Here is a 106,608-nt window from a genome sequence, read left to right on the forward strand (position 1 = left end):
GCAGAAAGCCATGGCACAGCCCTGAAAGCAGTTTGCAGTGCCTCGGTACCTCTCCTGGGTTCCAGCACAAAGCCTGGCTTGCAGAAACCAGTCTAGTGTATGTGGCTTCCTGAGTTCTTAGCACAGTGTGGTAGGAACAAATAGTCTTGGAGAGAAAAATGAATCATAGTGTAAAGCAGAGGCAGAGATGGGCCTTAGAAGGTGGCTCAGACCACTCTCTAGCCATAATTTTTTTTTTTTTTTTTTTTGGATTTTGGATCATACCTGGTGACGCTCATAAATCGCTCCTGGCTTGGAGGACTATATGGGACACCGGGGGATCGAACCGTGGTCCGTCCTCGACTAGCACAGGCAAGGCAGATGCTTTATCGCTTGCGCAACTGCTCTGGCCCCTCTCTAGCCATTCTAATGAGTGTTTTAGTCCACATGGTGTCAGCACAGGAAAAAGATCTGATGGAGGGTGGTAATAGTATAGTAAGGGTACTTGACTTGTATCCAACTGACCCGATCTGGTGCCCAGCACCCCATAAGTTCTTCCATTCTCCTAGAAATGATTGCTAAGCAAAGAATAAGGACTAAACCCTGAAAATTGCTAGGTGTGGTCCAAAACCCAAAAATAAAATAAAATTTAAAAATGATTTGATCACGTAACACAGTCCTGTTCATTACCCTGCTCTCCAGCTCATTATCACCCTGGAAGAAAGGCACAGGGTTTATAAGGTCAAGGCCAGTGCCAATTCAGTAAACTCTTTTTTTTTTTTTTTTTTTTTTTTGGTTTTTGGGCCACACCCTGTGACGCTCAGGGGTTACTCCTGGCTATGCGCTCAGAAGTTGCTCCTGGCTTCTTGGGGGACCATATGGGACGCCGGGGGATCGAACCGCGGTCCGTGCGCAGGCAAGGCAGGCACCTTAGCTCCAGCGCCACCGCCCGGCCCAAACTCTTAAGTCCTTAAGAGAAGCTGATGGAGAGTGCAGGATTTTTTTTTTTTTTTCCTCCCTAAGGAGACCCTCAGCTCTCCCTTCTGGAGAATGAAGTCATGGAACTTTCCTTGGATCCTGCTATGGCCTATACAGGAAGCAAGTGAGAATCAGCATTGGAGGTAGAGTCCAGGAGATGGCTCAGTACCTACTAAACAAGTGTAAAGTGCTATCCTGTGTTTCTGGTGCTTGGGACCCCTGGCACTCTACTCAGGCATATGCAACAGCCTGCATGTATGATGCCTGGTGGGTACCACAATTAAAGATGTGAAATGTGGAGATAAAGTGATAGTCCAGTGAGTGGGACATTTGCCTTGCAAGTGGCCAACCTGGGTGCAATCCCTGGCATCCTGTATGTCCCCTGAGCCCACCAGGAATGATTTCTGAGTGCAGAGGCTGAAAAATTATACAGCACTGCCAGGCATGACCCCACAACAAAACAAAAAGATGTGAGAACGAACACATGCAGTCAGAAGTCAGACCTCCAAGGGCTGGAGTGATAGCACAACGGTGGGGCGTTTGCCTTGCACACTGCTGACCCAGGACAGTTCAATCCCTGGCATCCCATATGGTCCCGAGCTTGCCAGGAGCAATTTCTGAGCACAGAGCCAGAAGTAACTCCTGAGTGCTGCCAGGTGTGCCCCCCCCCCCCCCCAAAAAAAAAAAAGTATGACATCCAGTGAATACTGCAACTAGTGGTCTTTGGTCCTTGTCTCAGATCAAAACAGGGGCTGAAGTGATAGCACAGCAGGTAGGGGCATTTGCCTTGCTTGTGGCCAACCTGGGTTCAATTCCCAGCATCCCATATAATCAATCCCCTGAGCCTGCCAGGAGTGATTTCTGAGCACAGAGCCAGGAGTAACCCCTGAGAGCCACTGGATATGCCCCCTCTTCCAAAAGAAACTACTAAAACAAAGAATTGCAGAGGAAAGGATACAAAATGTTACAGTGGATAGGGATGCTTAACTTGCATGCAACTGAACTAGGTTTAGTCCCCAATACCCTGTAAGGACCCCTATGCCTTCCAGGAGTAATTTCTTTTTTTTTGTTTTTGTTTTTGTTTTGGGTCATACCCGGCAGTGCTCAGGGGTTACTCCTGGCTCCACGCTCAGAAATACCCCCCTGGCAGGCACGGGGGACCATATGGGATGCCGGGATTTGAACCAATGACCTTCTGCATGAAAGGCAAACGCCTTACCTCCATGCTATCTCTCCGGCCCCAGGAGTAATCTCTAAATAGAGCCAGGAGTGAACCCTAAGCACTGTCAGGTATGGCCACCCACCAAAAAAGGGGGAAGTTGGAACAATAGTACAGTGGGGAGGGTGCTTGCTTTGCATACTGTTGACTGGAGATCAATCCCTGGTATCCCATTTGGTCCACCATCAGGAGCAAATCCTGAGGGCAGAGCCAGGAGTAATCTGATTATTGCTGTTGTGATGTTCTCCTTCCCCACTCCCATTCCACCAAGAAAATACAGTTAAACAGTTATCCATAGAGGATCTCAAAAACTGAAATGTGTGGTAAAGAACACAAGCTCTGCAGTCAGCCTGTTTGGGTTTAAATTTTAGTTCTACTTTTTACATGCTGCATGACACTGAGTTACTTAGCTCTGTCTCAGTTTAAAAATAAATCTAGGGTTGGATAGATAGTATACAGAGTGTATGATGCAGAGCTGGAGCAATGGCACACCAGGTAGGGCACTTGTCTTGCATGAGACTGACATGGCTCTTGGCACCCTCTTGAGCCCACCAGGGGGGAAGCCAGGATGCAGGAGCCAGGAGTAAGCCTGAGCACAGCAGGTATGGCCAAACCAAACCAAAAACAAGACCACAGAGCATATGGCACTAAATCTTACATGCAGCTGCTGAAGCTTTGATCTCCAGGACCACATATGGCCCAAATTCTGCCAGGAGTGACCCCTAAATGCAGTACCAGGAGAAAACCCTGTGCACAACTGGATGTGGGCTCTAATAATAATAATAATTGGGGCTGGAGAGATAGCATGGAGGTAAGACGTTTGCCTTTCATGCAGAAGGTCATCAATTCAAATCCCGGCATCCCATATGGTCCCCCGAGCCTGCCAGGAGTGATTTCTGAGCATAGAGCCAAAACAAAAACAAAATTAAATAATAATAATAATTAATAATAAATCTAGGGCCAGATAGTTCAAAATGAATAAATGTATGTTTTGCATGCAAGAGGCTTTAGTCCCTGGCACAAATGGTCCCCTGAGCTATCAGGAGTGGTCCAAACCCCTGACCAAAAAAACAGTAGAGGCCTGGGAAATGGCTGGAGTTTTTTGTTTTTGGGGACCATACCAGTGGTGCTCAGGACTTACTGTGTTTAGAGGTGGGGTTCAGGGGACCATATGTGGTGTCAGTTGAGGTTCAAACCACAATCTGGATGTAAGGCAAATGCCTCACCCATTATTATCTCTTCGACCTAGGAAATCAAACCCTGGGTCCCTGGGTCCCCAAGAACTGCACTATAGATAACATTCCCTAGTAGCTGTAAAACTGAACATAAAACTGAAGACATAGTGCAATAGGTAGGCTGTTTATCTTGTATGCAACACACCCAGGTTTCACCCTCAGTATCCCAGATGGTCCCCTGAACCCATGAGGAGTAATTTCTGAGCATGAGGCCAGGTCCCTTGAGCACTGCCAGTTTGACTCCCGCCCCAAAACACCCAAAACTTGAATATTTACTATTTATCCAGGACTATAGAATGACTACGTATAAAACATGAGACTGATGACTAGCACTGTAAGGGTCAGAATAATAGTGTCTGTTAATTACAATAATCAACACTGCAACGCCATGAAGAGGTTCCTTCATTTTAATTAAGTTTGTCATAAAAAGCAATAATCTCAGCTAATTATTCTGTTCTCCTCCACATAATTCCCATTTCCCTTCAGACAGTTGTCTACAGCATAGAAGCCCACATTCCTCCCTCCCCCACATTCCTCCTCACTCCACCATGGAAGAAATGTCCCTAAGTAGACTCAGCCTCCTCCATACATATGAATTCTGTTTCATGAAGAGTTTTGTTGTGCTGTCACCTTAGGATGGAGTCAGAGGCAGAGACAGAGCAAGTGGCTGGTGAGATCTGGGGATCTGAGATCAGTCTGCCTGAGAGAGGCTACAGAGCCCAATGCTTACCCAGAAAAGGAGGGGTATTTTTAGGAGCACGGGGGCTAGATAATCTAGGATGGAAGTTTTTCTCAAGTGTGAAGATAACTACTAAAAATCCATTCTCCTTCCTCCCCTGACATTTTCCCCAGCTCCAGGTAGAGTTAGGGGCTCCCAAGCAGAGAACAGTCACAATTCTCTCTAGATTTTGTTGATGGCTCCAGAGCTTTGGGTGTGCAGTGAGGGGGCAAATCCCCTGGTGTTGCCGGACTCTCCCCAGCTCAGGGCTTCTTCTCTCCTCCTGTGAGCACAAGGGCCTGCAGGATGTCAGACAAGGATACTATTCCCTTGACCACATCATTCTCATCCACGACCACTAGTCGATGAACCTGGCAGAGAGCAGCAAGGGAGACAGAGGAATTTTAGGGTCAGCTTCAGTGAGGTAAATCCTAGAGCCCCTACTTGCAAGGCTCTATCCCCCTCCCCCAATACCTCTGCTTCGACCAGCCTGTTGATGATGGTCTCCAGAGTCTCATGCAGATAGCACTTAAGAACACCCTCAAAATAATGTGATCGATGTTGCAAGGCTTTGGTCACAGACACATCAAGGTTGTTGTATGTTTTTTCTGCTGCCAGATTCTGGGTAGAGAAGAGACTCATGCAGGGAAGCAAAGCAGCCTAATCCTACACCTGAAGCCCACCATCCTCATCAGAGAGATTTAGGAAAGTTGTCAACTATGCCCCCAGCACACCCCCTTATATCCCAGAAGAGACTGGTCTCTTGCTCATTCCACACCCCACTCCTTTCCCTATCTCCCAGCCCCATCACTCACAATGACATCAAATTTGGAGTAGATATCCACCACACGCCCTAGGGAAACAGAAGCCGTTCAGCAGGTTCTCCAGAGCCATCCTGCCTCCCCTTGAGCCCCTTCCCCTGGCACAGTCTCCCACCTTTCTCATCCACCACTGGCAGGGCTGAGACCCGGTGCTGTACGAAGATGCCCAGAGCCACATAGACAGGGGTGCTAGTGCGGACCATCGCAATGTTGGCGTAGGTGCCAATCTGGAGCTCTTCTAGAGACTTAGACATGAATTCTGGCTTGGGAAACTCAGTGATCTAAGGGAAGAACCATCAACTTGATTTTTCTTTTTTGATTTTGGGTCATATCCTGTGGTGCTCAGGGATCACTCTGCACTCATAGCGATGCTGGGGGCTAGAAATGGAGCCTGGCAAGCACCCTAACTGCGAACTTTTGCTCTGGACCTTGATTTTCCCCTCTCCTCCCCTCCCCTCTCCTTTCCTTTCCTTTCCTTTCCTTTTTTTTGGCCACACCTGGCAGTGCTCAGGGGTCACTCCTGTTCTATGCTCAGAAATCACCCCTGGCAGGCTCAGGGGACCATACGAGATGCCGGGATTCGAACCACCATCCTTCTGCATGAATGGCAAACGCCTTACCTCCATGCCATCTCTCCAGCCCCGATTTTCCTTTCTTTTTATTTCTTCTCTTTTGTATCAGATATCGAACCCAGGTCTTAGGCAGGCAAGGTGTTTACTCTGTCTCTAAGTCACATCCCCGTCACTTACCCCACCCTCCACCTAGGGATATATGTCTCTACCCTGGATCATAAGTAAAAATGTGGCTTATAAGAAACACTTACAAACAACTTGAGGAACTTGAGAATGCGCTTGTGAGTAAGGATGTACAGGGTATTGCCTGATTCTGGATCAATAACTGGCAGCCTGTGGATCTTGTTTTGAATTAGTGAAGAGACAGCATCAAATAAGCTGTAGGGAAGTGGGAGAGAATTAAGCTCCATAGAGCCAGGACTGAACATGTTCAAATAAGCCCTTTAGAAGGTCTTGATAAACTTGGAAATTAGGAGTGGGGTGCTCAGAGTGTATGTTTGGGAGGTTCTTCTTTTCTCCCTTCTAGTTCTGGAGATCGTTGGATATCTATGGCTGATAACAAGACGCTTCCCTTCTAGACAAATGGGTGTAACGGGAACTCACCTGGCATTAGGAGAAATGCAGACAAGTGGCTTAAAGGAATCCTGTAGGTACACCTCTGAAGAGAATAGGAGGGTTCACAAAATGTCATGTTGGACAACTGTTTTCCAAAGAACCCATCCATCCCTTTCTCTTCTCTACATACCTCTCCAAGTTTCTATCTTATGTTCTTCCAGCTCATATATCTGCACCTGGAAGCGAAATCAATACAACTTGGGACTTGATCTTCCTGTTTATTAACCCTTTATGGTTTGTCTGGAGAAAATAAATTGAGAATGAGTCAGTTTGGCAGGGAAAGGATTTGTGCCATGAGCTAAGATTCCTTACCAAAGCTGATTTATAGTATCGGTGCAGGATATTGATGAAATCGGTGATTGTCAACATGCCTGGAGATCAAGATAAGAGCCCTTCAAGCAGAATGTTAAGACACTGTAGGACTGACACTCAATCATTAACAAATTTGTAACAGTGATTCAATAAAAAAATGTACCGTATTTTCCAGTGTATAAGACGACTTTTGAAACAAAAAAAGTCAACAGAAAATCGGGAATCGTCTTATATGCTGAGTATATCCCGAAAAATGTTTCAATATGCTGCTAAAAGAAAATTGTCTGAATATTGCCACAAAAAGAATTTTCCAACTCGATCCTGCACCAATCACTGCAAGGCTGCTCGGACCGCCTCTCTAACTCAGCCAATCCAAGCAGGCTGTTTATGCATGCAAATTAGACAATGTTCTGGACCCGAATCTACACTGTCAAAAGCCTGCTCAGATTGGCCAGAGTCAGAGAGGAAGTCTATTACAGTATAACCTTTGAACCTTTGCTGCTTGTGATTGGCTCACTGTGGTACATGAGCACAGGAACACATGCAGCACAGGAACGTTCTGTCTGATACAGTGAATATAGGCCTAAACCTATGTTTTAACGGCAAAATTAGGGGGTTATCTTATACCCCCAGTCGTCTTATACGCCAGCAAATATGGTATTTAAAAAAAAATCAAAGTAATATTAAAACAAACTTAAAAAAAAAAAGGCTTCAAGCTCTGCTCAAAGCTTCTTTCCTTGCTCAGCATAAGATGCTAATAATAGGGGGCTGGAGAGAAATAATGGAGGTAGGGCATTTGCCTTACAGGCAGAAGGATGGTGGTTTGAATCCCCGCATCCTATATGGTCCCCCGAGGCTGCCAGGAGTGATTTCTTGAGCGTAGAGCCAGGAGTAGCCCCTGAGTGCTGCAGGGTGTGACCCAAAAAACAAACAAACAAACAAAAAAGGATGCTAATAATATATGCTAATAATACTATGTTGCAGGAAATTTTACTTACCCACAAAACTTTGCTTCTTACTGTCCCACAAAGGGGCAGCTCGTACACCATTAGTTACCAAAGCAAAAAATGCTTTTTTCACCTGTAGCCAAAAAAAGGGTTATAATTACAAAAGGAAATTCATAGGGAGGGGCCAGAGTGAATGCACAGAGGTAGGGCATTTGCCTTTTGTGTGGCAGACACGGTACAGACCCGGATTCGATCCCTGGCATCCCATATGGTTCCCTGAGCCAGGAGTGATTTCTAAGCACAGACCCAGGAGTAACCCCTGAGCACTGCTGAATGTGGTTAAAACACCCCCCACCCCTGAAAAAGGAAATTCACAGGGAGAAGATCATTAAAAGAATAAGGGAAGGGCCAGAGTGACAGTACAGAGGATTGGGCATTTGCCTTGCATGCATCTAACACAGGTTTAATCCTCAGTACCCCCATGGTCCCCCGAACCTGCCAAAAATGTTCTTTGACACAGAGCCAGGAAAAATCCCTGTTTTGGTGTGGTCCAAAAACAAAACCCAAAAAACCCAAATAAAAAAATAGGGGTTTTACGAGCCTGCCAGGAGCAATTTCTGAGCACAGACCCAGGATCAACTCCTGACTGCAAAAAAAAAAAAAAAATAGGGGTTTTGGGGGCAGGAATGAAACTGGGGACATTGATGGAGGGGAGTGGGCACTGGTGAAGGCAGTGGTGCTCAAACATTGTACTTCTGAAACTCAATCATGAACATTTTTTTTATCTTTGTAATTCAGTTATTCAATAGATTTATATATAAAATAAACCCCTGGGGCCCAGGAGTTAATCTTGACTCTATACATAAGAATCACTTCTAGCAGTGCTAGGGGGAACTATATGGAATGTTGTGCTATCTGCCTGGCTCCTAATTTTTTTTGTTTTTCGGCCACCTGGTGACACTCAGGAACCACTCCTGGCTATGCGCTCAGAAATCGCTCCTATCTTGGGGGACCATATGGGACACCGGGGGATCGAACCTCAGTCCGTCCTAGGCTAGAGTGTGCAAGGCGTCAGATGCCTTAAGGCCTGTGCCACCACTCCAACCCCTGGGTTCTAATTTTTAATACATTATTTAAAAAAAAGGATAAGAGTTGAGTATGTTGAGAAAAACATGAACTTAGCCCCATGGAAGAACAAGAATATTAATGCTTGGGGCAGGAAAAGTAGGAACTTGAGGTCTCAAGCAGAAAATTTCACCTACCTGCAGAGAAGTATCAAATACAACCAATTTGGAGCTTGTGGGAATCAGGTCATAGCAACGATGAGACTTCATGAAGGAAGTATACACAGTATTGTTGGATTCTGGAGTGTCTGTATAGGTGGGGATAGTTAGTAGTGTTGTTACATGCAATAATTCATCATCAAAAGAGGCACAAAATAAAACAGTATTGTAATTCTCAAATATTTAGAGTGGAAAAAGGGGGATATGGCTCACTGGTAAAGTACATGCTTTGCATGTATAAGGCATCTCTCAAAAATGTTTACAGCATCATTTGGGGGATCATGAGGTGCCAGAGATTGAACCTAGGTAGACCGCATGCAAGCAAGTGCCTTCTATTTCTCCAGTCCCTTAAATCATAATTTAAGAGCCTTCTGGCACCAGGAAACTATCTGAAAGGACAGGAAAGAAAGCATGCATAGCATGTGAAGGGCACTAGGTTCAACACCTGCATTGCAAGGCCTTCAGAACATCACTAGGCATAGCCTTGGTGGTACCCAGCATTGCTGAAAAGCCCACCTCCAAAATCTAAAACAACAAAAACCTTTAAAGCTAATGGAATATCTAAGCATATAAATAAACTTTATTGACTTTAAGTCATTTAAATGAAGAACCTTCAAAACCTGTGTTTTAGGTCTTTCTCTTTAAGAGATAATTCCTGATTGGAGAGTGAAGTCTCTTCTGTCAAAATTCTAAAAACTGAATGAGTATCAGCAACCAGTACAGTCCATTTCATGGCCCTGCTTTGACTGCAGCAGCACCTCCTTCCTCAGCTCCTCTCCAGATTTCTAGTCTGAAATCTTTCACTATGTGAGTAATTTCTATATCTCTTTTATAATAATAAACTAATGACATAAAAATAAAAAAAATCAGACCGGAGAGATACCATGGAGGTAGGGCATTTGCCTTGCATGCAGAGGGATAGTGGATTGAATCCCGGCATCCCATATGGTCCCCCCAAGCCTGCCAGGAGTGATTTCTGAGCATAGAGCCAGGAGTAACCCCTGAGTGCTGCCAGGTATGACCCGAAAACAAAACAAAACAAAACAAAACAAATCAGGTACTATAAAAACATAGTAAGTCGGGGCCGGGTAGGTGGCGCTGGAGGTAAGGTGTCTGCCTTGCAAGCGCTAGCCAAGGAAGGACCACGGTTCGATCCCCCGGTGTCCCATATGGCCCCCCCAAGCCAGGGGCGATTTTTGAGCGCATAGCCAGGAGTAACCCCTGAGCGTCAAACGGGTGTGGCCCAAAAACCAAAAACAAAAAAAAACATAGTAAGTCTAGAGTTGCATATGAAATTTTTTCCTATCACACGTTTTTTGATAGCTGAAGATAATAATCATTCCCATTCTGCTCATGATTTATTCCTGGATCATACTTATTTGTGTCTTCTAGAATACTATCTGGTCCAGCTTTGGTTTTTCCCCAAAAGGGATCAGGGAAAATTCAAGAATATTGTTGAAGCAAACCCAGTTTCCTCAAGAGACCAGATGTGGTGCCAGGGATTCAAACTGGGGTTAAAGGGATACAAGGAAAGCACATTAGCCCCAATGCTCTCTGATATCCCAGTAGCCTTTCTTCAGTGAACTTACCTTGAGAAGGTTCATTTTCTAGAGCTGGAGAGCCATCAGAAGTGACCTGGAGAGACAAGAAAAATAAGTATCAGCATATTCAGTAGTAGTAGATCAGGTCGAAGTGATAGCAGAGTTGGTAGGGCGCTTGCCTTGCATGCAACTGACTAGGTTCAATCCCTGGCATACCATAAGGTCTCTTAAGCCCTGTAGGAGTGATTCCTGAGTTACTGAGCCCAGAACTAGGAGTAACCCTTAAGAATTGGCAGGTATGCCACCCCCCCAAAAAAAAAAAGCACAGTAGTAGGGCAAGGGTTGGTGAACTAAGACCCTCCTTTAAAGTACTATATATGGCCTTTTAAAAATATTATTTTATTTAATAGACTCATGAAAGTATAACCCTGATATAAATACTATTATTAGTCTCATCTTCATATTAGAAGACTGTGGTTTAGGGGCCGGCGTGGTGGCACTAGAGGTAAGGTGCCTGTCTTGCCTGCACTAGCCTAGGATGGACCGCGGTTTGATCCCCCGGTGTCCCATATGGTCCCCCAAGCCAGAAGTGATTTCTGAGCACATAGCCAGGAGTAACCCCTGAGCATCAAACGGGTGTGGCCCAAAAAAACAAAAAAAAAAAAGAAAAGAAAATATGGGCCAGGGGCCGGAGAGATAGCACGGAGGTAAGGTGTCTGCCTTTCGTGCAGAAGGTCAGTGGTTCAAATCCCAGCATCCCATATGGTCCCCTGAGCCTGCCAGGAGCGATTTCTGAGCATAGAACCAGGAGTAACCCCTGAGCGCTGCTGGGTGTAACCCAAAAACCAAAAACCAAAAAAAAAAAAAAAAGAAAAGAAAAGAAAAGAAAAGAAAATATGGGCCAAAGTAATAGTTTAGCGGGTAGGTTATTTGCCTTGCATATGGGTGTGATCCCCCCCAGCATACCATATGGTCCCCCGAGTACCACCAGGAGTAATTCCTAAGTGCAGAGCCAGGAGTAACTGTTGACCACTGCTGTGTGTGCACCCCCCCCAAATAATCTACCTGAGGGCAAATGGCTGGTAAGGAAGAAATACAGGAAGTCAAACCCAGATCATTGTCATTCCAAAGCCCATATATTTTCACACTCACTGCCTATCAAAAATAGAAAATCTGAGCTCAAAACCTGTGATTTGCCGGAGCAGAGGTGCAAGCAGTAGGGCATTTGCCTTGTACGCAGCTGACCTAGGACGAAGCATAGTTCAATCCCTAGGCATCCATATGGTCCCCCAAGCCAGGAGCGATTTCTGAGTCCAAAGCCAGGAGTAATCCCTGAGCATCACTGGGTATGGCCCAAAAACCAAACAAAAAACCTACAACCCTATGATTTGCTATTTTGGGTATCCTGTACCCATAGCCCTTGTGTATTTGTGTGTAAATGGCCATTTAGGAGATGAGCTAAGAGACTGGTCTTGGGGGGCCAGAGAGATAGCATGGAGGTAAGGTGTGCCTAGCATGCAGAAGGTCGGTGGTTCGAATCCTGGCACCCAATATGGTCCCCCAAGCCTGCCAGGAGCAATTTCTGAGCGTAGAGCCAGGAGTAACCCACTCAGGTTACTGGTCTTGAATCTCTTGCAGGGACCTAGGCTTTCCTTTGAACCTGCTAGATCTTACCAACAGAAGTGTGAGTTAGCAGGCAGGGCTGGTTATACTAGAACCACAGCTCCTCCAAGCATCTGTTACATGTGCTTTCACTCCCTTAGCTTGCAAGGGTAGGTCAGGGTTAGCATCAAAATTGACAACCTTGGGGCCGGGCGGTGGCGCTGAAGGTAAGGTGCCTGCCTTGCCTGCGCTAGCCTTGGACGGACCGCGGTTCGATCCCCCGGTGTCCCATATGGTCCCCCAAGCCAGGAGCAACTTCTGAGCACATAGCCAGGAGTAACCCCTGAGTGTTACCGAGTGTGGCCCAAAAACCCCCAAAAAAAAAAAAAAATGACGACCTTTACTTTTTTTTTTTTTTTTTTGTATTTTGATATGGAACCTCTCTCTGCTTTCAATACATAATTAGTAATCAAAAAAGAAAAAATTAAATTTGGGGCCAGTGATGGCATTGAATGCTGCCAACCCAGGACAGACCTGGGTTCGATTTCCAGCAACCCATATGGTCCCAGGTCTGCCAGGAGCAATTTCTAAGTGCAGAGCCAGGAGTAACTTGAGTGCTGCCAAAAAACAAAACAAAACAAAACAAAACAAAAACAAAAAAAAAACGGAAAATATGAGCTTAGGTTGGCCTCACAGAATATTTTTTTTTCTTTTTTTGGTTTTTGGGTCACACCCAGCAGAGCTCAGGGGTTCCTCCTGGCTCTATGCTCAGAAATCGCTCCTGGCAGGCTCAGAGGAACATATGGGATACCAGAATTCGAACCACCAACCTGCTGCATGCAAGGCAAACGCCTTACCTCCATGCTATCTCTCCGGCCTAAGAATATTTTTTCTAATCCCTACCATCACTCACTTGTTGCATCTGACCTTTGTAATATTGTCCATTCTGACACGAGTAATTTGCAATTCTTTTTTTTTTTTTTTTTGTGGTTTTTGGGTCACACCCGGCAGTGCTCAGGGGTTATTCCTGGCTCCAGGCTCAGAAATTGCTCCTGGCAGGCGCGGGGGACCATATGGGAAACCGGGATTTGAACTGATGACCTTCTGCATGAAAGGCAAACGCCTTACCTCCATGCTATCTCTCCGGCCCCTAGAGATCTATTTTATAAAAGCATGAAAGTAGGGCTGGAGAAGACTACAGTGCGTAGGGCGCTTGCCTTACCTACACCGACCTGAGTTCAATCATTAGGAGTACTACCCTGGGATTCATGAGTACCACTCATGGACCAACCACTCCAGAGTACCAAGAGTGATTCCTGAGCACAAAGCCAGAAGTAAACCCTAAACACTGCCAGGTGTGCCCCCCCCTATTTTTTTTCACTTGTGAAAATCAAGAGAAACAACAAAGATTTCCCCCAAACTCTCACTAAGCAGTTGGGTACTTCAGAATCAGATATACCCTTTACCACTGAGAGGGCAGTATTGCGAAGGACCATAGATAGTATCCAAGCAGTACTGTCAGAGACAAAGCTTAAATGACTGAGACTGAAGGCTGAGTACAAATGTTCTAAACTGGGACATGGGTCCTCTTAGCACCCTTGAGTCAAAGGCCATGATAGCCTAGAGGATGCTGATTTTCCCCATGACAAAATGATACGTTAGTGTTTAAAATAGAGACACCTTTAGAACCATTTCTGTGCTCCCTCAGGTAAAATATTTGGAAATACTACTGTTATTCAGGAGCCCAGACGGCATCAAGATCATTTCACCCACAGGAATTAAACAGTGTGGGGTCCATTTGCTCTGGATAAATATCCCCGAACTAATTTTAGAATTATATTTCACTTCCTGGGGTTTTATGGTAATATGAACAGCTTTGGCATGTACCTGGGAAGTTGGATGGTATATAAGAAGCTAGCAGAATAGCCCTAACTCCATTTAGTGACTAGAATGGGACAGGGGAAAGAAGCTAATTTTCCTCACTTTTTTCTGGTTGCATAAACTATCAGTTCAGCTAGGCATAAAACCAATGGCCTTGGGGCCGGGTAGGTGGCGCTGGAGGTAAGGTGTCTGCCTTGCAAGCGCTAGCCAAGGAAGGACCGCGGTTCGATCCCCCGGCGTCCCATATGGTCCCCCCAAGCCAGGGGCGATTTCTGAGCACATAGCCAGGAGTAACCCCTGAGCGTCAAACGGGTGTGGCCCAAAAACCAAAAAAAAAAAAAAAAAAAAAAAACCAATGGCCTCATACTCCTAAGTATAAGATACAAACATTGCCTATATAAAGACAGAAAGATGGCTATTTCAGTAGAAGTTGTTGTTTTCATCTTTTATATAAATGTTATGCTATGGCTATTATGTTCATTATCTATGCAAATTGATTACAAATTCTTAGAAGCCTGAACTGTCTCATACTTATTCTGTTTGGGTCAGCAGTGCTCAGTGTTTACTCCTGGCTCTACACTCAAAAATAACTCCTGGCAGTGCTCTGGGACTATAAAGGATGCTGGAGATCAAACCTGGGTTGGCCTAGTCCAAGGCAGATGCCCTACCCACTGTATGATCACTGCAGCCCAAACATTTTTTTTTAATTTGGGGCCACACCTGATAGTGCTCAGAGGTTACTTCTGGCTGTTTTCAGAAATCTATCTCAGGGGGCTGGAGCATTGGCGCAAGCCATAAGGCATCTGCCTTGTGCCTAGGACAGACCGCAATTAGATCCCTGGTGGTCCCATATGGTCCCCCAAGCCAGGAGTGATTTCTGAGCGCATAGCCAGGAGTAACCCCTGAGCATCACCAGGTGTGGCTGAAAAACCAGAAAGAAAAAAAAAAAGAAATCAATCTCAGAAATCACTCCTGGTGAGTTCAGGGTACCATATGGGATGCTGGGGATGGAACCCTTGTCGGCTACATGCAAGGCAAGTACCCTATCTGCTATGCTATGGCTCTGGCCCATTCCAATATTACTTTAAATATAACTTTAATTCAGTCACTTGAAATAGTTACAAAAGTTCTTCATGACTGAGCTTCAGTCATACAATGTGTAACACTATACCGCCAATGTCCCCAGTTTCGTTCCCATCTTCCCATGTTTTCTCTCCTGCCTTCCTCTGTGGCAGACATTTCTCTCTCTCCCTCTCCCTCTCTCTCTTTCTTTTAGACACTGTGGTTTGCAATATTGTAACTGAAGGGGTATCATGCATATCACTTTATCTTCTTTCAACACCCAGTTCTTGTCCAGAGTGATCATTTCCAACTATCATTTCACAGTGGTCCCTTCTCTGTTCTATCTTCACTCTCCTGCTATTTGTCAGTCCCAACTTCTTGGTATCCTTTATACCATCCTAGCATTGTGGTTTAACAAATAACCCTCAATTGCTTTCTTTTTCTCTCAAATTGGTAATAATGAAGCACACTTACAAGAATAAAAGAGATAAAAGGCTAATTTACTGATAGAAAAAAGTACACCCAAAGAAATGCAAATACCTGTTTAGAAGAATTTGTTGAGGAAGGAACGGAAGAAGGAAGAAAATGTTGACTTTTAGGCTGGAGAGATAGCTTAGTGCTGGAGTTCTGCACCACCTGGTCCCCAAAGCAGAGTCAGGAGTGATTCCTGACTGTTACTGGGCAATGCCAGATGTAGTCCCAAAATCAAACTACTTAAATTTTTTTGTTGAAAGAGAATATCGGGGCTGGAGAGATAGCATGGAGGTAAGGTGTTTGCCTTTCATGCAGGAGGTCATCGGTTCGAATCCCGGCGTCCCATATGGTCCCCCGTGCCTTCTAGGAGCAATTTCTGAGCCTGAAGCCAGGAATAACCCCTGAGCACTGCCGGGTGTGATCCAAAAACCACAAAAAAAAAAAAAAAAAAAAAAGAGAATATCGACTTTATCTTTTTGTCTATTTCTTCACACATGAGTAGGTTACATTCGGGGCTGGGAAGGTGGCGCTAGAGCTAAGGTGTCTGCCTTACAAGCGCTAGCCAAGGAACGGACCGCGGTTCGATCCCCCGGCGTCCCATATGGTCCCCCCAAGCCAGGGGCGATTTCTGAGCACATAGCCAGGAGTAACCCCTGAGCGTCAAACGGGTGTGGCCCAAAAACCAAAAAAAAAAAAAAAAAAAAAAAAAAAGTAGGTTACATTCATTACTCTCTGCTTTTCTTTTTATTTTTTTTTATTTTTGGGCCACACCTGGCGGTGATCAGGGGTTTCTCCTGGCTATCTGCTCAGAAATCACTTCTGGCAGGCACAGGGGGACCATACCATATGGGAGGCCGGGATTCGAACCAACCACCTTAGGTCCTGGATCGGCTGCTTGCAAGGCAAACGCCGCTGTGCTATCTCTCTGGCCCCACTGTATTATAGAAGTACTACTTGTGTTTATATGTACAAATACTATTTGTATGTATATGTACGTGTTTGTATATGATCTGGGAATTGAACCCACGCCCTCATACATGCAATGTAAATGCTCTACCAATGAGCCACCTGAGTAGCCCATAAATACAAAATAGCATTAGATACCAGCTAAACTGACACAGACTTATAATTTTTTCCAGACTACTAACCCATATTGTTATATGGTCAGCAACCATAGATGTCAGAAATTCCTGAAATGTTTAAAAAATAAAACAAAAACATATGTCCCTTCAATACTATTATTCTTTTTTTTTCAATACCATTATTCTTATCCATCTGTTCGGGTTTTTTTTTTTTTTTTTTTTTTTTTTTTGCATTGCTGTCTTACATGTTCCTACACTGCAGTACTGATTACTCAGAAAATAAACTAAATAAACAAATCTTCTTTTAACTGTCCTTTAAGTTCTACGAGTTAAAAATGTCTCACTGGAAAAAAAAAAAAATAAGGGGACCGGAGAGATAACATAGCAGTAGGGCATTTGCATTGCATGCAGCCAATTCAGGATGAATGGTGGTTCTAGTTCCAGGGTCCCCCGTGCCTGCCAGGAGCAATTTCTGAGTGCAGAGCCAGGAGTAACTGAGCACCACCAGGTGTGACCCAAAATCAAAACAAAACAAGTCTCACTGGAGGCTGAAGTGATAGCATAGTGAGCAGGTGTTTGCCTTGTTGACCCAGGTTGAATCCTCAGCATCCATATGGTCACCCAAGCCTAAAAGGAGTAATTTCTGAGAGCAGAGCTAGAAATAACCCTTGAGCACCACTTGAGTGTGGTCCAAAAAACAAAACAAAAAAAGTCTCACTGGGAGGCTGGAGCAAGAGCATAGCAGGTAGGGTGCTTGCCTTGCATGTGGCCTACCCAGACTCAACCCCTAGCATCCCGTGTGGTCCTCCAAACCCGCCTGGAGTGATTCCTGAGTGCAGAGCCAGGAGTACCCCCTGAGCACTGCAAGGTGTGGCCCCAAAATAAAAGTGCTTGCTTTGGTAGCACATATAATAAATTAGAATGATAAAAGAAAAGATTAGCATGGCCCCTGTACAAGGACTAACACAAAATAAAAATAAATAAAACATTTTAAATGTCTCACTGGATATTTTGGGGGGGGGTCTCTCAAGTTGCACTCAGGTAACCTACGAATGACACTGGTGACTGTTAGTTAAATGGACCAATAGTGACTCAATACTTATTTATATTGAACAGTGGTTCAACGTAAGGGCTTTGTTTAGGCCTTGTAATGCCTAATCCCAAACACCTCAGCAGTGTTTGGGGGGCTTCAAGGGCTGCATCCACTGATGCTAAGGAGACCTTGAAATGTCAATTACTGAATCTCCATACTGCTTCCCAGACCCAAATTGTAGATTATTTTGTTTATGGTCATATCAGAGCTTACTTCTAACTCTGTGCTCAAATCATTCCTGGTTGGTGCTCAGGGGTTCATATGATAGGTACTAGGAATTAAAATGAGGTGGGCTATAACCAAGGAAGTGCTTTAATCCTTGTACACTTAAAATGACAAAAATAAAATCTCAAATCCATCTCTCTCTCCCATTTTCATTTCTTTAACTTGGGCTCTTCTGCAACATTTTCTTTCTTTTTTTTGGTTTTTGGGCCACACCCAGCATTGCTCAGGGTTTACTCCTGGCTCTGCGCTCAGAAGTCGGCTTGGGGGACCATATGGGATGCTGGGATTTGAACTGGAGTCCGTTCTATGTTGGCCTCGCGCAAGGCAAACGCCTTACCGCTGTGCTATCACTTCCAGCCCTCCCTCCCTCCTTCCCTCCCTCCCTCCTTCCTTCCTTCCTTCCTTCCTTCCTTCCTTCCTTCCTTCCTTCCTTCCTTCCTTCCTTCCTCCCTCCCTCCCTCCCTCCCTCCCTCCCTCCTTCCTTCCTTCCTTCCTTCCTTCCTTCCTTCCTGCAGACTAGAGGACCATACGGTATACCAGGGATCAAGCCCACGTCTTCCCAGGTCAGCCACCTGTAAGGCAAACTATGAGTTCGTGTGCTATGAGTTAGATCAGGGGTCTCAAACTCGCGGCCAAGGGTCTCAAACTTGTGGCCTGCGGGCCATAGGCCCGCCGTACAACATTTTGTGGCCCACGGCCGGCCTTCAAATATCGCAGTATTCACGATTATTCGCTTACCGAATAATCACAATAAAAATCGCATTGAGTTAGTGTGCTATGACTCTGGCCCTGAAATTTTATTTCCCTTACCCCAGGTGGGACTTGAACCCACAAACTGTGGCTTCAGCGGTCAATCCTTTACCCAAAGGGCCACCAGTGCTCTTCTAAACAAATCTGCCTTAAATCTATTTCCTCTTTTATTCATCTTTAATAAAATCAGATTCTTTTCCCAAACACCTTAATTGGGTTTCAAGAAGCCAGAAAGTCACTATTTTCAGAAAGTCCATTCATTTGCTGAAAGCTGTTAAGAACCTTCCTAGCTCACAACTCTCTGCCTTGCTCTTAAAATTTCCCTGGACCCCAAGGGCATAGAGAAGTAGTTCAGCAGTAAGGTGTTTGTTTGCATTGAATGTAGCTGAATCAAGTTAGATTCCTGGTACCCCATGTGGTCCTGGAGTGATCCCTGAATTCAGAGCCAGGAGTAAACCCTGAACACCTGACTATGGCCTCCAAACAAAACAAAAAATCCCAGCAAGATATTCGAAGATATTTGATACCTGTCCTTAGATTGCCTCCTGCCAGCCTTTTGTTTCACTATGACTGAAGTTCAAAATCTCGAAACATCAGCGCCAATTAATATTCCAAATAATTCACTTCTAGGATGGAGGCAATATACAGGCAGGGCACTTGCCTTGCACGTAGTCAACCTCCATACCTATACAGTCCCTGGACTCTACCAGGAGTGGTCCCAGAGAGCAGAGCACCTCCAGGTGTGGCCCCAAAGAAATAAAATGATTCACTACTAATTGTTCTGATTATATACATTCCTATGCTCACATTAGTCTCTCAACCTGCAGTGATTGATGTAATTTCTGCCTTTCCTAAACTGTTCTGGTCCTTTGTATTTTATAACATTTACTAAAGTCTACCTAAAAAGAAAAGCTGTCACTACTGACTTGCTCCACTCTCACTCCAATTATGCTAGGCATTCTTTTGAAAACAATGTCCATCTCAAGAACTTAATCCGGTAGATAAAGTCTGTGATCCACATTTCAAAAATAATATAAAATGTTTTGCAGGGGTCAGGGTCACAGTGGTAGCGCGGCGGCAGGGCGTTTGCCTAGCATCCCAGGACGAACACAGGTTCGAACTCCAGCATCCCATAAGGTTCCCCAACCAGTCAGGAGCGATTTCAAAACAAAACAAGAATAAAATGTTTTGCAAATTATAAATATTCACGACTAAACTTGGTTCATTGGTGACTGAACGGAAGCTGACCTTTTTTTGCCTCAATCTTTTGGGGGAGGGACGGGTCACACTTGGCGATGCCTGGGAGGGGGGATTACTCCCGGCTCTGCACTAGGTGTCACCCAGGGCTGTGTTCATGGGGCCACAAGGGATGCCGAGCAGGGAACCCGGCTTAGCCGCGTGCAAAACAAGCCCCATACTCCGGCTCCTTCCCAATCTTGAAGCAATGCGTGCGTCGCCCGGGTCACCTTATCGCTGGGCCTGTTTTCCTCCTGCAACCCGAGCGAGGGCCGTGGGCGAGGAAGTGCTCCCCGCAAGGGCACCCCGAGGCAGACGGGCCCGCGCGACCTCCGGGACTATTCCCGGGCCCCGCCCGCCCGCCCGCGGGGGTGGGCAGCAGAGCGCCACGCACGCAGGGCTCCCGGGCCCGGGCGCGCCGGCCAGCGGGGCCTCGAGGTCCCAAGCTGACGCCCCCCGCGGGAGCCGGGAGCCGCGGCCCACCCGCCCGGGACGCGGCCCGGCCACCCCAGCGGGGCTCCCCGACTCCACAGCGCCCCCCGCCGCCGCCCGCTCTCACCGTCTCCATGGCGAGGGCCGGCCGCGGGCTTCCTGGGTTTCGGGGCAGCTCCCGGCGGGGCCGCGGGGCGGGGCCGAGGCCTGGGGGCCGGCGCAGGGGCAGGGACAGGCCTCGCCCCACATCCGGCGCCGCGGCGACACTTCCGTCGCGTCAGACGCACGCCGGGCCGGCAGCGGGCGGAAGGCGGGAGCTTCCCCTTCCGGCGTGGCCCAGCAGGGTCACCGCCCCCGGCCCCCGCTCCCGGCCCCCCACGCCGCCCACCCCGCCCCACCCCGGCCTGGACAGCGCCCGGATCCATCCCTCCGCAGGCGAGGGCGACGACGGGACAGAGCCGCTTGTATTTAAAATGTTCTTTTTTTATTTGTCATTTAAAAACAAACTTGGAAGAAGCAAAATCCAAAACTTGCCCTTTGCCTCTTGCAACATAAATTATGTACAATTCAGAAGGATCGCCGATACAAAACATGCCAAGGTCGGGGGTGTCGGGGCGGGAGGAGAAAGGGCTCTTTTAAAAAAGGGAATCATTTCATCCGTTGTTACGAAGGACCAACCTTGCTGTACAGGATACACACAACACAAAATAAAGTCTTCACGGGATTCACACTTGTCAGCGATTTATTTTTTAAAAAGGGGGGCAGGGTCCCGAAGGTGAGGGGGCTAGAAGACTGTAAAGAGGAAAAACTGAAAACTGAGTATGTGCGAGTGTAAACCAACCCAAAAGACAAACACGGGGGCGAGGGGAGGGTGTTCTGATGCAATTATACAGGCGGGATACTTAAAAACAAACAAAATAAACCAACCACCAAAATTCCAACCTTGTAGCTTGGGTCTGAGTTAGTTTATATAAAAATTAAAAACTGTATAACGTTTCTTCACTAAATTCTACAGGACTATGGGATACCTAGCATATGCTTACAAGTCTGCCCCCAACCCCTTTTCCCGATCGCAGGGCCCGAGCGCCAACCAGATCGTGAATAAAAGAAGCCAATCTCCCCTTCTCCATAGCCTAGGTCTTTTGTTCTTTGAAAAATAACATCTGATGGCTTTGGGGGCAACAGCCCAGTCTCCCCACTGTCTGGTTTAATTACAGTGGTCTGGGGGGTGGTGGTGGTGGTGTTATGCTCTTAACCATTTGCAGCTTGAAACAGTGGAGGAAACAGCTTAAAAAAATTCCCTACCTCCATCAGTCTGTAACCCCCAAATTCAAAAACAAAACAAAACAAAAAAACCTAACATCACAACAACGACCACACTTCCCCTCCAGCAGGCCTGCCCAATCCACAGCCACCAAGCCCACCCCTATACTCCCAACATTTGATTCTTGAAAATATTAATTACAAAATGCCCTTTGCCCACAGCCCCCAGGAGAGAACTGCATATAAGCTTCATCTTCATTCCCATGGCTCCCTCCCAGAGAGGGGTACGGGGCATCATCTCCCCAACCTACCCCTATCCCCAGGAAGAGATTCAACTGCAGCACAAGCTTGGGCAGAAAGGGGAAGGAAAGGGAGGCAGGGAACCCAGCACCCTCTGGCGCCCCCTGGGCCAGCTCACTCTTGTGCATTATAACATAGTCCAACTCTACGGCAGGGGGTGGGGATTGTCTGCCTCTGTACCCCCACTTTACAGCAGTCACAGCCAGGGGGTGGGGAGGGGGTGAGGAAAAGGGCGGTAGGCTGGGTAATGGAGGGGCTCCCCCACAAGGGGAGCTCCGTATGTCCGCCCCAAGCCCCCCTACCATTTATAAACTGGTTTTGTAAAAAGAAAATAGATATATTTATATAGAATATATAAAGCACAAAAATTAGTAGTTTTACATTTGCTCTCCCCAGGGGTGGGGGGAGAGGGGAGGGTTCTCACCTCCTGCCGGCTCCCCCATGCCCCACAAGACTATGTACAATCCCATGTATAAATAGATAAATACCCCCCACCCTCCCCACGCTGACACTAAGCTCCCCCATTCCCACATCACCCCCCCTTCCCACCAGACCAGCAGCAGTTTGGTGACTGAGGGAAAGTGGGAGCTCCGGACCACACCCTGCCTCACTGGGTATGGCATGCCACTCTGGGACAGCCCTCACCCTACCGCCCACCCACCCCATCCAAGGGCTGAAGGGCAAATGGGCTTATGATGGGGCGGGGAAAACAGGAGGAAGATATCCTGGTCCGAGACTTAGCATGCCCCTCCTGCCCCCATGTCCAGATGGAGAAGGAAGTCCTGGAGCAACTAGGGGGCCAGTTATCCCCAATCTTCATCATCAGCCTCAATTACCATCCCATGCCCAGAATTAAAACAAAGATGGATTTTGTTGTTGTTTTCTTCTTCCTCTTTACCCCCTTCTACCTACTCAAAAGAGGGCAGTGAAGTGGGAGAGAAGGTTAGGGGCAGTAGGGGATCTGGAGAGGGTCTCACATTTCAAAACAGCAAAAAATCCAACACTTAAATGAGGTAGGTGTGGGTGCGGGGTCTCCTTGCCTGGCTTGCCTAGTTGCCCTCCTGGACAGCTGGGCGCCTCTTTCCCGTTCATGTTGCATTTGTCAGAGTGGAAAACAAGGAAACACAACCCATAGAGACGGAAACACAGAGGAGAAGAGGGAGACAGAGACAGATTGAGAGGGATGGGGGTGGGGTAAGGGTGGGGGCAGGACCCGGCAGGCAGGGCCAGGTGTGAGACCCGGCCTTTGGGATTGTCAAGCTTAGTCAAGTCTCTTTGCAGCCTCGGTTGGGCCGAGGGTTGGCGGGAGCAGCAGGGCTGTGAGGCCCAGCCACACATCCTCCTCCCCGTCCCTGCTGCCTCCCAGATGCTTCTGGGTAGTTCCCGGCCCATGTCCCCCTCAAACCTGAGATGCCCAGTGGCTGCTTCTGTCTGGCCCCTTCTGGAGCTGGGGCAGAGATGCCAGCCTGGGGGTCGGTGGCGGGGAAGGTTATCCCTGGTGCCCAGGTGGGCTCAAACTAGGGACCTGTGCCCCAGCCTCCTGCTCCAGGGGCTCCGGTCACCCGGCAGCCCCAGCCCTGGGTCCTGGCTCTGGCTGCTACCTCTCTTCCCCTTCATCCCTTTCAGGGAAGAGGTTGGGGGTGGGGGGACGCCCCTGCCTGGTAGCCTCAAAAGCTGCTTAGTTCATCCATTTCCGACAATTCCAGGCTCCACAGTGGCAGGGGATCTTGTGCTGATCGTCCTCAAAGTCAAACTGATAGTCATAGGTCAGCTGTAAAGAGAAGAGGTTGGGGTCAATGCCAGTCCCCCAGCAGAAGGGTTACGCTAAGGGCAATGGCACTTAAATTTAACTCCTGAGGAAAGGGAGCTACTCTGGTATTTGAGGGAGTTTCTCTCTTCTCACCTCCTCTCCTTTGGGGATTCGCCGGCTGGAGATGATGATGATTTTATCCTCCTTGTCAAATGTCACAACTTCTGCCACACAGTTAGGCGCACAGGAATGGTTAATGTACCTAGTATCAGGACAGAGTCAGGAACGCCAAATGGCTGAGCTGAGACCCCTGACCACTTTCTTCCTTATTCCTCTCTCACCTGGCAGGGCCTCCAGTCAACGTTGCATCAATCACATGCTCATTGTTTATTCGGAACATGTAGATACCTCGATTCTAAAAAGGCAGGGTACAGACGAATGGGCAAGAGTATCAGCAAAATGGCAGAGGTGAGCAGGCCTGGACAGCTGCCTAACTACAGGCTTATCTTCATTTCCAACTCTTTTCCTGCCTCTCCCCTCTGTTCCATTTTTTTTTTTCTTTCGGGGCCCCTACCCCAGTAATACTCAGGGCTTACGCTTGGCTCTGATCACTCCTGGCAGTGCTCAGGGGACCATATGTAGTGCCAGGTATTAAACACACATTGGCCTCGTTAAGGCCAGTGCCTTACCTGCCATAAAATCTCTCACTGGCCATCACCCGTTTTCTGCTCCCTTAGCTCTAATCATGTCTGCTGCCCCTAGGCTGACCACATATCCTGAGGTCCTTCTGCCGGTGCATACCTGTTCCTCATAGATTTTCTCCCTCCGGTTGGCTACCTCATTGCGAATGATGGTGCCAATGTACTCAATGACCATTGTGTGCTTTTCTAGGTCCTTGGCTGCATAAAGCCCCAGGCCCTGGATACGGGATCGAGCCAGGTAAACATTGTTCTTCCATTCGGTGCGCAGTCGTCGGTATTGAGATGACTTGGAGTGCACAAATTGCTTGCTGTATGGGGTGTTGGTCTCGCCTGTGAAGGTGCTCTGGTAGGCTTTGGACATGCTGGTGCTGTTCAGAGTGTGGGGCCTGGGAGGTGACATATTCCATGACAAGACAGTTCTCCCGCAGAGCAAGCACAACCCCAGTGCCCCTGGGATGGGTGATAGGCCACTAAGGAGTAAGTGCTGCCTTAGGAAAGAAGTGGAAGCATCTGGGTCTTGGCTTTGGTGAGGCAACTAGCTATGGGGGGGCCCTTCCAACACCCTGGGGGGGGAGCACAGCGAGCTCAGGAAAAGGTTGGGAAGTGGGGGAGGGGGATGTGTACCAATTCCCCTACACTGAGCCCACTCTCCCATCTCTCTGCCTCCTACCACTCTCTTGCCAAACCATATTCTAAGGCCATGCTCCTATGGGAGGTCCTCCCCAGAAACTCAGGCCTGGAATTTAAGCTCATGGTTTGTTGAAATGCCTAGGTCCTACCACCTGCTCACACTAGAAGCCCTGAAAATGGGGGCTATGTCTACCACATTGGACTGGTTCTGAATGCAGTCAAAGAATAGTAGTAGCCCCTTTCCTTTCTCCCAATTGCCCCATCCCAATAAAGTAGGGGCTGTGTGCAGCTGGCTCAGTGCAGGGGAATGGCACTGCCTGAAGATGCTTTTCACCACCCTAGGGCAGCAGCCCAACTCTCACCCAACCCAGAGCAGTGGTTTTCAAATGTTTTCCATCTCTTTTTTTATAGAAGTTTTTTTCTTTAATAAAATGTTATTGCAACTCCAATACTTAAGCTAGACGAAAATAGAGCTCTTTTGATTGAATCAAATTTGCGGAAGGAGTTACACGTGGGGAGGGCCAAGTTCTGGCTTGTACTTTATGTGTTCCAGGGCTTTCTGGAACATACACCATTCGATAACCACTGCTGTAGAGCATCAAGGACCAGGGCTGACTTGGGTAGAGCAAGACACTCTACAACAGCCCAAGGAGCAACCAAAGACCTTCGAGAAACCCCTGCTACCACAATTGGCCTCCCTCTCCCAGGACCAAGGTCAGCTTCCATGGTGCACAGAAAGAATAGTGACCCACAAATCAGGAGATAAGGTGGTGGTCCCAGCTGTGACTTTGGGTTAGTCACTTAACCTTTCTGGGTATCAGTTTTCTCAGCTGTAAAATGGGGATCATACCACCTGCCCTACCTACCTCATAAGGTTGTTGTGAGGATCAAATGAGATAATGGATGTGAAAACGCTTTGAAAAAAAAAGTATAAAGTGCTATACAAATGTAAGACTTTATTACTTTTCTATTCCTAATTTCCTTTGACCAACTCAACTTGGGGAAGGAAAGGTGACCCTAGCACTTATGGGGTATCTGAGGTTTGGGAGAATCACAGGCCATGGAAACAGAAGAGCAGAGAGAGGAGGCCATGGATCCCTTCCTTACTTCATAAACGTTTCACCAACGTCTACCAGTACCTCCTCAGAAGCCATTCCCAGGGTACCAGAGAGTAATCTACTGTACACCCCAGGTCAACCCAGTATACCTGAGGAGGCAGGTGAGGAATAGCCTAAAGATGCCTCAGCACCCTCTATCAGGAGTCCTAGAATGAACCCTCACCAGTTTCCCCAAGGAACTCTGATCTGTAACCTAACCAACTGGCCAGGGAGGCCCTACCAATCCCTACACCCCACAATCCATAGTCCCAGACCTATAAGCTCACCGTTTGTAGTGTGTGAGGATTTTAGGTTCTGATCGGGCACAACCAGTGGGGTTGATCATGAGTGGCAGCTCCATCAGTGGGTGGCGTCCATAGCGGAATAAATAGTTCTGACAATTCTCTACTCCAGGCAGCTGTAGGCACACATTATGCTGACCTCAGACCCAGCACTCTCAGCAGGACCGAAGCTCCCAGCACCCATCTGGGCCCTGCCCCTTTCTTACTGATTCAGCTATGCGAAGCACGGCATGCACCGTCAATCCGAAAAGCTCCTCGCCCTTCAGGTACTCCGGGAACAGTCGCAACATGTCAGCCTCTTTTCTCATGGCAGCCACGGGCTCAATGATGCGATTCCACACAGCTACAGGGCAGAGAAAGCAGCTCTCAGAGACAACTTCTGCTTGCTGCCTCCTTTTGTATGTGTGTTTATGTTTTAGGAGCATACCCAGTGCTGCTCAGGGCTTATTCCCGGCTCTATGTTCAGTAATCATGCCTGGTGGGCTTAGGGGTCCATCTGGGATGACAGGGATCAAACCTGAGCTGGTCACGCACAAGGCAAAAGCCCTACTTAACTACTATCACTCCAGTTCCATGCTTGCTGTCTTCTGGAATCGCACCTCGCCCTTTCAGACAAGTATATGCTTCTTTGGGGCTCCCTTTAAAACCTAGTTGAACTCACCCTCCCAAGGGAGGATGTTCTTATGCTGGAGGAGCATTACAGAGTCTGGTGACAGAAATATGGAGACACAGCTCAGGCCTCAAGAATTCAGAACAGTCAGCATCAGAATCGGGTCTAGTAATGACTATAGGATTTTTTTTTTTTTTCGTTTTTGGGTCAGCACTCAAGGATTACTCCTAGCTCTATACTCAAAAATTGCTCCTGGCAGGCCTGGGGGACCACATGAAACGCCGGGATTCAAACCACTGTCCTTCTGCATGCAAGGCAAACACCCTACCTCCATGCTCTCTCTCCAGCCCCCTTGACTATAGGATTTAACCAAATCCTTTGACCTAAGACTCAGTTTTGTTTTGGGGGAGGGGGTAATTGGGCCACATCCAATGATCTCTGGGGTAAGCTACTTCTGGCTCTGTGCTCAGGACTGACCCTTGGCAGTACTCCGGGGACCATACATTTGTGGCATACTCACTGAATGGAAACTGCTCTATTATTTTTGTCAATAATGTTAAAATTAAGATAAAGCATTGGGCCGGAGTGGTAGCACAAGCGGTAAGGAATCTATCTGCCTTGCCCAATGCTAGCCTAGGATGGACCGCGGTTCCATCCCCAGGCGTCCCAGATGGTCCCCCAAGCCAGGAGCGATTTCTGAGCGCAAAGCCAGGAGTAATCCCTGAGCACTGTCAAATGTGACCAAACAACAAACAAAAAAGATGAATTAATAACAGGATTTCAGAGCTCCTTTAGTTCTATTGATTACTGAAAGGGACTAAAACAGGCCTGAGCAATAGAAAGGCACGTGTGTATATAATCAACCCAGTTTCAATTCCTGGGATCCCCAACCCTACCAGAGATGATTCCAGAGTGCAGAGCCAGGAGTAAACCCTGAGCACAGCTTGGTGTGCCCCACCCCCCATAAAATATATAAAGTTTATAAAATATATAAAGTTAGGTAAGCAAAATTTCTTGCTTATTAAAAACTTTAAAAGTGGCTAAGAAACAGTGAAAGACTGAACAGCAAAGAGCCTTCACCAGGCCTGGGTGAAGGAAGGTGGTCACTGTGAAGACCATCAGTGATCTCTCCTTAGCACTGTAAACTGAGTCCAGGAGAAACATACCTAATCCCCTACTTCTAGGGCCCAATACTCACCTTGAGGAGAGGCATCAGTAAAGATCAGGTCCTCCAGGCCCTGCTCAATGACTTTAATGACGAACTCTGGCCGCCCATTGTTCTCACCAATAGAGCAGCGGTAGCAGCAGCGGCGGTTGTTGGTGCGGAGGCTCCAGTATATCCGTGTGGCCTCATAACCCACAGGATAAAGGGCTGTGGCACTGTGGAAATCGGCCATCTGATGGGGAAGCAGCTGTCCAATGGCGTGGAACACCAGGCCCCCCACACGGAACATGTGTAGTCGTTCTCCCCGCTGAATGATGCTGGCGATTTGCTTCACCTCATCCCGCTCTATATAGACCCGCCGAAAAACAGCAAAAGAGCTCAGCTCCTGCTCACAGGGCCCCTTGATCTTATGCATTGGACAGAGCATAGTCTTGTCCTTAAAGAACATGCACTTGGCGCGAATGGCGCAGGCAAAATGGTAGACATTGGGGCAACGCATTCGATTACAGCTGCTGGTCGCTCCAGTGCGCTGACACAAGGAACATTTGGTTAGCAATCCTCGGTGCAAGGCAACTTCCACATTCATCAATGCCCCACCCTGAGTCTCATAGACCTCAGTGGACCACAGGGCACAATTGAGGTGCACCCAAAGATCCAAGTCCAGGTTCAGCAAACGAGCAGGCCCATCAGTGGCACCATCACCTTCCTCATGGCAGAAGCAACAGCGTCGCATGTCTCTAGGCACCTTGTCAGGGCGCAGGGCTGTGCCGAGATGTTCCATAAACTCTGCCACCTCCCGCTCATCTTCCGGCTGCCCACTGCCCTTCTGGATGGTCAACAGAATACGCAGTCGCTTCCAGCGCACCCCCTTCCACTTTTTGAGGCGAGGAGGGCGTGAATCTTCACCCTCTTCAGGGGGCCGGGCTCGAGGCTTGGGTCGGACTGTTTCGGGGGACGAGGCCAGTGGCAAAGGAGAGGGGACTGATGGCTCAACTGAGGGTTCAATTGGGAGTTCAACCAGGGGTTCAGCAGGGGGGCTGGCAGGAGAAGGTGCCAAGGGAGATGGGGGTGGGGATGGTTCTTCCGGAGGTGGGGCAGAGAGTTGTCGCACATCCAGATTGGAGACACTATAGGTGTAGCTGTGCTGGGTGAGTGGCTCTGGGGCAGGACTTTCCTATGGGATGGCACGTGAACTATATTGTTAGTGTCCACACCTCACTTTACCAATCCTTCCCTCTGCTTCCATTCAGACCCATTCTCCCCCAAAGACCCCTGCCTTCCACCCTCAATCAGGACATCTTTCCAAATTATTGCCCCTTCTTCCCAAGACCCACCTGTTTCAGGAGGCTCAAGATGTCAAGTTGGCTCTTGAGGGTATAGCCAGGCAACACTGCATCAAATTGCTTCAGCCAATCAGGGCCAGCTTCTGGGTTCTTGCCTCCCAGGACCTTTTCTTTCCCACCTACCAAAAGGAATGGGTCAGAGACCACTGGCCAGCAGCACTGCCCTTAGGTCCCAAGGAGTTTTCCTTTTCCACTCACCAGGGCCCTCTGCTTCCCCCTTTTTAGGCTCAGTGCCTGTCCGGGCAGGGCTCTCTGGGAACAGCACCTCATAGGAATTGGGGATCTTCATGCTCAGCAGCTCTGCTACTGCTACCATCACACCATTCAGGTTCTGCTAGGGCAGGAAGGAATGGTCACTTTAGGAACACTCACAACTCCCCAAGGGGCTACTCAGTCCAGCTCTGTCATCCAGTTCCTCCATAGCAGCCTCTCCCAGACTGCTATGGGCATCAGAGAAGCCCAACAAACAAGAACTTACATTCATTCATTTATAAACATGCCACATATTATATCCACAACTCAAGAGATCCATCTGTACATTAGCAAAATAGAGGGTTCATATAGTAAAGAAATCTATTGTGCTGGGTTTTTTTCTTTTTGTGATGGGGAGAAGACAAATCCAGAAGTGCATAGAGCACTCATTGAAGTGCTCAGAGGCTCAGTGGTTTATGCCCAGCACAGTGCGCAGTGTTTGAATCAATTCTTGCTTAGGAAAATATATGGGGGGCCGGGAAGGTGGCGCTAGAGGTAAGGTGTCTGCCTTGCAAGTGCTACCGTAGGATGGACCGTGGTTCGATCCCCTGGCGTCCCATATGGTCCTTCCCAAGCCAGGAGCGATTTCTGAGCTCATAGCCAGGAGTAACCCCTGAGCGTCAAACGGGTATGGCCCAAAAACCAAAAAAAAAAAAAAAAAAAAAAAAAAAGGAAAATATATGGTACTAGGAACTGAAGGAAGTTGTCTGGCAGGAAAAGTATGTCCATTTGTCTTTTGAGACACCTCCCAGCCCTGTTGTGTTTTTATAACTAGGATTTCCAATTATTTCTCACACCCAGCAGTGTTCTGGGTTTACTCACAGCTCTGTACTCAGGAATCACTCCTGATGGTGCTTGGGGGACCATATAGAAAGCTGAGGACTGAACTTGGGTCGGCTGTATGCAAAGCAAATGCCCTCCCCACTGTGCTATAACTCCAGCCCCTCCAAATTTTTTTTTTTTTACTACAAAATCCTGCTAAAGTTAAAAAAACAAAGTAAAACAAAACAAAAAAAAACAACAAAAGTTTCACTTTGGACCAAGAATATAACTCAATAGTAAGCTTTTGCCTTGTATCTGAGACCCTAGGTCTGATCCTCCACACTGCCCAAACAGAAAAAATGGGATATAATTTAGGCATACCTCACATGTAAAAGGTGTCTGTGGCTTTAATCTTTGGCACCAAAGAAAAATCCCCATACAAAAAAATATAAAAATACACTCCAGGGCCGGGCGGTGGCGCTGGAGGTAAGGTGCCTGCCTTACCTGCGCTAGCCTAGGAGACGGACCGCGGTTCGATCCCCCGGCGTCCCATATGGTCCCCCAAGCCAGGAGCGACTTCTGAGCGCATAGCCAGGAGTAACCCCTGAGCGTTACCGGGTGTGGCCCAAAAACCAAAAAAAAAATACACTCCAGGGCCCGGAGAGATAGCACAGCGGCATTTGCCTTGCAAGCAGCCAATCCAGGACCAAAGGTGGTTGGTTCGAATCCCAGTGTCCCATATGGTCCCCCGTGCCTGCCAGGAGCTATTTCTGAGCAGACAGCCAGGAGTAACCCCTGAGCACTGCTGGGTGTGGCCCAAAAACAAAAAAAACACTCCAGCTTCACCAAAATGTCACTAAGTACCTGTTGTCTTGTAGCATTTGTGACATTAGTCTCTCTGCTTGCTGACTAGTACTTTTTTCATTGGACTATGAGCCTCTGGAAGGGAGGGATCATGCTTCATTAAACCCATTCAAGCTTTTCTTTTTTTTTTTTTTTTTTTTTGGAGGGATAGAGAGGAGAAAGCTTTTGAGCCATACTCTGCAGTGCTCAGAAATCTTTTTTTTTTTGGGGGGGGGAGGGTTGGGAGCCACACCTGATGGCATTCCCAGGTTACTCCTGGCTATGTGCTCAGAAATCACTCCTGGCTTGGAGGACTATATAGGACACCAGGAACTGAACTGTGGTCCGTCCTAGATCAGCTGCGTGTAAACACCCTACCGCTGTGCTATCTCACTCTGGCTTCAGAAATCACTTTTTTTTTTTTCCAGCCATACCTGGTGACACTCAGGGGTTACACTCCTGACTATGTGCTCAGAAATCGCTCCTGGCTTGGGGGACCATATGGGATGAAGGGGGATCGAAACGCAATCCATCCTAGGCTAGCGCGTGCAAGGCAGACGCCTTAACACTTGTGCCACTGCTCCGGTCTCAGAAATCACTCTTGATAGTGTTCAGGAAACTATATTTGATGCAAGATTAAACTACATGTAACCTATACTCTCTAGCCATGTGACTCCCTAGCTATTAGTGATGAAATTTATCCAGACAAGCTCCAATGATGAATGTACCCATGGCCTCCAAGGAACCCCTGAACATACCTTGGCTGCAGCAGCAGAAACTGTCAGCATGACTGACACCTCACTTCCTTTGCCCTTTTCCCAAGTTGTAGCAGGCAGCTTTACAGAGGCATCCAGGTCCAAGACCCCATAAGGTTTGGTATCTGGGAAGACTAAACAAAAGTGTGAACTCCAGCTGCCTCTCTCCTGTCCTCCACCAAGCCCACTAGAGGAGGCAGGCTCCTTCCAAGACCTCATTTACCTGGGATGTTGGTCCGAGGAATAATGGGGATGACAGGGGAGAGAGCCCGATCTTCCTGCTCCCACTGGCCAGACCCCAAATGAGGAAAACGAGGGGTCTCCTCTCCCAGGATGCTTTCAGGGGATGAAGCTGGCACAATGCTATCAGGAGAATCACTGTCCTCATCACTCTCCATCCTGTAGGCCAAGATCAGACACTAGTCACTGCACCTTGCAAATGTCTTCCTAGTTAGACATTAAGAGGCAGGGAGATAACATGGCCCTCCTTGAAATGTCCTATTGGCCAAAAGGAAAATAAGGCATCTTGTCCCCCACCCTTACTCTTAACCCCTTCCCACCTGACATCCTCAGTCTGATTATGAGGCGGTGTCGGCAAGGCAGCCAGCAGGTCTAGACTCTTCACCTCTGAAGCATCTGAGGAGTGAAGGCAGGGAAGAGAAAGATAGGCTGCAGGCACAAAGCAGACGATGCTTTCTCCCCGTATTTCAAAACTATTACAGATTTCGCACACCTAACTATTGGCCAACCCACCTATCAATCTATCTACTTGCTTAAGGCAAATAAATTATTATTTTCCATATGTAAACCCTGGGAGATACTATATTTGGAGGTGCTCAGAAGACCATATATGGTGCCACAAATTGATTTAGGTCCAGCTGTGTGCAAGACAAGCACTGAGATATTATAATATCTCAGTTTTTGGTTTTTGGGTCACACCTGGACGCGCTCAGGGATTACTACTGCTCTATGCTTAGAAATCGCTCCTGGCAGACTCGAGGGACAATATGGGATGCCGGGACTCAAACCACCATCCTTCTGCATGCAAGGCAAACACCCTACCTCCATGCTATCTCTCTGAATTTTTATTACTCTTCATTAGAATATTGTTTTCTGGGGCCCGCGAGGTGGCGCTAGAGGTAAGGTGTCTGCCTTGCAAGCACTAGCCAAGGAAGGACCGCAGTTCGATCCCCCAGTGTCCCATATGGTCCCCCCAAGCCAGGGGCAATTTCTGAGCGCTTAGCCAGGAGTAACCCCTGAGCATCCAACAGGTGTGGCCCAAAAATACCAAAAAAAAAAAAATAGTTGCATGTAAATATTAAAGAAAACACTGATAGTGACACAATAATTGTAAGATATTTTTCCATTCTTCTTTCATCATTGGATAGACCATCAAGGCAAAAACTCAACAAAATAACATTGATCCTAAAAAAAGAATATTGTTTTCTCCCCCATTTGATCCACACCTGGTTACACCCTCCTCTACTCAGAAGTTTCATCTAGCATTACTTTGGGAAATGCATGTGGTACCAAGTATCAAATCTGGACTCCTACTGCAAAGTATGCACTCATAGTGGCAAAGTACGTCCTAGAATTATTTCTAATCTTTTTTTGGGGGGGTGTTCTACACCCAGGTGTGCTCAGAGCTTTGTGTTCAGCTATTAATCCTGGCAGCTCGGAGACCTCCAGAGGTCAGCGTCATACAAGCAAAAGCCTACCTGCTAAACTATCACTCCAATCCCTGACTTAAAATCTTTTATCAATTACATTAGGTATTATAATATCTATTTTTATAATGAGGAAACTGAGGCTCACAGGTCAAGGCCATTACTTGGCAACAGTCAATAATTTGCTAGATAGATGAATGCAAAAAACAGAATTCAAGTCCAGATGAGACTATAGCTCAGAACCCATCAAGACTGGTCTAAGTCTCATGATTAAAACTTCAATAATATTCTCCTTGCTAACCACCTACCCCTATTGCCTTGCTCTAGATTCCAGAAGCCCGTCCTTGCCTTCAACCAAAACCTAGGTTTTGGGTTTGGTTTGTGGTCACAACCAACTGTGTTCATCAGAGCTTACTCCTGATAGGCTCAGGGATCATATGGGATGCTAGGAATCGAATCGGGTCAGCTTCAGCTGATTCAAGGAAAGTGCCCTTCCTACTTGCTCTACTATCTATCTGGACCCTTTTAAGGGAGAGAGGGGGTGAGAGGGAGAGAGGGAGAAAGAGAGAATGCTCCGGGAGGGGTATGGGTTTATGGTGCCAGGAATTGAGGCATGTCAGCCATGTGCAATGCATTTACCAGCTATATACTATCCCTTCATTTGATTCTGTGACAGGGAATGAACAAAGGGTCTCAAACAATTGGCAGACATGCTCTACTGCTGAGATAGCTACAGTCCAACCAAATATCCTGAGAGGTTTCCTGCCTCAGGTCTTCCATGGTCTCTACATAAGGCAACAGGCAACCCACTCCCATCTCAAACTATATGGAGAGGCACATTTAAGAGCTTGAACTCAACTAGTACACCCTACTAAGAGAGACCTGCTATGCTTTCAACTTACCCCTCAGTGTTCCTTCGGTGTCCCGGGCAGAGGTGGCATCCTTGGGGTGCTCCCCCAGATCTTCAGATGCACTGACACCATTTACCATCTTCTGCTGCACCGATGGGGGTGGGGTGGGAGGCAGCGACGAGGGTGGTGTCGGCGGGTTACTCAGGTTATTCTGGGGGTGGGGGTGTGGGTGTTGTGTGCAAGGCGGCATAGGGAGGCGGACATGAGCTCCTGGCCCCTTACCCACCGGCAATTTCTTCAAGTCTTCCACTCCCACCACTCCTCCCCAAGAACCTCATTGTCCCCAAAAGGTATTGCCATTTTTCTAACCTTTGTAAGCAGCTGAGAATAGTAGTCAGTGCCAGTGGGCAGCGTACCACTTCCAAAGGCCCCCCTCAGTTGGCACTGCCCATTGATCGGACAGCTACTGCCAAAGGGAGCAAAGAGGCTAAAATTGGCTGTGATGGTAGGCTCCGTGAGGGGCAGCAGGGACAGCTCCTAGGAGGGGCAAGATGACATGGTTGGAAGCCTGTAGTGTGTACATCTCTGCCACTGCATGGCTGGGTGCCAGGGTGCCCCTCTATCCTGGGATGGGACCAGGGGACTGGCTCCCGGGGGTCACCTGTTTCAGTTGTTTCAGCAAAGCCTCGTTGGACCTGACCCCGTCCTCCTTTCGCAGCTTCTTTCGGGAGCTCACCAACCTGTCGCTCGCCTTCTGCACCCGCTTGGGCTTTGGTGTCAAAGGCTTCCTTGCTGCTGTGTCCTAAGCCGGATAAACCCTAGTCAAGGCTGCTATCTCAAAGCCCTCCACTTTTCTTTGACCAGACCTGCTCACTCTGCCCTTGGACTCCAGGCCCAACTCTCTTCCGTGCTTGAGTTACAATACTCACCTCCTTATTGCTGGGGGTACCCTGTAGTTTCTGCTCCAGCCCTGCCAGTTTGCTGTCAATGTGACCGTTGATTTCAGCTCGAAGCCCCTCGGGGCCCCGCCCAGTGCCAAGTTGCATGTTCTTTGCTCGGAGAAGCTTCTGCAAGAGCAGATGGCCGGCCTCTGAGCGGGAGCCTGCCAGCAGGAGGTGGTTGCTGGTACCTGCTGCCCCTACTGACTCCCCGTTGGCTTCTCTCTTCAATGCCTGGGCTCCCAGGGCACATGGTTCTTCCCGAGGTTCCTGCTTGACGCTGAGGTGGGGTGACTCAGGTACCACTTGTCCGTTTACCTGCTCTAGGAGCCCAGGTTCCAGGCTGCTCTGCTCTGGTTTCTGGGCTTCTACTAAGTTACCTGAAGGATCCCAAGGTCCCAACCCCTTGCCGAAGAAGGTATCTGCAAGTTGAGCAGCAGCAGGCGAGACTCTCCCAGTAGGCAACTCCAAGGGTGGTCCCTGGGGCTTGGGGGTCCCTGGTTGCGGGGGAGTGAGCTGGGCTTCCAAGGGAAGCTGGGAACTGGGGGAAGGTAATTGTGAAGATCTCTTTGGCTCTTGGGGGCTGGAAGGTGGAGGTGGAGGGTGGACAGTGCCAAGGACTGGTCCTGTCAATAAGGCTCCTTGTGGGGTGGGGAGCCGGGAAGGGCCTTGAGGTCGAAGCCCTGCCCCTAGCTCTTGAAGGGGACCTGTCTGGGATCCAGGGAAACACCCAAGTTGGGGTTGGCGACCTAGGAGGCCCTGGAGGGGAGAGGATTGAGCCCCAGACTCCTGACAGGGTGGGGTCTGGCGGACAGCCTGACCCTGCTGCAGCTGACGCTGCATGAGGAGTGCCTGTAGCTGCTGTTGCTGCTGAGGACTCAGATGCCGCAGCTGTGGGTTTTTGGCCAGGACTCCTTGGAGCTGTGCTCGAAGCTGGCCCACTGTGGACATGACTCCAGTCCCGGGCTGACCCTGTGGGACAGGTCCCAGCTTGGTAGGCATTGACCCCATGTTATTTTGCACAGACCGCTCTAGTCCAATGGGCTGTTGGGAACCCTGGGTCAGAGGCCCAGACTGTTCCCCAACACAAGCAGAAGATTGGGCCAACATATGGGGCACAGAGGAGACCTCAGATGATCCACTGCCTGGTTGCCCGTGGCTTCCCAAACCTGCTGAGTGGAGCATGTTAACCTGCTGCTGCTGCTGCTGCTGCTGTCCTTGAAGTCTCAGAGGTGGCTGTAGCTGTACAGAGTTGGGCTGAGACTGGGTATGGGTCTGAACAAGCAGTAGCTGTGGATCCCCTGAGTGTGAGGGTTTTACCTCCCCTGGTTCAGTGGCCACAGACTCAGGGAGAGACCCTACTACTAATGGCCCTCCCTGATGAGTGGAGGACCCCTCAGTGCCCTCTGGAGGAACGGCTGTCTCTACAATGCGTTGTTCCTTGCCCGTTAGGAGGAGGGCTGGGCCCAGGGCACCTGGACTTGAAAAGTGTTGAAGAGACTTGGCTGGCAAGGCAGGCCCAAGAGTCACCTGCTGCTGCTGCTGCTGCTGCTGCTGCTGCTGCTGCTGCTGCTGCTGCTGCTGCGGAGATAGTAAAGTTCGACTTTGGCTCAAGAGACCCATCTGCTGCTGTTGCTGAAATTGCTGCTGTTGTTGTTGCTGCTGCTGAACCTGCTGCTGCTGCTGTTGCTGCTGCTGAAGCTGTTGGAGCTGCTGCTGCTGAAGTTGTTGTTGTTGGAGTTGCTGCTGCTGAAGCTGCTGTTGTTGGAATTGCTGCTGTTGGAGCTGCTGAAGTTGTTGTTGCTGCTGCTGTTGGAGCTGCTGTTGCTGTAACTGCTGTTGCTGCTGTTGTAGTTGCTGCTGCTGCTGAAGCTGTTGCTGCAGTTGTTGCTGCTGTAAGGAGCCCATTGGCTGGGCACTCAGTTTGGGAGGCCCACTGTGTGGCATAATACCCTGCTGCAGATGGGAAAGTCCTGCCATGGATCCCTGCTGTTGGTGTTGCTGCTGTTGCGGAGTTGTGACCAGTCTGTGTCCCATAAGGCCCTGACCCTGCTGTGCCAGCTGGGGGGAACTCAGCACCCGGGACTGGGTCAGAAGCACCTGTCTATGAGACCCCTGGGAGCCCAAAGCTCCAGGGTGCTGCTGCTGTTGCTGCTGCAACACTGCTACCTGAGCAGGGCCCAGCATACCCTGGGACCCCTGGGGTTGTTGGGGGGACAGTTGCTGGACCAAGAGGCCTTGATGACTACTGGGAGGCAGAAGCCCCTGGGGCTTAGGGCCCAGAGCCTGGTTCACTGGTACCCCAGGGCCCTGCTGCTGTTGCTGCTGAATTGCCACCTGACCTAGGAGATGCTGCTGGTGCTGGTGCTGCTGCTGCTGTTGCTGCTGGAGTTTCTGGGCCAGTTGCATACGCTGCTGCTGCAGCTGTAGCTGCCTTTCCTGTAAAAGCCTCGAATCAGGTCCAAGGCCTCGGAGAGCAAGATTACCGGGGAAAAAGCCCCCTGAGGGGCCAGCCAGGGCCCCACTCCCACCAGAATGTTGCTGTTGCTGCTGTTGGGCCAGGGCTGTGTTGAGGAAAGGACCACCAGTCTGTCCAGGCAGTGTCATGGCCCCTGGAGGCAGGCGAAGACCTCCAGCTTGTCCACCAGGTGGCCCCTGAGGTGGCTGCAGACCATGACCAGAAAGTAGCTGGCCAGGGAGTTTAGTGAGTAGCCGGGGACTCTGAGAAGGACTCAGGGCCAGCACAGCCGAGTGCTGCTGCTGTTGCTGCTGTTGCTGTTGTTGCTGCTGCTGCTGCTGCTGCTGCTTATTCCGATATTCTGCCATGAGATTCGTGTGCTCCTTCTGCTGTTTCCGGACCTAACAGAGGGTCAGAAGGTAAGCAGGAAGTCTGCCCACCCACGTCATCCCTCCTCTTCCCAGGCTCAAGTTTACTGTCCCCACCTGATCCAGCTGTTTTTGGATCTTGCTCTGCTGCTCTGTAACCAGCTTGAGTTTCTCAGCATCAGCCTCTGGGAACTCCCGGCCAGCCTTTTTGGCAGTACGCTGCTTGGCACACAGTGCCTTCCGGGATTTGCGATGCACACCAATCTGCTCCTCTAGCACCTTCAGCTGCATTTGTAGAAGCTGTTGAGTATGGAATAACCACTCCTCATACTGCCGTTGATCAGCCTCATCTGGGAAAGGAAATGGTGTGGGGTTGGGGGCTGGAGCTACAAAATGGTGATGTTGTCCCTCTTTCTCTACACATCGGAGGCCATTTCTTTACATAGCCCTCCCATATCCATACTCACTGATCACTCCCTGGGCAAAAGTGGGTGGATTGGGACGAGGCTGAGAGGGGTCACCAGCACAACGATCCTATGATGAAAGAGATTATTAGAAGTTTATGGTTCCATATCAGGCCCTAAGAAAGGTGACCCAAAAGCATAGATACCAAGTTCCTTCTCCTACCTGACTGCTTACCTGGGCACTCCCAGTTGTCACATGGTTCTGCAGATCATTACCTGGGCCCCCTGAAAGTCTCTGGGCAAGCAGGGACACCTGCTGTCTACAGTTCAAAGCAAAAAATAATATGCTGGTTAATGAGAAAGTTGCAGGAATAGGGAGGAGAGGAAGAGATAGTAAAAGCAAAACCCCAATTCTTCATCACCCAAATTTTACCTGTTCATGCCAGGTGCTACACCAATGCTTCCCTGAGCCATCACCTTCTTGATGCCTTTCAAAGCTACCATTTTGGCCTTTGCAATGGGATCAATGATATCTTCTGCAGCAAATTTGTCCAGGTCTAAAAAACAAGTGGGCCCTGGGTCAACATTCAATTCTTTTTTTTTTTTTTTGGTTTTTGGCCCACACCCGGTAACGCTCAGGGGTTACTCCTGGCTATGTGCTCAGAAGTTGCTCCTGGCTTGGGGGACCATATGGGACGCCGGGGGATCGAACTGTGGTCCGTCCAAGGCTAGCGCAGGCAAGGCAGGCACCTTACCTCTTGCGCCACCGCCCAGCCCCTCAACATTCAATTCTACATCTGTTGTTTTCTCCTTGAACTCTTCTGAGCCAAAAAAGAATACGGCATACCAAAGTCTACCAGGTGGCCTGAGGAGTAACTCCACTCTAATAAGACATATGGTCCCTACTTTTTTATATTTGAGTGGGACAGGGAGTCTGGGACAGGGTACCCAGAAGTTACTCCCAGCTCTGTACTTAGAAATTACTCCTGGTAGGCTCAGGGGACCAGAAGGGATGCTGGGTCAGCCACGTGCAGGGCAAACTACCCTACCCCCTGTGTGATCGCTCCAGCCTCACGTGGCCCTATTTAACTCACACAGTACCAAGAAAAGTTGTTCAAAAAGTATTTTGTTGGGCCCGGAGAGATAGCACAGCGGCATTTGCCTTGCAAGCAGCTGATCCAGGACCAAAGGTGGTTGGTTCGAATCCCGGTGTCCCATATGGTCCCCCGTACCTGCCAGGAGCTATTTCTGAGCAGACAGCCAGGAGTAACCCCTGAGCACTGCTGGGTGTGGCCCAAAAAACAAAACAAAACAAAAAAAAAAAAAGTATTTTGTTGCGCCAATATATCAATATTATTTCACTTGTGCCTCAGTTTATTCTATTCAATGGAGACCAGGATCCCTACTCTGCTTACCACATGGAACTACTGAGAATTAAGACAATCAGTATTTTTTGGTTTTTAGGTCACACGCGGCAGCACTCAGGGGTTACTCCTGGCTTTACGCTCAGAAATCGCTCCTGGAAGGCTCAGGGAACCATATGGGATGCCGGGATTTGAACCACCGTCCTTTTGCATGAGAGGCAAACGCCCTACTTCCATGCTATCTCTCTGGCCGCAGCTTTATAATTCTTTAAAAGAGGTGCACTTAAGGTAACTGGTACAACATAAGAGCCCTAAATGTGGGTATTATACCAATGCTTTAGATGCCAGAGCTGTCTACTCTCCTGTCTATCCAGAAAGCCTGGTAGAAAAAGAGAAATACGGAACCACCAAAACCATAAATCTTCCCAAAATCCTAACAACTGAGTACTTCTCCAAAGTTCAGAAAATGTAACTACCCCAAATCAAGAAAAAAAAATTTTTCCCCTATACCTTCCCTTTACTGTTGATGCAATGACTGGGAGCTGTACATAAACCTGTCTGTGGTACTCACCTTTTTGTTATTTTTGGGCCACACCTGGCAGTGTCCAGGGGTTACTCCTGTCTCTGTACTCAGTAATTACTCTTAGTAGGCTTGGTGGACCAAGCTTTGGTGAGATGATGGAGATCAAACCCAGATTGGTATGTACAAGGGAAGCACCCTTGTACCTTCTGTACTATAGATCACTCAGGTCTAGTACTTACTCAGGGCCTCAGATTTGTGAAGCTGTCTATCAGTAAGCCACCATCTCTCATCAGGATTTGCACATGAGGCTGTGGTGCTCACTCAGTAGCAGCATGCACAAAGACTTTTTCAGCTATGGTACTTAGACGTGCCCACCAAATCTCTCTTAGCTGAAGCATATAGCTCTGGCTATAGTACCCAAAAGAAATCCCTGCAGGATTTACACGTATGCTTATCGAGTCAGCATTTCTCTATATGCTGCTCACCAGGGAAGTACCTAGTTGTGGTACTCATACACAACATGCCATACTGTGGCTAGAAATCACTTGCAGAACCAAGGATCACAGTCAGCAGTTGCCAAGAACATGTTCCTCACATGTGGAACATGGGAATTTGAACTGTGACCACATGTTTGCAAGAGATTCTCAGCTCTGTGCTATTCTGGGTCCTAACTTTTTTGTTTTGGGCAATATCCAACAGTACTCAGGGACTATTTCAGGATCAGTGCTTGGGAGTAACTTTTCGCAATTCCTAGCAGCTCATATTATGCTGGGGATATAACCCAGGATTCTTGGATAAAAAGCATGCACCCCAGCATGCTGAGCTATTTCTTTGGCCCTAATTCCACTTCTTATATAATAACATTTTGTTTTGTTTTGGGGACACATTGGCAATGCTCAGGGGTTACTGGCTCTGCACTCAGGGGACCATGTAGAATGCCAAGGATCAAACCTGGGTGAGCTGCATGCAAGGCAAGCACCCTACCCACTGTTCTATCTGCCTGGCCCCTGTTCTATTATTTCTATGTTGGCTATATATTACTCCTGGAACAGTGCTCCTAAGACCATGTGGTATGAGGAATCAAACATGGGACTCTAGAAATACAAAGCCGACATTCAATCTTTTGAGCTCTCTCCGTTTTTGTTCATGCGGTTTTTGGGTCACACCTGGCAACATTCAGGGGTTACTCATGGCTCTGCGCTCAGAAATCACTCCTGGTGATGCTCGTGGAACCATATGGGATGTCTGGGACCAAACCCGGGTTGGTTGTGTGCAAAGCAAACGCCCTACACACAGTGCTATACTCCAGTCCCGTTCTTTTTTTTTTTGGGGGGGGGTCACACCCGGCAGCGCTCAGGGGCTACTCCTGGCTCTACGCTCAGAAATCACTCCAGGCAGGCTCAGGGGACCATATGGGATGCCGGGATTCGAACCACCATCCTTTTGCATGCAGGGCAAACACCTTACCTCCATGCTATCTCTCCGCCCCCCCCCTTTTTTTGGAGGGGTCACACCTGGCAGCACTCAGGGGCTACTCCTGGCTCTACGCTCAGGAATAGCCCCCGGCAAGCTCGGGGGACCATAGAGGATGCCGGGATTCAAACCACTGTCCTTCTGCATGCAAGGCAAATGCCTCACCTCCATGCAATCTCTCCCGCCCCTATTTGAACATAATCTCTACACACACCCAGCAGTATTCAGGGGTCATAGGGCAGTGCTCCACCCTAATCAAAATCCTTCTCTGGGCATTTTGGAGCTGTGAATTAAAGGCTCAAAGAACCAGTGTTCATACTCTTGTTATTTTGGGAGTTACTTGTTACAGTTTCATCCATGCCTTTGCTTTCTACAACAAAGATCATACTAGTACTTTTTAAACTGAGCTTTTTGTGATTAGACAACAGATGTAAAGAGCTCAGGCTACTGCTTGTCAAATAGCAATTACCCAGTGCTACAACAGTATAATTAATAGCTGTATTTAACTGTAGTATCACAAAGCCAGACATTCCTTCAAATGAAGTGGCCCCCTTCTTTCTTGCCAATACTATGGTAGTGTTTGTCACTCACTACACTACCCTGACCCAGTCTATTCTATCCAACTCCTGCCAGTGTCTGGCTTCTGCAGACACTCTATAGGCTTTCCTGCATTAGTCTCTATTGAGTCACTGCATCTACCTAGTTTATTCATTTTTCAAGACCTAAAAGTTCGATCTCACCACTGCTACAAAGTTACGGCAAAAAAATAACCTGACCTTACGTATTTGTCCCTCATTCTTTCAAATAGCTAAATCCCTGCTATATATACCAGACACTATTCTTCCTCTTCTAAAATCAACAGTACATTGCTGATACAATAACAGTATTTAGGGGGCTGGAGAGGTGGTGCAGTGGTAGGGCATTTGCCTTGCACGTGGCTGACCTAGGATGGACCTCGGTTCAATCCCCTGGCGTTCCATATAGTCCCCCAAGCCAGGAGTGATTTCTGAGCACATAACCAGGAGTGGCCCGGGCGTCACCGGGTGTGGCCAAAAACAGCAACAAAAAGAATGGCATTTAGTCAAATTTCTTTCATCTCCCTTAAATAGGAAATAGGTAGTATACAGTGGACTACAAGGAATTCAATAACACACACACACACACACATACACACACACACACAACACAGAGTAGACTGCAAGGAATTCAGTAAAACACACACAATAGGTAGTATATTGTGGACTGGAAGGAATTCAGTAACACACACACACAGGAATTCAGTAAAACACACAATATAGGTAGTATATTGTGGACCGCAAGGAATTCAGTAAAACACACACACACACACAGGAATTCAGTAACACACACACAATAGGTAGTATACAGTGGACCACAAGGAATTCAGTCACACACACACACACACACACAATAGGTAGTATACAGTGGACCACAAGGAATTCAGTAACACACACACACACACACACACACACACGAAGTTACCTGTGTCTGGGAAGAAGCTATTGGCCAGCTGCTGCTGCATTGCCAGTTGCTGAGGTTTCATGCACATAGAAGATGGCAGAGCACCCATGGGCTTCTGTGTCAGCACTGGCTGAGAGCTCTGCTGGGGCATCAAGCCTGCTTGCCCCCCATGCTGCCCACTTAACATGTGCCCTTGGTTGGATACCATAGGCATGGATGGGGCCAAACGCTGTTGGAGGGCATGAGCTGGTGGCTGTGTGGACATCAGAGGCTGGGCCAACCCTGGCTGTCGGGAGCCTCCAAGACCCAAGGCAAGCTGCTGCTGAGACCCAGACAAACTGGGAGAAGAGCCTTCATGTGGCAAAGACATGGTCTGGGAAGGACCAGGTGTGGACAGTAGGGAGTGCGAGTGCGAGTGCTGCTGCTGCTGCTGCTGCTGCTGCTGTTGTTGCTGCTGCTGCTGCTGCTGTTGTTGCTGTTGTTGCTGCTGCTGCTGTTGTTGTTGTTGTTGCTGCTGCTGCTGCTGCTGCTGCTGCTGTTGCTGCTGCTGCTGCTGCTGCTGCTGCTGCTGCTGCTGCTGGGCAGGATGAAGCTGTGCAGAGAGTTGCTGCTTCTTCTGCAGCTCCTTCTTCTCATGTTCCAACAAGTCCTCAATGAGCAGGGGTAACTCACTAGCAACAAGTGAGCTCTCCATCTTGTCCAATTCATCAGAAGCTGCATGTCCACTGGGCAAGGTCAAAGCCCCACTCTCTAGCTCAAACTTTTCTAGCAAGGACCCTCCTGGGCCACTCAGGGGACTGGGTGTCAGCAGATGACCTGGTGGTCCTCCTGAGGCACTGAAAGGGCTCTTCTCAGTTGTTTGCCCACTGCTGGAAAAGGACCCTGGGCCCATGCGGGCATCCCGGCTACCTATCACACTCTGTCCTGGTTTCATTCCCAGGCCTAAGGAAGTAGTTGGAGCTGATGGCTCGACCTTAGGGGTATTAATGGCAAATTGGCAAGGGGAAGGGTGACGCCCACCCTCCTCCACCTTGGGTTTCACTTCAGGAAGCACTGACGCCACACGAGACTCAGAGGCATCAGCAACAGGGGGTGGGCGCTCCTCAGGACCCAAAGGTCCTGGATCTACACCCCGCAGGAGGGCCTCCCGCTCAGCCTTCTCATTGGCTGACTCAACCAGCCTTAGATGCTCATTGAAGGTGTCCTTCTTGTCTCCTGTGTCCAGCTCTGGGTCAGTGTAGGCCAGCAGGTCAAATTCATCCCCATTGAGTAGGTCATCTAAGTGAGGATCGTTGGTCTCTAGATTTTCCAGGGTGCCCAGTTCATCATCTCCCTTGGCCACATCTACACCCAGGCCTAGGTGAGCAAGCTCCTCATCATCCTCCAGGGCCTTGTGGGCATCAAAGTCATCATCCAACTCAGGATCCTCACAGGGTAATTTCCCAGTTTCCAAGGCAAGAGGTGGTTGACGGCCAAGCTCAGTGCTTGATGGGGGCCGGCTGACCAGCTCCAAGCCTGTGGGAAGGGTGGGTCCCTTTGTATGAGGCGCTGGATGGAGGCTGTTCAGTTCAGGGGTTGGCGGGGCTGAGGGTTTCTGTGGGGGAAGGCCTGACATTGCAAGGCTGCGGAGCCCTTCAGGAGCCAGTCGGTGGGAATCCTCACTTCCAGGGTAAAAACGAGATCTCTGAGGGGGAACCTGAGCAGGAAATGGAGCACCTCCAGGTCCCAGCACCCCTTTCTGTACATTGTGTCGCAACTCAATGAATTGGGCAGGACCAGCTGGACCAGGCACTGGCTCTCCAGGGCCAGGCAGGCGAGTGGGAATTCCTGCCAATGGGGAACTGAGAGCCTGACGGCCAAGTTCAGATCCAGGAGTTGATGGGAAGCGAGTAGACATGGCAAGTCGCATGGAGGTGGCTGCAGTAGCCTGTTGTGGTGCCTGCTGCTGCTGCTGCTGCTGCTGCCAAAGTTGCTGCTGTTGCTGTAAGGGCATGGGCCCAGGATAGGGTGCTCGATGATAGAAGGCTTGAGAGCCTCCCACAAGTTGCCTGGAAGAATATTCAGTAGTCAATGAAACAATTAGAACACAGGCTTAGAACTGAAGGGCAGAAAAAAATTAATAGCAGCGTTTCCATCTGGGGCAAAGAAAGGTGGTGAAGGATTTAAGGAGGGTAAAACAGAAAATCCAAGGCTTTACATAATAGTGGTAAAATCTGGGTTTACCCCAGGAAACCCTCTGGAATCTCACCGGTTGTTCACATCCATAGAGGAAGGAGTGGCTGATGGGGGTGGCCTGGAAAGTCTTTCATCAGTAGGAAAAGCCCCAGGTCCCAAGATGGGGCCACCCAGCTTGCTTGGGGGCAAGCCCGAAAGACTGTTCTTGTCCTAGGGAGAGAAGCAGATGAGACTAGACGGCCCTCAGGAACACGAACCCCTCCATCCCCACCTCACTCACCGCTCTATTTACCTGGGTGCCAGGAAAGGGAGTCTGAACTCGATTCAGCTGCTCGAAAGCAGGACTGTTAGGCTCAGCACTCCAAGTGGTTGGGGGACCCACTGCTCCAGCAGCTGCTGCAGCTGTTTCCTTCTCCTGTCGTAAGGTGTTGCGCTGAATCTGCTGCCGAATCAGCAGCTCCCGGAGTCGCTGGCGCTGTTCAGAGAACAGAAAACAAAGTGACTCCATTCTGGCTCAGGAGCAGTGGAGACAAGAGGGCTCAATTCCACAAGGGTGGAGTGACTGACCTGTCGCTGCTTTTCCAGCTCTGTCTGGGTGAGGCTAGACAGGCTTGGGTCTTGGGTGCCAGGAAGTTCAGGGGCAACCAAAGAGCTGTTCATTCCAGACCCCGGGTCTTCTCGCTTATCAGCTGGAGAGGCGATGCCTGCCCGCTGTGTGGCTCCATGCGACAGGTAGGGGAGGGAGCCATCGGGTGCAGGTGGGAGGACTGAGGGGGGCCGTAGTGAAGACAGCCCATAACCCTCTCCTGTGGATCCAGGGCTGGGACCCAGGGGACTCCCCGATGAGTGGAAGTTCCCTGTGGCTACTGTGTAGTTTGTGCTTTGAGGCTTGCCCAAGATAGGGCCAGGCCCAAAATGGCTGTTGATCCCATGGGGTGGAGGGAGGCCAGGCTGAGGGACAGGTGGCTTTAAGGATGGATCACCTACTGCCTGAGGGAAAGTGAAACGCATGGGAGAGGGTGTGCCCACAAATGCACCAGTCCCAGGGGATCGGGCAAAGTTGGGGGGCTGCCCACTTGGGACCTTGGCGTGGAGTTCACCTGCTGGCCCGGAGGGCAGCGCTGCTGGGAAGCCCCCAGCCCCCAGCGGAGTGTGGGCTAGAGGCCCAGCCTTGAAGGCAACTTCAGAGGGCTGGGGTCGAGGTGGCTTATGCAATGGGGCAAATGGGTCCCGGGAATGAGGGCGGGAGGGTGGGCGGGAATAAGGGTCAGGGGACTGAAAGCGAGGGGTCACAGGAGATGGGCAGAAAGCTTCAGCAGACAGGGGACGGGGTGTCAAAGGGGACTGGGAGCTAGACTGGGACTGGGGACTGGCGGGCACACGGGAGAAAGGGTCAGAAGGCAGCGAGCGAGGGGGCAAGGAACAGCAGTTCTCAGGGGGTGGGGGTTGGGGCCGAGGGGTCAAGGGGGGCTGAGCATAGGGGTCAGGGTAGGGGCCAGAGCGAAAGATGTCTGAGTGGCTGGGGGGAGAAGGGGTCAAAGTTTGGGCAAGCAGTGGCTCCTGGGGCCTTAAGCCCAAGCCTGGGCTCTGGGGTTCTACCTGAGATGCCCGAGGGGTCAAGGGGGCTTTGAAGACATCAGGTGCCTTTAACTCCAGATTGCCCAGGTGAGGGCCTGAGGAAGGTGAGTCAACGAAGCCTAGGTTTGGGGGACCATAGCTAGGCGAGGATGCCCCAAGTTCTTCCTTCTTCACCTCCAGAGCCTTCCGAGACTCCCCAAAAGGTGGGGGAGACAGTAGGGGCTCAGAAGCCTTGCCTCCACCTCCCACTGGGCTCTCAGGTACAGCCAAGTTGTCTAAAGAAGGGCATCGGGGTTTGAGGAAGGGGTCCGGTGTGGAAGGTTGTTGTCGGGGGGTACCAGGTGGAGTAGCGTGGAATTCCCCCGGCTGGCCAGTCCCAGAACGAGATGAAGTGCCCAGTGTTGGGGGCTGTGAGGGGGCCCCAGTTGGACTAGGATAGGGAGGATAGGTGGGTGGTGCTGTGGGGAAGCACGGTTCCAAAGCGTAGGTGGGGGCCAGTCCAAAGGGGTCCTGCGAAGGCACTTGGGCGGGCACCTGGGGTGGGAGCTTGAGGAAGAGCTCACCGGGTGAGTCAGGGCCGGGCACAGCACCCACCGGCGGCTTCAGGAACCCATCCGCAGAGGTAGACAAGCCGGCGGGGGTAGTGGGGCTGCCAATGAAAATGGTGGGGGCGGCAGCAGGGGGCGGACTGCCCAGTGCCCCTGGCTGGGGGGGAATGCGGAGATGTAGGGCTGGTCGGTCAATCTTACGGGCCATGTCGCCCACCTTGGTCTGCTTGTTGATCTGGCTCTCAGCCTGCTACAGGGGAGACCAGGCACAGAGCCGTCAGGCTGCTGTGGGTAGGCCCTATTCCCCACCACCCTCCAAACTCAGTGAGGCTACAGCTACAGGAATTGGATGGCATAGTTCAACCCCATCCTCGCTCACCTTTTGCACTTTGTTGATGCGATGAGCTGCCCGGTTATCTTTGGCCTTTTGCTGAAGAACATAAGACAGTACCTTAAACCTAGAGCTCAGTCCCATGCCAATCCCCATCCTCATCATGTCACTCACACCCTACTGCAAAACTGATCCCTTCCAGCCAAGGCTGCTTAAGACTAGGTAATGGAAAACAGAGGCGACGTCCCACGTGTCTCCCTCTCTGTGTCACACCCTGCTCTGGGTTCTCTCCTATCTCACCAGGTAGGGGGCTTTGTCAGCAGCTGGAACCTTTCTCCAGAGCTTCATGATTTGCTTGCATCGGCTGGACCAGTCTGGAGAATGGTGAGATTGTGTTAGAGGACATTTAACAGGTGACCCAATACCCACCATTTTCAAGCCTCCCTTGCCCTGGTCCCCCATATACCTGGGTAATCTTGCTTGAGATTAGGAAAGTTAATATTGGCATAGAGCACAGGTGAAATGGTGGATAGTTGGCCCAACTCTTCATCCTTCTCCCAGCGCTGAAGACTCCGCTGGTTATAGGAGAGTCCGTCGCCCTCACCCTCCGTGGTGGGGGTAGTGGGGGTGGAGGGTGTGGTACCCCCTGAGCCTGTCCAAGGGCTGTCTGGCTCACCAGGTTCTGGGCTAAAGAAGCCCCCACGCTCCCTGGGGCGCAGGGGCAGAGAGTCACAGGGATCCAGAAAGCTGAGCCCCCACCCCATACTAACAACCCAGAGCACCCCAGGTCACAAGCCTTCCCCAAATAGAGGCCCACTGACAAGGAAGTACTGCAACACGACCACCCAGAAATCCAAGGTGACCTCCCTCCATACAGGCCAAACAGAGGGAAGGGGACTCAGAGACTGCCCAGGCACACCAACTATGAACACCAACCTGGAATCTAGGAATGGGGACTGGCAGAGGCCTGGGTAAGAGTCGATTGGGCTGCTGGAGGGGAGACTACCCAGAGGAAGTCCACCTATAAGAGGTCCAGGATTAGAGAACACTTTCTAATAAACCAGTGCATACAGAAGGCAAGCCTGGTCATCCCTGCCCACTCAGACATCAAGCCACTCCCACCTGGATCACCTTGAAGAAAGGGTCTCTGCAATGGTGTCCGATTGCCATCTAGGCCAGGAGTTCCACAACCCAGATGCTGCTCTCGCTCAGAACCCAGAACATCCTTAAAGAGTTGTTGCAGGTCCTTGGATTCCATCTTGGGCAGTTCTGTGGGAGAATGAGAAAATATGGTGCTAAGGGAGTGATGGGCATCAAAGGAGATCCTGGGCTGGGAAGATGCCAGGATACTCCCAGGGAAGTCACAGATGGACATCCCAGACAGCAGCTTCTCCCAGAGAACCCTCATTCATGCAGTGTGGATCCAATCTCACCTTCTGTGGGAATCCTGTCTAAGTCAGAGCTAAGCATCCCTTCACCTGGGGTGCCTGGCTTCTCAGGGTCACTGGGCACTGGGGATGCCTTTATGCCCCCATCCTCAGGTCCTGCAGTTAAGAGAAGCTCATGAGCCAAGGCCAGAATGGAAGAACCAAATGGGACACCCTCAAGGGCCAGAGTGATTGTTCAACAGGTAAAGTACCTTCTAAGCAGCCAGGTTTAGTCCCAGCACCCTTATGGTTCCCTAAGCTCCCCCCACATGGTCCCCTAAGTCCTACCAGGGGAACCCAGAGCCAGAAATAAGCCCCGATCACCAGGTGTGGTCCCAAAACAAACACAACAATGACCCCCTTCCTCTGAATGATAAAGGATGTGGAATCACTTCCAGCTCCCAATGATGAATACGCTCACAGAGGCAGAACTAATTGATAGAAGTCAAACTAGCAACCCTCACCTGGTGTATCAGCCTTGCCCTCGGGCCCATGGGATTCTTCATCTGCAACATCTGGACCATCGTCTCCTGTAAACAACAATATAACAATCCCATTCCAGTCAGATATATCCTACACCTGAGATTCTGGCTGGTTCCCAGTTCAATAGTCTTAAGCAGGTATCTGGCATCCCCTTGAACTCCTGAAGACCAGCCCATTTCCCACCAAATTCCATTGCCAGCTCCTTAGGAAACTAGGACCTTTCAGTTTACTAACCTTTCTGTAAGGTGGGAAGTTCCTTCCTATCTGAGCCTCCATCCCCCTTGGCCTTTGGGATTCCTAGTCCAAAGCTTGGACGGCCCATCCCAACGGCAAAAAGGGTCTTTCGACTCAGGTCCAGCAGCTCCTTTCCAAAGAAGGCCTCCTGTAGAAGAATCAGGGAGAAACGGATTGTGGCATGCTCTGGAGAGCAGACACTCCCCTAACCCTTCACAGACTAAGACCAACCTGTAGGTAAGCAGGGAACATGTCCTCCAGTTTGCTTTTCTTGCGCCCACGCCGTTGCTGCTTTTTCTTTTCATCCGCATCAGCTAAACTCTGGTCCACAGAGCTTTCTGCAGGCAGGTCAGTAGGCATCACTGGGACAGAATGCCAGGTGTCAGGCTCTGGGAGCAATGGACACACTTCTCCCAACTTAACCTGGACACATTCGGCCTACTCTCTTCCCAAACCCAGGTAGTCCCATCACTCTTCTAGCCTTTCAGTGAGCCCACCCTACCAGTGCCCAATGTTCTGTGACCCCCACCTTCTTCCCACACTGGTGCCCTCACCCGCCTCACCCTCGTCAGGCTGTCCATCCCCACTCAACACCTCGGCCTGCACAGCAGGCCCCTTTTTCATGCGCGTGTGCGATTTCCGCTGTCGCACCATGAAACCACCAATGCCTGTGAAGAGGCAAAACTGAAGTTGAGAAGCTGCTGGCACATGATGAGCTTCCCTTCATAACCACTTTCCCCTTCCCAGGCCCTCACCAGGCCGGTAGGGTTTGCGTTTGCGTTTTTTGCTTTCCTCAGTCTCCTCTTTGCCAGGCTCCACATCAGGGCTTCCAGGGCCTTCCAGTTTAATTTCACATTCCATGTGTTCTATGCCACCTGTGCATACAGAAGAGCGAGCAGCTTATAGGTACGGTTCCTTTAACCTAAACCTGTTGTCCTTCCACCCAAGAACTGTGGTGCATGACTTTCCACACAAGGCCCAACTGGGCTTCAGAGTAAACAACAATAGTGGTGCTGCCCTGGCCCAACACCTGAGTGAAGTGCTGGCTAAGTCCTTCCTTTGGCTCTGAGATCCCCAGACCTACCTTCACCCTTGAGCAGCTCGTCAGTGTCCAGGTCCCCATCCTTCTTGTCATCGGGGCCAAGGGTATCTGAGGGCTCAATACCCTCCATCCCAACCTCTCCTGGGAGGCCAGGCCGTCCTCGGCGCTGGCGCCGCTTGTGCAGGGGTGACATTGTCAGGTTTCGCAGCACAGCCATGCCAGTTTCTGTCAGCCACACACCCTCAAAGCGAAAGTATTGAGGCTCTACAGAAAGGGGAAGGACATGAGACCCCTTGATGCTGGCAACCAGAACTCAGTTTCAATTTAAATCCCAGTGAGGACAGTCTGAAGGCTAGAGATGAACACCCACAATGGGTACCGGCTGAGGCCTGAGTTCCCAGAGTGACCCAAGACTGCAGCAGAGCCTAACTTTAGGTTTATTCTCAATATATCAAATAGCTTGAGCTACTTGGAGCGTGGAGGATCCCTGCTTGCTAGAGGTAGTGCTCCTAATAGTCCTAACGAAGGGTAAAAGTGCCCCAGCTCTTTACTGAGTAGCGTGAGTCACATCTTCTGAAGAAAAGATGTTAGAGCACAGAGGCCTTGGCAGGCAGGTGGAGAAAATCCACCTGGAAAAGTAGAGGCCTTGGTTTTAACCACTAACTTGCCACTAATCTACTGGGTGCTGCTAGACAGGCCACTAAACCTCCCTGGGTCTTAGATTCCTCTTCATGTATGTAATCAAGGTGTTAAAATAAAAAAAAAAAAAAAAAAAAAAAAAAAGATGTAGCTGGATAGCTTGAGCTATACTAAACAGTGTCTTTTTTTTTTTTTTTTTTTTTTTTTTTGGTTTTGGGTCACACCCGGCAGCGCTCAGGGGTTACACCTGGCTCTACACTTAGAAATCGCTCCTGGCAGGCTCAAGGGACCATATGGGATGCCAGGGTTCAAACCACCATCCTTCTGCATACAAGGCAAAACGCCTTACCTCCATGCTATTTCTCTATCCCCTAAACAGTGTCTTAAGTCACCTCTGATTCAGGGATTTCATGTTTCTGTGACTCACCTGGCTCTTTCACCTTTATAGGCACCAACTCTGGCGGAGCAACAGGCACTGTGACAAGAAAGTCAAACCAAGGCAGCTGAAGCCCTATCCCATTCTCAGCACCCTCTGTTGCCCCTCCCCTTCCCAGGACCTGGAACTCACCAGCAGGCTTTACCACATAAGGCTGGCAGGAGACACAGTCAAAGCCCTCATCAGCCGCCTGCTCCACATCATCCTCTGTGAAGAGACTCTCGCAGCCAGCATGCATCCACCTGGGAGAAGGGGGACAGAAAGAGATGAACCTGGACAATAAAAGGCTGAGGAGAAGGAAGAGAGGGAGAATACAAGGGGGAAAGGAGGATTCTCACCGTTCACAGTGGCGGCACTGGATTAGAAGGTCCTCTTCCACATATGGGGCATGACAGATAGGACATGTAACCAGGCTGGCACAGGGCCCGCAGTGTGTATAACTATTCTGCCACTCACAATGAAATCCCGGGGAGGCAGCCCCACACTGCATACAAGACACACACCTGGTGGGGACAGAGAGACAAATCCTTAGAATCTAACTTACGCAAAGTACCTAGAAGGACCCTCACCAAGAACCAGACAACCAACCTGCTCTTCCACACCCAGTTCCTGCCACAGTGACAGTGACATTCTCTAATGTCTCAAGCCTTGTGCCTCCCCCACCACCCCCTACCCACAAAGATCCTGGTTTCCTTACCACTTGCACTTCCAGCCGCCCTTGGGCACAGTGAGCAGTGGGGGATCCAGGCAGTATGTGTGATAGCTAATGTCACAGTCGTCACAGAGCAGCAGGCGTGAGGGGTCTGAGGCCTGGCCACACACCTCACACACGATGCATTCCACACAACGCCAGCCCTTTAGCAGCATCACCTTGGTGATCTGGTGCAGAAAATGGCAACTTCTTAATCCCTCAGGGTGTGATGAAGGGAGTACTCAAACCACTTCTTTGAGGAGAGTGAAACTTAGATGGGTGGGCCTGGAGTTCAGTGCATGTGATCTAGATGTGACTACAGAGAAGATATGCAGAGCATCCTCACTTGCCAAAAGGTGTCTTTATACTTAGGATTGCAGAGAACTCTGCTGGACAGAGGAGCCAGTCGGACATGGCCTCTGCAAGGGCAATGTTTCACAAGCTAAGTTTCAAAATTACTGCATACGACAGGGGAAATGACTCAAAGGGTTGGAGAACACGCTCTGTCCTTTGATCCCAGGCAATGCATAATCTACCAATTTTGTGGCCACACCACCAGGTTTGGCCCAAAACTAAAAACAAAAAACAAAACAAAACAAAAAAAAAAAACACTGTGAATTGCATTTTCCTCTAATCTTGGTGAATATTTAGAATCTATCTTCTACTGAAAGTCAGAAAATAGGGCCCGGAGAGATAGCACAGCGGCATTTGCCTTGCAAGCAGCCGACTCAGGACCTAAGGTGGTTGGTTCGAATCCCGGTGTCCCATATGGTCCCCCGTGCCTGCCAGGAGCTATTTCTGAGCAGACAGCCAGGAGTAACCCCTGAGCACCGCTGGGTGTGGCCCCCCCAAAAAAAAAAAAAAGTCAGAAAATAGTGGACAAGTTCTAAATCAATTATTAATCAATCCCCTAATTATTTTGTTAGCTTTTGTCTTTTTGGTTTTGGGGTTACTCCTGACTCTGCACTCAGAAATTATAAAAAAAAAAAAAAAAAAAAAAATTACTCCTGGTAGGTTCCAGGAACCATATAGGATGCCAGGTATCAGACCCAGGTTGGCCTGTGCAAGGCAAATGACTTACCTGTTATACTATCATTCAGCCCGTTTTCCCTTTTTTAAAAAAAGTAAATATCGGGACTGGAGCAATAGCACAGCAGTAGAGCATGCGCTCAGGATGGACCTGGGTTCGATCCCCAGAGTCCCATATGGTCCACCAAGCCAGGAGTGATTTCTGTGCGCATAGGCAGGATTAACTCTTGAGCATCACTGGGTGTGACCCAAATACCCAAAAAATTAAAAAAAAAAAAATTAAGTATCATTTTTTTTTTTGGGGGGGGGGTTGGCACACACCCAGTGGCATTCAGGCTTATGGGGCCGGGATTGGTTACATCTACTAGCTATGCTAGCGTGCCGGCCCTAAATATCTTTATTTTAGAGGCTGTGATTTACAGAGTTGCTCATAATACAATTACTCCTGGCACTTAATATTCCAGCACCAATCCCACAACTATTATAAACTCTTGTCAACAGTTTCCCAACCTACTCAAAGACTGCCCTTTGGCAGGTACAAATAATTTACCTAATTCACTTGGTACAACTAAATGGTAATGGAATTATAAAACAAACAAAAAAGAAACTATTAAAAAAATTTATGGGAGATCCGGAGAGAGAACACAGTGGCGTTTGCCTTGCAAGCAGCCGACCCAGGACCTAAGGTGATAGGTTCGAATCCCCAGCATCCCATGTGGTCCCTCATGCCTGCCAGGAGCTATTTCTGAGTAGATAGCCAGGAGTAATCCCTGAGCACCACCGGGTGTGGCCAAAAACCAAGTAAAAAAAACATTTATGGAACCAGAGATAGCAGAGTGGGTAGGACATTTGCCTTGCACGCAGACAACCTAGGTTTAATCCCCAGCATCCTGAGCCTACCAGGAGTGATTTCTGAGTAACCCCTGAGATCCGCCGGGTATGGAAAAAAAAAGTTTGTGAAATTTTCATATCTCGTATGTCATTGAAGATTTACTAAGTTACTTAATGCTAGTTGAGCACTATTGTTGTAAAGCCCCCACATTTTGGATTAAGAAGTTTCTCTTGGGCCAGTGATAGCAGAGTGGGTAGGGTACTTTTCTTGCAAGCAACCAACCTGAGTTTGAACCCTGGCATCCCAAAAGGTTCCCCACATCTTCCAGCAGTGATTTCTGAGTGCAGAGTCAGGAATAACTCCTAAGCACTGCCAGGTGTGGCCCAAACACAAACAAACAAAAAGTAGTTTTCTCTTTGTAGGCGTATACCCATGATTTTGATTTTACATTTCATTTTCAATCTGGATCACATTTTTTTTTTCTTTTTGGGTCACACCCAGTGGCGCTCTGGGGTTACTCCTGGCTCCACGCTCAGAAATCACTCCTAGCAGGCTCGGGAGACCATATAAGATGCTCGGGTTCGAACCAATGACCTTCTGCATGAAAGGCAAACGCCTTACCTCCATGCTATCTCTCCAGCCCCCTAGATCACATTTTCTAGTAGAAAAGTTCCCAGTTTTTTGTTTTTTGTTTTTGTTTTTTTTTTGGTTTTTTGGGCCACACCCGGTAACGCTCAGGGGTTACTCCTAGCTATGTGCTCAGAAGTTGCTCCTGGCTTGGGGGACCATATGGAACACCGGGGGATCGAACCGCGGTCCGTCCAAGGCTTGCGCAGGCAAGGCAGGCACCTTACCTTTAGCGCCACCGCCCGGCCCCAGTTCCCAGTTTTTATAATGGACTAAATTATACTACACCATCATCAAAAATCTGTAAAGAATAGAACCATTTGTAAAGTTCTTTACCCCGAAGCAGTTTTTGGGTTTGGGGTGGGGTGGAATGCTAGGAATTGAAGCTAGGTTTTCACACATGTAAGTAAACAGTCCCATCCACAAAGCAACGTGATTCTCTACTAGAAGATTAAGTGGTAATGGCTTTGTAGTTTCTATGATTAATAGCCACTTTCAAGAGACATCAACCAGGGATATGGCACAGGAGTTTACATGCCTTGTATGTCTAAGGTTCTGGGTTCAATCATGAAAGAAAACAAAAGAGATTGCTGTGGCCAGAACAGGATAAAAATTAACATCCTGGTCAAGGAGATGGTTCAAAGGGCTTGGGCTCAGGCTGTGCAAATGGGAAATTAATCCCTAGTAGTACCACCCGCTCCCCAAGTACTGGACCAGGAATAGCCCCTATTCCAAAATACAGAAGGGGAAAAAATAAGAAACCCAACTTGATCCTTTTCCGCTATACCCTATGAGCACTGAACTTACCTTGCTGTTGACACAGTAAGGGTGATAGCACTGAGAACACTGGGAACAGGCAAGGAGGTGTCCTTCTGCCCCACGACCAAAGCTGCCACATACCACACACATGTCCTATGAAAACAGAGAGACTAAAATGTTTAACTAAATTCCCTTATCATACTCAGTCCCACGATGACTACAATGCTAATCTGAAAGAAGGGAGGAAGCCACATCCAGCATCGGGACAGTATTGTCATCAGGAGACCCAGTGGCTTTCTAGGATGCTTCTCTGACCTGGGATGAGTAAAAGCACCGTATTTTCCGGTATATAAGACGACCCCCTAAAACATAGGTTAAAACATAGGTTTAGGCCTATATTCGCTGTATCAGACAGAACGTTCCTGTGCTGCAACTGTATGTACCACAGTGAGCCAATCACAACAAGCAAAGGTTCAAAGGTTCTACTGTAATAAGACTTCTGACTCTGGCCAATCTGAGCAGGCTTTTTACAGTATAGATTCGGTACAGAACATTGTCTAATTTGCATGCATCAAAAGCCTGCTTGGATTGGCTGAGTTAGAGAGGCGGTCTGAGCAGCCTTGCAGTGATTGGTGCAGGATTGAGTTGGAAAATTCGTTTTGTGGCAATATCCAGACGATTTTCGTTTAGCGGCATATTGAAACGTTTTTCGGAATATACTTGGTGTATAAGACGACCCCCGATTTTCGGTTGAATTTTTTTCATTTCAAAAGTTATCGTATACGCCGGAAAATATGGTAAGGAAAAAAGAAAATAAGATTGAAAGACTGGTTAGGATAAGGGCCAGGAATATCGTTCAAATTGGCAAGCAAGAGTTCAGGTTTTTATCCTGGTATCCCATGATCCTTTGAAACAATGCCAAGCATGGGCTCAATCGCCCTCCAAAATAAAAAAAGACTGTCAGAGTAAGAAAGTTAGAGATATGACAAACTCCAAACTCTGTCAGTTTTGAGATTATTCAGTTGGTAACAAAGCTCCTCAGACTCAAAGGTTTAATGATCATTTCTGCCTTTCTCACTGTTCTAAATTCCTTGTTGTTTTGTTTTGGTTTGGTTTTTGGATTTTGGGTCACACCCAGCAGCGCTCAGGGGTTACTCTTGGTTCTACGCTCAGAAACTGCTAGTGGCAGGCTCGGGGGACCATATGGGATGCTGGGAATCGAACCACTGTCCTATATGCAAGGCAAACACCCTACCTCCATTACCTTCATGCTATCTCTCTGGCCCCTATTTCCTTGTTCTTTTCGTTTGTTTTTGGGTCATACCTGGCGGTGCTCAAGGGTTCCTCCTGGCTCTGCGCTCAGAAATAACTCCTGGTAGGCTCGAGGGACCATATGGGATGCCAGGAATTGGGTCTGTCTTGGGTCAGCTGCAAGCAAGGCAAATGCCCTACCACTGTGCTATTGCTCAGGCCCTAAATCCCTAAATTCACTGTCAAGCTCAGAGAAAACACTCATGAGAAATTTGGTAGCTGAACAAAACAAAAACAAATATTCTGAATTACTGTTTTCTTCAGCTGGGTTTTCTTAAAAGTAGATCTTTTGTGTTCCCCAATCTAGGCCCCTCCCTGAGGATGAGACCATACAAGTCAAGTACCTGCATTAGGACAAATTTGTCTGTGTTGGAGAAGAGAACCACAGTATTCTGCATGGTATCATCGTCATCGTCTTCTTCCTCCTTGCTGGGAGAACTATCGATATCAGCAACCTTAATGGCAGAGAGTTGTAGAAAGTGAAGCAGTTCAAACTAACCATAGTTAAACCACTTTTTCTCTCTAGTTTTGGGGAAAGGAGGCATGAACTCTGGACTAATGTGAAGGCTAGAAGCCAGGACTAAGAGACAGAAGAACACTCTGCTCCGGCAATGGCAAAGATTTTGGAGAAGCAGGGACTTTTGCATTGAAGCAGGATTTAAAGGGGATTTAACTCAAGAAAAAGCAGTTGGAGCATTTTGGGGGAGGGGAAGCCTCTCCTTACTACCAGAGTCTCGATGGAAGAAGTAGTTGATTTTAGTCGGGCCCGTCCTCTCCCACGGCCTCCATGGGCTCCTCCTCGTGGTCGCCGTCTTCCTGGGAAACTACTACTGCGACCCTATTAGAAAAGAGGACAATCACATAGGCGAGCCATGAGCAACTGTACTAGAACCACAGGCTCAGAGGGAAGAAATGTAGGGATAAAGGCAAATAGTAAACCAAGGAGTCCTGTGTCCAGGCAGGGGAAAAGTCAAGTTCTCAGAGAGCAACAAGTAGGTGACTCTGATATCAACCATTTCCCTCTTCCAGAGAGTGGCCAACATGGTACAGAAGGAAACAAATACTTATTTGAGAGACCCAGTTTTCTCATCCCCATTCTACTACCTAATGACCATGAAGCTGGGCAAATCCTTCTATAACTAGCATTTTCTTAGCCAAATCAGAGGATGAACTATAGGCTTCCTGAGAGGCTGGGTGAATCCAGGTTGGTGGAAAGAAGCCTGGATGCTGGACTGTACCTCTCACAGCAATAGGACTTTGGGTGCATCCAATGGCTGTTTAGCCTCTCACCTGCTTTATGCGAGAACGAGCTGGGGAGCTGCGTCTTCTCCCTTTGTCCCCCTCAGCTTTGCCTCCGCTGATAGCTGTCCCAGCATCACACAATAGTGAGTCATCGGTCTCTGGCAGTGAGTCGGTACAGAGCCGCAGGGAGCCCTCATCTCGGGCCGGGCTGACATCTGTCGATACCCCCAGCTCCATGGACAGGGAGCCACCCCCCTCAGGGTCAGGAGAGCCCAGCAAGGGTTCGGAGCCAGGGAAACTGGCAATAGCATCGCCCTGGCTCAGATTGGAGATCTCATTAACAATGTCAGATTTGATGAGAGTGGGTGGGGTGGGGGCCACCGGTACACGGGATTCCTCTTGTTCTTCACAGGGCGAGCCCTGCCCTGCCTGTTTGCATTCTGGGCCATAGACCTCCATAGGGGTCACAGGGGCCAGCTCCTCAGGGTCCAGGAGCACAGGGGAACCCTTAAGTTCACCACCTAAACTGCCAGAGGCCTGTCCAACCTCTGGCTGTGAATCAGGAGTGTCCATCCCATCCATAGGGGCTGTGTCCTCTGCCAGTCCAGAGAAGTCAACCAGAGCTGGGGCAGGGCTAGGGGCAGGACAGGAAAGGCTCCCCATGGGGGAGGGGAGAGGACTTGTAGGGGTGGGCTCCAAGGCTGGACACTCAGGTTCTGGGACCTTCTCAGTCTCCATCTCAGATGCCTCGGCCTCCTCTAAGACCTCTGTTCCCTTCCTTATGGGACTCAGTGGAGAGGGAACGGACAATGGCAGAGCAGGAGGAGAACACTGGCGAGGAGAGTTCGGGGGAGCTGGGGATTGCTGGGGAAGTGGAGAACATTGAGGGGGCAGGGGCTCCATCAGAATGGGAGAGGCTGGTCCCACTGAGGAGCCTGGAGATGGGGGAAGGATCATGGGAGGTACAGGCTCAGGGTCAGTGCAGTTAGCTTCCGGTGGAGGGCTAATGGGGGTCTCGAGGACAGGGGCAGCCAGTGGCGATTCAGGGTCACTATCCCCTTTGGCAACAAAGGGGTACTCCAACTCCCCCAAAGGGGACAGGGCTGGCGGAGCCACAGCTGTGATAATGGGTGAGAGTGGAGGAGGAAGAGGATCTAGAGGAAAAAGAGAAAAGGAAAGGTTCTTAGACTAGGTGTTCCGGTCAGAGTCGAGACAGCCTTACAGGAGAGAGGTACACATAGCTCCTTCCTTACCTGGTGGCATCAGCTGAGGAGACAAAGCTGGTTCCTCAGATGGGGACAAGGGCAGCTCCTCTGGCAGAGGAGAGGGTGGTGGTTCCCCAGGCTTGGACAGGGCTGGCTCTCCAAGCAAGGGGGATAAGTGTAGCTCCCCAGACTGGAGGAACAAGGGCAATTCTGCAGGTGCAGGGCAGAGGCCTGGTTCCTCAGAGGGTTCCTTAGGTTGGGGGGACAGGCACGACTCCGCAGGCTGGGGAGACAGATGTGGCTCCTCTGACTGAGGGGACAAGTGCAACTCCTCAGGCTGAGGGGAGAGATGTGGCTCCTTGGGTGTGGGAGACAGCTGACACTCCTCGGGCCGGGGGGACAGGTGAGGTTCCTCAGGTACAGGCGAGAGGCAAGGCTCAAGTGCAGGGGACAGGCGTGGCTTCTCAGGCACAGGGGACACGTGTGGCTCCTCAGGAACAGGCAACAGATGTGGCTCTTCAGGACAGGGACAAACTCTTGGCTCCTCAGGCAGCAGTGACAAAGCAGTCTCCGCCAAGGACACAACCAAGTCGTCAGGTGGTGGGGAAGCAGGCGAGTCCTCAGGAGGTGGGGACAGACGTGAAGCCTCAGGGGGAGGGGATGTGGGAGACTCCTCTGGCGGCGGGGACAGGGGAGACTCCCCAGGTGGTGGGGACAGGCATGATACCTCAGGTATGTGGGATGGGTGTGCTATCTCAGGGGGTGGGGACGTCAGTGAGTTTTCAGGTAGCGGGGACATGGGAGAATCTTCAGGCGGTGGCGACAAGCGTGAAGCCTCAGGTGGTGGGGAGAGAGGAGACTCCTCGGGTGGAGGAGAGAGGGGCGATTCTTCAAATGGTGGGAACACACACGATGCCTCGGGTGGTGGAGACATGGGTGACTCTTCAGGTGGAGGGGACATGGGGGATTCCTCAGGTGGTGGAGACAGGCGGGATGCTTCAGGGGGTGGGGAAGTGGGTAACTCCTCAGGTGGGGGGGACAGGGGAGACTCTTCAACTGGTGGAGAGAGAGGTGATGCTTCAGGTGGTGGAGACAGGGGTGTCTCCAGTGGGGGAGGTGGTGAAGAGAAGGGTGACTCCTCCGGTGGAGAAAAAGATGACTCGGGTGAGGGAGACAAGGGCGACTCTTCAGGTGGTGGAGAGAGGGGTGATTCTTCAGGTGGCGGGGACAAGCGTGATGCCTCAGGTGGTGGGGATGTGGGCAATTCCTCAGGTGGTGGGGAGAGGGGCGACTCTTCCGATGGGGGCGGCAGTGGCATCTCCTCTTTTAGAGGAACATCCAATCGGGGTTCAAGTTGGGCCCCTGCTCTCCCTATAGATAGACACGATAGGACTAGCTTAGATCCATACCACAGAATGTAAAGGGTCTAGGGTAAAACAGAAACTGTGCCTTGCCACAGAATAGATGGACGTAGGGCCGGAGTAATAGTGCAGCAGTAGGGCATTTGCCTTGCACTCAGCTGAACCTGGCTCAATCCCTGGGGTTCCATATGGTCCCCCAAGCCAGGAGCAATTTCTGAGCGCATAGCCAGGAATAACCCGAGTGTCACCAAGTATGACCCAAACACCAGAAAAAAGAAAAAGAAAAAGAAAAGCTTCGAATAGATGGACATTACTTTTCAGGGCTCTACAAACACCCTACTCACCTAGTGGTTTGGCGTCACAATGCAGGGGCCCAGGTTCCTTGGGTTGCATAGAGGTCACGTGCCCACTCTTTGGCTGCCTTTGGCATGTGACATATGGAGTACTGGGTTCCTCAGTGGGGATATTACCAGGCTCTGGGGGTGAGAATCTGCAGAAAGGACAGGGATATACAAGCATCATGATTTTCTATCAGACACCACCTCCACAGTACACACTAGGGAAGAAGTGTCATCGATTGTCCTGCCAACCTTATTGCTCTCCTCTAAGACTCCCCTCCCCTTGAGGGGCCAGAAAAATAGTACAGAGGAGTACAGAGGGTAGGGCGTTTTCCTTGCATGCAGCTGACTTGGATTTGATCCCTGGCATCCCATCTAGGCCCCCTGAGCCTTCCAGGAGTAATTCTTGAATACTGAGCCAGCAGGAACTTGGAGCATTGCTGGGGTGGCCCAAAAACCTAAATTAATAAATAAAACTCCCCCTGGTCTAATGAAGCCGGTCAGTCTGTTCTTCTAAGCCCTGATCCCAATCTCTTCTAGTCCACACAAGCCAATTACCTTCGACAAACAGGGGAATGCTGCTCAGCAAGAGAACCAATATGTTGGCCACCCTGGGCTTTGTGACAACGGTGACAGAGTGAGTAGTTCTCAAACCACTCAGAGTTGGGATTTAGCTCTGCTGAGCCCACCCCACAGGCTCGGCATACTCGGCAGACCTAAGGAAAGAAGCAGGCAGATAAGAGAGTGAGACAGGGGTGGAGCAGCGCAGCAGGGCTCTTCACCAGTGAAAGGAACAAAGGCAGAATCCAGGGACAGCAGGTGCAAAGAAGCCTCACCTTACACTTCCAAGAGTGAGCAGGCAGTTCTTCTATTGGTGGTTTTAGGCAGAAGGTATGAAATCCTTTGTCACATGTCTCACACACCAACATCTTAGAGTCATTCCCAGGTTTCCTGCAAAGTCACAGGGCACAGGAGTCCTCACAAATTCAATCTGAACCAGTGTTCTGCTAAAGGCTTCCCTCTTGCTAGCCCTTCTTACCTGCAGGCTTGGCACACTTTACATTCAGGGCACTGCCAGCCAGCACGCTTGCGGGCAGTCAAAGCAGTGTCTAGGCAGGCCCCATGATAGTGATGCCCACAGGTGGTACAGAAGAACAGGTCACACAGTTGCCCTGGCCCCTCACAGACTGCACAGCGAGCATCCTCTATAGTGAGTGTGGACAGAGAACACAGATCAAACAGTGAGTTCCTGTCATAAACTTCACACAAAAAGTATGCACTGACATTAAGTGAGTAGCCCAAGCCAGCACAGTATATAGCATACACTGTTGTTAAATATCAGACAGGCAAAGTATGTGGGCTTACTGGGTTCACCCCTCCTCTGGTTGAGCAAACCGACTGCATATACAATTAGACTTCCATTTGTGCTCAGAGGAAGAAAACCCAGCCCTGCACACGACTTTTGTCCAACGGGTAGGACTTCTTGGGTGAGGGAGATGGCTCAAAGGGCTGGAACATATGTTTCGCGGGGGGACCCCCCCAGGTTCAGTCCCCAGCAGCACATGATCTCCTATGCACCACTGGGTATGCGCGCGCACATGCACGCACGCACACACACACACACACACCGAACAAAATGCCAAATAACAAAATAAAATGGCAAGGCTTCTCACCCAAATGTGCGGCCCCCTCACTGTGCTCTGGGCAGAGCAGTTGCAGCGTTTTCATGGATAAAAAGGAACCACTGGCAGTTGCACAGGGGAAGTGGTAAAGCCGTGAACATCTGGGAGAGCGGCAGGGGATGGAGGCACCGAGCCTGGTGCAGTGGGAGCAGCGCTGACAAGGTGGAAACAAAGCCTCAGTACCAGTCAGATTCTTCCAGGTTTCTCTGTCCACTATATCCCACTATCCTTCCCATTCTCCAGCCTCTAAGAATCACCCTTGGCTTATGTAGTCAGTCCCCTTGGTCCTAGTCCCACCTGTGAGATCCCTGAGAAGATGGCCTTGTCCACACCACATAGTTCTGGACCCTCTTGCCCCCATACACCTGCCGACCATGCAGCGCACCAATGATGAGCCCAGCAGGACCCTTTAGAGATGGAAAGAGACAAATATAAAAAGTTAATAAAAGATCCCCGTTGATTCAGGGATACTCCTCTCCCTTTTCTTGCTCAAGTCAGATACCCCACACTACTCACCTCCGGGCTCTCCAAGGTGGGCAGGTGTCAGGCCCTCAGGGAAACCAATCTGTGATAGGTCTTCACTAGACAGTGCTGCCTCACTGGGTCTGGGGCTCCCCCCAGGAGATGCCACTGGACACTGGGGCCAGTCAAATGGCAACTGAAAGCACCGAAGCTCTCGCTGCCCATGAAGACTGGGCTCCCCGCAGTTACAGAGAGCACAACGCCGCACTGGACCCCCACTGTGGACACACAAGTATCAGAACCAAGGCCTCTGCCCACAGATATGCCCCATGATCTGGCAGTCTGAGGACAGTATCTCAGAATTAAACCCTCAGTTATCTTTATGTCCATTTTTTCCCAAACTATTTACCTGAAGACCCGGGGAGGCTCCTGAAGCCTGCAACCCCCAGAACTGGACACAGAGACCTCCCCCACAGATGGGTTGGGAAGGTCTGGCTCAGTGGCGCCTGACTCCTCAGAAGCTGCAGGTCCATCAGCTGAATGAACAGAGAAGCGATTGGAGAAATCAGCCCATTAGCCTCTATTTACTGTTAGTCCACTCATCGGATCCATGTCAAAATGCCCTTGATGGACAAGAGATTTGGCTTATTTTTTTGGTTTTTGGTTTTGGGCCATACCCGGTGGTCACTCCTGGCTCAGTTACAGGGGTTACTCCTGGCATTCCACTCAGAAATCGCTCCTGGAAGGCTTAGGGGACCATATAGGATGCCAGGGATCAAACCCAGGTCCGTCCCAGGTTAGCCACATGCAAGGCAAATGCTCCACTGCTGTACTATCACTCCGGCTCAGAGATTTGGCATTTCAATTTCTGTCCCAAAGTCCTTCAGTTATCTTCAACTAGACAAATGTGTCCTTAAGGCCAAGATGAAAAAATCTAAGGCTTCCTGAGAAGAAAAATCTATCAACAAAGCCAGAATTTGTCTTACTCACCTGCCGGTTCTGAATCTTTATCCTCACCAGGCGGCTTCTGGCTGTCCATCCCTCTCTCCGACTGGGCAGGGCCCTCTCGGGGAGACCTGTCAGTGTCAAGAGAGAGATCTTTCTATCTGGTACATCTCCTCATTAAGCATATTTCCCACAATTCTAGGAAGAAGGTAGCCAATGGTCTCTAGGTATCACAGAAATCAGAGCAAAGCTATACCAACAAAATCATAAGTCAAGCTCCTTACCCTCTATCCCACTGCCTACTTTCTGCCCAGATATGTACATACCTCTTTTCCTATCTGAATTATCATGAGTCCATTCTCCCTTCTCACTTCCAGTCTCTTATGTAAGAATTCCCAGGGCAGGGCTGGAGTGATAGCACAGTGGGGGCATTTGCCTTGCACGCAACCAAACCAGGTTCAATTCCTGACATCCCAATGGTCTCCCGACCATTCCAGGAGCAATTTCTGAGCACAAAGCCAAGTGGGGGGGGGGGGAGGGAGAATTCCCAAGGCAATAACCTCCAGCTGATATACATCCAATCTGCATCTCAAATTGCTTTTTTGTTGCATTCTGGCAAAGACACCTCTGCTGTCTTGGCCCTGTTGATGGGTCCTATTCCCTGGCTTTCTCCTCATGTCTCATGTTTGCTCACATCCTATGTCTATCAAGTCAGAATAGTTAGTTATAAAGCTAGTAAATAAATCCCTTTCCCAAAGATTCATTCTAGGGTCCTAGAAGATATAAAACACAATATTAGAACTAAAGTCTTGCTATGGTTGGATGTCCTCTATTTCCACTGGCTTCAACCAGAACATCTCAATCAACTAGAGAGAACACCCACATTTCTACTCCTTGCCCATCCAAACCTAGCTCAGACCCACCCTCTGACCCCTGCGCTGTGACAGACTTAGACTCTCACCTAGTCAAGAGGCCTCAGATTGTTGCCCCTGGCAACGCCAACTGCCCTTTCTCCTCAGAAGTCCCTAGTAGTTAACAGAAGTGGGCCTTAAGAGTTACTGAGCATGTGTAGCCTGGCTAAGCATTCTGGGAGTTGTAGTCTCAGAAAAAAACACACCACTTGGAGGAGTTCTAAGCCAGTAGGACACAGCAGAGCAGCTTCCTTCCTCTTCAAGCAGGGTTTCCACATATACAATGGGGGAACAGTGGGGGGAAGGGGGAAATAACGGTCCCCTCTTCTAAGATATTCCTATCTCTACCAGAATCAAATGAAGCATAGTAAAGCTACATAAAGGCTATGATTTACAACTCTGGGTATATTTTCCTAAATCTCAGAGGGGAATAAGGAATAAGAAAAATTACAAAAGTGAGGAAGAAAGGGAACCTACAGAGGGAGAGGGGATAGGCATGAGCTTTGAATAAGAATAGGCACTTAACCAGAGAAAATGCAATGTCCTAGAGAAGGTGGAGGAAATTCCTAAAACAGAATTCTACATAAAATGTAAGAAATTTTGGGGCCGAAGAGATAGCATGGAGGGTAAGGCGTTTGCCTTTCATGCAGAAGGTCATCAGTTCAAATCCCGGCATCCCACATGGTCCCCGAGCCTGCCAGGAGTAACCCCTGAGCGATGCCGGGTGTGACCCCCAAAAAAAAAAACAAAAAAAAGTAAGAAATTTTGCTCTTATCCTTTCACCTTACTTAACCAGACAGAGGAGCCACACCAACCTTAGTAAGAACAAGCCCCTCTTCCCAAACCAAATATCAAGTATCCCAATTAGCCACTCGGGGGTTGAGTGACAGGAGCAGATGAAACAGAGGAAGGTCTCAAAGTTCCAGGACCAATAAATCAATGGCCTAAGAGCCACAATACTGTTCCTTCTTTCCTACCCAGCTTGAGTGAAAACAGCACTAATCCTCTATTCCCTGAGATCATGTATGTGTGTGCCTCTGTGACATATCACAGGAAAAGGGATCACTGTACTCTTTCCCCTCCCACTACCAGAATCTCCTTAGCTGGGTAAGTAAGGAATCACCTGTTAACTTCCATTCCCATATCATCTTTTCCCCAAACTTGTCATACAACCAACCACGCCTGAAAGGAAAGCAAGGTGATCACCCAGGTGGTATACAGAAAAGCTGTGCTGGGACTTCAAGGCCTCCGAAAAGTCATCTGTGGGAAACAGGACTTGGAGGTCAGTACACTAGCTAGGTCCTTGGTCCTAGTCACTGAAGATTTGACCACACCCAGAAGGCTTAAAAGTATCCTAACTGCTTACTTACATCTTTAACTGTCTCTTACCACAACATGCTCCCAAAGACCATCTACCACCCCTGCTCTCAAAATTGAGGCCAAAAGGAGTCACAAACAGCAAGAAATAAAAAGCAACAGTGATAATACTCGGGGTGGGAGGACTGCCACATACAAGGCCAGAGAGACAAATTCCTCTGCCTCCTCCAAGCGCAGCCCTCTCCAACAGGGAAAAGCTAGTACTACTTCCTCCAGCCTTAGGAGACCAGAGTGGCTACATCTTCCCAAGCTGGAGCCAAAGGATCATGGGAGGTGAGAGATCAAGGAGCAAAGAGTAATGAATGTCCTTCAATACACTTTAATATAAAGAATCTAAGAGCACCTCCAAGAGGTTTGAATCCTATTTCCCTACCTCTGGATCCCACTGCCAAGTCCCAGTTATCAGGCCTCTGCAGAGAATTAAACAAATACCTACCACATCAGAGACCACAAACACATACACATAAAGGGCTCTTTCCTTGGATCTACACTAGGCCACTGCTTTTGGGAAATTAGAAATCCTAGAGAATACAGATCTGGGGAGTAAAACTAGGCTGGCTCTTTTGTCCTAGATCTAAGAGGCCCAAAACAGCAAGTTATAAGGCAGGGATTCATCTCTACCCACTGTCTTCGCTGCCTACAGTCCAGATCAATAGTCTCTACTCCATTTTCCGAAACAACTGGGAAATGGAGGTTTGGAGAGGTGAAAGGCTGAAGCAGGCCCTTGAGTGAACAGTCCTTCAGTAGGACTCAGGACTTCCTGGTTCCCAGCCTGAGAATCAAACCACACCTCTCCCCACCCCCATCTTGGGTCGGCCCTCCAGGAAGAATCCAAATGGCAGCAAAGGACCCTCTGGATTGCCAGTGGGTCCAACTGGGGTCATTTACAGTTTACAAAAAGAGGACTTCCTCCTAAGGAAGTTCTCTGGGGACAGAGAGCAGGAGCCAGTGAGGCTGGCAGGGTCACAGAGCATGGGATGACAGCAAGCCTCACACCACCTGTGTTACCTCACTTTGGGATTACAATCCAGAAACTTTCCAGGGCAAAAAAACCTGTTTTCCCCCTTTTTTTTTTTTTTTTTTTTTTGGGGTCACACCTGGCAGTGCTCAGGGGTTATTCCTGGCTCCAGGCTCAGAAATTGCTCCTGGCAGGCACAGGGGACCATATGGGGCCCCGGGATTCGAACCGATGACCTCCTGCATGAAAGGCAAATGCCTTACACCTCCATGCTATCTCTCCGGCCCCGTTTTCCCCTTTCAAAGACCAAGCTCAAGGAGTTCTAGTCTGTACATACTGGAAGGGATGGAGTGAAGGAGTAGGATACACTCTCCAAGTCCCTGATGGGCAGTATGACAGCTGTGAGAGAGGCTGTCCCGACTTCAGGCCCAGAGGTCTGAGGTTCGAGCCTTCATGCTCTCACACACACCCCTCTCCAAAATTCCTCATATTAGAAACAGTAACTTTGGCATTAACAGCCCTGATTGGGTTATTTCTCTTTCAGCAAGGTGGTAGCCACCCTATCCTAGAGCTGGGACAATCATGATAGAAAAAGGTTCACAGGGTCAGGAAGGACCTGTAAGAATACAGGAGCCTTACAGGTACCAACCCAGCTCTCCACCCAAGCACAGAGAAAGATGGAGACAAAGCCATTTTTTTTTTTTTTTTTTTTTGCATTCCACACTCACAGGGAGCAAATCTCAACGGTCTCCTCTATAATCCCCAAAGATTATGCCCATCCCAAGAGGAGGGGAGGCAAAGCAGCTAAGAAAGCATTAGGCCTTCCTTGCAGGGGTCACTTTTGTCAGGCAGGGGACGCTGAAAGTTGAACAGGAAAACCAAAGCTGCCCCCAGCCCCGCCTCCTTCTTGCCCCAGCCACCCCCTTCACACAAGTCGGTTTCCACACACTCACCCCTTTGCACAGTGAAATAGGCCTGCTAAAGGATCTCGGGGGCTGTGAGTTTCCCAGACACTGCTTCCATTGGTGGGATGGCAAAAAAAACCACCTTAAAGTTCCACCTGGCAGTTAAATCGGACCTGGAAGTGGCACCCTACCCCTCCCAAGTTGTTCTGATCCCAAGGTCCACCACGAGGAACACAGGGGGGGAGGGAGGCAGTCCCCCCTGGAACAGGTAAAGGGCACCAGTGCCTGGAACTCGACTTCGGGGAGATCCCTCCCCAACGCAAAAATATATAGGCAGAGAAGCTATCTGGCCAAGTTCCCAAACTCACAGGCCTCACCGGGGCCCCCAATTTTCAGAGAGGCAGCCCTCCAGACAGCAGGCCTCGCTCGCTCGGTGGTGCCCGGGCGACGGGCTCAAGTTCGCTTGACAGACAGACCCAAAGGAGCTGCCAAAGGAGCTTCTTCTTGTCGGCTCTGGCAGCCCTGTAGGTCTCCAACCTAAAGGCCAGCAGCTCGGGCCAAGAAGAGCGGATCTCTCTGGCGGTGCCCCCGGGTCCAGCCGGCCCTTTCTGGGCCGCACTCACTCCCTCCCTCCCTCCCTCCCTGTCTCCCTCCCTCCGTCCGTCCTGCCCTCCCTCACTCACCTCTTCCTTCACAGGACGATCCAGAAATCCTCCTCCGAGAACATGGCCAGAGCCCGGGCCGCTCCCCGACCTCCAACCGCGGGAGCGATCACAGCCGGGGCGCCCCCGTCGCGGGGGGCCTGGGGGAGGCCGAGGACGGTAAATCCAGGTCGGGCCTCGCTTGCCTCGCCTCGCTTTCCCCCTGGCCCGGAGCAGCACGCAGCCGACGGGGCAAAGAAGGAGGAGGAGGAGGAGGAGGAGGAGGTCGTGCACAGCCTCGGTTCGGTTCCGACGGTTCAGGTTTCCATGGGCAGCGGCCCCGAAGCGGCGGCGGCGGCGGCGGATCCCGGGCGGACACAAAGAGAGCAGGGGCGGCTTTGATCCTGGGCGAGGGCGAGCGGGCTTCGCATCCGCGTCCCGGGGCGCGTCGCGGGGCGGCCTTGCGGGCCGTCAGTCCGTCTTAGCTCGGGCCGGGCCCGGGAGGCGCGGGACGTCGAGGCCCGGAAGGAACGTCGAGGCAGGCGAGGCAGACGAGGCGGGCGAGGCCGCGCCGGGCCCGGAGGGAAGCGGCCGATCGGAGCCTCTTCTCGCTTCGCTCTCGCTCTCGCTCTCGCTCGCGCCCGGCCGGCCGGCCGCCCGCCCGCCCGCCGCCCGGGCCGGCCGGACACACGCACGCACACTCGCTCACGCGCCGGCGCCGGGCCCCGCGCGTCCTCCCCGGGCGGCGGCGGCGAGCTCCCGGGCCCGTCGGCCGCCGGGGAAGAAGGGCGGAGGCGCGGGCGCGGACCTCGACGAGGCGCCTCGAGCTCGGCGGCGGCGGCGGCGGCGGCGGCGGCGGCGGCGGCGACGCGCGAGGAAGGAGCCGCGAGGGTGAGGGTGAGGCCGGGCCGACCGACCGTCCGCCCGCCCGCCCGCGCCCCGCGCCCGCCGAGCCCCTCCGGCCGCTCCGGCCCCTCAGGCCTCAGGCGGGCCCAGGCGCGGCCCCGCCCCCGGCCCGGCCCGGCCCGGCCTGGCTCCGGTCGGCGGCGCCTCCCCGGGCCTGCAGGCGCTGGCGCGGTCGGGGGCCTAGAGCTGCATGGCCCGCCGCGGCCTCCCGGCGCCCGCCGGGGGTCAGGAAACTGAGCGCCAAGTGGGGACCCGGGCAGCCATTTGCAACCCGAGAGGAAAGTAGTGCAGCGCCGAGCGCTCCGCCTCCCGCTCGGCCGGGAGGAGGCTGCTGGCGGCGCCCCGGAGGAGGCTCGCGCCGGCCGGACGGCCGTGGGGGCGCGCGGGGGCGTCCTGCCCGGCGGGGGAGGAGGTGGAGGAGCAGCAGCAGCAGCAGCAGCCCCCGCTCGCAACGCCGCCGCCGCCGCTCGCCGCGGGGAAAGCCAAGAAAAGACGAGCCGCGGCCCTATTTTGTGTCGGCTCGGAGCGCGGACGCACACGCGCCCTCGAGCGCGACGCTCGCTGTGACTCTGCAGTTTACGCACGCACGCACGCGCGCGCCGCGGATCCCTCCGCCGCGCTTTAACCCCCGCCGCGCCGGGCGGGCCGGCGGCGGCCAAAACACGTGGGAATGAAGCCCCCTCCCTCGCCGCCTCGCGCTCCCCCGCGCTCGCCCCCGCCCTCCCACGGACGCTCTCCTCCGGCCGACGCCGTGGCCACCCTGGCACGCCACTTTCCCTCGGAGTTGATCCATTCCCCCAAAAACTCCAGCAGCAGCCTCCTTGCAGAGCTCGGCCCGAGGGGCAGTTCTTGTTCTCCCCCCCAGCCCCCGGGAGTGGGATGGATGGTTTATGGATGGGTGGATGGTGGGTGGATGGTGGATGGATGGATGGATGGATGGAAGAGGAGCCCCCGGACCGATTGGACGCCTGCTCTGCATCCTGGGAACTGCAGTCCGCAACTCGGGAAAGTGAGGCACGGTGCCTGCTGCTCGCTTGCAAGGGACAGACGTGCTCTAGCCAGGTTCTTGGGCCCAAGGGGGACTAGGAGTGAACCTCCAGACTTGCCTGTGGATCACAGATTTACACATACAAAAACACACACTAGTGAGGAAGACTGTCAGGGTCCTCCCCACCACCACCACCACCAAAATAAATGTAGAATTCCTTTCTGGGGTGTTGACACCCTCACTGTCTTGCCACTTTGAAGGGCCTGCATCCCCTTTTTTAAGGTAAATAGGGACTGTATGGGGAAGATTTTGGCAGCTGCCTCACCAGAGTACTGTTAATCTCCAAAATATACTCATTTTGCTTGTGTTTAGGTTGGGGGCAAAACACCCCCCTGATTCTACCCACATACACATCAATGTCTGCGTGGAAAGAGATTGGAATGCCCTTTTGCTTTAGCTGTACCAACGGGGGGACACAAAGAGACAAGCTATGCTTTATATATTTTTAGTTAATCCTCATATTATGCATGACATAGAACTATGTCCTTATTACATATAAGAGATTGAAATGAAAAATAGTTGCAGCCCTGATTCAACTGATTCAATTTCTGCTCGTTTCTTTCGATTTTTTTGTTTTGGGGCCACACCCAGTGGTACTGGGGCTACTCCTGGCTCTGTGCTCAGAAATTACTTATGGCCGGTTCCAGGTACAATATGGGATGCCAGGGTCAAATCAGGTGAGCCACATGCAAGGCAAGTAAATGCCCTATCCACTATGCTATCACTCCAAGCCCCAGTGATCATTGTTTTTCTTATAATTTATGTGTATAATTTTTAAAATAATTTTTATTTTGACCGAAGTGGATTACAAATCATTCGCAAGTAATATTTTAGGTACATAATGACATTGAATCGGGGACATTCCCACCACCAATGTTGTCCTCCCTCCACCCCTGTTCCCAGCATGCATCCCAGATCTATACGTACGATTTTTTTTTTGTGTGTGTGTGTGGTTTTTTTTTTGGGTCACACCCGGCAGTGCTCAGGGGTTATTCCTGGCTCCAGGCTCAGAAATTGCTCCTGGCAGGCACGGGGGACCATATGGGATGCAGGGATTTGAACCGATGACCTCCTGCATGAAAGGCAAACGCCTTACCTACATGCTATCTCTCCGGCCCCTATACGTACGATTTTTAAAAGGAAGTTGAGAAGAAAAATCGGGTGGGGTTGGTCTTGCGGGAAAGGGTTTAGAGTGCGCTCCAATAGAACTTTCCGCAATGATGGAAATGTACACTAGATGTATATTATATAACATGCCTTAGCTTGATGTAGCTGTTGAGTACTTTGAAATATGGGTGGAACAACTAGGAAACTTTTCTTTTGCTTCATTTTAATACTAAGTGATTAACCTTAATCCTAGGTTGAAATAACAATGTAACCTGTGGCTCCTATATGGGAAAACCAGGAGAGCATCATCTCTTCTGAACAGGGTCATAGGAGATATGAGAATTGGCTTATCCTCTGCCAGCCACATACTAGATCAAGTTCCAGCAGTTGGGTCCAAAACAATAGCATAGTGGGTAGCGTATTTGCCTTACACATGGCCAGCCCGGGTTTGATCCCTGGCATCTATATGATCCTATATGGTCCCCGAAGCCTGCCAGGAGAAATTCTTGAGTGCAAAGCCAAGAGTAACCCCTGAGCACCATCGGATTAAAATTAAAAAAAAAAAATTCCAGCAGCAATCCCACACTAAAGTACAGCAAATATCCCCATTGTAGAATAAAAGTTGTTCAAAGGGTAGACACTGAAAATTAGGGTTGGGGGCCAGAGAGATAGCACAGTGATAGGTCATTTGCCTTGCACACAGCTGATCCAGGACCGATGGTGGTTCAAATCCCAGCATCCCATATGGTCCCCGAGCCTGCCAAGAGCAATTTCTGAGCACAGAGCCAAGAGTAACCACTGAACACCGGCGGGTGTGACCTCAAAACAAGCAAAAATAAAAAATTAGGGTTGGGGGAAGCTGGAGAAATAGTATAACAGGCAAGGCCTTGAAAACAGCTGACCCAGATTCAATCCTTGGGCCTCCATATGGTCGTCCCCCCCCCCCCCCAGCCCAACCAGGAGTAAGCCCTGAGCACTGCTGGGTATGGCCCAAAACAAACAAGCAAAAAAATTGGAAATTCCCCTATTTTCTGTATTCAAAGGCAGGGAGGTAGACCTCCTGACAGACCAGAAAGGCATCCAGCAGCACAATAACCATCATACTAAACCACTTAAGAATTGTATTATCAGGGGCTGGAGCGGTGGCACAGCAGTAAGGCACCTGCCTTGCCCGCGCTAGCCTAGGACAGGCCGTGGTTCAATCCCCCAGAGTCCCATATGGTCCTCCAAGCCAGGAGCGATTTCTGAGCACATAGCCAGGAGTAACCCCTGAGCATCACTGGGTATGGCCCAAAAACCAAAAAAAGAAAAGAAAAAAAGGAATTGTATTATCCTTGAGGAATGATCCTAAATACTTATTTTTTATATATTATCTCATTTAATTAAGTGAAAAAGTTTAATTACATTTAATAAATAAGCTGATGCTCAGAGGCTTAATAACGACTCAGAAATTTCATAGGTTTAAATGTCTACATAGCCCAGACCTCATAGAAAGGACAGACACAGAGTATATACTTACTGAATTTCCAGGTCAGATGTACAAAAGGACCTAATTTTAATGTAAGAGGGGTTAATAATAACCCTACAGAATCCTGAGCTCATGGGCTGGAGAGATAGCAGAGGGTAGGGAGCTAGTCTTAGACGTGGTCTTAGACGTGGTTGACCACGTTCTATCCTCCATACCCCATAATGGTCTCTTGAGCCCTACCACAAGTGATCCCTGAACACTGAGCCAGGAATAAACCCAGAGCACCATCAGGTGTGCCCCAAATTACCCCTAAATTACATCTTATTTTGTCCATCTCTCCAACTAAGTACATGAAAAGATCGCGATCCCCCAGCTAGCTGTGCCCTCTCTCTGAAAGATACTCTTTTTTTTTTTTTTTTTTGGTTTTTGGGCCACACCCGTTTGATGCTCAGGGGTTACTCCTGGCTATGTGCTCAGAAATCGCCCCTGGCTTGGGGGGACCATATGGGATGCCGGGGGATCGAACCGCGGTCCGTTCCTTGGCTAGCGCTTGTAAGGCAGACACCTTACCTCTAGCGCCACCTTCCCGGCCCCTCTGAAAGATACTCTTCAGATAACTCTTATAAGTTCTTGAGGGAGGTATTAGGTAAGTTAAGCCTTCAGGGAAGGAGGAAGGTCAAGTAGCATACTTTTTTATAGGGCCAAACTTTCCTTGCTGAAATATCCATCCTAGAAAAGGTAGTTCAGTAGGAAATGGCAGGGGCTGGGGCCACATCGATAGTACAGTGGGTAGTGTTCTTGCCTTGCATACAGCCAAGCTGAATTTGACCCTTGGTATCCCATCTGGACCCCTGAGCACCTCTAGGAGTAATTCCAAAATACAGAATCAAGAGTAACCCATGAGCATTGCTGGATGTGACCCCAAAACAAACAACAGAAACAGGAAGGAAAAAAAAAAAAAAGAAATGGCAGGGGCTGGGAGAGATACTATAGTGGGTAGGTTGTTTGTCTTGCAAAAGGCTGACCCAGGAGTTTTATCCCTGGTGTCCTATATGGTTCTCCATGCCTGGTAGGAGTTATTCCTGAGCACCAGAGGGAGTAGGTCAAAATCAAAAATTTGTCAAAGGCTTTTGATACCTAATGAAAAAACAAAATCACACATACTCCAAACTTGTAAAAAGTGTAACAGAATTTTAATTTATAAAAAGAGCAAAGAGAGGGGCCGGGCGGTGGCGCTGGAGGTAAGGTGCCTGCCTTGCCTGCGCTAGCCTAGGACGGACTGCGGTTCGATCCCCCGGTGTCCCATATGGTCCCCCAAGAAGCCAGGAGCAACTTCTGAGCGCATAGCCAGGAGTAACCCCTGAGCGGCACAGGGTGTGGCCCAAAAACCAAAAAAAAAAAAAAAAAAAAAAAAAAAAAAGAGCAAAGAGAAGGACAGAGCAATAGCGCAGTGGGTAGGGTGTTTGCCTGCATGTAGCCAACCCGGGTTCGATCCCTGGCATCCCATGTGGTCCCCCAAGCTTGCCAGGAGTGATTTCTGAATGAATAACTCAAGTGCTGCCAGGTGTGGTCCAAACACCAAAAATAGATTAAAAAAGAATGATGAGCTGACTGGAGAGATAGTACAGTGGGTAGAGCATTTGCCTTGCACACAGCAAGGTTTGATCCCCAGCATCCCATATGATCCCCCAAGTCCACCAGGAGTGATTCCTAAGTTCAGAGCCAGGAATAATCCCTGAACGAAGACAGGTATAGCACAAAAACAAAAAGAGCAAAGAGTATTCATATGAGTATTCATATGAGTGGCTCTAATAGACCAGAGAAATAATATGGTGGCTAAGGCTGACCTTGGTTCAAATCTCAGTACCACATAAGGTCCCAAAGCAGAACCAGGAATAAGAATAACCCGTGAGCACCATTGGACACTGCCCAACTCCACCCTAACTGTAGTATATAATAATTAGGAGGCCCTTTTAAAAAAAGGGGGGGCAGATGTAACCCCACCCCTATTCCTCCTGTATAACCTTACAAGAAAGACCCTCCCATTTCTGGGAGGGGTCTTTGGTATGTAACAAAAAGGTTTGGCCGGAAGGACAAAGGGGATTTTGCATGGATGGAGTTGGAGAAGGTGCAGGAAAGATGGCTGAAAAGACAAGTTAGATGCAGGGCTGAATAAGGATCCAGCTTAAAAGGTTATGATAGGCCACAGGTGTTGGCCAGGGCAAATAAAGATGATATCTTGTGAAGAAGCTTGCCTGTGAGTTTTCTACCAGCGGCTCTCCTGAACCCAGATACCGCAGGCTGGAGGGGATTGGAGCCCGCAGAGAAAGGCCCCTCCATCCATCCACCACCATCCAAGCTCATTCAAAGGGCTTAATGCAACATCTAACCAGCCCAAAAGAAAGGAACTGGGGACCTGGAAGTTGGTGTACTGATACATAGTATATGATAGTATGTATACCTTTTTTTTTTCTTTACATGGCCTTCACCTTTTTTTTTTTTTTTTTTTTTTTTGGTTTTTGGGCCACACCCGGCGTTGCTCAGGGGTTACTCCTGGCTGTCTGCTCAGAAATAGCTCCTGGCAGGCAGGGGGGACCATATGGGACACTGGGATTCGAACCAACCACCTTTGGTCCTGGATCGGCTGCTTGCAAGGCAAATGCTGCTGTGCTAACTCTCCCGGCCCTCCATTATTTCTTATTTAACTTCAAACTGATATATGCCACTGGTATATACAGTGTATATACCAATATATCTTGCTAAACTCTTAAAAAGAAAAAAGATTTACAACCCTCTAGTCCCTGCCTCTTTACTGGATTGTTTTATTTTGTTTTTTGGAGGGAAGGCCATACCCAGTGGTGCTCAAGACTGATTCCTAGCTCTGCTCTCAGAGATCACTCTCAGCAGGGTTGGAGGCATCATTAAGAAGTGCTGGGGGGGCCGGGCGGTGGCGCTAAAGGTAAGGTGCCTGCCTTGCCTGCGCTAGCCTTGGACGGACCACGGTTCGATCCCCCTGTGTCCCATATGGTCCCCCAAGCCAGGAGCAACTTCTGAGCGCATAGCCAGGAGTAACCCCTGAGCGTTACTGGGTGTGGCCCAAAAACCAAAAAAAAAAAAAAAAAAAAAAAAAAAAAAAAAAAAAGAAGTGCTGGGGCCGGGAAGGTGGCGCTAGAGGTAAGGTGTCTGCCTTGCAAGTGCTAGCCAAGGAACGGACCACGGTTCGATCCCCCGGTGTCCCATATGGTCCGCCCAAGCCAGGGGCGATTTCTGAGCACATAGCCAGGAGTAACCCCTGAGTGTCAAACGGGTGTGGCCCAAAAACCAAAAAAAAAAAAAAAATTTTAAAAAAAGAAGTGCTAAGAACAGCGGCGTTTGCCTTGCAAGCAGGCGATCCAGGACCAAAGGTGGTTGGTTCGAATCCCGGTGTCCCATATGGTCCCCCCTGCCTGCCAGGAGCTATTTCTGAGCAGACATCCAGGAGTAACCCCTGAGCACCGCCAGGTGTGACCCAAAAACCAAAAAAAAAAGAAGTGCTAAGAAGGGGCCAGAGAGATAGCACAGCGGTGTTTGCCTTGCAAGCAGCCAATCCAGGACCTAAGGTGGTTGGTTCGAATCCCGGCATCCCATATTGTCCCCCGTGCCTGCCAAGAGTGATTTCTGAGCAGATAGCCAGGAGTAACCCCTGAGCACTGCTGGGCGTGACCCAAAACCCAAAACCCAAAAAAAAAAAAAAAAAAAAAAGTGCTGAGATGGATCTCTCTCATGCAAGGCCTGAGCCTTTCCTGATGTCCTATCTTGCAAGACCCTTCAATGGATTTTTACATTTGGTTTGGTTTTGGTTTTGGTTTTGGTTTTGGTTTTGGTTTTGGTCAGCACTGATTAGAGGTTCCCAGTGCAGTGCTGAGGAATCATAGGTACCAGTGATGAAAGAACAAAGCTATCAGATTCTTTCACTCAGTCTTGTTTTTATTTTGGGCGACACACAGCAGTGCATAGGGCTTACTCATGGCTTTGTGCTCAGGGATCACTCCTGATGGGAACTGGGGACCATAAGGTGTTCTGAGAATCTAACCCAAGTTGGCTGCATGCAGGGCAAGTGCTCTATCTGCTCCACCATCTCTCTGGTACTTTTGTTGCTGTTGCTATTTTATTTTGGGGGATTGAAGTAGGGAGAAGAAAATTGGGCAATAGCCAATAGTACTCAGACTATTCTTGGCCTGTGCTCAGAAGTGACCCCTAGTGGTGCTCAGTTAATCGCATGTGGTGGGTGAGAATAAAACCCAGGTAGGTGTGTGCAGGGCACATTCTTTTTTTTTTGGGGGGGGTGGAGTGGGGTGGGGGAGGGATTGGGACTACACCTGGCACTCAGAGGTTACTCCAGGCTCTGCTCTCAGAAATTATTCCTGACACATTCAGAGGACTATATGGGATGCCAGTGATGGAACCTGGGTAGGCCACAGTGCAAAACAAACTCAGTGCTATAGCTCCAGCCCACACAGGCACATTCTTAAATTTGTAATGAATGGTATCCTTCCTCCTCCCCAAACCCTATACTTCCAGTTTCAGTAAATACCAAGCCTGTGGGAAGCAATCTAGCCACAAGAGGGTGGTGTTTTGTAGCTAAGAGGCTGCACACTTGGATGATGGTACCAGTCAATTGGTACCAGTATAGAAGCCAATAGAAAGAAAAGGTGGGAGAAAGACTATACTAAGCGATCATTTCTATAGTATGTTACTAGAGAAGTTTATCTGATCATAGATCATCTGAAACCACGAGGAAGAGCCAGAGTGTCCTCTCCTGAGCGTGAAGTTGGTTTTAGGTATTGCTTTTGCAACTGCCTTTTGCCATTGATGATCATTCTTCCTTTCTTTGGAAGAGTTAGAGGGAGAGGATCCAGTCTGAATGGTATTGAGAAAGAAAGAAAAGAAAGAAAGGAAGGAAGGAAGGAAGGAAGGAAGGAAGGAAGGAAGGAAGGAAGGAAGGAAGGAAGGAAGGAAGGAAGGAAGGAAGGAAGGAAGGAAGGAAGGAAGGAGAAAGAAAGAGAGAAAGAAAGAAAGAAAGAAAGAAAGAAAGAAAGAAAGAAAGAAAGAAAGAAAGAAAGAAAGAAAGAAAGAAAGAAAGAAGGGAGGGAGGGAGGGAGGGAGGGAGGGAGGGAGGGAGGGAGGAAGGAAGGAAGGAAGGAAGGAAGGAAGGAAGGAAGGAAGGAAGGAAGGAAGGAAGGAAGGAAGGAAGGAAGGAAGGAAGGACAGACGGCACATGGCTGACCTTGGTCCCATTGCCAGCATCCCATATGGCCCCCAGCCCTTCCAGGACTCCCTAAGCTCAGAACCAGAAACCCAACCAAATACAGCCCCAAAAAACAAAAATGGAATAAAAAGGTGGAAAAGGGGCCAAAAGTTGACTGTGGGGGCCTGGAGCGACAGCACTGCAGGGAGGGCATTTGCCTCGCACACTGCTGACCTGCATCCAATCCCTAGCATCCCATGTGGTCCCCAAGCCTGCCAGGAGTGACTTGTGAGCAGAAAGCCAAAAGCAACCCCTGAGCACTGCTAGGTGAGGCCCAAAAACAAAAACAAAAACAAAAACAAAATCTTAGCCCTGAACTCTCTCTACATGAAAAGAAGCCAATGATTAAAAAAAAAAAAACAAGAGTTCTCGGGGGCCGGGCGGTGGCGCTGGAGGTAAGGTGCCTGCCTTGCCTGAGCTAGCCTAGGACGGACCGCGGTTCGATCCCCCGGCATCCCATATGGTCCCCCAAGAAGCCAGGAGCAACTTCTGAGCGCATAGCCAGGAGTAACCCCTGAGCGTCACAGGGTGTGGCCCAAAAACCCAAAAAAAAAAAAAAAAAACAAGAGTTCTCAGTTTATTTGCATTGTTAACCCTAGGAAGCCAGCTCTACTTCAGGAGTCCCGAACTCCCTCTTCAGCTAACTTGCAAAGCATACCATATTTTTCGGCATATAAGAAGACTGGGCATATAAGACAACCCCCTAATTTTACGGTTAAAACATAGGTTTAGGGGCCAGCGAGGTGGCGCTAGAGGTAAGGTGTCTGCCTTGCAAGCACTAGCCAAGAAAGGACCGCAGTTCGATCCCCCAGCGTCCCATATGGTCCCCCCTAAGCCAGGGGCAATTTCTGAGCACTTAGCCAGGAATAACCCCTGAGCATCAAATGGGTGTGGCCAAAAACCCAAAAAAAAAGAAGGAAGGTAAAGAAAGATTATCAAGGGCCCGGAGAGATAGCACAGCTGCGTTTGCCTTGCAAGCAGCCGATCCAGGACCAAAGGTGGTTGGTTCGAATCCCGGTGTCCCATATGGTCCCCCGTGCCTGCCAGGAGCTATTTCTGAGCAGACAGCCAGGAGTAACCCCTGAGCACTGCTGGGTGTGACCAAAAAAAAAAAAAAACAAAAAAAAAAACAAAAAAAAACAAAAAAAAAGAAAGATTATCAAGATCCTAGGGCCAGAGTGTTAGTACAGCAGGTAGGGCACTTGCCTTACACATAGTTGACCCAGGTTCATAACCCCAGCGACCCCACATGTTTCTGGAACCCTGCCAGGAGTGATCTCCTGACTCAGGAATAAGTATTGATGGCCACTAGGTGTGGGCCATCCCCCCACCAAAAAAGAAGAAAAGAAAAGAAAATGAGTAATATCCTCATGTCCACTTCAGAATCTTTACAATCTAGATTTCCTCTGATCATCCTACTTCATGAGTTTTGGGAGGAGAGTAGAGGAAGGAGAGAATATAGAAGTCTAGGAAAGAGGCTTGAAATATGAAAAAAAAGTTTGACATATTATATTAAAATATTTACAATAGGGGCTAGAGTGATAGCACAGCAGGTAGAGTGTTTTTCTTGCACAGGCCGACCTGGGTTTGATTCCCTGCATCCCATATATTCCCCTGAGCCTGCCGGGAGTAATTTCTGAGAGCAGAACTAGGAGTAACCCCTGAGCACTGCTGGGTGTGGCTCAAAGAAAAACAAACCAAAAAAATTACAATAAAAAGCAATTTTGCACAAAAAAAAAAAGTAAAAGGGGACAGAGAGATAGCATGGAGGTAAGGCGTTTACCTTTCATGCAGAAGGTCATCAGTTCGAATCCCGGCGTCCCATATGTTCTCCCGTGCCTGCCAGGAGCAATTTCTGAGCATGGAGCCAGGAGTATCCCCTGAACACTGCCGGGTGTGACCCAAAAACCACACACACACACACACACACACACACACACACACACACACACACACACAAGCAATTTTGCCAAGTTAGAAAAAGGTTTAAATGACTTGTTAAAAATAGTGGCTAACAAAAAAAAAAAAAAAAAAGGGGCCGGAGAGATAGCATGGAGGTAAGGCGTTTGCCTTTCATGCAGGAGGTCATCGGTTCGAATCCCGGCGCCCCATATGGTCCCCTGTGCCTGCCAGGAGCAATTTCTGAGCCTGGAGCCAGAAATAACCCCTGAGCACTGCCGGGTGTGACCCAAAAAAAAAAAATAGTGGCTAACAGTGGTAGGGCATTTGCCTTGCATGCAGCTGACCCGAGAGGGAACTGGTTCGATTCCCGGCATCCCATATAGTCTCCCAGCCTGCCAGGGGTGATTTCTGAGTGCAGAGCCAGGAGTAACCCTTGAGCATTGCTGGGTATGACCCAATAACTAACCAATCAATCAATAAATAAATAAAGTTTAAAAAAAATAGTGGCTTAACTAGGATTACAGCTTGATTGGTTTCCAGTTTATCTTGTGAGAGATCTGCCTTGTTCCTTACTAGCACCACTGGCAATCTATAAGAAAAGAAAAGCTACTACAAGACCTGCTTCCATTCCCATAAAATGGAACTTTTTCACATCAAGGCGGGACAACTTTCCCATTAGGACAGGATCTACATTCTGGCTTCCTCCCTAACTTGTACTTATCCTTCTCCACTTTCTCTTATCTCCTAATATCCACATTGCTTTACCCCCTAGGGTCACTTACCGAGTTTTCCCATGGCCTTCATGTTGCTTTTGGTACAGACTCTCAATGATTTGGAAGCTTTAAACACAGAAGATAAATCTGCAACCTTATTCTAGGAAAATCTCAGATTTTCAAATTCCCACTCACAGTTTGTATACTTACCTATGCAAGAGGTAATATAGAAGCACATAATCATGGACCCCAATGATGGGAAGAATGCTGTGTTCATCCTGACAAAAAACCAGAAACACAGCACCTAGATCTTTTCTATGTAGATGGCAAAGGATGATATGGGGGACTTGCTACATCAGTCACTTTTATTCAACAAGTAGATTAACTCCAATAAGCTACTAACTGCTCCAATAGGCTATAACTATACTATTAAGTACTAAAATTCTTTTATTTGAATATTATCTTACAAATGAATCACAGAGACTATCAAAATTCACCTCACCGGGTCAGAGCAACAGCACAGAGGGGAAGGTTCCTGCCTTGCACACAGCTGACCCAGGTTCAATCTCCAGCATCCCATATGGTCTCCCAAGACTGCCAGGAGTGATTTGTTTGTTTGGTTTGGGTTGGGTTTTGGGCCCAACAACCAGTGACGTTCAGGGGTTACTCTGGGTATGCGCTCAGAAATCGCTCATGGCTTGGGGACCATATGGGACACAGGAGGATTGAACCACGGTCTGTCCTAGGTCAGAAGCGTGCAAGGCAAATGCCTTGCCGCTGCACCATCACTCTGGACCCCAGGAGTGATTTCTGAGCACAGAGCCAGGAGTAATCCCTGAGTGCCGTTGGGTGTGGCCCAAAAACCAAAAGAAGAAAAAGAAAAAAAATTCATCTCACAGACTTATCCACCATATTTTGATACCTTACCCCAACCTGGTAACTGTCCTACTGTGTCCACAAGGTACAGTTGAAATTAATCTTTACCAAGAGTCACCATTTTTCTGTAAATTAAAAATAAAACTTAGCTGTGAGTTGACTTTTACATCTATCCATAAGTATCCCCATGCGTAATCCTAGTAATGCGAAGTGTTTTCCTAAGAAACTGAAGAGACATGCTGGAGCAGTGGCTCAGTGGTAGGGCATTTGCCTTGCACATGGCTGACCTAGGACTGACCACGGCGGTTCAACCCCTCAGCATCCCATATGGTCCCTCAAGCCAGGAGCGATTCCTGAGCACATAGCCAGGAGTAATCCCTGAGCATCATCCGGTGTGGCCCCAAAACATAAGAGAAACTGAAGAGACATAATCCGTCGATTTATCGATGGATATCGATATTCATCCACAAATATCAATTTATGTCTATTTTCTCTTTTGTGTTTTTGTTTGTTTGGTTTGGTTGGCTGTGCTCAGAACTTACTCCTGTCTCAGTGCTCAGGAACCACTCCTGGCAGAGTCTGAGAGACTATATGTGATGCTGGGAATCCAGCCCAGATTAGATAGGTGCAAGGTAAATGCCCTACTATGTACTATCTCTCTGGTCCTTTATCTGTTTCTACCAGTATTTTTCAAAATTCACAGATTGAAATTCACAAAATCGATAGCTTGAACTGGGAAACAGAGCAATATAGTACAGCAGGTAAGGCATTTGTCTTGTATGTGGCCTACCCAGGTTAGATCCTATATGGTGATCTAACCCACCAGGAGTGATCCCAGACCAGGAGCCAAGAGTAAACCCTGAGCACTTCTAGTGTGGCTAAAAGAGAAAAACAAAACAGATTGAAGTGATATTTGGAGTCATGCCCTGAAATACTTGAGGGTTATTGCTGGTGATGCTAGGTGGGGGCATATGGAATGGCAGGAATTAAATTATAAATGCCCTATCCACAGACTGTGTTATCTTTCCAACCCCTAGAGATTAGATTTTATATCTAATTAATTAAGTTCCCAGACCCCAGGTAAAGCTAAAATTTAGAACATGTGTGTGGCACCTCTCAATCACATTCCTAAAGGAGTTTACTCACTATTCTCAACTGTAGGATAATAGTCTTCCAGGAACTCACCCTCACAATAGATGTACAAAAGATGTCTTCTCAGTGGGAAACAATGGTAGTTTTATCTATAGCTATCTTACTTCACATGCTCTGTATCTCTGTATCTCTGTATCTCTGCCCGTTGACCATCAGCTGTCTTCTGTAGCAAATGCCCAGATGCATCGGTATTGGGAAGAATAGTGACCCCACTGCTGGGAAGACCTATGGTACCCGAGAATCAAGTAGAACTCACAGACTTCCTCCACAAGTACCTCCACAAGCAAATTGCGACCTCATCCTGATCCTAGAGTAACACTAGGGACCATTCTTTATTGGGGAGGGGGGTTACACCCGGTGGCGCTCAGGCGTTACTCCTGTCAGGCTGGTGATGGCAAAAGTCCTATCCACTATGTTATTGCTCCGGCCCTAGGGACCACATTTAGCAGCCAAGATCATATTAACTGTCCCTTGCTCCTCTTCCCTGAAGTCCTCCACACTTTACTTCCCCTCCGACCTTTCCTTCTCCATCATTTCAGTCATCTTTCTACATCCCTGTTCTAGAGCTACCACCATTTCCTCCAGGGAAAATGCGCGCCTCCTCTGGTTGTAAAACTTAGATGAGTGCATGCTTGCTTTTCCCAAGACTTAAGGCTCATCTACAGAGCGGTCTCCTAGGATGCCAACCTCCCTGCAGCGAATTAATGATGTGGCAGGAGCTGGCCCCCAAAATTCGCAGAACGGCGGGGTGACAGCTTTCAGAAAAGGCAGCCACAGACAGGACAAGGAAGCAGACGCTGCAGCAGCGCAAGAAATCTGCCTGGAGAAGGCGAGAGGGAAACCAAAACAAGCGGCGCGCCCTGCCTGGCCACGTGATCAAAACACTGCCAGCCCGGGCAGTGGGAGCCCGGCGCCGGGAAACTACGAGATAGCCCCGCTCCCAGGCCGCGCGTCATTGGTCAGATAGGCTGGGGGGCGGAGCTGTCAGCGGGAAGGCAGGGTGGGCCTCACGTGGAGCGGGAGAATCGGGCTCTACGCGTGCGCAGACTGGAGCCGGTTCATTCATAAAGAAACTGAAAGGAACCCGGGGTCCTCCAAGTGTTGGCTCTTTTGAAACCTAAAACTAATGGAAGGATCTTGGATGAAAAGTAGTCGGTATAGCTGGGTTATAATTTCTGATCAAAATATTCTAAGCCTCTGTTTTCTTTGATTTGGGGGAAAAGAGCTCAAAGTTTCAAAATATTACTCCTTCGTCCGGCCAGATCCCTGTATCTAACTTCAGAAGGCAATTCTTTTTCTTTTTTTCCTTTCTTTTCTTTCTTTCCTTTCTTTTCTTTATTCCCTTTTCTTTTCTTCCCTCCTTCCTCTCTTCCCTTTCTTTCCTTTTTCTTGCTTTCCTTCCTCTTCTTCCTCCTTCCTTCCACTTTCCTTTCTTTCCTTTTTCCTTCTTTCTCTCCTTTCTTTTTTTCCTCCTTCCTTCCTCTTCCTTTCTTTCCTTTTTTCTTTTTTCCTTCCACCCTCTCTCCTTTCCTCCCTTTCTTTCTCCCTTTCTTCTTCCCTCCTTCCTTTCTCTTTGCTTTTTCTTTCCTTTCTTCCCTTCCTTCCTCTTTTCCCTCTTTCCATTTCTTTCCTTCCTCCCTCCCTTCCTCCTTTCCTCCCTTCCTTCTTCCCTCCTTCTTTTCCTTCCCATTCTTTTTTCTTTTTTCCTTTCTTTTTCTTCCCTCCTTCCTCTTTCCTTCCTCCCTCCCTTTCTCCCTTCCTTTCTTTCTCTCCTCGTCCCTCTTTCTTTTTTTTCTTTTCTTTTTTTTTGTTTTTGTTTTTGGGCCACACCCGTTTGACGCTCAGGAGTTACTCCTGGCTATGCGCTCAGAAATCGCCCCTGGCTTGGGGGGACCATATGGGACACCGGGGGATCGAACCACGGTCCTTCCTTGGCTGGCGCTTGCAAGGCAGACACCTTACCTCTAGCGCCACCTTCTTGGCTCCCTCTTTCTTTTCTTTTCTTTTTTTTTTTTTTTTTTTTTTTTTTTTTTTTTGGTTTTTGGGCCACACCCGGCGGTGCTCATGGGTTACTCCTGGCTGTCTGCTCAGAAATAGCTCTTGGCAGGCACGGAGGACTATATGGAACACCGGGATTCGAACCAACCACCTTTGGTCCTGGATCGGCTGCTTGCAAGGCAAACGCCGCTGTGCTATCTCCCCAGGCCCTCCTCTTTCTTTTCTTTCCTCCTTCCTTCCTCTCCCCTTTCTTTCCTTTTTCTTTCTCTTTCTTTCCTTCCTCCCTCCCCCCTTCCTCCTTTTCTCCCTTCCTTCTTCCCACCCTTTCCTTTCTTCCACTTTCTATCTTTCGTATCTTACCTTTTCTTTCTTCTTTCTCTGTTCTGTCTTTCAATTCTCTCTCTCTCTTTTCTTTCTTTTTTTATTATTTTTTTCTTTCTTTTTTCTTTGCCTGGGGCAGCAGCATCTATCCAGCAGTGTTGCTGGGAACAATGCGATGTCTGGAATAGAATAGAGTTACTTCTGCACTAACCAACTCTTCTGTCATCTCTCTTGCCCTTGGAAAGTTGGAAAGCAGTTGGGGGGAGGGGACAGGGAGAGAAGGAGTAGTTGGGCCCAACCAGCTATGCTTTGGCTTATTTTGTTTCTACACTCATAAGTTACTCCTGGACAGCTCTGGGGAACTATATGGGAAAATTGTGATTAATCAACTGAGTGCAAGGCAAGCATCTTACCCTCTGAACTATCTCTCCAGCCCTGGAATTCTTATTCTTGGGGAAATGTTAGACTTTGGGGCCAAGTCACCTGAAATTTCATAATCTTCATTATCAACACTTGCATTCATTTACACAGCAAATGCTTAGTATATGCTCTGTGTTTCCAGCATTACTCTAGCTTTGGGAATGAAGGGCTAAACTTGAAAAACAAAGTCTCTGAGATTTTGTTTTGTTTTGTTTGGTTTTTTTTTTTTTTTTTTTTTTTTGGGGGGGGCCACACCCGTTTGACGCTCAGGGGCTACTCCTGGTTTTGTGCTCAGAAATCACCCCTGGGGGCCGGGCGGTGGCGCTGGAGGTAAGGTGCCTGCCTTACCTGCGCTAGCCTAGGAGACGGACCGCGGTTCGATCCCCCGGCGTCCCATATGGTCCCCCAAGCCAGGAGCGACTTCTGAGCGCATAGCCAGGAGTAACCCCTGAGCGTTACCGGGTGTGGCCCAAAAACCAAAAAAAAAAAAAAAAAAGAAATCACCCCTGGCTTGGGGGGACCATATGGGACACCGGGGGATCGAACCGTGGTCCATCCACTTGCAAGGCGGACACCTAACCTGTAGTGCCACCTTCCCGGCCCCGTTTTTTGTTTTTTGGGTCACACCCGTTTGATGCTCAGGGGTTACTCCTGGCTAAGTGCTCAGAAATTACCCCTGGCTTGGGAGGACCATATGGGACGCCAGGGGATCGAATGAGGTCCTTCCTTGGCTAGCGCTTGCAAGGCAGATACCTTACCTCTACCGCCACCTTGCCAGCCCCAGTCTCTTGAGCTTTTTGAGTTTAAAGCCTAACTAAGGTAAAAGAAACACGAAATAAAAGTTATTTTGGGGCCCGGAGAGATAGCACAGCGGCGTTTGCCTTGCAAGCAGCCGATCCAGGACCAAAGGTGGTTGGTTCGAATCCTGGTGTTCCATATGGTCCCCCGTGCCTGCCAGGAGCTATTTCTGAGCAGACAGCCAGGAGTAACCCCTGAGCACCTCCGGGTGTGGCCCAAAAAACAAAAAAATAAATAAATAAATTTGAAGAAAAAAAAAGTTATTTTGGCTTTTGGGCCACACCCTGTGGCTCAGGGGTTACTCCTGCCTCTGTGCTCATAAATTGATCTTGGCAGGTATGTGGGACCATATGGAGTGCTGGAACCAAATGAGGGTCTGTCCCAGGCTGGCCACTGCAAGGCAAATGCCCTACTGTTGTGCTATTGCTCCAGCCCCTCCAAAAAAAATAATTAGGGGCCGGGCGGTGGCGCAAGAGGTAAGGTGCCTGCCTTGCCTGCACTAGCCTTGGACGGACCACAGTTCGATCTCCTGGCATCCCATATGGTCCCCCAAGCCAGGAGTAACTTCTGAGCGCATAGCCAGGAGTAACCCCTAAGCGTTACCGGGTGTGGCCCAAAAACCAAAAAAAAAAAAAATTAAAGTTAAGGGGGAAAAAAAAGATGGGGGCCAGAGCTGTGGCGCAAGTAACAGGACATTTGCCTTGCACGTACTGACCTAGGGCAGACCGTGGTTTGATCCCCCGGCCTCCCCCAAGCCAGGAGTGATTTCTGAGCGCATAGCCAGGAGTAACCCCTAAGGATCACCTGGTGAGGCCCCACCCCCTCAAAGGAAGGCAGGGAGTTGGATACTACAGCTATTAGGGCACTTGTCTTGCACACAGCTGTTCTAGGTTACATTTCAAAAACCCCATATGGTCCCCTATGCTGGCCAGGAATGATCCCTGAGTGCAGAGCCAGGAGTAACCCCGAACACAGAGGGGTGTGGCCCAAAATACAAAATAATGTAAGGACCAAAGAGATAATACAGTCAGTAAGGTGTTTGCCTTGCACATGCTCCTGACCAAGTTTTCATCCCCAGCTCCACTTATGGTCCCCCCAGCATTGCCAGCAATGAGAGCAGAGCCAGGAGTAAGACATGAGCAACACTGAATATAGCTCAAAAAGCAAAAATTAATTAGTTAATGAAAAGTAAAATAAAGAAGATAGATATCTAAGATGGTGGCAGAGAATAGGGCCATTTAAAAGTCTAGTTTATGGGATGGGAAAAATAGTACAGTAAATATGGTGCTTGCCTTCCATGCAGCCAACCCAGGTTCCATCTTTGAACCATCCTCACTAAAAAAAAATAAATAAATAAAACAGTAAAGGTCTGGGCTCATTCTAAGTACCCCAGAAAGCTGTTGACAATATTGTTTTATGCTTTGGGAACACATTCAGCAGTGCTCAGAACTTGCTCCTGACTCTGTGTTCAAAGATTACTCCTGGTAGGGTTTGAGGGACCATTTGCCACCCTAGAGATCAAAGCTAAGTTAGCTATATCCAAGGCTTTATCCATATTATACTCAATCTATATTCATGATATTTGGTTTGGAATGGTATTGTGTTTTTGTTTTTGTTTGGTTTGGGGCCATACCAAGTAGTGCACAGGGCTTCCTAGCTCTCTGCTCAGGAAGTATACCTGGCAAGAGGTGCCAGATGAAACCCTGGTCAGTGATGTATAAGGCAAACAAACTCTGGTACCTAAGTTGGCAATGTTAAAGTTGAGATACGGCCGGGCGGTGGCGCTAGAGGTAAGGTGCCTGCCTTGCCTGCGCTGGCCTAGGACGGACCGCGGTTCCATCCCCCGGTTTCCCATATGGTCCCCCAAGCCAGGAGCGACTTCTGAGTGCATAGCCAGGAGTAACCCCTGAGCGTCAAACGGGTGTGGCCCAAAAACCAAAAAAAAAAAAAAAGTTGAGATATAACATGATCTAAAATTGCATTTCTAAAAGATATCTTCCAGACATGTCAGAGAGATAGGTCAATAGGCAAAGCATGCTTTGTATGGGAGATCCAGGTTTGATCCGTGACACACAATGTCCTGTAAATGCTACTGGGAACAACCCCTGAACACCATGTCAGGGGTACCCCCACACACCCAGTATCACCTGTTACGTTTCAAAATCCAAAACAAAGAAACAACTAAATAATATAGATATAATTAAATAACATAGATATATATATGATTATTCAATATAGCTATCCACAACTAAACACCAAAGATAGATAGATAGATAGATAGATAGATAGATAGATAGATAGATAGATAGATAGATAGATAGATAGATAGATAGATATGTAACATATAGGGGGAATTCAATTACACAGGGCTTCAAAGATCTTTGGTCTCCTACATACCACAGTTCTGATGAAAAAAACAATCACGTTGATTTATCTATTGTTGCATAACCAACTATATGATAATTTATTGGCTTAAAGTCACAATATATTTGTTTTCAGGATTCTCTGGTTGGATTGGCAATTTGCTTCTCTGAACTCACTCACAGGGCTTTGGTGAGATGGAAGCCTGAAAGGGGTTCTCACTCATGCCTCTGAGACCTTGCTACTCATCTGTGGGATTTAAGAAAAATAAAAGACAGTATGGTAGTAATACCCAGAGACAATAAAGATGACGGGTTACTCCTGGCAGGTTCTAGGGACCATATGGATCAGGGACCAAGGATTGAAACAGGGTCCTTCCCGGGTTGTTCGTGTGCAAGGCAAACACTCTATGACTGTGCTGTGCTATCACTCTGGCCCCTAAACTTAATTTCTTGATGAGAGGAACTGCAAACTGTAATCAGGTTTATTAATCTCCACAGACTTGCTCTTAGTTGATTATGATAAAGGACTCACTTAACCATATAATGCTGAAGTTCCCCAGATTTCTACAGATTTGCTTGAGTTCTCCATCCTCACCACTCTGTTCTTCAAGGCAGACAATGAGGCAGGCCATCTCTTACACTGCACTGTCAGACACTCAATCTACACTAATCTAACTTTTTGATAATCCATCTCTTTTGTTTGTTAGTTTTGTTTCGGTTTTTTGGGAACCACACCTGGCAGTGCTCAGGGCCTACTCTTGACTCTGCACTCAGGGATCACTCCTAGTAAGGGATCGGGTGGGGAGGTGAATTCTGTGGGTGTCAGGGATGGCACATGAGTCAACCTTGTGCAAGACAAGAGCCCTACCCTCAGTACTATCACTCCAGCCGCTGATATTCAATCTTTTATCTAGAACAGGGGTCCTCAAACTTTTTAAACAGGGGGCCAGTTCACTGTCCCTCAGACCATTGGAGGGTCTGACTATAGTAAAAACAAAACTTATGAACGAATTCTTATGCACACTGCATATTTCTTATTTTGTGTAGTATTAAATAATTAAGGATGGACCTGGATGGTGAAGGATAGAGGTGGATGGAGGCCTTTGTTCTTAGGCCCCGGCCACATGGCTTTATCCCCCATCAACCGGCGGGTCTGGGGTTCAGGAAAGCAACGGGTATTGAACTCACTCACAGGCAGGCATCAAGAAGCATCATCTTTATTCATGCCCTATCCACCACATGTGTGTGGCCTACATCATAACCTTTCAAGCACTAGTTATTCTTAGCCCTGCATCTTAACTCCTTTCAGCCATCTTTCCTTTCACCTTCATGCTGGCCAAGACCAGAAGCGCGAGAGCCAGCCAAAAGCCAAAAAGGGCCAAGACCCTAATCCCCTGGGTCAAAGGCTTTATATAACCTTCCAAGACCACTCCCCGGAATGGGATATTAGGTTACACCTAATATCCAGTTCCCAAGACCCCTCCCAGAAAAGGGCGGGTCTCAGGTAGATACACCTAAATCCATGGTGGAGTTACAATTTTGCAATGAAGAAACAAAACAGATACAATACAATATGTGGCCCGCGGGCCATAGTTTGAGGACCACTGATCTAGAACATCAAGAATGCAATTTATTTTAGAAAGTCCAAACAGCGGGGCGGCGTGGTGGCGCTAGAGGTAAGATGTCTGCCTTGCAAGCGCTAGCCAAGGAAGGACCGCAGTTCGATCTCCCGGCGTCCCATATGGTCCCCCCAAGCCAGGGGTAATTTCTAAGCGCTTAACCAGGAGTAACCCCTGAGCATCAACAGGTGTGGCCCTAAAAAATAAAAAAAAAAAAAAAAAAAAAGTTTCCCCTAGGGCCCGGAGAGATAGCACAGCAGCTTTTGCCTTGCTAGTAGCCAATCCAGGACCTAAGGTGATTGGTTCGAATCCCGGTGTCCCATATGGTCCCCCGTGTCTGCCAGGAGCTGTCTCTGAGCAGACAGCCAGGAGTAACCCCTGAGCAACGCTGGGTGTGGCTCAAAAACCAAAAAAAAAAAAAAAAAAAAAAAAAAAAGGTAAGACAGAGGTTCTAAGGATGTCATGCTACCAGGGCCCTGCAATGCCAGGGATTACCCAGGCCACCAGCTCAAGGGTCTCCACAGCTTTAATTGAGGTGCTTGAGGGGCCATGTGGAACATATGGAAGATAAGTACTTTAATCTCTGTCCTCTCTCTCCAGCCCGATTTGTGTTGGTTGGTTTGTTTGGGTCACTCCCAGTGGTACTCAGGGGCAACTTCCAGAGGAGCATACAGTACTATGCATCAAAACTATGGCTCCAACATGAAAAGCATGTGCTCCAGTGCTTTTAATCATCTCCCCAGATCTGACAATTTAACTCCTAAAAATTTCTTCAAGATAGCCAGGTAATAACTTTTATTTTAGACTTTTTTTGGGGATGGGGGTCACACCCAGCGGCGCTCAGGGTTATTCCTGGCTCTGTGCTCTGAAATAGCTCCTGGCAGGTATAGGGGACCAAACAAGATGTCGGGATTTGAACCGACGTCCATCCTGGATCGGCTACTTGCAAGGCAAACACCCTACCACTGTGCTATCTCTCTGACCCTTATTTTAGACCTTTTTTTTTTTTCTTCTTCCAGTTTTTGGGCCACACCTAGAGGCTCTCAGGGATTACTTTTGACTCTGCACTTTCTATCACTCCTGGCAGGCTTGGGGACCATATGGGATTTAGGGATTGAACCCAGGTCTGTCCCGGTTGGCTGTGTGCAAGGCAAAAACCTACCTGCTGTGCTAGCGCTCTGGCTTCATACTTCACACCTTTTTGTTTGGTTTGGTGTTGGTTTTGGGCCATCCACAGCAGTGCTCAGTGGTTACTCCTGGCTCTGCACTCAGGAATTACTACAGAAGTCTTAGGGGACCATATGGGGTGCTGGGATAAAACCAGAATCAGCTGTGTACAAGGTAAGCAAGTATTTTACACAATATATTATCTCTCTAGCCGCTCTGTTTTTTGTGAGAGGGGAGTTATGCATACCCAGCTGTGCTCTGGACTTACTCCTGGTTCTGCACTCAGGTATCATTCATGATGGGTTCAGAGTAACATATGGGATGCTAGGGATTGAAATCAAATCAGGGCCAGAGAGATAGCACAGAGGTAAAGTGTTTTCCTTTCATGCAGGACGGTGGTTCGAATCCCAGCATCCCATATAGTCCCCAGAGCCTGCCAGGAGCGATTTCTGAGCATAGAGCCCCTGAGCACTGCTGGGTGTGACCAAAAAAAGCAAACAAACAAAAAAACAATCAAATTAGCTGTGTGCAAGGCAAGCACCTCTCTGCTGTACTATCACTCTTACACCAATTTTAGATCTTCTAATTAGAAAAATAAATAACCGTAATTTTGGTATCAACTTTTTGTTTTTCTATCATTTTTCTTTCTTCCTTTCTTCCTTCCTTCCTTCCTTCCTTCCTTCCTTCCTTCCTTCCTTCCTTCCTTCCTTCCTTCCTTCCTTCTTTCTTTCTTTTTTTTTTTTGGTTTTTGGGCCACACCCAGCAGTGTTCAGGGGTTACTCCTGGCTGTCTGCTCAGAAATAGCTCCTGGCAGGCACGGGGGACCATATGGGACACCAGGATTCGAACCAACCACCTTTGGTCCTGGATTGGCTGCTTGCAAGGCAAACACCGCTGTGCTATCTCTCCAGCCCTATCGTTTTTCTTTCCAATCTGAAAACTTAGTTTGTTTGTTTGTTTGTTTTGAGGCCACACCCAGTGGTGTTCAGGAGATTACTCCTGACTCTTCACTCAGAAATCACTCCTGGGGCCGGGCGGTGGCGCTAGAGGTAAGGTGCCTGCCTTGCCTGCACTAGCCTTGGACGGACCTCGGTTCGATCCCCCGGTGTCCCATATGGTCCCCCAAGCCAGGAGCAACTTCTGAGCACATAGCCAGGAGTAACCCCTGAGCGTCACCGGGTGTGGCCCAAAAACCAAAAAAAAAAAAAAAAAAAAAATCACTCCTGGCATACTCAGGAGACCATATGTGATACCAGGATCAAACTCAGATTGGCCTCGTGAAAGGCAAATCCCCACCCGCAATGCTATTGCACTGGCCGGAAGACCCAAATTTTAGAGCTCTTTTTTCTTATTGGTTTACCATTCTTCTTTGGCTACTCCGGTCTGTGTTCTGGCCCTCACAATCATACTCTGTTTGGCAGGCTGACCTTTACAAATTGAAATGCTCACTGGCTTTTAGTAAGGCTTTCCTCATGAGCAATGTTTGTCAAAGATTGGAGTGTGAAGGAGGGAAGGTGTCAAGGTTTATTTCTCTGATCCCTTCTTGCTGGGTCACCTCCAACAGTGGTGACCGTGGTGTTAGTGGTGATGCTCTTGCTCTTGAACCAGAACACAGTCTCTGTTTGGTGGCCTTTTCCTTCCCTGTTCCTTCAGACTTAGAGGTTACCAGCTTCACCACTCTGTGGGTCCTTTGGCCATCCTGTCTAGCCCTCATGGATAGCTCATTTCATCCCCTTTTCTTTGGTTCTCCACTTGAAAGTGTCACCTGTTCTCCAAGGACTCTGAACAAACACACCTCTGAATGCTGATAGGAAAATTAATAAGTGAAAGACCAGAGGGCAAAATTATATTGTTTCATCTTTCAGGAGAAGTAACTAGAAAAATGAGATAAAGCCATTCTTTATTAAAAAAAAAAAAAAGATGAAAGAAAGCAGGTGGGCAGCCAAGTGTAGTGATTCTTATTTTTTTCTTCTTCTTTTTAAAAATTGTTTTATATTTTAGCCACACTTAGCTATGCTCAGAGGTTACTCCTGGCTCTGCACTCAGAAATTACTCCCAGCGGTGTGTGTGGGGGGACCATATGGAATAATAGTGATGGAACCCAGGTCAGCCACATGGTAGGCAAGTACCCTACCCTCTGTACTAACTGCTTCAGCAAGTAATTCTGCTTATTTGGGGGTGGGTCACACCTGGCGGCATTCAGGGATTACTCCTGGCTCTATGCTCAGAAATCGCTCCTGGCAGGCTCGGGGGACCATATGGGATGCCGGCAAATGCCTTACCTCCATGCTATCTCTTTGGCCTCAATTCTGTTGTTTTTTATTTTGTTTTTGTTTTGTTTTGGTGGGAGGATAATACCTGGTGGCACTCAGAGGTTACTCCTGATCTGCACTCAGAAATTGCTCCTGGCAGGCTTGGGGGACCATATGGGATGCCAGGGATTAAACCCAGGACTGTCCTGCCTCGTCCACTTGCAAGGCAAACGCCCTACCACTGTGCTACCACTTCAGGCTCAGCAAATGATTTGACCAGAAGTTTCCACAGTAACTCATAATGGAATGGAAACCTAAATACTGAGAATTATTTAGGGGAAAAAACAGGGCCAGAGTGATAGTACAGTGGGTTTGCCTTGTACACCTCCAACTCAGGTTTAATTGCCAGCACCACATATGATCCCCTGAGTATAGACAGGAGTGGCCTATGAGTAAAGAGCCAGCAGTAAGTCCTGAGCATTGCCAGATTTAGTCCAAAATCAACCTGTAACCTCCCAAAAATCAAACTACTAAGGGGGAAATGTGAAAAAATGTCTAAAAATAGAATAGATTTTTTTTTTACCAGAGGCCCTATGTGAGGTCAATGTGTGGAAATGAAGATGGAATATCGGGAAGGGAAAAGTTAAGGAGGACTTTGAGTGCCAGCTAAATAACCTCAAGGGGCTGGAGAGACAGTACAGGGATTAAGATACCTTACATTCAGCCTACCCAGGAATGATCTCCATAAAATACATACAGCCCTTCAAGTTCTTCCAGGAGTGATCCCAAGGCACAGATCCAGAGTTAAGGCTAGAGCACAACTGGGATTAGATACCCCCCAAAAAATAACTTGACCTTCGGGACCTGGCATCTAAGCACCAAGTGCAAGCAAATCAACTATAGTTATGAACTTACCCTTTATTTAGTACCCCACAGTTTTCAAAATACAACTCAAATTGTGTTTGATCACTTGGGTAATACATGAGAAATTAGAAAGTTGTTTGTTTTTTTCTTTTTTCTTTTTTTCTTTCTTTTCTTTTTCTTTTTCTTTTTTCTTTTTTTTTTTTTTTTGGTTTTTGGGCTACACCCCGCGGTGCTCAGGGGTTACTCCTGGCTGTCTGCTTAGAAATAGCTCCTGGCAGGCACGGGGGACCATGTGGGACACCGGGATTCGAACCAACCACCTTTGGTCCTGGACTGCTGTGCTATCTCTCCAGGCCCAGAAAGTGGTTTGTTTTATATATATATATATATATATATATATATATATATATATATATATATATATATATATGTTTGGTTTTTGGGTCACACCCCACAGCGCTCAGGAATTACTTCTGGCTCTACTCTCAGAAATTGCTCCTGGCAGGCTCAGGGTACCATATAGGATGCCGGGATTCGAACCACTGTCCTGCATGCAAGGCAAATGCCCTATCTCAATGCTATCTCTCTGGCTCCTGTTATATAATTTTTAATGTATAGTAGGAAAACAAAATCTACAATGCCAAAACTAAGAGTTCACGCATATTCTTGTTTTTTTTTTTTTCACGCATATTCTTGTTTAAGAAACTGAAGTTGTGGGCCTGGAGAGATAGCACAGCGGCGTTTGCCTTGCAAGCAGCCGATCCAGGACCAAAGGTGGTTGGTTCGAATCCCGGTGTCCCATATGGTCCCTCGTGCCTGCCAGGAGCTATTTCTGAGCAGACAGCCAGGAGTAACCCCTGAGCACTGCCGAGTGTGGCCCAAAAACAAAAAACAAACAAACAAAAAAAAAAACAAAAACCTAGTAAAATTGGGAAAACATTAAAAGAGCATATGATAGAAAGATATTGTAAACATAGTCATGGAAATAACACACAGTTTGGAAAACAATGCAGATAGCCATGGAAACTGCTGCTTCTTTGGCACAGGTATTACACATGGGCAGCAACAGCAGAGCTGGACTTTTTTTTTTTAATAGAGCTGGACTTTTTTGTTTGTTTGTTTTTTGTTTGTTTTTGAGTAAATCAGGAGTAGTTCCTCACCACTTCTGGTGTGGTCCAAAAACAAACAAACAAACAAAAAATGAAAACAAAAGCAGCTGATTTTTTTTTGTCATTTTGGGTTTTTCTGTTTGTTTGTTTTTTAGTTTTTGGTTTCTGGGACTAACCTAGCAGTGCTCAGGGGTTACTTCTGGCTCTGCACTCAGAAATCACTCCTGACAGGTTTGGGGACCATATTGGATGCCAGAGATCAAACCTGGGAAGGTTGTATCCAAGGGAAACACCCTACCCACTGTACTCAGGAACCAGAAACTGATTGGTTAGTGGGACGGCATTCCATTTACAGAATTAGGGGACTTTGGGGGACAAGCAGGCAGGTTTTAGTGAGGACAAGGGGCAGTACTGAATAAATGCATTGGTTTTACTTATGTAAGTTTAGGGACACCTCCTAGATATTCTAGACACTTTACTATAGTTGGGTACAAAAATTGCAGTTTCCTTGCAATCTTCCTGTCTGTTTCTCCACTCAGTTCTTACTTATTCTAGATTTCTCTAACCTGGACTATGATAAACACCAAAACATTTCAGGAAAATGAGAAGTATTTAGTTCCTCTCAGCAGACCTTGCTCAATCCAAGAACCACAACCGGAAACTTACAAAATAATGAATCATATGAAAAGAAAATGGAAAAGAAAGATGTAGGTATTTTTTTAAATAACCAAAGGCCTCAGGGATATGGCTGAGTGGTAAAGTGCCTGTCTTGTAGCTTAAGACTGAGAGAGATTTCAATCCCCAGCACTGCACTGCCCTATTGGAAGAAAGGGAGAGAAGGAAGGAGGGAGGAAGGGAAGAAGGAAGAAGGAAGGAAGGGAGGAAGGAAGGAACAAAGAAAGAAAGGAAAGAAGGAATGAACAAAGAATAGATGATTATCATTCTTTTTTTGTTTGCTTGTTTGTTTTGAGGCCACACCCAGTGATGCTCAGGGGTTAGTCCTGGCTATGTGATCAGAAATCACTCTTGGGGGCCGGGCGGTGGTGCTAAAGGTAAGGTGCCTGCCTTGCCTGCGCTAGCCTAGGACGGACCACGGTTCGATCCCCCGTCGTCCCATATGGTCCCCCAAGCCAGGAGCGACTTCTGAGCGCATAGCCAGGAGTAACCCCTGAGCGTCATCGGGTGTGACCCAAAAACCAAAAAAAAAAAAAAAAAAGAAATCACTCTTGGCTGTGGGACCATATGGCACTCCAGGGATCTAACCCAGGTACGTCCTGGGCAGCCGCATGCAAGGCAAATGCCCTACTGTTGTGCTATCACTCAGGCCCCAATTATCATTCTTTAGTCTACCTCTAGAAAGATAAAGTTCCATGGTGGATTGGATACTGGTGGTTTGTCATTCAGGATCCATTATTTTTTTTTTTTTTTTTTAATTTTTTTTTTTTTTTTTGGTTTTTGGGTCACACCTGGCAGTGCTCAGGGGTTATTCCTGGCTCCAGGCTCAGAAATTGCTCCTGGCAGGCACAGGGGACCATATGGGGCGCCGGGATTCGAACCGATGACCTCCTGCATGAAAGGCAAACGCCTTACCTCCATGCTATCTCTCCGGCCCCCTCAGGATCCATTATTAAGGTATCAACCTGCAAATTATATTGTCTAGTGTTTAGTGCTTGGTTCTATGGTTTGAGTTATCATATCTGGCTGCAGACCCAGGAATGTAGCCCCTAGCCCTCCTGATGACCTTTTATTCTATTTTATTCTGTTTTGCCTTGGTTTGGTTTTTTTGTTTGTTTCTTTTTTGTTTTGTTTTGTTTTTTCTGTTTTTGTTTTTGGGTCACACCTGGCGGTGCTCAGGGATTACTCCTGGTTACCTGCTCAGACATAGCTCCTGGCAGGCACGGGGGAATATATGGGATGCCAGGATTTGAACCAACCACCTTAGGTCCTAGATAAGCTGCTTGCAAGGCAAACACTGCTGTGCAATCTCTCCAGCCCCGTGGTTTGGTTTTTATTTTTAGGCCACATCCACAGTGTACTCTAGCACTGCCCTGGGGACCACATAGGATGCTAAGGAATCAAACCCGGGTCAGCCACGTGCAAGGCAAATGCCTTACGTGCTGTACTCCAGCCCCTCTACTAAGTTCTTTTTTTTGTTTGTTTGCTTGTTTTTTGGGTCACACCCAGCAGCGCTCGGGGGTTACTCCTGGCTCTATGCTCAGAAATCGCTCCTGACAGGCTCGGGGGATCATATGGGATGCCGGGATTTGAACCACTGTTCTGCATGCAAGGCAAATGTCTTATCTTCATGCTATCTCTCCGGCCCCTCTACTTAAGTTTTTTTTTGGGGGGGCCACACCCATTTGATGCTCAGGGGTTACTCCTGGCTAAGCGCTCAGAAATTGCCCCTGGCTTGGGGGGACCTTATGGGATGCCGGGGGATCGAACCGTGGTCCTTCCTTAGCTAGCACTTGCAAGGCAGACACCTTACCTCTAGTGCCACCTCACCGGCCCCTAGTTCTTAAATCAAATAATCATTTTGTACAACTGTGGTGATAATAAGGAATATGACATTCTAATCATTGTATTTAAAAAGCATTGGTACTCATTAAATCAAATCTATCCTAATAATAATTATTAGTTTGAAATTAATTCAGTTTGACCAGAGGAAGCAGTGGCCTGGCTCTATCAGGTGAAACTGGGCCTGGCATTCAATCTAGAGACATGGGAACTGGTTTTTCCTCAGGACACCTCCAAATGCTTCTGTGCTAGAGAAGCATCACAGGAATTTAATAGTTCCTTAGTCAGAGCCCACCATGTCAGGCAGCTCAATGGCTGAGCACACCAGGTATGGTGTCTGTTCAAAAAAAAAAAAAAAAAAAGCTTCTGGGAGTTATTAAAGACTCTCTGGTCTAGAACAAGGAAGGGATGTGTGTGGAGGAATTGGGATTAATCCCAGCTCAAATGTTGGGTGGAATCCCCAGCTGCTACAGCTGCTGAGGGTTTAACCAGCTGTTCCCCAGGCAGCTGTAATGTTCACACCAGACCCAACTTTCAGGATAATAGGTCTATTTCAGCAAAAGACTATTAGCTCCAAGCTTAGCCAAGATTCTGAACAAATGGTTATAAAGCAAAAGCAAAATAATAATAAAAGAAAATTTAAAAAAGGGCCAGAATTATAGTACAGTGTTTTGTATGTAGCTAACCTGGGTTCAATCTCTGTCATCCATATGATCTCCAGATCACTTCCAGGAATAATTCCTGAATGCAGAGCCAGGAGTTATACCTGAACGTCAGTAGGTGTGGCCTAACCAAATAAATAAATAAAGCAAAAGAAAAAAGCTGTAAAAAAAGTCTTCAGTTCTGAGAACTCATTTGATGCATTTGTGATTTGAAATCAGATGCCCTGTGTTCTTAGGCATTCCAAGGAGAGTACCTGAGAAGTTTAGGTTTAGATATCAGAAGAGATCCAAGCCAGAATCCAAGACATCATCACCTTCAGCTCTGATCCATCTTCTATCCTACTTTATTGATGCGCCTATACATGCCCCACTGTCTGTATATGTGCCCCTCTTACACTCACTGTCTGTACCCATATACATGCCCCTTATAAATGCTCTTATATCTGTCCGAGGAACACCTGCTTCTTGCAATTAGAACTCTTAATATTGGGGCTGGAGAGATAGCACAGCGGTAAAGCGTTTGCCTTGCATGCAGAAGGACGGTGGTTTGTATCCCGGCGTCCCATATAGTCCCTCGAGCCTGCCGGGGGCAATTTCTGAGCATAGAGTCAGGAGTAGTCTCTGAGCGCTGCTGGGTGTGACCCAAAAAAAAAAAAAAAGAACTCTTAATATTCATATGCTTAGCTGAAAATAGCCTATTAAAGAGTGAAAATGACCCACAGGGGCAGAGAAATAGCTTAGGCCATCAGCCTATTGAGCTCGTCTTCAGATACAAGTTTTTTTTTGGGGGGGGTTGGGTCACACCCAGCTGCACTCAGGGGTTCCTCCTAGCTCTACGCTCAGAAATCGCTCCTGGCAGGCTCGGGGGACCATATGGGATGCCAGGATTTGAACCACAGTCCTTCTTTTTTTTTTTTTTGTGGTTTTTGGGTCACACCCGGCAGTGCTCAGGGGTTATTCCTGGCTCCAGGCTCAGAAATTGCTCCTGGCAGGCACGGGGGACCATATGGGACGCTGGGATTCAAACCGATGACCTCCTGCATGAAAGGCAAACACCTTACCTCCATGCTATCTCTCCAGCCCCAAACCACAGTCCTTCTTGAATGCAAGGCAAACGCCTTACCTACATGCTATCTCTCCGGCCCCAGATACAAGTTTTTTGTTTGTTTTTTGGTGGTTTGAAGGATGTTTAGTCCACACCTGGCAGTGCTGAGAGCTAACTCCTGTTTTTGTGCTCAGAGATGACTACTGGCAGTTCTTAGGGGATCATATGTGGTGCCAGGGATCAATCCATGGCCAGATGTGTGCAAGATAAGTGCCTTAGTATATGTATTGTTTTTCCAGCCCTGATATAAAAGTTTCTTAAAAAGGACCACATTGCCCTCTAGCTATAATTTGTTGATGGTTCTCAGATTCTTCTTACTTTTGCTCTCTATTTTCAAGCCTTTGCATGCTACTTTTCTTGAATCCATCTTTCAGGTTTTTGATTAAATTATATTTCCCACCTTGGGGGCTAATGAGAAGTATAGCAGGTAGGACACTTGACTTGCAAGCAGCCTAACCAGGTTTGATTCCTGGCATCTCATATGGTCCTCCAAATACCACCAGGATGGATTCTTGGGTGCAGAACTGGGAATAACCCCTGAGCATTGCTGTATATGACCCAAAACTAAATAAACAAAATAAGTAACTTTCTAACTTTCACCACACTCAATGACCTTCTATTCATTTAAGTCTATCTTACCAGATGAATTGTAAGAGCTCTTTACTTTTCCTATCCCTATGATATAGGACAATATTTGACACACAGTAGGCATCCAATAAAATCCTATTAAAGTACCCCCCTCATACATATATCATACATATACACCAACCAAATCACTTGAGACTGTAAAAAAATGATCAAATGTTCTAACATTCATCTAATGTCCTTTCAGCAAGAAAAAAGAAACTTCCTTTAGGACTGGAGAGATTGTACAGGGGTAAGGCATTTGACTTGCATCCCACCAAACCCAGGCTAAGTTTTATGAGCATGCCAGGGGATACCCTTGAGCACTGTTGGGTACAGCCCAGCTTCGTCCCCCTAAAAAGCTTTCTCCAGGGGCCGTAGAGATAGCATGGAGGTAAGGCTTTTGCCTTTCATGCAGGAGGTCATCAGTTCGAATCCCGGCATCCCATATGGTCCCCCATGCCTGCCAGGAGCAATTTCTGAGCCTGGTGCCAGGAATAACCCCTGAGCACTGCCGGGTGTGACCCAAAAACCACAAAAAAAAAAAAAAAAAAAAAAAAAGCTTTCTCCAGAGTAGCAGGCTCTCCAAAATATCTATAGATCGGGACTGAAGCAATAGCACTCTGGGTAGGGCATTTGCTTTGCACGCGGTCAACCCAGGTTCAATCCCCAGCTGTGCTATCTCTCCGGGCCCCCATCTTGATTTTTCTTTTTTTTTTTTTTGTGGTTTTTGGTTTTTGGGTCACACCCGGCAGTGCTCAGGGGTTATTCCTGGCTCCAGGCTCAGAAATTGCTCCTGGCAGGCACGGGGGACCATATGGGGCGCCGGGATTTGAACCGATGACCTCCTGCATGAAAGGCAAACGCCTTACCTCCATGCTATCTCTCCGGCCCCGATTTTTCTAATTCCTTATTGGAGGGCTCTTCTTTTTACTCTTTTTTTTGGGGGGGGTTGGGTTTTGGGTCACACCCGGTAGCACTCCTGTCTCTATGCTCAGAAATCCCTCTTGGCAGGCTCGGGGGACCATATGGGATGCTGGGATTTGAACCACCATCCTTCTGCATGCAAGGCAAATGCTGTACCTCCATGCTTATCTCTCCGGCCCCTTCCTTTTACTTTTTTTATTTGTTTGTTTTGGAGTCATACCTGGCAGTATTCAGGGCTTATTCCTGGTTCTTTGCTCAGGGATTATTCTTGGCAGGGTTTGGGTATTGTAAGTGGTGCTGGGGATCAAACCCAGGCGGACTGCCTAAAGGGTAAGCACCCTACCCATTGTACTAATGCTCCTGTTCCTGGAGGACACATTTATAGCAGTGCTCAGATGTTCTTAGACCTCACTCAATGCTTGGTTGTAGCGACAGGGTGCTGCTCAGGCCCAGCGGGACTGGGGTTGAGGATTGAATTGGGTGCCTCTGCATGCCAGACCTTTATCTCACTAATCACAATTTAATTTTTTTATTTATTTATTTTTTTGGTTTTTCGGGCCACACCTGTTTGATGCTCAGGGGTTACTCCTGGCTAAGCCCTCAGAAATTGCCCCTGGCTTGGGGGGACCATATGAGACGCCAGGGGATCGAACCGCTGTCCTTCCTTGGCTAACGCTTGCAAGGCAGACACCTTACCTCTAGCGCCACCTCGCCGGCCCCAATTTTTTTATTTTATTTCCTTTTTCGTTTGTTTTGGGCCACACCTGGCAGCACTCAGGAGTTACTCCTGGCTCTGTGCTCAGAAGTCACTCCTGGCAGGCTCAGGGAACCGTATGGGATGCTGAAGAATGAACCTAGGTTGGCTGCATGCAAGGCAAAGGCCCTAGCGCTGTGATATTGCTTCAGCCCTCCAATTTTTATTTTTTATTTATTTATTTATTTATTTATTTATTTATTTATTTATTTATCTATCTATTTTTGGTTTTTCGGCCACACCTGGTGATGCTCAGGGGTTATTCCTTGCTATGTGCTCAGAAATCGCTCCTGGCTTGGGGGACCATATGGGACGCCGGAGGATCAAACCATGGCCCATCCTAGATTAGCCTCGTGCAAGGCAAACGCCCTGCCGCTGTGCCACCGCTCCAGCCCCATCAATTTGATTTCTTTTTTTGGGGGTGTCACATCGGGCAGCACTCAGGGGTTACTCCTGGCTCTACACTCAGAAATCACTCCTGGGCCCAGAGAGATAGCACAGCAGCGTTTGCCTTGCAAGCAGCCGATCCAGGACCAAAGGTGGTTGGTTCGAATCCCGGTGTCCCATATGGTCCCCTGTGCCTGCCAGGAGCTATTTCTGAGCAGACAGCCAGGAGTAAAACCCCTGAGCAACGCTGGGTGTGACCCAAAAACCAAAAAAAAAAAAGAGAAATCACTCCTGGCAGGCTTGGGGGACCATATGGGATGCCGAGATTCAAATCCACTGTCCTTCTGCATGCAAAGCAAATGCCCTACCTCCATTCTATCTCTCTGGCCCCATCAATTTAATTTCTTTTTTTTTTTTATCGTCAATTTAAATTTTTTTTTTTTTTTGGTTTTTGGTTTTTGGTTTTTGGGCTACACCCGGCGGTGTCAGGGGTTACTTCTAGCTGTCTGCTCAGAAATCGCTCCTGGCAGGCACGGGGGACCATATGGGACACCGGGATTCGAACCAACCACCTTTGGCCCTGGATCGGCTGCTTGCAAGGCAAACGCCGCTGTGCTATCTCTCCGGGCCCATCAATTTAATTTCTAATGAATGCTTCCTTCCTAACTTTTAGATGTTCTCCTACTACTTCCTCACATGTTCTTTCCTACATGTGTGGAGAAAGCAAACTCTCCGGTGTCTTAGTTTCATCAGTTGAGTGACATGACCTTATGTGAACTGAATCCTTCCTTGGAGCCCCATCTTTAATACAACCACAAGGGGGCTTCTATACACCAATTTGGGAGCAGAGGAGGAAACAGATTTTTTTGGGGGGGCCACACCAGGTGGTGCTCAGGGGTTACTCCTGGCTGTCTGCTCAGAAATAGCTCCTGGCAGGCTCGGGGGACCATATAGGACACCGGGATTCAAACCAACCACCTTTGGTCCTGGATCGGCTGCTTGCAAGGCAAACGCCGCTGTGCTATCTCTCGGGGCCCCGGAAACAGATATTTGACTATTATTCAATCTCTCCTTTCTTATAAACCCCAAAGAACTATAATATTCTTGTTTTGAGGGGGGGGTCATACCCGGCAGCGCTGAGGGGCTACTCCTGGCTCTAGCTCAGAAATTGCCCCAGGCAGGCTTTGGGGACCATATGGGATGCTGGGATTCAAACCACTGTCCTTCTGCATGCAAGGCAAACACCTTACCTCCATGCTATATCTCCGGCCCCTAAACTATAATATTCTTATACTTTCTTGTTTGTGCACCACCTTGCATCTCTATACATAATTCCTAAACCAGTGGTTAGGGAGCTTTAGATTAGGGAAGTTACCCATGCAGGTAGGATAAAAATGAGCCAATGAATATGAGAGAAAAATAAGTGTTAGGAAACTAGGACTTTATTAGTGACTCGGTAAGCAGAATAGAAAAGTCAACAGGTTTCTAGGTCCTTGGGCTGTTACCCCATCCACCAAGACTATCTTTTCTTGTTATTCTAATTCCAGTTCTATCACTGACTGCAGCAATATGTAAGGTATTTTTTTTCTTTTTTGGTGTTTGGGCCACACCCGGCGGTGCTCAGGGGTTACTCCTGGCTGTCTGCTCAGAAATAGCTCCTGGCAGGCATGGGAGACCATATGGGACACCGGGATTCGAACCAACCACCTTTGGTCCTAGATTGGCTGCTTGCAAGGCAAATGCAGCTGTGCTATCTCTCCAGGCCCAATATGTAAGTTATTGAAATCTCTTTATTTTCTCTCTTTTTATTTCTCCCTATTTCTCTATCTCCCTTTCTCTCCTTTTTGTTTTGGGTTTTTGGAGCACATCCAGCAGTGCTGTATTTAGAAGTCATTCCTGGTGGGACTAAGGAGACTATGTAAAGCTGGTTTTTGCACCAGTATCACAGCTGCAGCCACATGGTAGGCAAATGCCTTAACTCTAGTACCGTCTCTCTGGTACCATCTTTTCAATCTCTTTGCCTCAGTAATATGCTTTCATAGTGTTATTGTGAGGATTGAAAGAGAATGCCTATAAGGTGATAGAATGGGGCCAGACTTGTAGTGAGGTCTCAGTAAACATTAGCTACACAAAATTAAATATACCAATCTATAGCTCTAACCCAGCTGCACATTTTTATTCCAGATACTGACCAAGTCCTCGCTCACATTACTTCTCTTTGTGCTCCACCTACAGATGCCTCCACATTCTATTCAGTCTCCATTTTCCCTACAAGTCTTCTGCTACTAATACATACATTCAACTCATCCTGATTAAATGCTAATATTGTTTTGGGGACTGGAGTGATAGTACAACAGATATTTTGTCTTGCACACAGTTAACACAGGTTCGATCTCCGGCATCCCATGTGATCTTCTGGGCTTGACTAGGAGTAATTTTTGAGTGCAAAGCCAGAAGTAATCCCTGAGCATCACTAGGTGTGTCCCCAAAACAAAACAAAACAAATGCCTTTGGTCCTTAACAATTTTCTCTCTATGTCTTCTTATCTAGGGCAGAAGCTATTGTGTGTGTATGTGAGTGTGTGTGTGTCTATGTGTGTATTTTTCAGCCCATCCAGTTGCGGTTAGAGCGTATTCCTGGCTCTGTGCAAAAGGGTTACTACAGAGGTGAGAAAAGTCATGGTGGTTCCAGGAATTAAATCAGAGTTGGTGGCACCAGAGTGATAGTACAGCAGATCA

The 106,608-nt window shown here is 48.6% G+C and overlaps 2 protein-coding genes and 2 non-coding genes across 4 annotated transcripts; 2 read left to right on the top strand and 2 right to left on the bottom strand.

Moving 5' to 3' along the window:
• Window positions 1-3,796: 3,796 nt before the first annotated feature.
• PRKAG1 (protein kinase AMP-activated non-catalytic subunit gamma 1) lies at window positions 3,797-20,249 on the bottom strand. Its single transcript, XM_049783530.1, has 12 exons — window positions 20,185-20,249; window positions 10,269-10,314; window positions 8,659-8,768; window positions 7,448-7,529; window positions 6,450-6,508; window positions 6,268-6,313; window positions 6,126-6,180; window positions 5,774-5,900; window positions 5,066-5,231; window positions 4,945-4,982; window positions 4,604-4,750; window positions 3,797-4,500 (listed from the first exon to the last, which is right to left on the bottom strand). Exons 1-12 carry the CDS (start codon window positions 20,191-20,193, stop codon window positions 4,393-4,395), a joined length of 993 nt encoding a protein of 330 aa, XP_049639487.1. The 5' UTR covers window positions 20,194-20,249; the 3' UTR covers window positions 3,797-4,392.
• Window positions 17,209-17,314, top strand: LOC126023728 (U6 spliceosomal RNA). Its single transcript, XR_007500808.1, has one exon. It is a non-coding gene; the product is annotated as a U6 spliceosomal RNA (small nuclear RNA).
• Window positions 20,250-22,712: 2,463 nt separating the features above from the next.
• Window positions 22,713-69,731, bottom strand: KMT2D (lysine methyltransferase 2D). The gene is made up of 55 exons (XM_049783344.1): window positions 69,567-69,731; window positions 64,778-64,863; window positions 64,197-64,323; window positions 63,842-64,065; window positions 63,623-63,732; window positions 63,317-63,479; window positions 62,683-62,848; window positions 62,480-62,594; window positions 62,202-62,359; window positions 61,650-61,795; window positions 59,993-61,315; window positions 58,788-59,893; window positions 58,222-58,335; window positions 57,842-57,952; window positions 56,235-56,339; window positions 52,946-53,127; window positions 52,587-52,751; window positions 52,381-52,490; window positions 52,240-52,287; window positions 51,216-51,437; window positions 50,887-51,006; window positions 50,695-50,799; window positions 50,363-50,493; window positions 50,132-50,279; window positions 49,879-49,944; window positions 49,421-49,531; window positions 49,110-49,256; window positions 48,924-49,008; window positions 48,454-48,695; window positions 48,288-48,361; window positions 48,036-48,086; window positions 46,098-47,906; window positions 45,823-46,005; window positions 45,604-45,740; window positions 43,377-45,403; window positions 38,950-39,073; window positions 38,752-38,836; window positions 38,580-38,646; window positions 38,230-38,462; window positions 35,278-38,145; window positions 35,010-35,150; window positions 34,718-34,885; window positions 34,400-34,559; window positions 32,391-32,466; window positions 32,054-32,229; window positions 31,834-31,964; window positions 29,417-29,549; window positions 29,210-29,337; window positions 27,909-29,049; window positions 26,307-26,443; window positions 26,086-26,216; window positions 24,172-24,457; window positions 23,712-23,785; window positions 23,524-23,632; window positions 22,713-23,391 (listed from the first exon to the last, which is right to left on the bottom strand). Exons 2-55 carry the CDS (start codon window positions 64,824-64,826, stop codon window positions 23,299-23,301), a joined length of 16,641 nt encoding a protein of 5,546 aa, XP_049639301.1. The 5' UTR covers window positions 64,827-64,863; window positions 69,567-69,731; the 3' UTR covers window positions 22,713-23,298.
• Window positions 69,732-78,752: 9,021 nt separating this feature from the next.
• On the top strand, window positions 78,753-78,961 carry LOC126023354 (small nucleolar RNA U3). Its single transcript, XR_007500500.1, has one exon. It is a non-coding gene; the product is annotated as a small nucleolar RNA U3 (small nucleolar RNA).
• The last annotated feature ends 27,647 nt before the right edge of the window (window positions 78,962-106,608 follow it).

Source organism: Suncus etruscus, chromosome 11, assembly GCF_024139225.1.
Source record: "Suncus etruscus isolate mSunEtr1 chromosome 11, mSunEtr1.pri.cur, whole genome shotgun sequence".
Taxonomy (NCBI): Eukaryota; Metazoa; Chordata; class Mammalia; order Eulipotyphla; family Soricidae; genus Suncus; species Suncus etruscus.

Coding starts and splice junctions, on each gene's coding strand:
- PRKAG1 (XM_049783530.1), bottom strand. Junction 8,769..10,268: donor AGAAAATGAACCTTCTCAAG/GTAAGTTCACTG, acceptor CCACCTATACAG/ACACTCCAGAATCCAACAAT. Junction 6,181..6,267: donor TAAGATAGAAACTTGGAGAG/GTATGTAGAGAA, acceptor TATTCTCTTCAG/AGGTGTACCTACAGGATTCC.
- KMT2D (XM_049783344.1), bottom strand. CDS start 64,826: ATGGACAGCCAGAAGCCGCCTGGTGAGGATAAAGATTCAGAACCGGCA. Junction 38,837..38,949: donor GTAGCACCTGGCATGAACAG/GTAAAATTTGGG, acceptor TTTGAACTGTAG/ACAGCAGGTGTCCCTGCTTG. Junction 38,647..38,751: donor TGACAACTGGGAGTGCCCAG/GTAAGCAGTCAG, acceptor CTTTCATCATAG/GATCGTTGTGCTGGTGACCC.